This window comes from Pinus tabuliformis, chromosome Q, assembly GCF_031772625.1.
Source record: "Pinus tabuliformis cultivar Carrire ecotype Pingquan chromosome Q, CPIR1, whole genome shotgun sequence".
Lineage (NCBI taxonomy): Eukaryota > Viridiplantae > Streptophyta > Pinopsida > Pinales > Pinaceae > Pinus > Pinus tabuliformis.
This window is the reverse complement of record NC_142296.1, coordinates 790,980,394-791,124,572: the sequence shown is the minus strand read 5'-3', so window position 1 is coordinate 791,124,572 and position 144,179 is coordinate 790,980,394. Positions and strand designations below refer to the sequence as shown.

Here is a 144,179-nt window from a genome sequence, read left to right as displayed (position 1 = left end):
GCTTCCCACCTATTCATGATCATGATCATGCTATTCATTTGATTCCAAGAAATGTTCTTCCAAACATCAGGGCTAACAAATATCTGTATGCCCAAAAGAGTGAAATTGAACATATGGCAGAAATGCTAGAGGGTGGTATAATTAAACCTAGTCAAAGTTCTTGCTCTGCTCCAATAGTATTGGTGCACAAAAAGGATTGATCATGGTGCATATGTCTGGATTATAGGGAGTTCAGCAAGCTCACTATTAAAGATAAATTTCCCATTCCTGTCATTAATGAATTATTGGATGAATTGCATGGAGAAATTTACTTCACCATGTTGGACCTTCGTTCAGGATATCACCAAATCAGAATGAAGACTGAAGTGTAGGTTTTAACCTCGTACAGAAATTACCTGCATACCAATTCTAAAACACAGAAAATAAACAATGCGAGAGCATAACACATAAAACACATATACACAGAGATTTTCCCTTAGATCCCAAAATTGGGATGACCAGCTTGATTTTTCATTATGTTCCTTTTAATGTTATAATACATATTTATACATGCCAAAGCATCCAATACCATGGACCGAAAAACCATCACGTCCAAAATCATGTGCGAAAAACATGCACAAAACCATAGGTTGGTCCGCCCAACCTAATATAGGGTCCAAAACCAAAATTTTCCAGGGCGCTGCCTTGGACCCCATAGAGTGGGGTTACCTGCACCCCTCAAACCCCCTGTGACTCCCCCCGCTACGCAATCGGTGCAACGAAGGGGGGGCTCCACCCCCCTTCTAACCCCCCGGTTAACTACGTGGGCTAGTTGTGGAAAGAATATAACACAACCCAACATTCTCCCACTTGTTGTTTTCTTTCCATAGGGGGCCATAAGAGAGCTTAGTCATTTATCCAACCCTACAATGCCCATTGTTTCTCTACACCAAGAAAACTTCTCAGAGGTCACAAATTTTGTCAATGCATCTGTAGTATTCTTCAAAGTGTCCACCTTTACCAGCAACACCTTTTTCTCTTCTATCATATCCCTCACAAAGTTATACTGAACATCAATGTGATTTGTATTTGAATGATATGCAGGGTTCTTTGCCAAGAATATTGCACTTTGGTTGTAATATTCTATCCTTATAGGTCCTTGTACTAACCCCATACTTGAACAAAATCTATGCAACCAAACTGCTTCCTTGCTTACATGAGTGGCTGCCATGTATTCTTCCTCTATAGTTGATAGTGCCACTACAGATTGTTTCTTACTCATCCAACTGACTGCACCTCCAAATAGGTTAAACACATACCCACTTGTAGATCTTCTCTGATCCAGATCTCCAGCTCAGTCTGCATCAACAAAGCCACGAATATCCAACACTTTGTCCAATCTTGGTCTTCCTTGGTAGCACAAACCATAATCATTAGTGCCACGTAAATACCTGAAAACCCGCTTCAATGCTGTCCAATGCTCCTTCCTTGGTTTTGACAAACCTGCTCAATACTCCCACTGCATGTGCAATGTCTGGTCTAGTATATACCATCACATACATCAGGCTACCAATTGCACTTTCATAAGGAACACAAGACATGTCCTCTTCCTCTTCTTGTGTCTTGGGACACTGTTCAACAGATAACTTTACACCTACAGGAATAGGAACCTTCACTGGTTTACTGTCCTGCATATTAAACCTCTGCAATATTGTCTCAATATACTTCCTTTGGATTAACCAGAGCTTCCTTTTTTCCCGATCTCTTTTAATTTCCATGCCCAAAATATAGGTTGTAGCACCAAGATCTTTAATGTCAATTTGGAGGACAATTGGGTCTTCAAATCTTGGATAATTTCTTTGTCATTTCCAACCAACAACATATCATCGACATACAAGACCAGATAAATAACATGGTCACCAATTAATTTAAAATACACACAGTGATCTGCTTTGCTTCTGGTGAAGCCAAGTCCTTGTATAAATGTATCAAATTTCTGATATCACATTCTTGGTGACTGTTTTAACCCATACAGAGACTTCTTTAACCTGCATAACAGTTCTTTCTTACCCTTCACCGAAAAGCCTTCAAGTTTCTTCATGTAGATTTTCTCTTCCAAATCCCTGTGAATAAATGTTGTCTTCACATCCATCTGTTCTACCTCAAAATCAAAAGCAAAAAAAATAGATAAAAGTAATCTAATATAAGCTACCTTGGAAACAGGAGAAAAAATATCACCAAAATCAATTCCCGACACCTCGGAATAACCTTTTGCTACCAACCGAGCTTTGTATTTCTCTACCTTTCATTCTGCATTTGTCTTCTTCTTGAACACCCATTTGCCGCCAATGGGTTTCCTTCTAGCGGGCAACTCCACCAGATCCCAAGCCTCATTTTTGTGCAAAGATGCCATTTCATCAACCATGGCCTCTTTCTAGAGTTTTCCATCCTTTGAATCTACTGCTTCCTTCACAGTTTTGGGATCATCATCAATAATAGATAAAGAAAAATTTGAACAGAAAGCAGATGGACTATACCTTTCTGGCTACCTTCTTTCTCGAATTGATCTTCTCACACCCGCAGTTTGTGGCTCTTCATCTTTTGATTCTCCTCTACTGTAGAGTCTGATTCTTCCTCCTTTAGCTCAAACTCTATGTTCTTGGGTTCCTTTGGTTGGACTTCATGTTTAATAACATCTTTCACCTCTCTGAACACCACATCTCGGCTGTATACAACCTTCCTTGTTACTGGGTTCCAAAGCTTATAACCCTTTAAACCATCCTTATACCCAATAATGATGCACTTTCCAGATTTACTATCCAACTTGGTTCGTTTGTCCTTTGTAACATGTACATATGCATCACATCCAAATACCCTCAGATGTGAAAGATAGGGTTTCTTACCAGTCCATACCTCTTGTTTAGTCTTATCCTCCAATGCTGATGAAGGTGATTTATTGACCAAGTAAGATGTTGTCTCCACTGCCTCTGCCCAGAATTCCTGTCCTAACCCGACACCACTGAGCATGCTTCTTGCCCTTTCCATCAACGTCTTGTTCATTCCTTCTGCAACTCCATTTTGCTAAGGTGTATATGGAGTAGTCTTCTTCTGTGCTATACCACACTTCTTACAAAATTCTTCAAATTCCTTACTGCAAAAATCTCCACCATTATCTGTCCTTAACACCTTTATCTTCTCCTCTGTCTGGTTTTCCACTAGAGCCTTAAATTCTTTAAACCTGTCAAATGCTTCAGATTTCTTCTTAAGGGAATATATCCATGTATTCCTTGAGAAGTCATCTATAAATGATACATAGTACATAGACTTACCCAGTGATGGAACCTTCATAGGTCCAAACACATCACTGTGCACAAGCTCTAATATTTGTTTCACCCTCTTACCACTAGAGGGGAAACTCACCTAATTCTGCTTCCCATATACACAATTTTCACAAAAATCAAAATCTAGAGAGCTATTACTCATACCTTCTACCATACCTTTACCATGAAGTATTAGAAGGCCCTTCTCTCCAATATGTCCAAGACATTGATGCCACAGCATGGTCTTCTCTCTAGAGACCACTAGATTTTCTACTCCACTTTCAGGAACCACAAAACTATTGCACCCATCAACAATAGTGCTACCTTGCAGCTTGTACAGAGTTCCAATTTGAACTCCCCGCATCAATACCAGTGCCCCCAAACCATCTTGTAGGTATCCTTCTCGAATATTGTTTTTACACCTGCATCATCCAACATGCTTACAGAAATTAGATTTCTAGCTAATGCAGGAATATGCAGAACACCCGAAAGTGTTCAAACCCTTCCACCTTGAAACTTCAACTTTACTTTTCCGCAACCAACGATTCTAGCCTTCATTTCATCCCCCAAGAAGACATCACCACTATCATATTTCTCATACTTGTAGAACCACTCTCTATGGGGAGTGAAGTGAAAGGATACACATGAGTCAATCAACCATGCCTCATGATCTACATGCGTACTTGAAGGTACACATCCCCACCTTGATTTGACGTGGTTTTCGCCTCTGCAAAAGGAGCATCATCAGATCCATTTCCTTTATAAGGAACATTAGATTTATAGTCCCTTTTGTAGTGCCCTTCCTTTCCGCATTTCTAGCACACCACCTTAACAGGATTTCCTGGAGATTTAGATCTCCCACTCGATGACTTATTTTTGTTTATGTTCTAGGACCATCCTCATACAAACAAGGCATCACCATTCTGGCTCTCCATATTTTTCCATCTCATCTCCTCCATCAGCAAGGATGAGACTATTTCATCAAACTGCAAGGTAGTTGTATTACTACTTATTGCAATAACCAGAATATCCCACGAATCTGGTAGAGAACACAACAAACTGATGCACTTATCTTCATCTGAAATTTTAATATCAATATATAATAACTGACTTACCACAATATTAAATGCGTTCAGATGCTCTGTCACTGAGTCTCCATCTTTCATCCTCAGGTTATACATATTTTTCCACAGGGACAGTTTATTCACCAAAGACTTAGATTGGTACAAAGTCCCTAACTTTTCCCACAAAGCCTTAGTCGTAGCTTCCCCTGATACATTCAACAATACTGAATCTGAGACACACAATCGTATTGTGCTCTTTTCCTTCTGATCTAACTTCTTCCATTCTTCATCGGACACTCCCGTTGGTTTAGTACCTGGATCTACCATGATCCACTGATCTTTATCAACCAACATATCCTCCATCTTAAGTTTCCACAACTCGAAACTCTGACCATTAAATTTATCGATCTCTATCTTTCCACTGCTCGCCATCATCTTTCACCACTAGAATCAATCTCGCAAATCTCCCACTAAAGAGGGTCTACCATAGGCTTGATCGAAAACCCCTTAGTAACGAAGGCATTCCCTTGAATCCAAAAAAAATCTGATACTAAGTGTAGGTTTTAACCTCGTACAAAAATTACATGCATACCAATTCTAAAACACAAAAAATAAACAATGCGAGAGCATAACACATAAAACACATATACACAGAGATTTTCCCCTGGATCCCAAAACTGGGACTACCAGCTTGATTTTTCATTACATTCCTTTCAATGTTACAATAATATTTATACATGCCAAAGAATCCAATACCATGGACCGAAAAACCATCGCGTCCAAAACCATGTGCGAAAAACATGCACAAAACCATAGGTAGGTCCACCCATACCCCAGACCCCATAGAGTGGGGTTACCTGCACCCCTCAAACCCCCTATGACTCCCCCCGCTACGCAATCGGCACAACGAAGGGGGGCGCTCCGCCCCCCTTCTAACCCCCTGGTTAACTACATGGGCTAGTCGTGGAAAGAATATAACACAACCCAACATGAAGACATTCCGAAAACAACCTTTAGAACTTATGAAGGTCATTATGAATTTTCAGTCATGCCTTTTGGCCTTAATAATGCACCTTCTACATAAGGTTTGACGAATTCTAGTTTCAAACCCTTCCTTAGAAAATTTGTGTTAGTATTTTTTGATGATATACTAAGCTTGTGTGGTGTTATCTTTCAGAGTCATCGCATTCATGTTTTTTCGGAATCGACGTTTCAAACCAACCTCTGTGGTTCATCATCAGGATTAGATCCATGAATGAATAAGTCAAAACTCAATAGGGTTAATAAATAAAGGTTAGGTTTGGGAAGGGTAAACAACCGACACGTTTGATGATGATATAATTCATGTTATAATTTATTTATATTTATGTTTTATTATGTTAATGTTTTTAGTTATTTAGTTTTAATTAAATATGCAGTTTCCTTTAAAGATTATTAATTACTTAATTAATTAATTAATTAATTATTATATATATATATATATATATAATTTTGTTTTTTTAATGAATCTTGGTGATTTAAATACAATAAGTTGTATGAAAATTATCTTTATTTAATTATAATGGAATGATTAAAATGTATAATAATTAATATCTAATGTTTAATGATAATTATAAAATAATTTATTATTATGCATTATAAATTACATAGAATTTTTATTTATTTCAAATCGACGATATTTATATTAGGATTGTAATTAACAAATTAACTACAATTATATATATATATATATATATATATATATATATATATATATATATATATATATATATATATATATATATATGGGAATTAAAGATTATTTATTTTTGATATTGGTTTTTATGTTGAAATGTTTGACTGAGTATAGGGAAGGGTTATTAAAAGGAAGGTTATGGAGGCTAAAACAAGCGAAAAGAGGGTAGGGCACATCTAGGAGAAGGTGGAATCAGAGGTTAGAGTGGGAATCCAATTATCACTAATTTTCCAACCATTATCCCAGTTAAGGTTGTTAGGGTTTTTACCTATTTCGATAGCTTCTCTAAATTTCCTATGGTGATAATGATCAATTTTGGCCACAACACTAGAGTTTTCAATACAAATGTGATGATTATTTTTACTAGAGTGCTCAGCCAAAGCTGAGGTTTTAGAGCGGTTATGCTTAATGTTAGCAACATGCTCTTGGATTCTTGTTGAGATTGATCGACCAGTCTCTCCAATGTAGGTTTTCCCACAAGAACAAGGAACCAAATAGACCCCTTTGTGGTATTTAGGATCAATAGGACCTTTTACCAATTTTAGGCTTCTGTTGATGGTTTTCATGGGTTTGAAGGAGGTTTTTATGTTATTTTTCTTTAAAATGTAAGAATTTTATCAGTGGTACCTAATATGTAGGGCAAGTGGACCTTACCAGCACAATCCTCCATAGGTTGTTTGTTTTTAGGATTCTCAGCCTTCTTGAAAGCTTTCATTCCTTGGTGTCTTTTATATCCATTCTTTTTAAAAACATCCATGAGATGTTTCTTTACTTGTTCAAAATGATCATGATCAGAAATGCAAATATCCCTGGTAGAAAGAGTGTTGAGAACCCCCAGTTTCTGGGTAGGATGATGGTGAGATTCGGCATGAAGGTAATGTTCTGTGTGTGTTTTCTTACGATAGACCTTGTGAGATATACAGCCATCTTGGATTCTCTTGATTAGGATGTCAAAAAAGGGAAGGGTGCCATTCTCTTCCACTTCCATTGTAAATTTGATAGAGTTAGATTGACCATTAAGGTGCGTCAAGAAAATGTCTAATTTCTCCTTTCCATGAGGCCAAATGATATAAGTATCATTGAAAAATCTTTTCCAAATTTTAGGTTTTAATGGGGAAGACTCATTGGCTTTGGTTTCAAAATGTTCCATGGACATACAACAAGGCCTCCAGCAAATGCGTTTCCAACTACGTGTCCATGGTAGATAACAAGACATTACCTCAGACCGAGATTACATCCACAAAAATTGGGACAATAAATAATGTTTTTAAGAAGGAACTAAGAACATCAGATGCCGAGAAAATAGGAAAACATATCATTAATCTTTCCAACACCAAGATTGAAAAAGTCACTTTAGGTGTATTAGAAAGAGGCTTGAATTTTTCCATTTCCCCTCGTACCATCCCCAAATAAGGCATTCTATGCAACATTGAATATGGGATTAAGGATTTACCAGACAACATTAAAGAAATTATTAGGCAAGATTGCTCCATTATACTTAGGAAAGCCAAACCACCCAGAAGCAACATTTCCAAACAGGAATATCTTGCTCTAAATACCCTAAACTAGAACCCTAATATTGTGGTCTTGAAAGCTGACAAAGGTGGTGCGACTGTTATAATGAACACAAATGATTACAATGAGAAGATGCTAGACCACCTGACCAACAGTGGATGTTACACTAAAATAAAAAATAATCTCATAAGAAATATCTCCAAGGTTGTCAATAACCTAATAAAAGCAAGCAAAAAACACAACATTAAAAATCTCATTGAGCCCCTAGGATTTATGGAGCCCCTAAAATTCACAAATAAGGGATCCCCATAAGACCCATTTTCAACACCATTGGTGGTCCTACTTACAATCTCGTGAAATATCTTGCTAAAAAACTTAAACCCATGGTGGGGAACACCAGTTCCTTTGTCAAAGATTCTAATCACTTCGTCAATGAGATCAAGCAAATAAAACTAGACCAACAGGACATATTGGTGAGTTTTAATGTGAAATCGCTTTACACTAACATTCCCATAGATGAAGCCATGGAGGTCATCCAAAAAGTCATTGACCTAGAAACCTCTAAATTAGTAGAAGTTTGTCTAAAAACAACCTTTTTAAGTTTTAAAGATGATATATATGAGTAGACTTGTGGTGTAGCCATGGTATCACATCTATCTCCCATAATCGCTAATCTGTTTATGGAACATTTTGAAACCAAAGCCATTAAGTCTTCCCCATTAAAACCTAAACATTGTAAAAGATTTGTCGATGATACTTGTGTCATTTGGCCTCATGGAAAGGAGAAATTAGACATTTTCTTGACGCACCTTAACAGTCAATCTAATTCTATCAAATTTACAATGGAAGTGGAAGAGAATGGCACCCTTCCCTTTCTAGACATCCTAATCAAGAGAAAAAAAGATGGCTCTATATCTCACCAGGTCTATCGTAAGAAGACCCACACAGAACATTACCTTTATGCTGAATCTCACCATCATCCTGCCCAGAAATTTGGGGTTCTCAACACTCTTGCTACCAGGGCTATTCGCATTTTTTATCATGATAATTTTGAACAAGAAAAGAAATATCTCATGGACTTTTTTGAAAAGAATGGATATAAAAGACACCAAGGAATGAAATCTTTCAAGGCTGAGAATCCTAAAAACAAACACCCTATGGAGGATTGTGTTGGTAAGGTCCACCTGTCCTACATATTAGGTACCACTGATAAAATTTCTTACATTTTAAAGAAAAATAACATAAAAACCTCCTTCAAACCCATGAACACCATCAACAAATGCCTAAAATCGGTAAAAGGTCCTATTGATCCTAAATACCACAAAGGGGTCTATTTGGTTCCTTGTTCCTGTGGGAAAACCTACATCGGAGAGACTGGTCGATCAATCTCAACAAGAATTCAAGAGCACGTTGTTGACATTAAGCATAACTACTCGAAAACCTCAGCTTTGGCTGAGCACTCTAGTAAAAACAATCATCACATTTGTATTGAAAACTCTAGTGTTTTGGCCAAAATGGATCATTATCACCATAGGAAATTTAGAGAAGCTATCAAAATAGGTAAAAACCCTAACAACCTTAACCGGGATAATGGTTGCGAAATTAATGATAATCAGATTCCCACTCTAACCTCTGATTCTTCCTTTTCCTAGATGTGCCCTACCCTCTTTTCGCTTGTTTTAGCCCCCATAACCTTCCTTTTAATAACCCTTCCCTCTACTCAATCAAACATTTCAACATAAAAACCATTATCATAAATAAATAATCTTTAATTCTCGTATATATATATATATATATATATATATATATATATATATATATATATATATATAAACTAAAATTATAGTTAATTTGTCAATTACAATCCTAATATAAATATCCTCAATTTGATATAAATAAAAATTCTATGTAATTTAAAATCATTATAATCATTTTGAAATTAATAATAAAAAGTAACTTATGATGCATAATAATAAACTAGTTTATAACTATCATTAAACATTAGATATTAATTATTATACATTTTAATCATTCCATTATAATTAAATAAAGATAATTTTCATACAACTTATTGTATTTAAATCACCAACATTGATTAAAAAATAAATTAAAAAAATAATAATAATAAATTAATTAATTAATTAAGTAATTAATAATATTTAAAGGAAACTGCATATTAAATTAAAACTAAAAAACTAAAAACATTAACATAATAAAACATAAATATAAATAAATTATAACATGAACTATATCATCATCAAACCTGTCCGCTGTTTTCCCTTCCCAATCCTAGCCTTTATTTATTAACCCTATTGGGTTCTGACTTATTCATTCATGGATCTAATCCTGATGATGAACCATAGAGGTTGGTTCGAAATGTCAATTTCGAAAAAACATGAATGCGATGACTCCGGAAGATAGCACCACACAAAATACGGATCACAGAAGCCTCAAGTCAATATACTAATCTACAACAAGTCTTGGAAGGATCATGTTCAACATGTTGATAGAGTGCTCAAACTATTGGAGGAAAAAAAATTATATGCAAAAACCTCCAAAAATTTTTTTGGAGTAGAAGAGGTGGAATATTTGGGTCATATTGTATCTCATGAAGGTGTTGAGTAGAACCTAGAAAAATTAAAGCCATTAAGGAATGGAAAATCCCCACATCCATAAAACATCTGCGAGGATTTCTTAGGTTGATAGGGTATTATCGCAAGTTTGTTAATAATTATGGTAGAATAGCAGCACCTCTAACAACGTTACTGAAGAAAGATGAATTTTCTTGGATCCAGAAGCAACGAAAGCCTTTTAACATATTAAAGAGGCAATGTGCCAAGCACCATTCTTAGCTATGCTAAAGTTCACAAAAACCTTTATTATGGAATGTGATGCCTCGGGAAATGGAATTGGTGTTGTTTTAATGCAAGAAGAAAGACCCATTGCTTTTGAAAGTTATCCAATCAAAGGAAAGTATCTACACAAAGCTATTTATGACAAGGAAATGTTGGCAATACTACATGCACTTAAGAAATGGTGACCTTACCTAATGGGAAGGAACTTCAAGGTAAAAACATATCATGATAGTCTTAAATACTTTTTAGAACAAGGATTATCTTCAGAAGAGTAGCAAAAATGGGTCACAAAGATGTTGGGTTATGACTTTGAAATCATCTAAAAAAAGGGAAGAAAAATGTTGTTGCAGATGCACTCTCAAGAAAGGATGAGGATGTGGAAGCATTGCTTTGTGCCATTTATATTATCCAACCACATTGAATAAATGAAGCAATGGATGAATGGAATAATGATGAAGAAGTGTGGGAACTCATTCAAAATTTGTAGCAAGATCCCAGTACATCTGATACATTTGGCTGGAAAAATGATTCGTTATGGTAAAAATATCATTTATACCTCTGTAATAATTCCCAACTCAAACAAAAGATTCTTCTACAATTTGCACACCTATCCCTTAGGATGGCATCCAGGATATTTAAAAATTTACCATAGGGTTAAGAAGGAATTTTTTCTCGATGGCCTTAATTCTGATATTCAAAAGTTTGTGGTAGAATGTTTGGTTTGCCAACAAAATAAAGTTGAGACAATTAAGACCCTGGGTCTATTACAAACTTTATCCATTCCAATTCAATGTTGGGAGGAGGTTTCAATGGATTGTATCACAGGTTTACCCAAGTTCGAAGGAAAGAGTGTCATCATCGTGGTAGTTGATAGAATTAACAAGTATGCACACTTTTGTGCATTATCTCATCCATTTAAAGCAAGTAAAGTTGCTACTGCATTTATGGAAACAATTCAAAAGCTACATGGAAACCCAAAGATTATTGTAAGTGATAGAGATCCTATTTTCATTGGAAATTTTTTGGACAAAATTATTTTTTTGTCTCGGTACTTAGTTAGCTCATAGTTCATCTTATCATCCTCAATCTGATGGGAAAACTAAGATAGTGAACAAATGTTTGGAAGGATATCTCCATTGCTTTGTATCTGATAAACAGACACAATGGGTCAAATGGTTGCCTCTGGTTGAATGGTGGTATAACGCTTCCTTCAATACTACAGCAAAAATGACCCCATTTATGGCACTTTATGGATATCACCCACCGTCCATCTTATCATATTTAAGAGAAGATTCTATGGTTAAAGCAGTGGAAGATCACATCAAGCATCAATAAAAAGTTCTCGAACTCTTAAAGGATAACCTGACTTTGGGACATAATATAATGAAACAACAGATAGATCAACATCACAGTGAAAGGCGTTTTGATGTATGCTTCCCTCTTTGACTTAATCATTAATACAAAGCATGTTTTACTTCCCATAAGCTTATCTATGATGGTTTTCTTAGTACAATACTCCCTGATCTATTGTATAACTTTTATTGGAATGCATATGCTATGATCTCTCATGTTTTTGTCTTTTGATCTCTATTGTAGGTATTTGGACACAAGAAATAGAGAGGAGCGATCCTGGGAGCTAAGGGATTGGGATCATCATCAAAGGTCATGTGCATAGGAGAGATGTATTCCATCTCCCTTTCTCATTTGTCATTCTGATTTATGTTAGGGAAGTTTTCTTGTTTTTTCATGGTTGTTACTAGACCCACACATTGGGCTAGAGGGATCACTTTTATCTATAGAAGGTATTGCCTGGTTAATAATTTGGAAACTCAACTGGGGAATCCTACACCCTTTTCATCCTCCTTCCATTTCTTTCCTTCTCATTAAGTTTAGCCAACTGTCGAAAGACCCTATATTTGGATTGATTTTCAGTCTATACTCTAAATTGTTGGTGTCTTAGGGTATCAACTCCAGAGTTTCTTCCTGATTATTTCTTTTTTTTCCTAAAATTTCCTCGCTCAGTGCATGTTTTATCAGTGACAATTACACTAACAATGCATTTTTTTCCCTATACATTCACACTGAAAAACCCTGTCTTCCACTGTTTACTCACACTGAAGACCATCACAGGTTTTTCTATGAAACATAGTTCTACCATCATTGGTTTTTCTATGAGAAGTAACATTGATGACCCTATTAGCACAGGTTTTTCTATATCAAATAGCGTTGGTCTTTGAATGTGAAAATTTTTAGGGTCTCTACTGATAAATCTAGTGTGTCCTAGTCTCTGAGGTCTCTTCTCTACGTTATCTGCATTAGTCTATGTCTGTATACTTATGATTTTTTGTGGAATGAAAAGGATTTTCTCTTGCTTGAACTGGTAAAAATGAATTTTGATCGAGTATTTTCAAGTTTTGAGTCAATTGAGATCTTTGTTTATTACTTGGGTGCTTGAAAATTATTGATTCTTCTATTAATTAAATAGTGATTTCTCTTTTGTATGGATTAAAGGAATCAATTTTTCATTGAATTAGTTTTGATTTTGAAAATTTACTTTTCGTTAAAATTGCATTATATCACTTGCATGAAAAGTTATTTTTTTGAATTAATTATTAGAAATATACCACATTTTTCAAAATAGAAAATTAAATGGTGCATTAGTTGCATTAAATTATTTAAAGAAAAAAGAAAAGCATAAATCATATAAGTGCATCTTAGGAAAAGTGAAAATCATTTTTACTTTTTGGCATTGCATTTGGAAAATGAAAGTGAAAGATATAGCTAGGAAAGCTTTCTTTGTTACATTCTTCACTGTTGCATCATTGTTTGAATCTCTTCCCTTACTAGATTATCTTTCCGCGAAATAGAAATAATCCTTTTCTCATGATAGTTGCATCATAGGAGTTCAGGTGACATCGTTGTGAGCCTTAAAACTGAAACTTAATTGAAGATAAACTTAAAATTTACCTCTATTAACCTAAGGAGCATTTGGAATTTAACGCAAACATTTAGAGGTCTAGGCTAGAGACGTGTTATGGTGTCATTAAATATAGTAGATATCATTATTTTCTAGCATTGTATCCTGGGGGTGAAATCTCATTCCATGTACGGAAGTGTATAGGACCGTTCTCCAGTACTTTCGAGTATATCGGAGGTGCTCCATGCATGGTAAGTATATGGGAACACTCTCATCAAACAGTTACGCATTAGACAACACTACCATGGACTGCAATTCCATGTACCATCGTGTATATTTTGGAGACCCCTATAGGTTTCCATCCATCCATTGGTAATTGAGTCTATTGCCTTGTATTCCGTGATAAAATGAACACAACATTTGAGGGCATTGGTTGTCGTATGATAAGTCCTTTCTTTGCCAAGGGGTATATTATAGTTCACAGTTTCTTGGTAAACCTTTATGCCTATTTACCCCTTTTCATTTTTTTTTTAGTTTATAAAATAAATTAATTGATCGCAGAAAAACATCCTTCTTGTTGAAATACTCCTTAGTAGATCTTAGGTTGAGACTAATGGAAACAGTTCCTTAGTTCACCAACCAAGGAAACCCCTTTGATGGGAATCCTAGTCCTTTTCCTTCTTTTGGAAATTTTGGTGCTCCCCATATGGCAACATTGTCCCTTCCTAGTTTTACCATTGGTTTTCCTATTTGGTTATTTTCGACCCCTATGGTTTTGAATGTCCAAAATGCTCCTCAATTGGGCTCTCCTCCACCTTAACCATATCAACATCATGCTGATCTTAAAGTTGACCCTTTGCCTTCTTCACCCATTCGGTCTTCTTACTCTTCTTCTTATTCGTCTGGTGAAAACATGCAAGCTAGTAACCAGGTGGATAAGAAGAAGAAGAAAAGGAAGATTAAGAAGAAGAAAAATAAGAAAGGGGGCAACTGAGCAGTCAATGCTACTGATGTAATTAATGTTGAGAAACCTTCCAATCAACCTTGTAAAGTGAAATTCCCTTGCAATATTTGTAAGGATGACCACCTTCTTCGAGAATGTCCTGGTACTACCAAGATATTATAAGTTTGGTCCACGGGTTCACATCGACCTTTGTCATCAACCTCTAGAGACCATGCTAATGATAAACCTTCAACTAGTGACAGTAAAACCCATGGGAAAAAGGGAAAAGTCAAATTTACCTTTAATTTATGTGAAGGGAATCATCTTATTCACCTTTTTCCTTGTTTGTATGAAGCCTCGAAAGTATTGGATAACATTACAACTTCTCATCATTGTCTTTTGACTAGTTATCAAAAGCTTTCCTCTAACCCTCTACTAGTTGATCAAGATTCATCTTCGGCCAATACTACACTCTCTGAAAGTGAATCCCATGAGTTTGTTCCCGACCAACCATTGGGGTAGAAAATGGTCGACTTGATTCCACATTCAGTTGCTCGTGTCTATCCTACAAAGAGTGAAGTTCATACCGCTTAGGTTCTCCTTGTTTATTTAGATTCCAAATAATTAAGGGGCAATCCTCCTGTTCCCATGGTATAGGGGGTGATCCTCCTATTCCCATGGTATATGGGGGAAATCCTCCCATTCCCATAATGCAAGAGGGAAGTCATCCCATTATGATGCCACCCTCTCCAAGAAGTTTAGTCACTTTCTTTGATTGGAGTTGACTGGCAGGATATCGTGTTCCTTCCTATGTGCCCTTCCAGATCACGGTGCAGGCTTATAATATGGTTGTACCTAGCATATTTATACATGAAGGTGCATATGTTAGTATTATGTCCTCCACTGCTTAGCAAGATTTTGGTTCTCTGTAGCTTGTGCCCATTACCCAAAGTTTGTTAGTTTGAGGAACCAGTCAACCGTTAGGGGTCCTTCCTGAGTTGCCTATTACTTTGGGAGAAAAAATCATCTATCTCGATGTGATGGTTGTCCAAGGCCCTTTAGATTTCAATATAATCCTTAGCCATGATTATTTTTATGTCATGGGAGATCTTGTTTCTTCTTTGTTTCCTGTGTTGTGTTTCTCGCATGAAGGAAGAATTGTGACCATTGATCAGATTTCATTCGTTGGTCCTAATTTGGCTCCCAATCAACCATATTCCCTAAATGGTTGATCCATAGACATGATCCCTTTCACACAGATGGTTGCATCCATACCTTGGATTGATGTATTATATTTTTATGGCTATTCAGATGTATTATTAGGCATATGTATATATCATAGATGTCATATATTTTATCATGTTTGATTTACAACTCTCTTGACAATAGTTTTCCCAGTTCCTTGCCTTAACAGATAAAGCACTTCAAACATCACTTCATGTTCTGCTTTCATGCTTTAGAGGGAATTTTTTACATAGTATTTTGTCACATTCCCAACTCTGTACCTGAAGTGTGGTCCTTTATTCCATTGTCATCACAAATGTCGTAAAATGACAAAAGCTATGTAAACTCATTCACAATGAATTATATGTTCAACAAATACCTGAAGAGATGTAGAACTAATGTCTTGAAGTAATTCTGGAAAAACTTGTGAAAAACCCTAATTTGCAAGACCAATGCCACTTTTAGTAGGAAAATCTATGCTGGTAACCTTTTGTCTAACTAGTGACTAGTGTTGGCAGCACGACTTTTAATAGGAAAATCCACATTGACCCCCTTTAGGCAGATTCTCCAAAAATGGATCATAAGCTTCTCTTACTAGAAGGCTCGAGAACGACAAGCTGGTAGTTGTTGGATGAAAATATGGTCAAATACTCTCATTTATAGCCTTTGATCCTACTTTTAGGGATCTTACCTTTGAGATAAGGACCTTCTTCCCCCTTTAGGGGATCTCTAACCTCCTCTCCATCACTATAAATCAGTTCATCACTTTCATCAATGTGTTGGTCATTGTTGGTTTCCATTCTTCTACTTAATTGTGCTTAGATGTTGCCATTTTAGTGAGAGAGGAAAGGAGAGATTTTTAAGTTTAGCTTGGACTTGGAACCATCCTAAAGGAGGCCTTCAACATTAAGGCACCAGTTGTATGCTTCCCTCTTTTATTTAATCATTAATACAAAGCATTTTTTACTTCCCATAAGCTTGTCTATGATGGTTTTCTTAGTAAAATACTCCTTGATCTGTTGTATAACTTATATTGGAATGCATATGTTATGATCTCTCTTGTTGTTGCCTTTTGATCTCTCTTGCAGGTATTTGGATGAAAGGAACAACGAGGAGCGGGCCTAGGAGCTAAGGGATCAGGATCATCATCAAAGGTAAAGTGCATAGGAGAGAGGTAGGCCATCTCCCTTTCTCATTTTTCATTATGATTTAGGTGAGGGAAGTTTTCTCGTTTTGTCAGAGTTGTTACTAGACCACACATTGGGCTAGAAGGATTGCTTCTATCCATAGAAGGATTGCCTAGTTAAAAAATTGGCGACTCAACTGGGGAAGCCTACACCCTTTTCATCCTCCTTTCATTTTTTTCCTTCTCATTGAGTTTGGTCAACTCTCGAAATACTCTATCTTTGGATTGATTTTTAGTCTATACACTAAATTGCTAGTGTCTTAGGGTATCAGGTCTAGAGTTTCTTCCTGAGCCTTTATTCTTTTTTCCAAAAATTTCCTCGCTCAGCACGTGTTTTATTAGTGACAGTCACATTGATAGTGCTTGCTTTTCCTTGTACATTCACATTGAAAACCTTGTCTTCCATTGATTACTTACGTTGAAGAGAAGAACGGGTTTTGCTATGAAAAGTAGCGTGAATGACCCTGCCAGCATGGGCTTTTCCTTATAAAGTAGCGTTGGTCCTTGAATGTGAGAATTCTTAGGGTCTCTACCTAAAAATATAGTGTGTCCTGGTCTCTGAGGTCTCTTCTTTGCTTTATCTACATTAGCCTTTGTCTGTATGCTTCTAATTTCTTTGTGGAATGCAAAATATTGTCTCTTGCTTGAAGTGGTAAAAAATCAGATTTTGATTGAGTTTTTTCAAGTTTTGAGTTGATTGAGATCTTTGTTTACTACTTGTGTGCTTGAGAATTATTGATTGTTCTATTAATTAAACGGTGATTTCTCTTTTGCATTGATTAATGGAATCTATTTTTCATTGAATTAGTTTTCATTTTGAAATTTACTTTTTGTTAAAATTGCATTAGATCACTTGCATGAAAAGTTTTTTTTTGGAATTAATTATTGGAAATAGATCACATTTTTCAATAATTGAAAACTAAATGGTGCATTAGTTTCATTAAATCATTTAAAGAAAAAAGAAAATCATAATTCATATAAGTGCATCTTAGGAAAAGTGAAAATCATTTCTACCTTTTGACATTGCATTTGGAAAATGAAAGTGAAAGATCTAGTTGGGAAAGCTTTGTTTGTTGCATTCTTAATTGTTTCATCATTGTTTTAATATCTTCCCTTACTAGATTATCTTTCATCGAAATGGAAAGAATCATTTTCTCATGATAGTTCAGGTGACATTTTTTTGAGCCTTGAAACTAAAACTTAATTGAAGATAAACTTAAAATTTACCTCAATTAACCTAAGGATAAATCAGAACTTAAGGCAAACATTTAGACTTCTAGGCTATATACATGTTCTAGTGTCGATAAATGTATGAGCTATCATTATTTTCTACCGTTGTATCCCGAGGGTGAAATCTCATTCCATGTATGGAAGTGTATAGGAATGCTCTCCAGTACTTTCAGGTATATCGGAGGCACTCCATGCATTTTAAGTATATGGGAACACTCTCATCAAGTGGTTACACATTATATAACAATACCACATAATGCACTCCCACATACCATCGTGTATATTTTGGGAATCCCCTATAGGTTGTTATCCATCCATAAGTAATCGAGTTTGTTGCCTTGTATATTGTGATATACCAAACACAACATTCAGGGAGATTGGTTATCATACGTTAAGTCCTTAGTTCACCAAGGTGTATATTGCAGTTCACAGTTGCTTGGTAAAACTTTATGCCTAGTTACCCCTTTTTGATTTATTATTTGTTAGGTTCTAAAATCAATTAATTGATCGTGGAAAAACATCCTTCCTATGGAAATACTCCTTAGTAGATCTTAGGTTGAAACTAATGGCAATAGTTCCTGAGTTCACAAACCAAGGAAACCCCTCTAACAAGAATCCTAGTCGTTTTCCTTCTTTTTGAAATGTTGGTGCTCCCTATATGGCAAGATTGTCCCTTCCTGGTTTTATCAATTGTTTGTTGGTTTTGTTATTTTCGACCCCTATGGTTGTGAATGTCAAAACTTCTCCTTAACCGAGCTCTCCTCCACCTGAACCATATCAAACTCCAGTTGATCTTAAAGTTGACCCTTTTCCTTCTTTTCCTGTTCAGTCTTCTTCCTCTTCTTCTTCTTTGTCTGGTGAAAACATGCAAGTTAGTAACCAGGTGGATAAGAATAAGAAGAAAAGGAAATTTAAGAAGAAGAAAAATAAGCAAGAGGGCAACCAAGCAATCGATGTTACTGATGCAATTAATGTAGATAAACCTTCCAATAAACCTCGTAAAGTGAAATTCTCTTGCAATATTTGTAAGGATTACCACCTTCTTTGAGAATGTCCTGGTATTCCCAAGATATTACAAGTGTGTTCCACAGGTTCACATTGACCATTGTCATCAGCCTCTAGAGACCATTGATGAGCCTTATCATTGGGTAATTATATGTCCCTTAATTCACCCGCTAGCTTAGTAAAACCAACTTTTCTCATAACTTATTACATGTTTTTTATTATATTTTGTTTATGAGGTGAGTTAGAGTTGGATATTATACCTAGGTGACTAATATGCATTGAATGTAGGATTAAAGGAGAAAATCAATGAATTTTGGCAAAGACTAAGGTCAAAACTCGAATGGGACAAGGGAGAGGGATTGTAGGAGGTAAATCCTCCTCATTTAGTACTTCTCCATTCAAATATTCATCCATTCATCACATCAACTCGGAGTGGAAACAACCAAAATCATGAGGATTGGAAGGCAACCGAGCAAGTGAGAGAAAAAGCACCAGTTTATCTCGCATTTGGGAGATGAGCCTCCCTAATCTTAAGGAAGTCATTGGGGAATTCATTTGTATAAGTAGAGAGGCCTAGGACCTCAGTAGGACTCAGATTTTTATTGTAACACTCTAAGCTATTTTCGAGCTGCAATACTTGTGAAAGTTCTATTGATGTATTTTGTTGTTTTGGTAATAAGAATGATTTTTTTTTTAGTGATCATTGGGTTAACTTAGAGGGATAAAACTCTTGGGTTAGGGCCCAACCCTAGTAGCCAAGGCTCCTCTTTCATGTATATGTATGTTTAGTGTAGTTTCATAGCTTCATTGTTAATTTGTGTTTTTTTAGATGCATTTCCATTACAAGTAGTGTAGATTGGATTGGTTGTTTATTAGGTTGCCTCCATTTGTGCTTGACTTGAGTAGTAGGTTAGTAGGGATAAAAGGATCACCATAATGTTTTCAACAGGTGTCTTAGCCGCACTTCCTCCCTCTGGGATCATGACTTGAGGAAGGGACCCTTAAGCAGCCCCAAAAACACATATTTCTAGTTCTTTTATGAGCTTTGGAGTTTGTTGTCTTTAAATTAGTATTTGGTTAGTTTTGCAAGGTATATTTCCATTATCATATTTTTTATCTTCATTTCTGCAGTAAATCTCATCCATTATTCCTTTCAGCAACTTTCCTCATGCATAGTGTAGGCAGTTAATTCATTAATTCTACTTTTCTAGTTTATGAAAATGTTTCTTGTTTGCATACCTTTTTGGAAGATATACATGTTTTATGCAGAGCAGGTGCTTCAGGAGGAGACTAAGACTTCATAGCTAGTAGCCACCTTCCACTCCATCCACTTTAGTCATCCCTTCTTTTCACCATCACCTTCACTAGTTTTTCGTCATTTTTCATAGAAATTCTTCCAAGCATATTGAGCGAATCCAACCATCTATTATCTTTGATGTTGACTCCTGAGTGATCCTAGACCTTATCCCACTCCATTCCACCCATCACACACCTTTCCTAGGCCTTCCATCACCTCCAACCCCTCACATTTTGCCCTCGGCTATATCCTATAGGTTTACAGGGGATCCTGTAGGTTTCTAGTACATCCTGTAGGTTTTCCTGAAATGGCCCGTTTTAAGGCTGAATTGATGGAAAACCTCTAGGAAGTCACCAAAAGCCTCCCAAGGGTCTTCCACACTATCCATCCATCTCATAACCATTCCATCCATCCTCAAACATCCTTAATTCACTTGCCACATCAACAGAAGCAATTAGTTTGCATACTTGACTTTGCATAAAAAGACAAAAAAGAAAAAACAAATTTAGATCAGTCCTTTACTTTCACATTAGTTATGTTTGATGCTTCTTACTTCTACAACTTAGATAGTAGCATTTGGTTCATGTTGATTTATCATTTCTTCCAAGCATAGTTTCTTAGCGGTCAATTAGGAAATGGTGTGATTTAGCATTACATGTTGACCTTCTCCATTATTGCAGTAGAGTAGCTCTTTCTTAGAGTAGATGTACCTTTCTTCCATAAAAGAATCAAGCTTCTTCTGACTCCATGGAAGTTTGGCTTGAAACCCAGTGTTCTCTCACTAGCTGAACGGTGACAACTGGCATAACCATCACTTTTACTTGTGTATACAACACTATCACCTCCAAGTTTGTACGAACCCCGGGTTGATAAAGTAAAGTAGTATCCTAGGAGTTGTAGCATCCTTGCTGCAATATTGGCACTCATCACTTTTTGGTGCCGTTGTCGGGGAGGTATCTCAGTAAAATGTGATTACTGCTTTCTTTTTTTCTATTTCTTGTCTTCAATATTCTACCATTAGTTTATTTCTACAAAATTAATCTAGTTGTTTCCTTTCTTCCATTTTTCATTTTCTTCTTTCCTTTCCATTTTGCAAGAAATATTTCAATTCAGCAAGTAGCTTTTTCATTCCGTTAGTAATTTTCATTCAATCAGCAATTTCAATTATGCAAAGTACTTTCCAAGTTTGAAAAAATACAAAACCAAAGAAAAAACATTTCCTTTCATGCCTCGTAGGAATCGGGACAGCTTAGGGAAAATTTCTCCAAATACCCCCACTACATCAAACAACCAACCTTCCATCTTCTTCAGTGGTTGTGAACTAGAGGAACCCTCAGGTGAGCAACCTGACATATTTGACGAACCTAGACGGGAAGAAGAAGAAGAACCCATTCCTACTTAACCAATGGCTGAAAACAAAAATGACATAGGGAATAGAGAGAGAGTTGGGGGTGCCTTCCCCACTAGGGAAACCAATGGGGACACTAAGATGAAAAATATAAGCTCCTCTGCCCTACCTAATTTCCATGGCATGACCACAGAGGACCCCGACACTTTCCTATTTGAGTTTGTTGTTATATTTCGAACCTATGACTATACAGATGATGAGAAGAAGTTAAAACTATTTCCATCTACCCTCAAGGATGCATCATTGTGCTGGTTCATGGGTTTACCTGAATATAGCATCACAACTTGGGATCAGATGCAGCAAGCCTTTAACAACAAATATTGATACTATTGCCAGTCAAAGGATACTAAAGAGGAAATTTTCAGGATGACCATAGGCAATGATGAATCCCTAGAGGATTACGAAGAAAGATTCAAACTTAGCTACAAAAGGGCCAGGTGAACACTTGACCCCGAGTCACTAAAGCTGGTCCTACTTAGGGGAGTAAGGGAAGATCTTTTGGATACCCTACATTTGTTAGCAGGAGGATATATCTACCAATTACCCTATGAGGATATCAAGACTATCTTTAGAAACTATTCTAGGGTAGCTAGGAAAAAGGGTAGGGGTAGTCAACCTATGGTCAGTACATTTTCTTCCAACTCATCCATCAAGGGTGAAATTGGAAACATGCTGGAAGATTTAAAAAGTGAGATGTTTCAAACCCTTGCCTTGCAAATGGACACCATGCACATTAAGAGGAAGTGGGAAGAAGTAGAGAGAGCCTTGGCCATTTTTTTTCTTAGATGCACCAGGAGGCATCCTAGGAATGAATGTCCATTGAATTCTTTTGAAATTTTCTCAGTCTGTGAAGAAAACCACCCCACAGACAAGTTCCCTTCTTTGCTGGACTCAAGGATGTATATCAAGGAGCTGAAGGGGTCACTGAGCAGCTCTGCTACATAAACCAAAGGAGGCCTCATGGGCCTAGACCATACCTGTAGGGCATGCAAGGGTGATCCCATGAATATTACAACCCCAACCAAACCACAACCATGCCTTCTTGGGGACCCCCTACTCTTCCTTACTGGTCTACACCCCCTCCTTGGTCCTTTGCATCTCAGTGTCACTCCCAGCCGGCCAGCCAGTCATTTCAACCTTATGCTCTACCACAATCTTAGTGGAATGCACCGCCCCAGGGGTGGAGGCTCTGTTATCACTCCAGGAAACTCTCCTATGGTTGCAGCTCGGAGATGCCTGGTAACATATAATCTTCAATATCGTTCTCTAAACTATTTGAATAAATAATGGTTTGGATCAAGCCAGATAACCACTTTGACTCTGTTATTACTCAAGACATGCATGAACATCCTCAGCCTACAAGGCTTTAGACCACTAATGCTCAATAGTTTATAGATTAAGTGAATGAATGGATAATACTAACCATTCCAGCATATACATACATAAACATACGATGGCCAGCTACAGAAAGTAAATGAAACTTGCAAATCTAATACATCAACGCAGAGATAAGATAATAGCTATCTAGCATTAGACACAAAAGAAACCTAAACAACCTGTTCAAGTGCAAGCTTAGAGCAGAAGGAAAATTGGGATATTGAACATATAACAACAAAAGAATCTTGTATTACTGATGAATGAAGATGAGAAGCTTGAGTAGCAGAGTCTTAATAGTCCCCAAAAGTTGAACCCTGATTACATCTTACTCTCAGCTATTTATAGCTCTTTACAATTCTCTCAAATTTTTTAGGTGTTGAGGTGTCTTAATCTATTTCTACTGTCTTTAACTTCCTGATGGCATACAAGGACACAATTCTCCTTCCATCATGAAAGCGATAATTAATTCTGGTACAACGCTTCCCTGTTAGATGGCTGGCTTGATTTTGCCAGTGAGGCCCAGTGACTGTTTAATTCTGTTTGCTTGCATCATGTTGTGTCCTTCTTCTTTCGGCCAGACTTTCGGTTAATTAAGTTCAGCCGCCTGATTGTCACGATACTGACAAAGTCAACCACCTTCCTCCTCATGTAATTGATAGGAAGTAGAGTATGAGGTGCATGGGCAGGTGGACATGCTAATTAGGAAGAATAGGGTAATGGTAGGGTGGTGAAGGACAAGCGGGAGCAGTCATGAATGAGGGCCGCTGGATCGGAAGGAATGGACGTAGGAGATCAATTTCATGAGGCTTTGCAGTCATGGTGGAAGCGGGTTAAGTCCAAGCCATTGGATATTGGTTGGATAGATCGAGCGGCTATCAGGCAGAGGAGGCGCCCGGACGATAGCGCCCCGGGGGGGGTGGTTTGGTTTGGGTGGTTATGGTTTTTATCAGGCGCTCATCGGGTGGTAAGCGGTAAAGGGTGGATTCCATCTAATGCCACTCATTGCATGCCATGTAGCAGAGGAGGAGAGAAGGACACCACCTTTATCGGGTGGGTACTCCTCTCGCTAGGTGCCCGCGCTATCTGAGCGACAACCGTTAGATTTAGCGGGAGTGATCTAACGACGGAGAACGATCGATCATGTTCGTCGATCACGTTAAACACAGGCCATTGGATTGGTGAGGGAAGATTGACAGCGGAGGGAAATGGAGGTACGGGATGTCCTCGAGAAATGTGCAAAGGGCGCGTATGGATGTAAAGGTAAGATTTTCAGGGGTTTTTGGGTTAATTTCTTTAAGGCTAAGGCGGAATAGGGTTTTATTATGAAGTGAGGGTCGGGTTGAGATATGAGCATGATAGAATGTAAGTGGAGGGGTGGAGGGAAGTGGAGTGATGGCCCATGTGGGGCCCTTTCCAGGACAACAAAGCAAACCATCTTCTTCCTTTAGTCTTCAAACTAGCAGTGTTGGATCTTAGAGCTAACACTGGCTCCTTCTGGGGATGAAAGCCTCCCTGTGAGGTTTCAAGAATTGTAGACCACTGCCTTTCCAGTAAAATTAAAATCAAATCTTCCTCCTAGTGTTCCATTGGGCATGGAGTCTATTTTTCATAAAAATAAAAACTAAAACAAAAACATATTTACAATGCTAAGGCCTTTACAACCTTAAACAAAATAAAGCTTGAGAAATTGCCCATTGACTGGGCCATCAAAAATACTTTTCCCCTCCAGATTATGAAGGGCAAAGGTGTCGTTTATGTGGGCCTGAGTAATGACAAAAGGTCCTATCCACAAGGCGTCGAATTTGCCATGATTATCCTTCTTCTCCTCGAACGCATCCCACTTGAGGACCCAGTCACTAACCTGAAAATTTTCCAACTTTTCCTTTTTATCAAAGACTTCCTTGATCTTCTTTTGATGCATTTCTGACTTCTCAATCAGTTGTTCCCTGATCTGCTGGACTTAAAACAAGTCACTCATCCTCCTTGCCATTTCATCTCCTTCATCCAGCTCCTCTTGCAAGAACTTGGCCACAAGGAGGGTCAATTGGATAGGAAAAATAGCCTCAGTACCATACACCAGCATCAATGGAGAGTACCCTATGGATTTCTTGGTGGTAACTCTGTCAACCCACAATGAAAACTTCAGCTTGGAATCCCAACTCCTTTTGTTGTCTTCCAATAGTTTTTTATTATTCTTACCAGGCTCTTATTGGATGATTCTTCCAAGCCATTGCCTTGAGGATAGTATGAGGTAGAATGCACTAATTGAATGCCCATTGATTCACACATGTCCACCAATTCCTTTGCTCTGAAAGCTGCTGCATTATCAGTGACTAGCTTGGTTGGGCAACCAAACCTAGTGAAAATATTCTCGGTTAGGAACTTCATGACAACCTGGTGATCAGCCTTATTAGTTGGTATAACTTCAATCCATTTGGTAAAATAGTCAGTGGCTACTAAGATCCACCTGTGCTGGCCATTGGAATGTGGATTAATCTCCCCTATGAAATCTAAACCCCACTGCTGGAAGGGACCATTAGTGTGTATTGGCTTCAAGGGCGGCGATTTCAGTTGTTGTCTTCCTGTAAACCTCTAGCATTTTTCACAAGATTTCATAAATGAAAGCACATCAGAGAACAGAGTAGGCCAATAATACCCAGTCCTCAGGATCTTGTGGGCTGTGGTTTTCCAATAATGATGCCCTCCACAGATGCTAGAATGAAACTGGTGCATAACTTCCACAAATTTTTCTTTGTCTAGACATCTCAAGAGGATTCCAAATGGGTCCCTCCAATAGAGCAGGTTCTTATTAATACAAAAATTAGCTGATCTGAGCTTAAGGGTCCTAGCCTGACTTGAGCTAAGCCCTGGAGGGACTTCTAGCTTTAACAAGAAACGAACTATAATGGAATACCACTCACAAGTGGCCAAATTCTCAGCCAAGGTCTGGTTCTATTCGTGCTTTCCCGCTACTTCCTCTGTTTGTTCTCCATCTGAATTTAAGCTCATGCAATTTATGTCCAGCAGATTGTAATTTTACTCGGTTGTAAGCTTAGCTAGGCCTTGCCCTTTGACAAGCTTGGTGGGCTTCACCTCTATATTGAATTCTATGAGTTTTGCAATCCATTTGGCTCTTCTTCCATCGACATCTCGCTGGGTTAGGACATCCTTTATTGAAGCTAAAGGAACATAGGAAACCACCTTGGAGTGAAGAATGTAAATTTAGAATGCCTTTAAGGACTTTATAATAGCATATGCCTATTTTTCAATAAGGTCATACCTTAATTCAGCATCCCTCAATGTTTTGCTAAAGAAGGCCACTAGGTGCTCTACATCTTCATCATTTTTCTGCAATATGACTACTGCAAGTGTGTCATAAGAGGCAAAAGAGAAGTTATAAAACTCCTTGGTGTAGTCTAGGCTGATTAAAGTGGGAGCTTCCATGATAGCTCTTTTGATGGCTTCGAAAGACCTTCTTGCAGCCTCTGTCCATTTTATCGCTGACCCCCTTTTTAGCATGGAAGTGATGTTCTTCACTAGCTCTGCAAAATTTGGAATAAATCTCCTCACAAAGTTAATTCTACCCAAGAAGGATTGAATGTCCCTTTTTGACCTTGGGATGGGCAATGTCTATATTTCTTGGACTCTTTCTGGATCAATTTTGACACCTGCAGCAAAAACAATATGCCCTAAAAGCTTGCCTCCTTACAGAGCAAATTGTGACTTCTTTGGATTTACTGAAATTCCAAACCTTCTACACTTTAGGAACACCTTCCTCAGATGCTGTAAATGATCCTCATGGCTGCTGGAGAAAACTGTTATGTCATCAAGATAAATAAGGACAAACTTGTCCTTCTCTCCCACGAAAACTATGTCCATGGCCCTCTGAAAGGTAGCCCTAGCATTCATTAGTCCAAAGGGCATCTTAAAGTACATGAAAGTGCCCCAGGGAGTAGTGAATGCAGTCTTTCCTTGGTATTCTGGGTGTACAAAAATCTAATTGTAGCCTGAAAATCCATCCAAGAAAGACATAACTCTAGGCCCTAAAACCTTTTGCAGCAAATGTTCCATCTTGGGCAGGGGGTAGTTGTCTTTCTTAGAGCACTTGTTTAGATTCCTGAAATCAACACAAAGCCTGATTTCTCCATTCGTCTTCCTCACTATCACAAGTTTAGCTATCCACTTCGAGTACCTTAGGGGAACAATGATTTTGGCATTTAGTAACTTCTTTATCTCCTTTTCAATCAAAGGTAACAAGAGAGGGTTGATCAGCCTCAGTTTTTGTTTGAAGGGGATGGTGTTCTTCTCCAGTGGAATCTTATGCTGAATAATGCTGGTGTCATAGGTTTTAAGTTCGTTGTATTCCCAAGCAAAGACATCAGCAAATTGCTTCATCAGGGTGCAATACTCAGTGCTTTAGGCAAAGGAAAAGTGAGTGGATAAATTGATATACTTTGGATAGGCTGGACTCCCTATATTATGTTCCTGAACTGCAGACTCACTTTATTTTTTGGCTATTTTATAAGGTACATTTTAATGGTCAAACAACCTCTCTAAGGGCACCAAGCCTTTGGGTATATGATTACTAGGCAGCTGCACAATACTATCCTAGCCAATTTTGTCTCTCAGCTTGGACTAGTTACATTCCTCAATGGCTTCATTCTCTTGGTCAATTTGTGTTTCAGAGAATTCATCAATGACTTGTAGAAACCTATTGACTTCATCATCGTCTTCAAAAACTTTCCAGTACTTGACATTGTCAGGCAAAGATGGTCTATATTTCACTTGGACTTCATAAGTCAACTTAGGAGGCAAAGGAGGGATAAAAGTGCTAGAAGACATAGCAAGGGAATCAGCAAGCTGATTCTTAGCTCTAGGGATATATGAAATACTAAAGCTATTTAAAGAATCCTTGAGCTTCCATACCTCATCTCTGTATGCCTTCAGCCTGGGGTGCTTTGCTTGGAATGTCTTGTTCACCTGTTAAATAATCAGATCTGCATCTCCAAACACTTTCAGATCTTTGATGCCCATCTCTTTAGCAGCGTTTAAGCCTAACATCAAGGCTTCATATTCTGTTATGTTATTGGTGACCTGAAAAGTTAGCTTGAAAGACAAATGTATGTATTCTTGTGTGGGAGATACAAGAACTACACCTGCTCCTGCAGCTTCTTTAGAGCAAGCTCCATCAAAGAACATTTCCCAGATTTGTGGGCCTTCCTCCTCTTTGCTATGGCAAACTGGCTTTCTAAGCTGCATGGAGGCCAACTGTGATTTTTCTACTTGAAGAATACAGGACCCAAAATTAGTATCAATAGCAAGGTGATTAGTAGGATTCCTTTCACCACTGGTGATATAAGTTAACTGAGCCTCTCTGTATAATCTCCTGCTTTCACCTCCAAAGACTGGGATGGTGGCATAGGATAGGTCATTCTACAATGTCCCACCTAATCTTTTAATCCATCCTCTGGAAAGTAACATGCCAAACTTGGGGGGGACATCTACTACCACAATATCCATCATCATGCTCTTCATGGGCAGCTGAGACAAGGTGATGGCTAGGTCTTTGATCAACCCCAAACATTTCACCTTTCTAGAGTCAAAAGAAAACAAGTCATGATATAGCCTAGTGATGTCTAGGCCTAACTCTTCCATGACAGCCTTAGGCATTAGATTGTGGCTGGCACCTGTGTCCAAAAGACAATTGTGGAGGATTTTGTCATGAATAGTCAAGGAGACATAGAATGATGGGGAATTGTCATCAGGATGTTCAATCATTGGGCTGAGAACAATAAATGGCTTGTCATCTTGTAAATTCACATAGTCATGGGATGCCTGTGTGGCTTTAAGCTCAAGGGCATCGAGGATGGGTCTCTTAAAGGATTCATTCCTCACTAGTTCAATCAGGGGTATAGATATTTTTAGCTTCTGGATTTCTGATTCAAAACTGAAAGGAGAAGGGAACTTGTCAGGGCCTCTTACCTCTTGAGTTGGAGCTTTGAGAATGATGGGATCAGTTGCTGGTCATTTTTGCTTGTTAGTTTGTTGCATTGTAGGGACGGTAGCTCTCTGAACAAGGGCTTGCTAGTTAGTATTCACCTTGGACCTCAGATTATATCTATGTTGGTCATCACTTTGCAAAACGGCTCCGCCATCCCACTTTTTGTTGTTTTGGTCCTCGGATAGTGACTCTTCATATGCAGCCATGGTAAAAAAAGAGGCACTACCCTTGTCTTCCAGACAATGGATCTCATCATCTTCCTCACACTGATCTTCATCCATGACTACATTCTGCAAGGGGGTCTTCATCCTTTGGTCTTCACTTTCATCTTTGTTTCTTTGAGGAACCTGCAACTACTCATTAGTTCTTTTGTATGGGTTCAGATTTCTAAAAGCAAAGGTATTGGGAGCTCTTCCTTTCCCAGAGTGCTATTCCATCTTTATCTTAGAGACTTCAGAGGATAATGACTCTATTATCTTGGTCATCTTATCTAACTCGGGATCTGAGGATGATGAAGATTCACCCCTCTGCCTCCTTTGATCAGCATGTCCTTTGAGCTTCTCTAAAACCATTATGTTGGATTCTACCTCCAAGGACGCATCTGCATCTCAGACAAAGTGGCACATCTTCTCTCTCTCAATAGTAGACAGAAGTCAGAATCAAAATAATTGGCATAGGTGAGTTTAGCAGAGGTAGGGGTGGGTTTCATTTCAGTTGGTATCTTGTTGTACATGTGGTTAAACCTTTTATTGAAATCAGGTAGTGACTCACCATTTTCCCTTTTTAGGTTCCCAAACTCAGTATGGTAGTAGAGAAGATATTTCTTATCCCCCCAATGCTTCAAGAATACATCATCTAATGCTTCAATATCTGTTATAGAGCTCGGGGTCAATTCTTTGAACCATTTCCTAGCCTCTCCATCTAGGCTCTGGACAAAAACTCTCATCCATACATCATCTTCACTAATGTCTAGATTATCAGCATAGCTATAGAATGATTCAAGATGTTCTTCAGCTATAATCCCTTCTGTCCCAATAAACTTAGGCATGTATTTTTGATATTCTCCAGCAGGCATAGCATTGATAGGAACAAGCAGTACTAGAGGTCGATACCTAGCAGATATAATTCTCTCCATTTTGGTGGGTTCTTGTGGACCTGCCATAGATATGGTGGCTAGAAGGGTACTGGAAGTCTAAATGACAGAGAGCTGAGGAGTGACTGATAAGATTAAAGGGGGATGATGGATAGGAGGTGAGGTTCCCTTTGGGCTTACAACAAAAGGAGAACCTAAAGAATCAGGAGCTTTATGTATCTCTGAGATTTTTTCTTCACTACTAGTATTAGATAATATACTCTCAAAACGAGTTTGTTCTATTGCAGGATTTTCTTGAATATGTATAGAATATTGTTTAGGTTTACCTGAACCTGATGCTCCCTTGTGGTAAGAATTTCTTTCTTTGATGATATTTTCAGGGTCAGGTACTATGTCAACTTGTGACTTCTAAGGATTTCTCCGAATATGCCTTCCAAACTGAGCTAGAATTTTGGAGTGGAGCCGCTAAGAGGTTCGTCCTCTAGTAGAGTCGCCAGATAGATGATTACAACCAGAATAGTGCCCATAATTTGTCTATCATCAAAGATGGATCTGTGTCATCTCCCAGGGAAGTAGAGGTTTAATCTCCTCTCCCCAAAAATGATGCCAATTATGTTATCACTCCAGGAAACTCTCCTATGGTTGTAGCTCGGAGATGCCTGGTAACATATAATCTTCAATATTGTTCTCTAAACTATTGGAATAAATAATGGTTTGGATCAATCCAGATAACCACTTTGACTCTATTATTACTCAAGACATGCATGAACATCCTCAGCCTACAAGGCTTTAGACCACTAATGCTCAATAGTTTATAGATTAAGTGAATGAATGGAGAATACTAACCATACCAGCAGATGCATACATAAACATATGATGGCCAGCTACAAAAAGTAAATGAAACTTGCAAATCTAATACATCAATGCAGAGATAAGATGACAGTTATCTGGCATTAGACACAAAAGAAACCTGAATATCCTGTTCAAGTGCAAGCTTAGAGCAGAAGGAAAATTGGGATATTGAATGTATAACAATAAAAGAAGCTTGTATTACTGATGAATGAAGATGAGAAGCTTGAGTAGTAGAGTCCTAACAGTCCCCAGAAGTTGAACCCTAATTACTCAGCTATTTATAGCTCTTTACAATGCTCTCAAGCTTTTTAGGTCTTGAGGTGTCTTAATATATTTCTACTGTCTTTAACTACCTGATGGTGTACAAGGACACAATTCTCCTTGCATCATGAAAGTGGTAATTAATTCCGGTACAACGTTGCCCTGTTAGGTGGCTGGCTTGATTTTGCTAGTAAGGCCCCATAACTGTTTAATTCTATTTTCCTACATCATGCTGTGTCCTTATTTTGTCCATACTTTTAGTTAATTCAGTTCAGCTGCCTGACTATCACAATACTAATAGAGTCAACCACCTTCCTCCTCAAGTAACTAACAGCAAGTAGAACATGAGGTACGTGGGCGGTTGGACGTGCTAATTAGGAAGAATAGGGTAATGGCAGGGTGGCAAAGGAAAAGTGGGAGCAGTCATGAATGAGGGCCGCTAGATCAGATGGAATGGACAGAGGAGATCAATTTCATGAGGATTTGCAGTCCTGGCAGGAGCAGGTTAAGTCTGAGCCATTGGATCTTGGTTGGACAGATCGGGTGGCTATCGGGGGGGAGGCGCCCCAGGGGGGAGTGGTTTGGTTTGGGTGGTTATGGTTTTTATCGGGCACTCATTGGGTGGTAAGCGGTAAAGGGTGGAGTCAGCCGGATGCCACCCATTACACGCCACGTAGCAGAGGAGAGAGAGAAACCACCTTTATCAGGGGGGTACTCCTCTTGCTAGTTGCCCATACGATATGAGTGACAACCATCAGATCTAGCGGGAGTGATCTAATGGCGGAGACTGATCAAGCATGTTCATCAATCGGGTGAAACGCAGGCTGTCAGATTGGCGGTGGAAGATTGTCGGTGGAGGGAAATGGAGGTACAGGATGTCCTCAAGAAATGTGCGGAGGGCGCGTATGGACGGAAGGTAAGCTTTTCGGGGGTTTTTGGGTTAATTTATTTAAGGCTAATGCGGAAGAGGGTTTTGTTATAAAGTTAGGGTCGGGTTGAGATATGAGCAGGATATAATGTAGGTGGAGGGGTGGAGGGAAATGGAGTGATGGCTCGTGTGGGGCCTTTTCCAAGAGAGCAAAACAAACCATCTTCTTCCTTTAGTCTTCAAACTAGCAGCGCTGGATCTCAGAGCTAACAGGCCCCAATACAACAATGCTCTAGGTCTATTGCCTCCACCAGCTACCCAACCACAGCTGCTACACTCTACTCCACCCAAGCAACCCCAGATGCCTGCCCAGCCAAATCCGAACTCGAACAATAAGCAAGCTCAGTAAGTATACAGTGGAGAGACATCATGTCCAACTTATGCTGTGGAAATCCAGGAGATTAACCTAAGATCTGGGAGAGTTCTCCTGGATAACCAACCTCCACCTCCACCTAGGGAGGTTGAGGAAGAAAGAGAGGAAAGAAATCTTAAATTGAATCCACCCTTTCCTAAGAGATTAGCCCAACCACTCTAGCCTACCCCATAAGAGACTGAACTTCTGGGAGAATTGAAAAATCTATGTGTAAAGATTCCACTTCTCCAAGTGATAAAAGATGTTCTTATTTACAATAAGTTGATTAAGGAGAAGTGCTTCAAGCATCTAGGGAGGCGAAGAAGGGATTCCCCTACCATTAATGTCATTGGGTAACTGTCTAACTTAATGTTGGGGCACGTAATCTGTCCAAAATATTTGGATCCTGCAAGCCCTATAATAGATGTGCACATCAATGACACCATTGTCCCACACACTCTGATCGATCTTGGGGCTGCCATTAATGTGATGACCAAGGACACCATGCTCAAGCTCAACCTCCAAGGTTCATTGAGGAATACCACAATAGCTCTGCAACTTGGAGACCACTCCACAGTAACCCCTAAGGGGATTGTGGAGGATGTGATGGTATCCATTGACTCTTGAGAGTACCCTGCAGATTTCCTAGTTCTCCAACCTAAGGCTAAGCTTACCGGTTACCCTCTCATCCTCGGGAGACCATGGTTGGCCATTGTCGATGCTTACATTAGCTGCAGAACTGGGAATATGACCATCAAGAATGGGCATATGTCCAAGCAATTAGTCCTATACCCTTTTGCTCAACCTTCTCTAGAGCATGATTTACCTTTATGGTTGGAGGAGGAGGAAGAAGATGAAGTTTATTCCACTCAACTTTATACTTTAGAAACAACCATGGAAGGAGTACAACAGGATGAGGATGACGTGATTGAACACCTACTCCAAAATCCAACTCCCAATTCATTTCCCTTAGAAGAAGAAGTAAAGGAAACCTAGAACAATCATCCAATTGACTTATGCTTGGCTAATTCCAACCCACTCCATGTCAAAACCATAGAATTCGGCCCGGTGAGAACCTTGAAAATCAATCCATCTCTTTCAACTCTCCAAGAAGAGAAGTTATGCAACATGCTAAAGGAAAATCTAGAAGCCTTTGCTTGGAGTTACAAAGAAATGAAGGGAGTACACCCCTCAGTGTGTACTCACCACATATACATCAAAGAAGGTTGCAAGCCAGTCCGAAAACCCCAAAGGAGGATGAATCTATCTCTTAAAGATATAGTCAAATAAGAACTGCAAAAGCTGCTAGATGCAGGATTCATTTACCTTATCTCTGATAGTGAGTGGGTCTCTCCTTTGGTGTTAGTTCCAAAGAAAAATGGTAAGTGGAGAATTTTTGTCGATTACAAGGAGTTGAACAAAGCAAAGAAAGACCATTTCCCTTTACCCTTCATTGATCAAGTGCTAGATGGCTTGGTATGAAAAAGGTTTTTCTTAGATGGATTCAGTGGGTATAACAAATCCAGATCAGCCTGGAAGACCAGGAAAAAACCACCTTCACTTGTCCTTGGGGTACTTTTGCCTATCGGGTCCTTCCTTTTGGCCTATGCAATGCTCCTGCCACTTTCCAAAGAGAAGTCCTGAGTATTTTTGCCGAATTAGTCCATGATGCGGTGGAAATTTATATGGATGAATTTACACCTTATGATTGTGATTTTCAAGAAGCCCTATCTAACCTAGGCAAAGTATTGCATAAATGTATTGAAATGAACCTGTCTCTCAGTCCCGAAAAATGTGAATTCTTGATGACTATAGGGACTCTGCTAGGTCATTCCATATCTCAGCAATGTCTGCAGGTGGACCCAAACAAAATAGTTATCAACCAAAGGGTCCCACCTCCTCAAAAGAAGAGAGATGTTAGAAGTTTCCTAGGGTTAGCTAGATACTACCGAAGGTTCATAAAGGACTTTAGCAAGTTGGCCTCTCATTTGTTTGGTTTGTTGGCCAAGGACTCTGAGTTTGTATCGTCAAAAAGCTGTCAAGAGGCCTTAGACATCCTAAAGGACAAGTTAACCACTGCACTGATTCTCTGAGGCCCAAATTGGGCCCTCCTCTTTCATATTCATGTTGATGCCTCACACAAAGCCATAGGAGCATCCCTAGGTCAGATAGATGAAAAATTTCTTTATGCTATCTATTTTATTCGTAAGAATCTGTCAAAGGCTAAACTAAATTACATAGTGATTGAAAAGGAAATCCTGGCTGTTGTGCATTCATTGAACATATTCAGGCATTATATTAAAGGCTATCAAACATTTGTGTATACTAACCATGTTGTAATCAAATATTTAATGAACAAACCAGATGTGAATGCTCAGATTATAAGATGGTTACTTTTATTACAGCAGTTTGATCTAACTATTGTTGATAAGATTGGTAAGGAAAATGTTGTTGCAGATTTTTTGTCTAGAGTAAATTTGCCTGCAGGTGAAGAAGGGATGGTTGATGATCAGTTACTGGACGAGTACTTATTTTCTATTTCATTTCTCTCTCCATGGTTTGTTGATATAACAAACTATTTGGTGTCAGCACAGTTCCCACCAAACTTGTCCTCCAAAGAAAATATCAATATAGTAAGGAAAAGCACCCCCTTCACTTAGATTGGGGGAAATATCTTCAAACTTGGCCCAGATCAAATCTTGATAAGGTGTGTCAAGGAGGAGGAAGTATTTGACATCCTTCTGACCTGTCATGATGGGCCTTGTGGAGGTCACTTTGCAGCAAAAAAGACAACATTCAAAGTGTTACAAGCAAGCTGTTATTAGCCCACTCTTCATGAGGATGTGAAAATATATACTAGTTAGTGTGGTCAGTACCAAAGGATGGAGAATAAAATATATACTAGTTGACTAGTTCTTATTTTCAATTTCATGTTTATAGAGGTAGAGAATAAAATCTGACCAAACTATATAATCTTGGCAGATAAGTAGATAGGTAGAGTGAATAAAAGGAGCTAAATAGTTTAATTTGAGCCCTTGGATGTAATAAGGATAGACTTAGATAGATATCTATATGTAAAAGAAAAGAAATTTTGATGAGGGTTTGCCAATTTAAGTGCACCCTAATAAAGAAGTAAAAATGCTAGGTTAACTAGGTAGGGTAAGTAGATGATGGTTGCAGAATAAATGTGTGGTGGATGGTTAAGTTTAATACTTAAATCTTTTGCTTTCATCACTTGGACAAAGCATAACTCACATTGGAGATAGCACATCAAAGAAACAAAGTCAAATAATTAACTTCCCTACTCATTTCCCCTTAAATATTCACTAATTTCCCCTAAGTACCAAGGTATTTATCAAGTTAGAGGGGCTTAGAGTATTTCTCTGACTATTGGAGGGACCAGGGCCCAATAATTTATAATGCCTAAGTATTTAATCCCCTTCATCAATATTCACCTCCCCTTCATAATTTATTCATTTCCCTAATGAAGTTTTCTTAAGTAAAATTCTATTTTACTTAGGGAAATTAAGATATTTTCCTCAAAAATCCTCATTTTTCATTTAGCCTAAGTTTTAAATATACACACGAAAATGTTTTATACTTAGCACTTTTTCCATCCAATGTCATATTAACCACTAATTTATGTAATAATATAGCTCCCCTATAGAAATTTACCCATTCCCGTATTATTTTAATTATGTGAAAACCCCAAAATACTTATATATCCCGCCCCTCGGTTAAATATAACCATAATAAAGTCAATAAACAGGATTAATTAACTAATCCATAGTTAATTAAGAACCCGATCCTCGCCATGCTAAAACAAGGATTAATTAATCCCCACAGTTAATTAATAACTTTTTCCACCAAACCCGTCACTCCCAATGCGATTAAAAAACTTTAATCATGTCAGGCCCGCCCTCCATTAAACTCCCATCACATCACCTCCTCGATAGTCATCCAATCAAGCCTCCCAGATCTGATGAGTGTCGTGCATATCGCACAGCCCTTCGCGACTGAACGTTAGCGTACGATGGCGAGTGGTTTTCTGAACAGTGCCATCGCCATGCGTCGCTCATCGTATGGAATCGCTTAGTCTAGTCCAAATACCACCTCCCCTCCATAAGCGGTGCGATGAAACCCACTTACCTCCTCCCCTAAATGAAAAATTTGTCCCATTTGTCAGTTAAAGCCAACTATTGTTTTCGTTTACCCGCCAATATCAACCGTTTACCTGTTTAAACACAAAAACCCCAGTTTTTCTCGTTTTCACATGATTGTGCTGTAAAACCCTATGTAACCCATCTGCACCACCGGAAGCCTGCGTTAACCGATTTGAGCATGGTTTACCTCCCAAAAAGAATTCTGGACTCACTCCACAGACCTTTCAAGCTCAAATGAAACCTTTTCGACCTCCCTTGCAAACCAATGCTTCCTTAACAGTTTGTTTTGTTTTACAGGTGATCAGAAGACCACAGCCTTGGATAAATAGTCTTAATACTAGTCATAAGACCTGTTTACTCCAAGATTGTTATCAAATATATTCAAACAGAGATGGAAAATAAAACATACAGTTAAAAGACAAGCAAAGGAAACATGGAATTAAAAGGATTTACTGTTGAAATAGACAGTGAAAACCTAAACTACACATTAAAGGTAAAAGGACACAATAAAGAAAAATCAAAGTGTATCAGGGTTAAAGAGTATCAAATTGAATACCAATTCAAGTAAAACAGCTAGCATGAAGATAAATAGCAGGAAAGACAGTTACAAAGCATAGGATACAGATTCATGACAAAGGGAAGACAGATGGAAAAACAGAGTGGTAAAAGTAAAAAGTAAACAGTAAAAAGTAAAAGTAAACATGGATGCAGTAAGGGTTAAAAAGAGATGAAAACACTTTCACCATCAACAATGAATTTTATCCAAAGTAAAAGTGAAAAACAATTGGAAAGAAATTCAAGGTTAAAAGATGAAATCAGAGCAGAAATGGTACATTCTTCAGAAATTTCCTGTTTACCTCATAGTTTTGAAGAAACTATTGTGGCCAATCCAAGAAGTATTTCGAGAAACTGGAGGAGGTTTTTGTTCCTAACAGAATGATCTACGAAAACCTCTCTCACCTTTTGCACAGGTATTACCAAAAGGTAGATAAGGGCATGTCTTCAAAGCCTATTTTTCAGTTTGTGCAAAGTCCTGTTTTTGACATCTTTTTGCAGAGAATATTGTGAACAGCGGGAGCTGCATTTTGGGAAACTGACAGAGGTTTAGCTCAAAAAAATTCCTATATACAAAAACCTCTTTCACTTTTTAAATATCTATCATGGATTGAGATATACAAGCATATCATTGGACCCTAAGTTTGCATAATTTCTGGGGCAGAGTGCATAAAGGAAGGATGTAGTTAGTGACTGGGATGCCTCATCATCAACTAAGGGTTGCTATCAAATTAGAATTTCTCTTATTTTTCACCATAAATCCATAAAAATAGTGCCAAATATATTCATTATTTTTTAATGTCCTTTATTTAAGTTCTATTATTGTAAAACAATTTGAGATATTTGTAAACCAAACTTGATATTTTTTCACGATATTTCAGTTTAGAATTAGTATAAATACTTCTTCATTTGAAGTATTTTGGGTGGATTCTTAGACATTTTTGGAGACTTATTATTTTGGAAAAGAAAATTTATCGAAGAACTTTTGTATGGCTGGCTGGATGAAGAAATAAAGCAAAGGACTTTTTACAAGATTCATGTGTCAAACGTTGGACAAATAAGTATTCTATATCTCGTGTTATTGTTTTCTGATTTAATATTTCAATTGTGTTTCATATCTGAATATTAAAACAAAAAAGTATAATTCAAAAAGTGCTTAAGTGTAATCTGTCTTTAAAATCGTTTTTATTCTAAATGTTTTCTTCTAAACTATCATAGGCAAGGAATTCTTAACTGCTCCTACTTTTTAGTTTATCATTTTGGTCATTTAATAAGAATTTATTAATTGTTTTTTTATTAGTGATCTCCAATTTCCCTCTTCTTAAAACATGTTGAAGGATTCTTAAATGCCCTTCTTCCCTTTTAAGTCCATTCCATCCTTTCAAGTTACCATTTGTTCCCTGTTTAGCTATCTTGCCCTATGAAGCCATCCTTTGTTGAAAAGCCAAATCTAGTTAAGCCATCTGTAGTTGACTCCATAGCCCAATGGCCTGATATACTCTATTCTATCCATCTGCTCCAGAATTCCACCAACAAACAAAATCAAAACCCCCCAAGCTTTCATAACTAGCCTAATATCTCACAAAACAAAGCTAAATCATAAAGAGAGAGCCCTCTCTGAGTACAGATTGGCTAGATTCTGTACTTAAAATATTGGTTTGTGGTTACCTCGGAAATTTCTTTCTTTAACCTTGAGAAAATTGTGAGTGATAACATAGTGGCGACCATACTAGGGAGAGCTAACATTTTCTTTAGAATTGTTTTACAGGTTTAGATCTGATCTATGATGCTGGATAGTGATCAGACACACAAAGGTTATAATCATCCACTTGGTGACTCCAAATCAATTTCACAATCAAGACTCCACTGGAGAAATGAACCTGAAATAACTATGTGAAAAGATCAAGCTTTTAACTTGGATTGTCATCCAAGGCATTATGTTCTTTATAATTGATAAATTTTTTCAATGTATATTGTATTTTAGAGAATATTTTAGATTAAATTTTTATTATTTTCCTTTGAAAAATATAGATATAAAATCTCCTTACACATTTGAGCAACATCCTTCTAATTCTTAGGAAGATCATTTTCCAATTGAGGAGAATAAAAAAATTAAGACTAATCATACAATCCCTGTACATATTCCAGTACCTCATAAAGTTCCTGATAGATATAAACCACTCATTTTACCTCCTATAATCCATGCTTTCCCTAATGATTATCCTAAGCACCTCCCTAGGTTTGATGGAGAGAATGGTATCACTGCCCAAAAAAATATTCAAGATTTTGAAGATTATCTTAACTTATTTGAAGTAGATGAAGAGGATGTCAGTATTATGCTTTTTGGTCTTTCTTTGCAAGACAAAGTCAAGAGTTGGTTCGAAATCTAAAATCTTAAGCAGTTTCTCAAACTCTTCCTTGATAGATGGATAATTAAAGTCAATATTTTTGTGATCATAGAGGAATATAATCAGTTAAAAAGACAACCAGATGAAACAATACAACAATTTTCAGACATATTTAATCAAGCCTATTATTCAGTACCATTAAATATAAGACCTCCCCCTGGTTCAACACTTTTGCATTACCCAAGAACATTTGATTCAGAGATAGAATTTCATCTAAGAGAAAGAAACCCCTCAACAATGGAACATATGCAGAACATGGCAGTAGATGTAGAAGATAATCTGCAAATTAGGAGAGAAAAGATGAAAGCGGAGAAAGAGGAAAAACTTGACATTTTGATAAATAAAACAGAGGAAATGATGCAGAATATCACCATGAAAGTTGAATTTTTTGTTCAAAATCACCATGACACATTTGTTTCAGAAAATGAAGAGGTTGAAAACCATGAACAAATTCATGTTAATTCCAACTACCATAAATCTGAAGATAGAGTTATAGAACCATATGTGGAGAGGCAATTTTCTAATCTAATGCGTATGTTTGATTACATTACTTCTTTTGATGATTTGCCCAAATATGATCGGTATGATGATAATTATGTTCTTCAAATCCAAATTAACTTTACAGAGAAATCAGAAGCTAATTTGAGGAATAAGGAAGTTGAGGTTCAGCAGCTTGAAAATAGTGATCAACTTGTTCATTTCAGCTATGAGAATGAGGAGGAAAGTGCAGAAAATTTTGAAATCAGTGAAGGAAATTTACCATTTTGTTTTGCTTCATTTCAGTTTATCAAAGATAACTATCATGCAATTAGAAATAAAATGTCAACAAGTTTTGATATTAACTATCTAGAGGGAAATAAAATCTTTGTTCACGACTTCTCATATCTATATTTGCAGCGCCAAAATGCCATTGAATGTCAGGTTACAGAAGAAAAATTGGAAGCTAGAACATATGATCAAATGACCCAAGATGATTCCCTGCCTCTTTTTTTTGAATCATTTCAATTTTTAAAGGAAATGTGGTATAAAATTTTTAAAGAAAGGAGGAGCAGCTTGTAGAAATCTATGAAGTTCCATTTGATCCTATATGTAATAAGTTGTAGCAATCCTTCCAAGTTATTTATGATCCAATAGCTGATAGGTTGGATGATGAATGCAATCAGAATTTTTCTCCATTAACAGACTATGAGAGTCAAAATCAAGATGATAATGGTTTCACCAGACAGACATTAAAATCAATAGAAATATCATCACAAAGCTCATTTGAAAACATGCAGGGTGATAAAGATAAAAGTGATATTTCAGTTTCATGGCATGCAGGCCATACACAACAGATGTGCAGTTGTTTGAATCAGTTCAAGAAAAGTGTATATATTTTACAAGATCCTTTTGTACAGTTTCTAGATTCAACAAAGGAGATCGGGAATTTCCTTATCTTCTCAAAGGTTAACAAAGCTATATTTGATTGCAAGATCTCAATTTTAACCACCAACAAGCACAAGCAACAAAAGTCACCAATGTATATGATGCTTGAGTGGTTGCATTGGTTGTTTCATTTTACCTAACCAACAGCCAGAAAGTTGATTAGAGTAAGTAGGTAGGATTTCAGTTTGAATAAATTCAGTTTTCAGCAGCAAGTATATGTTAGATTAGATTTCAGTTTGCAGAAAAGGCTACAATTTCAGTTCAATATTTTCAGTCAAAATATTATACAACAGAGCATATACATGTGTGGGATTGGCCCAATGGATCAGGCTACTAGTTGATGGTGTTCTTGACATTTCACAAGGAAATGCCATCCCCAAGTGGAGCCACTATTAGGTTCCTATACCAATAGGTGTCATATATCATGATTGACTGGGTTTAGCTCTGAAATATGTACATACCTTTGCTTGTTGCAAATGTTTTTCATATTTGTAAAAAATAAAAAAAAAAATAAAAAAAATAAAAATGTAAAGAGGGTACACCCTAAAATTCAAAGGGTGAAAAGAATAAAAGATGGTCAAAAAATGAAAGAAAATAAACCCCAAAAAAAGAAAAGACCATGAAAGTGTGCAAGTCTAAGTGCCACTGCTTTTTTACTTTTGTATAATAAAAGATTGTGTATAGATTGTCACCTATGCCACAATTTATGAGTAGTCAAACAGTTTAAGCTTGACTAGTTCATATTTTCAATTTCATGTTTATAGAGATAGAGAATAAAATCTGACCAAACTATATAATCTTGGCAGATAAGTAGATAGGTAGAGTGAATAAAAAGAGCTCAACAATTTAATCTAAGCCCTTGGATGTAATAATGATAGACATAGATAGATATCTGTGTAAAAGAACGTAAAGTTTGAAGAGGGTTTTCCAGTTTAAATGCAACCTAATAAAGAAGTAAAAATGCTAGGTTAAGTAGGTAGGGTAAGTAGATGATGGTTGCAGAATAAATGTGTGGTGGATGGTTAAGTTTAATGCTTAAATTTTTTTCTTTCATCACTTGGACAAAGCATAACTCACATTGGAGACAGCACATCAAAGAAACAAAGTCAAATAATTAACTTGCCTACTCATTTTCCCCTTAAATCTTCACTAATTTCCCCTAAGTACCAAGGTATTTATCAAGTTAGAGGGGCTCAGAGCATTTCTCCGACTAGAGGGACCAGACCCTCAGCCAAATAATTTATAATGCCTAAGTACTTAAGCCCCTTAGTCAATATCCACCCCCTTCATCAGTTATTCATTTCCCTAACGAAGTTTTCCTAAGTAAAATTGTATTTTACTTAGGGAAATTAAGATATTTTCCTCAAAAACCCTCATTTTTCATTTAGCCCAAGTTTTAAATATATGCATGAAAATGTTTTAGACTTAGCGCTTTTTCCATCCAATGTCATATTAACCACTAATTTACGTAATAATATAGCTCCCCTATAGAAATTTACCCATTCCCGTATTATTTTAATTATGTGAAAACCCCAAAATACTTATATATCCTGCCCCTCGGTTAAATATAACCATAATAAAGTCAATAAATGGGATTAATTAACTAATCTATAGTTAATTAAGAACCCGATCCTTGCCATGCTAAAACAAGGATTAATTAATCCCCACGGTTAATTAATAACTTTTTCCACCAATCCCGTCACTCCCAATGCGATTAAAAAACTTTAATCATGTCAGGCCCGCCCTCCGTTAAACTCCTATCACATCACCTCCCCGATAGTTTTCCGATCAAGCCTCCCAGATCCAATGACTGTTGTGCATACCGCACAGCCCTCCGCGACCAAATGTTAGCATGTGATGGCGAGCAGTTTTCTGAACAGTGCCATTGCCACGCGTCACCCATCGTATGGAATCGCTCGGTCTAGTCCAAATACCGCCTCCCTTCCATAAGTGGTGCGATGAAACCCACTTACCGCCTCCCCTAAATGACAAAGCTATCCCATCAGTGAGTTAAAGCCAACTGTCGTTTTCGTTTACTCGTCAATATCAACCATTTACCCGTTTAAACACAAAAACCCCAGTTTTGCTCGTTTTCACCTGATTGTACAGTAAAACCCTATGTAACCCATCTGCACCACCGAAAGCCTCCGTTAATCGATTTGAGCATGGTTTATCTCCCGAAAAGCATTCTGGAATCACTCCACAAACCTTTCAAGCTCAAATGAAACCTTTTTGACCTCCCCTGCAAACCAATGCTTCCTTAATAGTTTTTTTTGTTTTACAGGTGATCAGAAGACCACAGCCATGGATAAACAATATTAATACTAGTCATAAGATCTATTTACTCCAAGATTGTTATCAAATCTATTCAAACAGAGATGGAAAATACAACATATAGTTAAAAGGCAAGCAGAGGAAACATGGAATTAAAAGGATTTACTGTTGAAACAGACAGTAAAAACCTAAACTACACATTAAAGGTAAAAGGACACAGTAAAAAACAGTCAAAGTATATCAGGGTTAAAGAGTATAAGATTGAATACCAAGTCAAGTAAAACAGTTAGCATGAAGATAAATAGCAGGAAAGACAGTTACAAAGCATAGCATACAGATTCATGACAAAGTGAAGACAGATGGAAAAACAGAGTGGTAAAAGTAAAAAGTAAACAGTAAACAGTAAATAGTAAAAGTTAAACAGAGATGAAAATAATTTCACCATCAAAAATGAAGTTTATCCAAAGTAAAAGTGAAAAACAATTGAAAATAAATTCAAGGTTAAAAGATGAAATCATAGCAGAAATAGTACATTCTTTAGAAATTTCCTATTTAAGTCATAGTTTTTCAAAAACTATTGTGACCAATTCAAGACGAATTTCAAGAAACTGGAGGAGGTTTTTGTTCCTAACAGACTAATATAAAAAAACCTATTTGAATTTTTACACAGGTATTACCAAAAGGGAGATAAGTGCATGTCGTCACATCCTATTTTTCAGTTTGTGCAAAGTCCTCTTTTTGACATCGTTTTGCAGAGAATATTGTGAACAACTGGAGCTAAATTTTTGTAAACTAAGAGAGTTTTATTTCAAAAACATTCCTATATACGAAAACCTCTTTCAATTCATGGATTGAGATATAAAAGCATATCATTGGGCCTTAAGTTTGCAGAATTTCTGGGGAAGAATGCACAAAGGAAGGATGCAGTTAGTGACTGGGATGCCTCATCATCAACTAAGGGTTGCTATCAAATTCAAATTTCTCTTCTTTGTCACCATAAATCCATAAAAATAGTGCCAAATAGATTCATTAGTTTTGAATGTCCTTTATTTAAGTTCTATTATTGTAAAACAGTTTGAGATATTTGTAAACCAATCTTGATATTTTTTCAAGATATTTCAGTTTAGAATTAGTATAAATACTTCTTCATTTGAAGTATTTTGGGTGGATTCTTAGAAATTTCTGGAGAATTATTATTTTGGAAAAGAAAAGCTATTGAACAAATTTTGTATGGTTGGCTGGATGAAGAAATAAAACAAAGGAATTTTTACAGGATTCATGTGTCAAACGTTGGACAAACAAGTATTCTAGATCTCATGTGTTATTGTTTTCTGGTTTAATATTTCAATTGGGTTTCATATCTGAATATTAAAACGAAAAAGTATAATTCAGAAAGTGCTTAAGTGCAATCTGTCTTTAAAATCGTTTTTATTCTAAATGTTTTCTTCTAAACTATCATAGGCAAGGAATTCTTAACTGCTCCTGCTTTTTAGTTTATCATTTTGGTCATTTAATAAGAAATTTTTAATTGTTTTTTATTAGTGATCATCCAATTTCCCTCTTTTTAAAACATGTTGAAGAATTCTTAATTGCCCTTCTTCCCTTTTAAGTCCATTCCATCCTTTCAAGTTACCATTTGTTCTCTGTTTAGCTATCTTGCCCTATGAAGCCATCCTTTGTTGAAAATCCAAATCCAATTAAGCCATCTGCAGTTGACTCCATAGCCCAATGGCTTGATATACTCTGTTCTATCCATCTGCTCCTAAATTCCACCAAAAAACAAAATCAAAATCCCCCAAGCTTTTGTAACTAGCCTAATATCTCACAAAACAAAGCTAAATCATAAAGAGAGAGCCCTCTCTGAGTACAGATTGGCTAGATTTTGTACTTACAAGATTGGTTTGTGGTTACCCTGGAAATTTCTTTCTTTAACCTTGAGAAAATTCTGAGTGATAACACACACAACAACACCTCTGGTCTTCAACAACTACAACAAAGACTTGGCACCATAGGTAAGTATCCCGCTCACTCTCTCATATGCATCATGTAGTAAAAAAATGTAGGGGTTTCGAGTAAGTTGGTTTATAAGAAAAAAGGTGGCCAGTTAACTTCGGCACCTTTGTTTAGTCAACACATACACAATAGAGTGTCCTCTCACATGTGGAAATAGTCAACTCAAAGACACAGAGGGAGAAGGAAAAAAGCGGTTAAAACTACGGATGCATAAGGTGGGAGCTGATTACGAGGAGTGGGGAATGATGAGGTGGTAGTGGGGACCAACAGTCCAAAAATGGAAACGTACCTTTGCTGCCAGCACACCACTTCACCCCGAATAACCATTAGAGGAAATAATCATCATCGCCATGCATTCATGCATTCACTTCCTCAAAAATCGCTCTCACAGGTCGCTCTCATACCCAAGAAACCTACTAGAAGAAAAACTCCATTGTTTTATTGCACAGGAATTCCTACAAGATTGCACAAGAATTCCTATAGGATCATGCACATGAATTCCTATAGGATACACAGAAACTGTTTACGGGATTGGCCAAGAGGAGTTTCAGAGGGTAAAACATGGGAGTTGGCTACTGCAAACAATATGAAGAGGCAGGCTTTGTAATTACATCCCTCTTTACAAGTAATTGAACCAAAAATCCTTTAAGTTTGAGTGAATTTAGCAGCTGTGTAAGGGAATTACATATATAGTCATTTCAGTTTTCTTTCTGCATTTGAAAATTGTCTCAACCCTCTCATCTCCTCAAACTTCACCAACCAAGATGACAGGAGGGTTTAATAGGAGGGAGCCCATTAACACTGTGAGAATCCAACAACACCCCCAAGTGCTTGAAATCTTCACAAGACATAATTGGATGGGGTTTTTCAAAAAATTCAGAGGGTATGATGATGAGGTGGCCCGAGATTTTTCTCTCTCCCTCATTCCACTCACCAGAATCCATGCCATTGTTGTGGTAAGAGGCCTCTCCATAGAACTCACCCTTGAGCTCATCAGCAGAGTCACCACACTTCCCCTAGGAATACCATGGAGGAAAGAAGACAAAGGAGATAGCCAGGTTGCCAAAAGGAAATTCTTTTTAGAAGGTGAGGAACCCACTGAGGAAAAAAATGGAGTAAGGAGGGAAAGTCTTCCATATCCCTGGAATGAGGTAAGCTACCAACTAATCAAATACATTTCATGTGAGGGTAGGTATAGTGTGGTCTATGGATATCATTTTAGGCTTCTTGAAGAATTGAGATTTGGAGTAGAAACACCCCCTCACCAAAGGCTCAGCATACCACCAGCTAAATCCTATGCCCTATACCTCAAGGAACAGTGGCTGCAATTCCAGATCAAGACCTTAGCATAGAGAGGCACCATGCCATTTTGGGACTACAAACAGTTCATTGATCATTGTCATCATAACACACTAGAAGATAGGGCCAAGTTATTTGCACAACATCGCCCTAACAAAAATGAATGGATGGGACCCTAATGCCAGGCTAGGAGACTTACAATTGATGGATTTGGCATCATGGATGAACCATGAGGAATCAAGGGTTGCAGAGATGAAGAAGATATTGGCAAGAGAACAAACTAAACCTCTTATGGTCAGAGCTGAACAATCAAATCCGATGGCCCTCATAAGTACCCATAATTTGATATCAAATGATCCTTAGCTCGCACCTAGATATCTTGATGCCAAAGAGCAAGCAATTTCACATTTTGAGGACATGTTCATATTGTTAGGAGATGATAGTATACATGCTTTCCTGAGGAGGTGGAACACACTACCACATAGCTTAAACATAAGAGAGTATCAATCTCCTCAAATGTTGAGAGGGGCACTAAATAGGACACCCATGTATAAGCAATCTATGCAAAGGCTGAAAGTCAATTGGATTGGCCTAAAACTCAGTCCACCACTACTCTTAGGAATAATAGAAGGGAGAAAGGAAGAAGAAGAAAAGAGGCAGTGGGAGGAGGTAGAAAAGAAAGCATGCTTCTATGAACAAGAGGAGGATACCACAACAAAGGCATGGGATGTCAAAGAGGCCACTAGAGCCATGAAGGATATGGATATTGATTAAGTTGCTCAGAGAATGAGCAACACTTTCAGTAGCAGGGTGATGATGAGCCTCATCATTGGGTAATTATATGGGTCTTAATTCACCTCCTAGCTTAGTCAAACCAAATTTTATCATAACTTATTACATGTTTTTGATTATATTTTTTTTATGAGGTGAGTTAGAGTTGGATATTATTCTTAGTGGACTAATATGCATTGAATGCAATACTAAAGGAGAAAATCAAGGAATTTTTGAAAATACTAAGGTCAAAACTTGAATGGGACAAGGGAGAGGGATTTTAGGAGGTAAATCCTCCTCATTTACTACTCCATTCGAATATTCCTCTATTCATCACATCAGCTCGGAGTGCAAACAACAAAAATCATGAGGATTAGAAAGCAGCCAAGCAAGTGAGAGACAAAGCACCAATTTATCTCGAGTTTGGGAGCTTAGCCTCCTTAATCTTAAGTATTTTGTTGGGGATTTCAGTTGTATAAGTAGAGAGGTCTAAGATCTCAGTAGGATTCATATTTTTATTGTAAAACTCTAAGCTATTTTCGAGTTGCAATACTTGTGAAAGTTCTATTGATGTAATTTGTTGTGTTGGTAATAGGAATGAGTTTTGTTTTGAGCTAGAAATGAGTTAACTCAGAGGGCTGGAGCTCTTAGGCTAGGGCCCAACCCTAGCAGCCAAGGCTCCTCTTTCTTGTATATGTATGTTTAGTGTAGTTTCATAGCTTCATTGTTAATTTGTGTTTTTCTTAAATGCATTTCCATTACAAGTATTGTAGATTGGATTGGTTGCTTATTAGTTTGCTTCCATTTGTCCCTGACTTCAGTAGCAAGTTAGTAGGGATAAAAGGATCACCATAAGGTTTTCAGCAAGTGTCTCAGCCTTAGTTCCTCCCTCTAGGATCATGACTTGAGGAAGGGACCCTTAAGCAGCCCCAAAAACACAAATTTCTAGTTCTTTTATGAGCTTTGGAGTTTGTTGTCTTTAAATTCATATTTGGTTATTTTTGCAAGCTAGATTTCCATTTTCATCTTTTTAATCTTTGTTTCTACAGTAGATCTCATCCATGCTTTCATTCCTTTCAGCAACTTTCCTCATGCATAGTGTAGGTAGTTAATTCATTAATTCTACTTTTCTAGTTTATGAAAATGTTTCTTGTTTGCATAGCTTTTTGGAAGATATACATGTTTTATGCAGAGCAGGTGCTTCAGGAGGAGACTAAGACTTCATAGCCAGCAGCCACCTTCCACTCCATCCACCTTAGCCATCCCTTGTTTTCACCATCACCTTCACTAGTTTTTCATAATTTTTCATAGAAATTCTTCCAAGCACATTGAGCGAATCCATCTATATACTATCTTTGATGTTGACTCCAGAGTGATCCTAGACATTCTCCCACTCCATTCAACCCATCAAACACCTTTCCTAGACCTTCCATCACCTCCAACACCTCACATTTTTCTCTTAGCTATATCCTATAGGTTTACATGGGATCCTATAGGTTTCTAGTACATCGTGTAGGTTTTCTTGAAATGGCCTGTTTTAAGGCCAAATTGATGGAAAACCTCTAGGAAGTCACCAAAAACCTCCCAAGACTCTTCCACACCATCCAACCATCTCATAACCCTTCCAACCATCCTCAAACATCCTTAATTCGCTTGCCACATCAACAGAAGCAATTAGTTTGCATACTTGACTTTGCATAAAAAGACAAAAAATCAAAAACAGATTTAGATCAGTCTCTTTACTTGCACATCAGTGGTGTTTGATGCTTCTTACTTCTACAACATAGATAGTAGCATTTGGTTCATGTTGATTTAGAATTTCTTCCAAGCATATTTTCTTAGTGTTTAATTAGGAAATGGTGTGATTTAGCATTACTTGTCGAACTTCTCCATTATTGCAGTAGATTAGCTCTCTCTTAGAGTAGATGTACCTTTCTTCCATCAAAGAATCAATATTCTTCTGACTCCATGGAAGTCTAGCTTGAAACCCCAATGGTCTCTCTCCAGCAGAACAGTGACAATAGGCAGAACCATCACTTTTACTTGTGTATACAACACTATCACCTCCAAGTTTGTACGAAACCCAGGTTGATAAAGTAAAGTCGGTATCCCAGTAGTTGCAACATCCTTGCTGTAATATTGGCACTCATAAACCATGCTAGTAGTAAACCTTCAACCAGTGACAATAAAACCCATGGGAAAAAGGTAAAAGTCAAATTTCCATATAAGTTATGTGAATGGAATCATAATATTCATATTTTTCCTTTTTTGGATGAAGCCTTGAAAGTATCGGGATAACCTTAAAAATTCTTAGCCTCGTCTTCCCACTGGTTATTAGAAGCTTTCCTCTAACCCTCCACTGGTTGATCAAGTGGTTGATCAAGATTCATCTTTGGTCAATCCCACTCTCTTTGAAAGTGAATTCCATGAGTCCATTCTTGACCAATCATTGGTTGAGAAAATGGATGACTCGATTCCACCTTCAATTGATCACGTCTATTCTACAGAGATTGAATTTCATACCGCTCAGTTTCTCTTTGTTTCTTAAAATTCCAAAGAACTAGGGGGAAATCCTCATGTTCCCATGGTATAGGGGTTGATCCTGCTATTCCTACAGTACAAGGGGGCGATCCTCCCATTCCTGTAACGCAAGAGGGAAGTCATCCCATTTCGATGGGACCCTCTCCAAGAAGTTTAGTCACTTTTTTTGATTGCATTCGACTGGAATAATATCGTCTTCCTTCCTATGTTCCTTTCCAGATCACGGTGGACACTTATAATATGTTTGTACCTAGAATAGTTATAGACGAAGGTGTGTATGTTAGTATTTTTTTCTCCACTGTTTGGCAAGCTTTCGGTTCTCTGTAGCTTGTGCTCGTTACCTAGAATCTATTAGCTTTTAACAGAGGAATCGATTAACTGTTAGGGATCCTTCCTAAGTTGCCTATTACTTTGGGAGGAAAAACTGTCTATCTTGATGTGATGGTTTTCCAAGGTCCTTTATATTTTAATCTACTCCTTGTCTATGCCTATGTTTATGTCAAGGCAGCTCTTGTCTCTTCTCTCTTTCGTGTGTTGTGTTTCTTGCATGAAGGAATAATTATGACCATTCAACAGTTGTCATTCATTGGTCCTAATTTAGCTCCCAATCAACTATCTTCCCTAAATGGTCCTTACATGTAAATGGTATCTTCCCCAGCAAAGTTTAATTATGTGGCCACCTATTCCATGCCCGTGTCAACTGATGATCCAATCAACGATATAGTGCATCATGTGCTAGGGAGATTGGAACCCAAACTTTCCATTAGATTCCTTGATAGGTATCCCTTCCAGAGTGTTGTTCTCCCATCTAATGAGAACCACTGGGAAGCCATGGTGTCTTATAGTCCATGATAAAGGTCACGAGGATAGTTATTTCACCATGTATACCTCGTTAAAAAATGAAATACGTTCCCATGATGATAGTTCCTTTACTATGTCAACCTCATTAAACTATGAAATAAATTCCCATGAGGATAGTTATTTTACTATTTCAACCTCATTAGAAAATGAAATAGGTTCCCATGAGGATAGTTATTTTACTATGTAAACCTCATTAAAAAATGAAAAACGTCTCCATGAGCAGAGTTCTTTTACTTGTGTCAAGATCGTTAAAAAATGAAACAAGGTGCCATGAGCATGGTTCTTCTCATATGTCAAGCTCATTAAAAGATGAAACAAATCCCCTTCCAATTCAAGTCTTTTATTAGATCTCATAAATTCCCAGTCAAGTCTTTCACTTGATCTCGTAAATGAACCTTCATTCCATCCACCTGTTAGTAACTAGTAGTCTACTTAGGTGAATGAAATGAAGCTTGTTGGGCATGACATTGAATTGAGTCATTATCTTGGGGGCATGAAAACTCATCTCAACCATAATTTATCTTTGTTTCAAGCTTGTCTAAAAATGAAACCATTCTCAAGCATATTTTGTTTCCGTTTCGAGCTTGTGTAAAAATGAAACCAAATCCAAGCATAGTTTTTTCTCATGTTTCAAGCTTTTGGAAAAATGAAACCATCTTCGAGTATACTCAATCATAGTTTCCCATGTTTCAATCTTGTGTAAAAATGAAACCATTCCTGCGTTACCTCTCATGATTTCCATCCTTATCTGCATGTTTTGCTAGACGAGCCTTGGTTTTTTTATTCCATCGTCACCATCTCTTTTACTTGGTTGTTTTACTCTTACCTGAGGAACATGTGCAATGAGAGGTCTTATTAGTGAGATACTTGACCTTTACATGTTTTGAGGAGTTCCATCATAACCAAAACCAATTGTTATCCTTTTATACCACTCGTTCCTCCAAGAGGAGTCTTATTTCAGCTCTTTTCACACTCCAAAACTATGAAAATATTGTTGAGTACTTTCCATTTCGAACTCGTTAAAGTAAATGAAATGAAATATACACAATATAAGTTTAACCCTTTTCCGGACTAAGATAGACTATTGTACGAAAAAGGAATACCTTGGTCATGTGGCTAAGAGGTTCTCTCAAATATTATTTTCTACCTTTTCGAATTTGAGGGACTATCTATGAAAAGGGACCTTTGGAGTTTTCTTTTTCACCTCTTTTTCAAACTCTTTAAACATGAAAAAGACGTCAAGTTTCACCTCCATTGGACTCATAAAACTTAAATGACATAGGTCTTGTCACCATGATGAGACCAAGTTTCTCCTTCCTAGGACTTGCTAAATTTATGAGGATGGATTCATCCGAAGGATGGAGTTATATGACAAGCATACGGTATCCTCTTCAAGCTTGTGATTAAAAATAAAGAGGTACTCGCTATCGATGGGGGGGGGGGGATGAATGGAAGTAAAGTGGGTTTTTTACTTTGTATAAAAGGCAACATGTCACTCTTGAACATGACACTCATCTGTATCTTATGTCGGATTTGGGATATCCTCTCTTTTCCACTTGCCTTCCTAATTTTGGGAAATTTGTTTTCCTCTGATTCGATCACCCATATTGTCACCATGACCTCTGATCCCATTTTGATTCAAATTCTGCCAAACTCTAGAGTTGTGTCACCAATATGTTCAAGAGAAGTCCTATCTGTAAATTCAAGCTTCCTATACTTATTTGACCCTCATTACAACAATCCTGAATCACTCCTATCATTTTGAGATATCCTATGTTTTGTGTCGATGATGTGGGAAACTTTATAGCCCTCCTTCGACGAATCACTTCGTGTCGACTTCAGCCCATTATCCAGGAATATGATATAGAAATGCCCTTTTAGAACCTTGGAGCTTGCATGCCTGAATGGAAATTTATTCATTATCTATGAAAATCTTACATCATTGGCCTTCAATCGAATGATTTTCCAAGTGTTTGACTCATGCTCACCTATTCACACTTAAAGATTGTACTAGTGCACCTTGATAGCCATCGTCATTATTGGTGGTTTCTCTCATGAATGTTAACGGTTTACATTATTGACCGGTAATCAGGTGGTTTCTACCATGTTTGATGTTAGTACATCTATTCACATGGTTAGATTCATACTTTTGTTGGGATAGAGATGAAGACCCTGGATCTCATTTGTTAAAATCTAGTTTGCAAGGAGTTATTGAGTATTCATGATTGTATACATGATCCTTTTCATCGGATGGTGCATTCATGTCAAGGATCCTTATGTTGAAAATAACAACAAGAAATGCTAAATATAGAAGTGATAAATTTAGTACTGCTATAAATAGCATTTCGGGATACCTTCCTATTTTAGTTAGTCCCTTAACTAAAATAGAGAAGTAAAAATTCGAATTTGATCTTAGTAGCTATTTGAAAAATAATTAATTAATTCATCTTGAGTTAATTAGTTGTAGAAAATCAAACATGAAGTCTATGTGAGGACATGCAACAATTATCCCATTGATTGAGGAATTTATCCATCAGTTAAAGAGATAAGGATGAGTTGTAATTAGTTCGCTCAGTTAACTAAGTCAAGTCCAGTTAAATTAATTCAAATAGTTTGTTGAATAAATTGTGAGTTTAGTTAGCTAATGCTTGCATGCATGTAACTATTGCACTTTAGATAACTGAATATTCTCTCATAAATAACTCATGCATGTCAGTTTAGACAGAGACCCAGTTGAGATCAGATGGAGGGGTAGTGTACTATCAGTTGCTAGAATATTCCATTGTGAATATCTCTTGCATGCAGAAGGAATTCTTTCCTTGAGGATTGTGCAGTTACTTCTTCAGGTTTTGTGAGTGTGATGAAGCCAATTCACACATGTGACATCATTGGACCCCAAGAAAAACTATGCAAGGAAATATAAGGCTTGGAGGGCTTGAGGAGGACATATACATCGTCTATTCAGTCTGTGAGTTGTATTATTTGATTGCAGAGAGAACAGGATAGCTTGAGAGCTGATTCTTTTCATAACTTGAACATATTTCCACTTGTATGATAATACAAAGATTGGGGTTTTAGGTTGAGGCTTTCCCTGGGTTATGTCTTTTGTGTTATTTAGGATTGATTTCTCATTCTCAGTTATATGTGTTCTCATTGATCTTGCTCATATTCGATTAAGCTTCTACAAAGTTTGTTGTAGAAGTAGATCTTGTATTTTTCTTTAGTATATTGCATAATCTGTTGATCTACAGTGGAATTTCTACATGGTATCAGAGAAAAGGTGATCAAAGTGAAGAACAATATACAAGAAGGGAGAAGTTTGAAGTTTGAGGTTCTTGAATATAGAAATTGAGTTCTTATCACATCTCAATTTCACCAATGGAATTCAGTGGTTTAAGACTCGAGTATGCCCTTAATGGCAGCTCGAATTATATAGCCTGGAAGGATCGCATGGAAGTAGTATTAGAGGATAATGGTCTAAAGGACTTCACTGTTCAAGATGTCCCCAAGCTGACTAATGATACTCAATTGGTGGAATGGAAGAAATGTGTGGCTAGAGCAAGGAGAATCCTTCTAGAGGGAGTTTGAGACCACATAGTCTCGAGTCTCCATGGGAAGGAGACACCATTTTCGATGTGGAAAACATTGAAAGATCTATATCAGAATAACAGTGATCAGAGGAAGCTAGCATTGAAAGACAAGCTTCGGAAAATCAAGTGTGAAAATGGCGATACGGTATCTACATATCTAAACACGCTCACCACTTGTAGGAATGAGCTTGGAAGTGTAGGGATCATGACTGTTGATGATGACATGGTGAGTCTTGCACTCCTCGATCTTCCTAAGAGCTGGCATAGCTACCAAGGCTCAGTTAATGGAAGAGAAAAACTGCCAGATTGGGAACGACTTTGGTCAGATTTGATGCATGAGGAACTAAGAAGAAGCACTAGAGATGGATCCTCATTGAAGCAAGATGATGAGAAAAATATAGCCTTAGCGAGTAAGGTGAGGAAAGGGAAAGGGAAGGCATCCCATCCCAAATCCAATTCTTACCGTGGTGGGAAGAAGTTTGACAAATCGAAAGTGTGATGCTTTCATTGTCATGAAGTGGGCCATTATGCTACGAATTATCCACAGAAGAAATCCAAGAAGGGTTCCTCGAAGGGATCTGATGGTGAGGCACTGGCCTCACAGTTTGGGTTGGATTTCTCGCTTATCGCATGCATGGTTTCATCCATGGTGGGATGCGTGTGGTACTTGGACAGTGGAGCTTCATTTCACATGTTAGGTGACAATAATCTTTTCAGTACCTTGGAGGAGAAGGATCTCCAGATGCAAATCGAGATGGGCGATGATGGAAAGTATCATGTTTTAGGTGAAGGTATGGTTATGTTTCAGAGTGATCATGGAGCTCCCCTCACCCTGAATAATGTAAAGTATGTACCAGGTCTGAAGGAGAATATTGTTTCTGTCACTATGCTAGAAGATAAAGGCTATGATGTAGTCTTTAGTAAAGGAAAGTTATTCTTGAGGCATATCGGTACTGGACAAACAAAGTGAATTGGGATTGGAGTAAAGAATCTCTACAAGCTAGAGGTAGACGACTATGCTACATTGAGTTCCAAAGCTGAGATGGTGCAGAGCCAAGATGTTGGTGAGCTATGACATAGAAGACTGAGCCACTTGCACCATGGAGCCTTCAAGATCATGCAACAGATTTCTACCGGGTTACCCAAGGGAAAACTTGAGCAGACGAATACATGCAAACATTGTACCTTGGGTAAGTATGTGAAATCTTCCTTTCTAGATCGAGACAATAGAGCTGGAGCAATCCTGGAGCAATTTCACTCAGATGTTTCTCGACCATTCTTTACAGCCTCCACCACTAAACAAAGGTACTATGTTATTTTTATTGATGATTTTTCTCGTAGATGTTGGATCTACTTTATGAAAAAGAAGGATCAGACCTTCTTGAGGTTTTGTGAGTTTAAAGCCTTAGCGGAGAAAGAATCTGGAAAGCAAATAAAAGCCTTGCATAGTGACAATGGTGGAGAGTATGTCTCCCAACAGTTTAAAGACTTCTGCACTGCAGAAGGAATTAAATGGGAATTGACGGCACCCCATAACCCATAGCAAAATGGGGTGGCTGAAAGGAAGAACAGATCAATTGTGGGAGCAGCTTGAGTGATGTTGCATGACCAAAGCCTACCATTGCATTTGTGGGCTGAGGCATGCAATACAACAGCATACTTGCAGAACATAAGCCCGCACTGTATACTGGGAATGAAGACACCTATGGAGGCTTTTTCCGGGAAGCAACCTGATGTAAGTCACTTCCAAATATTTTTATCATCAGTTTACTGTCATGTGACCAAGGATGCCAGGAAGAAGCTAGACCCAACAACTGAGTTGGGAATACTTGTGGGGTACATGGATACACCCCACAACTATCAGGTGTGCTAACTACCACTCAGAGGACAGTGGTACGTAGGGATCTGAAGTTCAACGAGTAGAAATCCATGCGCTTATCACTTGAGAGGGAGCTCAAGTTGCATGTAGAGAAGGAAATTTCAGTTCCTAAGGAGGAGGAGCCTTGAATTAATCCGGAGCAGCTGCATGCAGAGGATCTAGGAGTGGAGTCATCCACTCATGCTGAGACTTCCAGAGATGGGTGGAAACTCTCAAGAAAAGCTGACAGGTTGATGCTGGATGCGTGGGAGAATGTGGGACAACCATATTCTCAACGCAGACAGAGGAGGTCACCTGAGTGATACACTAGGTACATGGCCCTGGTTAAGGAGTGTGTAGATACTGAACCCTCTTCATTCGAGGAGGTAGTGCAGCAACCAGTCTAGGTTGATGCAATGGTAGAGGAGTACGACTCTATCATTTCTAAATGTGTGTGGGATGTTGTCCCAAAACCTTAGGGCAAGTTAGTGGTGATTTCTAGTAGGCTTTACAAAGTAAAGCAGGCAGCGGATGGTAGTGTTGAGAAACATAAGGCAAGGTTTGTTGCCCAAGGTTTCTCACAAGTCGAGGGGATCGACTACGATGAGATTTTTTCTCCTGTAGCAAGGTATTCATTGATTAGATCGATGTTGGTACTATTAGCTCAGATGGGGTGGAAGATCCACCAGATGGACATGAAGACAAAATTCCTCAACAGGAAGATTGAGGAGGAGGTGTGCATTGAGCAGCTAGAGGGTTTCAAGACCTTCGATCATGAGTCACATGTTTGCCAACTAAAGAGGGCTTTGTATGGGCTAAAGTAAGCACCTTGTGCTTGATACACCAGGATCGACAGCTATTTCACCGAATTAGGCTTCACCTAGAGTGAAGCAGATGCAAACCTTTACCACATCATGGTAGAAGGTAAACCATTGATCATTGTTCTTTATGTCGATGATCTAATTTTGACAGGTGATGATCAGCTGATATAGTCTTGCAAGGAGGACCTCGTAAGAGAGTTTGAAATGAAAGAAATGGGTCTTATGCACTACTTTTTAGGCATGGAGGTGGGGCAGAAAGATGGTGAAGTATTTGTGTCTCAAGGAAAGTACACTAATGAGATACTCAGGCACTTTCACATGGAGAAGTGCAAGCCCATGCAGACTCCTCTAGTTGGGAACTGGAGGAAGGAGGATGCTACTTCAGGTGAGGTAATATCTGCTATTGTTTATCAGCAGTTGGTGGGTTCACTTATGTATCTAGTGAACACACGACCCAAATTATGCTTTGCAGTGAACCAATTGAGTCAAGCTATGGTTCAGCCTACCAAGCTATTTTGGAAGGCAGCGAAGCATGTGTTGAGATACCTCAGAGGCACATATCAGTTTGGATTGTGGTACAGATGGACAGAGGGAGTGAAGCTTTAGGGCTTCACAGATGGATTGAGCAAGGAGTCCATTAGACTGGAAGAGCACTTTTGGAGGAATCTTTAACCTTGGTTCAACTGCAGTTTCCTGGTACAGCAGGAAATAGAGGTCAGTTGCACTTAGCTTAGCAGAGGCTGAATACATAGCTGCTAGTCAGGCTGCATGTGAGGCCAATTGGATGCGAAAGATTCTAGTGGGATTGTTTGGTCAAAGGATGGATCCAACCGTGATCTACTACGATAATCAAAGTTGTATCAAACTCTCTGAGAATCCAGTTTTTCATGACAGGTCCAAGCACATTGATATCTGGTATCACCATCTTCGAGACTGTGTGGACAAGAGGATAATGTTGTTGTTGTATGTTTCGACCGAGGAATAGGATGCAAATATTTTGACTAAGGCATTGTCAAAATGCAAGTTCGAGTTCCGCAAGACATTACTGATAATCCCTTTCTTTTTGAGAGTGAGTGTTGAAAATAGCAACAAGAAATGCTAAATTTAGTACTTCTATAAATAGCATTTCGGGATACCTTCCTATTTTAGTTAGTCCCTGAACTAAAATAGAGAAGTAAAAATTCGAATTTGATCTTAGCAGCTGTTTGAAAAATAATTAATTAATTCATCTTTAGTTACTTAGTTGTAGAAAATCAAACGTGAAGTTTATGTGAGGACATGCAACAGTTATCCCATTGATTGAGGAATTTATCCATCAGTTAAAGAGATAAGGATGAGTTGTAATTAGTTGGCTCAGTTAACTAAGTCAAGTCTAGTTAGATTAATTCAAACAGTTTATTGAATAAATTTTGAGTTCAGTTAGTTAATGCTTGCATGCATGTAACTCTTGCACTTCAGATAACTAAATATTCTCTCATAAATAACTCATGCATGTCAGTTCAGACAGAGACCTAGTTGAGATCAGATGGAGGGGCAGTGTACTATCAGTTGCTATAATATTCCATTGTGAATATCTCTTGCATGTAGAAGGAATTATTTCTGTTATCACTCAAGAAAAATTTCTAAATTGTTCACATCAGTTCGATTGTTTGCCAAAGGGTTGGTGTCAATTTTGGGTCTAGTCTTTTCATCTGGTTTTAGAGTCTAAATAGTTTGAATAGGAGTCTTGTTAAGAGTCTTGTTGGTATGTATAAAGGGGTCAATTCTCTGTTTTAGTCTATCATTGGTCTCACATCTCACATGGATATCATATGTCCAAACTCATTTCAAAGCCGAAATTGTCTAGGTGATTTCGTAACGCCTGTAATCATTTTAAAGTGGTTTTCCAGCACATAAATCCTTTTTAGCAGTTTCGCAGCGCAACATGTTTGAGGTGATTTCGTAGCGCATAATTCATATTTTGCACTCGTTGCGCTACGAAATTGGGGATTTGTTCGAATCCATAGCCATTCTTTCACAGCTATCATATCCATCAAAATCCATCAACAGTTGTTAGCCTATACACTTCGTCTATCATATCCGACTGCTTATCCTCATCATTAGGTCGTTAGGTGTCTTGGTACTGGCACATGTCTGCAGTTTTATTTTACTTAGCGGTTTTGGTCGTTCAATCAGGGTTTTCAAAATACTATCAGAGCAATCGGGGAAATGTTCTTATGGGTTTTGCTTCTATTCTTCGAATTTGGAGCAGTCTGAAATTATTCCTTGTAAACAATCTTGAGCTCAGTTTTCAGGGATATTCTCATTGTACTGGATATTCTGTTTTCTGAGATTTTTCACCCAGCTGAAAGACACACTTGAGATCCGCGATTTTTATAAGAACAGCCTCAAAATTACAGATTGGGAAATGCAAACTATCTCCTGGTCATCTGTGTTGGAAAAGACCGTTCAATTTCAAAGTATTCAACGACTCTATGTTGTCAAAGATATTTCAGCTCATGATGTTATAATGCGTATCATGCGCAAAGACAATTTCTTAATCAGGATGTAGAACAAGGGTGTGTTTGCCATGTCTATTCCTCGGTGGGTTCTTGGTGCAGGTCCTATGGTTCATAAAGCAAATGGCACCGAGAATTGCCTGATGTTGACAAAGACTCTGGAATGGACTAAAGCATACTAGCAGAAAAAGAACAGCCTGAGTTGGTTGTCTTGAACATGAAAATGGATGGGGAGCTAGATTGGAGTGAAATGGAGTTCTTGATTAAGTGGAAAGGACAGTCATATACGCACTGTCAATGGCAATCTCTGTCTGAGCTTCAAAATCTGAATGGTTTCAAAAAGGTGTTAAACTATATAAGGAAGAAGTATCTGACAGCAGAGATGTCAGCGGAAGGAGATTCTCAGAGTGATTTCCAAAAGGAATACCATGAGATTATTTATGATATTTGTCAACAACCACTTCAGTTGCCTCTGCCAAATGTTTCAAGTACAATTCAGGAATTTCAGAAAGTGGAGGACTATTTATCTATGGTGGAACAGTAACCTTCTGAGATAATGCAGGATGCAGTGATTCCATCCATAAGTGCGTTGGTAAAGCCAGAGCTTCTAAGGCACCAAGACAAAGATGTCAGGCTCATTGTTGTTACTTGCATTAGTGAAATCACTAGAATAACGGCACCTGAAGCACCATATAATGATGATTTAATGAGGGAAATATTTCAGTTGATTGTTGGAAGCCTTCAGGGACTAGATCAAATGAATAGTCCCACATTTGGAAGGAGGGTAATAATTTTAGAAACTGTCGCAAAAGTCAGGGCATGCGTTGTCATGCTGAACCTTCAGTGTGATAATCTCATCCTTGACATGTTTCAACATTTCCTTGCCAGTGCTAGTGAGAATCACACTGAAAACGTATCTGCTTCAATGCAAACAATTATGAGTTTGGTTTGAATGAGAGTGAAGACATATCACAACAACTGTTATCTATTTTACTGAATAGCTTGAGAAGAGACAAGCAAAAAGCTTCACCAGCTGCCCTTGCACTAGCTGTAAATGTTGTTAAACGCTGTGCAGAAAAGTTGAGGCTAATAGCTCATTTACAGGTTGTTCCCATAACCTTGTCCAAAGCATCAACTATGCGAAGTGCATTTTTAGAGGCAGGGAAGAAGACTGTGCTTTTGAAATTACACAGCAGTTTCGTAGCGCGCTACGAAACTGCTGTAGCTGCATGTTACAATTCAGTTGATCAATCATGATTGACAAAGCGGCAAATCTTTTTGAAAGGTTTTGTCATCACACAGGTACATGAAAACGGTGGACAGCACATCAAGGACGTGGCAGTCTGCTCTATTTTGGGTAATTAAAGGATAAAGGACATGCTTCTTTGGATTCGAACATTTTGAAGTAAACCAAAGACCAGTAAAACAGGGATAATTTCCTATGTTTCAGGACAATGGAAAATGTGTGACATTGAAGACCAACATGGAGCCTTGAAGATCCATCACAGCCAAACTAAAAGAGACCACTTGTCAGGGAATAACATTTTGGTGCGTCTGCCAGGAGTCTGAAGATTATTCATTCCCGAAATCAAGAGACTGAACTTCTGAAGGTAGCAGGAGCTCAGAAATCTTTTTGAGGCTGCAAATCTACCTTGGCGACTCCATTGTTGAAGAATTCGAAATTCATAGATTCATGGTGATTCCACTGGAGTTATGAAGGACCCAGATGCTACCATTCTTATTTCAAGGTATGCATGCATAAATTTTTCAGGAATTCATGGTTTCCCAAATCATTTTCCCAAGGATGCATATTTTCTAAGGAATGGTCCAAAATTCAATGGAGAAGATTTGAGTTTAACTTTGAAGCATATATCAGATTTTTGTGATTTTACAGAGCTTCTTAGAGTTAAACATGAGGATGTTTGCATTATGTTGTTCTATGATTCATTTCAAGGGAAATGTAAACAATGGATTGAAAGCTTTCCTACCAAATCCATTAAGTCATTTGAAGACTTTTGGCTTATGTTTTTGGAGGAATGGATGGATAGATCAGATGCGGTGGCAAACTCTCCTTCAATTCAAGGTTTCAAACAGTGGAATGATCATCATACTAATGAAGAAATAGTTGAAAATTTTTCTTTGTCCTTGTCTTCTTATCTAAAATCATTTGAGTGCAAGGCAAAGGATAAGATGAAATTTTTGGATGAAGTTGCTAAAGCCATTGAGAAAGACATTGAAGGTTTACAAGGTCAAATTCAGGCATATAGTTTTCATAATCATGATCATTATTTTCAGAAGCTTTCTATGGCAGAACACAAGGAGAGAGTGTTGCTTCCTTTCTCTTTCACGATTGAGGAACTGTACACTGTTGTTGAAGATCAGTTTTCACAACCAGAAAGTTACAAGAATCATCAAGCTGATCATGTATTCTGGGATCCTATAGCCAAATATATGGAAGAGTTTTACTCTCCAGTGTTTCAGTTTTTCTATGAAAATCAGAGGCAATTTCAGTGGCAGTGGTCATCACAATATCATATTGGCTCTGAACTCCGATACAGTCAAGAGCCTCCAATATCAGATAAGACAAATGATTGCCTACATTGGAAATTTCACATTGATTGAGCTGAAAGAAGTTTGAATTGATAGGGTAGGTAGGTAGGAAAATGCAAATAAGCTCAAGGTCAACTGAGCATTTTTTAGTGATGTAGATTTCTTTCTCCTACAGTGATCATCAAGCTTAAGCCCGAGGTGAAGGCCCAAGAAGCTAGAAAGGGATGTTTGTCAAGAAAATTTCCGTTTGTCATAAAAAAATAAAAAAAAATAAAGCACTGGACCTACGAGTTCTTAGTGTACTATAGGAGCACACTATCCCAAGTGGAGCCACTGTTATCACTCAAGAAAAATTTCTAAATTGTTCACATCAGTTCGATTGTTTGCCAAAGGGTTGGTGTCAATTTTGGGTCTAGTCTTTTCATCTGGTTTTAGAGTCTAAATAGTTTGAATAGGAGTCTTGTTAAGAGTATTGTTGGTATGTATAAAGGGGTCAATTCTCTGTTTTAGTCTATCATTGGTCTCACATCTCACATGGATATCATATGTCCAAACTCATTTCAAAGCCGAAATTGTCTAGGTGATTTCGTAACGCCTGTAATCATTTTAAAGTGGTTTTCCAGCACATAAATCCTTTTTAGCAGTTTCGCAGCGCAACATGTTTGAGGTGATTTCGTAGCGCATAATTCATATTTTGCACTGGTTGCGCTACGAAATTGGGGATTTGTTCGAATCCATAGCCATTCTTTCACAGCTGTCATATCCATCAAAACCCATCAACAGTTGTCAGCCTATACACTTCGTCTATCATATCCGACCGCTTATCCTCATCATTAGGTCGTTAGGTGTCTTGGTACTGGCACATGTCTGCAGTTGTATTTTACTTAGCAGTTTTGGTCGTTCAATCAGGGTTTTCAAAATAGTATCAGAGCAATCGGGGAAATGTTCTTATGGGTTTTGCTTCTATTCTTCGAATTTGGAGCAGTCTGAAATTATTCCTTGTAAACAATCTTGAGCTCAGTTTTCAGGGATATTCTCATTGTACTGGATATTCTGTTTTCTGAGATTTTTCACCCAGCTGAAAGACACACTTGAGATCCGCGATTTTTATAAGAACAGCCTCAAAATTACAGATTGGGAAATGCAAACTATCTCCTGGTCATCTGTGTTGGAAAAGACCGTTCAATTTCAAAGTATTCAACGACTCTGTGTTGTCAAAGATCTTTCAGCTCATGATGTTATAATGCGTATCATGCGCAAAGACAATTTCTTAATCAGGATGTAGAACAAGGGTGTGTTTGCCATGTCTATTCCTCAATGGGTTCTTGGTGCAGGTCCTATGGTTCATAAAGCAAATGGCACCGAGAATTGCCTGATGTTGACAAAGACTCTGGAATGGACTAAAGCAGACCAGCAGAAAAAGAACAGCCTGAGCTGGTTGTCTTGAACATGAAAATGTATGGGGAGCTAGATTTGAGTGAAATGGAGTTCTTGATTAAGTGGAAAGGACATTCATATACGCACTGTCAATGGCAATCTCTGTCTGAGCTTCAAAATCTGAATGGTTTCAAAAAGGTGTTAAACTATATAAGGAAGAAGTATCTGACAGCAGAGATGTCAGCGGAAGGAGATTCTCAGAGTGATTTCCAAAAGGAATACCATGAGATTATTTATGATATTTGTCAACAACCACTTCAGTTGCCTCTGCCAAATGTTTCAAGTACAATTCAGGAATTTCAGAAAGTGGAGGACTATTTATCTATGGTGGAACAGTAACCTTCTGAGATAATGCAGGACGCAGTGATTCCATCCATAAGTGCGTTGTTAAAGCCAGAGCTTCTAAGGCACCAAGACAAAGATGTCAGGCTCATTGTTGTTACTTGCATTAGTGAAATCACTAGAATAACGGCACCTGAAGCACCCTATAATGATGATTTAATGAGGGAAATATTTCAGTTGATTGTTGGAAGCCTTCAGGGACTAGATCAAATGAATAGTCCCACATTTGGAAGGAGGGTAACAATTTTAGAAACTGTCACAAAAGTCAGGGCATGCGTTGTCATGCTGAACCTTCAGTGTGATAATCTCATCCTTGACATGTTTCAACATTTCCTTGCCAGTGCTAGTGAGAATCACACTGAAAACGTATCTGCTTCAATGCAAACAATTATGAGTTTGGTTTGAATGAGAGTGAAGACATATCACAACAACTGTTATCTATTTTACTGAATAGCTTGAGAAGAGACAAGCAAAAAGCTTCACCAGCTGCCCTTGCACTAGCCGTAAATGATGTTAAACGCTGTGCAGAAAAGTTGAGGCTAATAACTCATTTACAGGTTGTTCCCATAACCTTGTCCAAAGCATCAACTATGCGAAGTGAATTTTTAGAGGCAGGGAAGAAGACTGTGCTTTTGAAATTACACAGCAGTTTCGTAGCGCGCTACGAAACTGCTGTAGCTGCATGTTACAATTCAGTTGATCAATCATGATTGACAAAGCGGCAAATCTTTTTGAAAGGTTTTGTCATCACACAGGTACATGAAAATGGTGGATAGCACATCAAGGACGTGGAAGTCTGCTATATTTTGGGTAATTAAAGGATAAAGGACATGCTTCTTTGGATTCGAACATTTTGAAGTAAACCAAAGACACGTAAAACAGGGATAATTTCCTATGTTTTAGGAAAATGGAAAACATGTGACATTGAAGACCAACATGGAGCCTTGAAGATCCATCACAGCCAAACTAAAAGAGACCACTTGTCAGGGAATAAATCCTGATTGTAATAAATGCTACATTCAGCATGATGTAGAATTAGAATCCTAATTGTTTTAGGATTTTAGAGCTGTCAATTAGTAGTCAGTTGTATTTATTAGTTAGTTAAAGGGTTAATAGGTGTCATTAGAAGTATTTTTCGAGTTCCCTTAATGTTTAAGGAGGAATCTCGATCAGTTAGAAGGAGAGCTCTATATATAGCTGAAACAGCAATGTAATCAAGGTTGGAAATTTTATGAAAAAAGCTGGTATTTGGCCTATGTAAGACTCATTTTCAGTAATATACATGCTGAACTTTACTTCTCAGGATTCATGAAGGATTTTTTATGTTCAGAATATGTGATGTTGTCTTTTTCTTAATTCTTACAGTGGTATGGATGTATAATCACTCAGAATTCACTAAATGTGCTCTGACTTCCTGTATACATTTATAAACTGTGTGGTCCCATATGAGTTTATGTTCTGAATGTTTAAATGCTGAATGCCCTGACTTCCATGTAAGGTTGAGTTCATTGTTATATTGAGGTGTTGTTGACTCCATAATCCAAATGGATAGTTTTGTTTAATGTGTTTCCACCATTCATATTTTTCACAGTTGTTCTACAAGAGTTAGCCATCTTATCTTTAATCAAAATCATTAACCCATCAAGAGAGAGCCCTCTCAGGTTGAGGAGGCTAAGCCTCAGCCTAAAGTCGGTTTGAAATAGTTACACTGAGATAGTCTGATCAGCAGCCTATCAGGGTCCTATTTTGGTGATAACACTTTCCTTGAGGATTGCGCAGTTACTTCTTCAGGTTTTGTGAGTGTGATGAGGCCAATTCACACATGTGACATCATTGGACCCCAAGAAAAACTACGCAAGGAAATAGGAGGCTTCGAGGGCTTGAGGAGGACATATATAGTGTCTATTTAGTTTGTGATCTGTATTGTTTGATTGCAGAGAGAGTAGGATAGCTTGAGAGATGATTCTTTTTGTAACTTGAACATATTTCCACTTGTATGATAATACAAAGATTGGGGTTTTAGGCTGAGGCTTTCCCTGGGTTATTTCTTCTGTGTTATGTGTGATTGATTTCTTATTCTCAGTTATATGCGTTCTCATTGATCTTTCTCATATTCGATTAAGCTTCCACAAAGTTTGTTGTAGAAGTAGATCTTGTATTTTTCTTTAGTATATTGCATAATCTGTTGATCTACAGTGGGAATTTCTACACCTTAGAAATTATCCTTTTCATATGGATGGTGGCATCCATGTCGTGGACCCATAGACATGATCCTTTTTAGATGGATTGCCACATCTGTATTGTTGATTCATCTATTATATATTGATGCCTATTCAGATATATTATCAGACATATGTATATATTAGAGTTGTCATATGTTGTATCATGTTTGATTTGCATTTCTCTTGATGGTGATCTTCCAAGTTCCTTGCCTTAACTGATAAAGCACTTCAACCATCACTTCCTGTTCTGATTTCATGCTTTAGGGGGAATCTTTTACATAGTATTTTGTCACATTCCCAAATATGTACCTAAAGTGTTTTCCTTTATTCCATTGTCGTCACAAATGTTGTAAAGCGACAAAAGTTATGTAAATGGATTCACCATGAATTATATGCTCAATACATCCTTGAAGAGATGGAGAACTAATGTCTTGAAGTAATTATGGAAAAACTTGTGAAAACCCCTCATTTTCAAGACGAATGCTACTTTTAGTAGGTGAATCTGTGCTGGTAACCTTATGTCTAACTAGTGATTAGTGTTGACAGTGCGACTTTTGATAGGAAAATCTACGTTGATCCTCTTCAGGCATTTTCTCAAAAAATATTGAGAACGGTGAGCTGGCAGTTGTTGGATGAAGATATGGTCAAGTCCTCCCATTTAGAGCCTTTGATCCTACCTTTAGGGATCTTACCTTTGGGATAAGTACCTTATTCCCCCTTTGGGGGATCTTTAACCTCCTCTCCATCACTATAAATCCGTTCTTCACTTTCCTCAATGGGTTGGTCATTGTTGGTTGCCATTCTTCTGCTTAATTGTGCCTAGATGCTACCATTTTGGTGAGAGAGGAAAGGAGATCTTGTTAAGTTTGTCTTGGAATTGGAACCATCTTGAAGGAGGCCTTCAACATCAAGGCACTAGTTGTATGCTTCCCTCTTTGATTCAATCATTAATAGAAAGCATGTTTTACTTCCCATAAGCTTGTCTATGATGGTTTTCTTAGTACAATATCCTTGTTCTATTGTATAACTTATATTCGAATTCATATGCTACGATCTGTCTTGTTGTTGTCTTTTGATATCTCTTGTAGGTATTTGAATGAAAGGAATAGCAAGGAGTGAGCCTGGGAGCTAAGGGATCGAGATCATCATCAAAGGTTGAGCACAAAGGAGATAGGTAGGCCATCTCCCTCTCTCATTTGTCATTTTGATTTAGGTCAGGGAAGTTTTCTTATTTTTTCATGGTTGTTACTAGACCCACACATTGGGCTAGAGCGATCGCTTCTATCTATAGAAGGGATTTCGTGGTTAACCAATTGGCGACTCGACTAGGGAAGCTTACACCCTTTTCATCCTCCTTTCATTGTTTTTCCTTCTCATTAATTTTGTCCAACTATCAAAAGACCTTGTATTTGGATTTATTTTAAGTTTGTCAAGAGTTACCAGGTCTACAACTTCATGTCTAGGCCCTGTAGGTTATCAAGTCTAGATTTTCTTCCTAAGTATTTCTTATTTTTCCTAAAATTACCTCGCTCAACGCATGTTTTATTAGTGACAGCTCCATTGAAAGCACCTGTTTTTCCCTGGACAATCGCGTTGAAAACCTTTTCTTCCATTTTTTATCCATGTTGAAGACCAGCGCGAGTTTTGCTATGAAACGTAGTGCTTCCATTACAGGTTTTTATATGAAAAGTAGCGCTAATGACCCTATTAGCATGGGTTTTTCTATATAAATTAGCATTGGTCCTTGAATGTGAGAAATTTTAGGGTATCTACTAAAAAATCTAGTGTGTCCTGGTCTCTGAGGTCTCTTCTCCACTTTATCTACATCAGTCTTTGTCTGTATACTTTTGATTTCTTTGTGGAATGCAAAAGATTGTCTCTTACTTGAAGTGGTAAAAATCGGATTTTGATTGAGTTTTTCCAAGTTTTGAGTCAATTGATATCTTTGTTTACTACCTGTGTGCTTGAGAATTATTGATTGTTATATTAATTAAACATGGATTTATCTTTTGCATTGATTCAAGGAATCGCTTTTGCATTGAATTAGTTTTCATTTCGAAAAATTGACTTTTCGTTAAAATTGCCTTGGATCACTTACATGAAAAGTTATTTTTTGGAATTAATTATTGGAAATAAATCACATTTTTCAATAATTGAAAACTAAATGATGCATTAGTTGCATTAAATCATTTAAACAAAAAAGAAAAACATAATTCATATAAGTGCATCTTAGGAAAAGTGAAAATATTTTTTAGTTTTTGGCATTGCATTTGGAAAATGAAATGTTTGTTGCATTCTTCATTGTTTTCATCATTGTTTGAATATATTCCCTTAGTATATGTGGTGAAGTAAAATTATGAGTGCTGACACAAACAATTTCTCTAGCCTGATAATGGGTCTAGCCACAACTAATACATTCTATGGAAAATTTCTTTAGGTTAGAACCAATTAAGAGAGCCTACCTCTTAGTATGCTTATCCCGTTTGATGATGTCCTTGCCTGCTCACTCCAGCTATCTCTCGCTTCCTTCTTCAAACACCTGAAACAAGTAAACAATAGCAAAAACAGCCATGATAATAGACAAATTGTAATTCAATCTACTTAACAAGTCAAGAAACATTAAGCCATGAACATGTAAGATTAAAAATCATGTAGGAAATCAAACGATAGTTGCATATATATTGAATTGAGAAGAGATTACAACAATTTTCTTGACGTTGCCGTTCTCCTCTGATAAAACCAAGTTCCCACACACTTCTGCTAGCATTCCATGATGACCTCAACAATAATAGTTTTAAGTCTCTTCCCTTGAGGCTTCACACTAAACCAAATTCACACTTCTCCCTCACACAACTACAGAGCTACAACTATGAATAGCTTGTTGTTTACTCCAAACTTAATTAGCACTAGCACACCAACATTAACACTAGCTTGTCCTTGGTAAAAAGGGAGGTTTATATAGGATGAATGGATGGGAGATGGATCCTCTTCTCATGGGAGAAGGTCTTATCTCTTGAGGTAGTTCCATAATTATAGGGGAAAGGAGCCCAAACTGACATCCTTGACCCCATCCAACCAAACCATTTACCAAACTATCGTTATGAAGCTTCTAGAGCTAGAAGCTTCAGCTCTTTATTTAAAAAACTTTCCATAAGAGGACTGGCACATCTAGAACAGATCTCAGTTGCTCTAGTTGGCACTAGGGACAATGTTAATCCCTTCATATCAGCACGAGGAGGACAAAGGCCATTAGCGTCAGTCTTGTAAAATGGGAAAAATAGAAGTTTTTGGGGAAATGGTGCAAAAGGAATTGTTTTTCTCATGAAGAGGGACACAATGGGAGTTTCTTCATGAAGAGTAAGTATGTAGGGTTCATTGTAGAGGTCTTGCAAGATCAAGGAATGGGGAGTATAGGGACAGTGACAAAATGCTGTGTAACAGATGCCCCCTAAAGCGTGAAGGCCGAACTAGAGTGAGGGATGAAATGCTTTATGAATCAGTGCGAGGAACCATAGTTTTCCATTGGAAAACCTGCAAGCAAGTACATATACATATACATAACTGAAAACTTTGTCAAATGATACATGAATCGTGGCATGGACGTAGCCATATAGAGAATGATCATGTAAACGAATCCAATTATGGGTGCAACCATTCGTCAAAGAGGATCGTAATGAAACCAAGGTATGGTCACAGCCATCCAAAAATAAGAAGGATCATAGATGATAACCCATGGTATGGTTGCAACCATCCATCTGAAATATACATGCATATCAACATAACCATGTCACCTCACTTTGCAACCTAGACTTTTGTGATCTGAGCCCAGGGTCTTGTGCTCCAACACGACCCGATCAAGGTACAAATTCTAACATGTGAATAGATGTGTTGATGTCGAACATGTTAGAAAGTTGCCTGATTACCAGTCAATGATGTAAAATGTTAACAAGCGTGAGAGAAACCACCAATAATGACAATGGTACTCAAGGTACGATCAACACAATCCACATAATTTGAATAGAGGAACTGAAGTCGAACACCCGTGAAATCACTCGATCGACAGCCAATAACGTGAGCTTGTTGTCAAGTGCAAAGAACTTGCCATTAGGGCATGCAAGCCCTAAGGTATTGGAAGGGGGTCTCTCGGTCAACTTCCCAGATAATGAGTTGACGTCGACAGGAAGTGACCCTGTCGAAGGAGGGCCATAATGTATCCCACATCATCGACGCGAGACAAAAGGATGCAAAATGACTTTAGATGATACAGGGTATCAGAGGTAAATGTAACTGTAGAAGGACAACTCTTGGACATATCAGCGACATGACTGGAAGTTTGGCAGCTTTTAGATCCACAGGATCGGTCATCATGATGATGTGGTAGAGATCAAATGGAAGGAAAAAATGAACGGCCCAACCTAAGAAGGTCAAGGATACAAAGGAGGATATCCCAACCCCACGAAGCAAAAAATGTTATGTTCAAGAGTGAGTTGCTGACACAACCAATTAGATTTCCAAATTTCTCCCCACCGTTTTTGGTAGGTACCCCAATTATTTTTTAATCACAAGCTTGAAGGGGATAACATATGATTTCACTGTAAGTTCATCCTTCGGACAAATCCGACCTAGTAAGTTTAACGAGCCCTAGGAAGGAGAAGATCATGTTCATCATGACGATGAATCTGATGTCATTTAATATTTTAACGAGTCTGACAAAGGTGTAACTCGGTATCTTTTTCATGTTTAGAGAGTGTTGGAAGCGGGATCCCCCAAGGATAGTTTTGGGGCTAAAATCCCATGTTTTAGTCAAGTTTTTGTAATATTATTGTAAAGACTCCCCATTTTGTGGTTGCAGAGCGCGAAGGTATTATATGTCACAAAGGGTATTCTACCCTTAGTTTTGTAAATTAAAGTCGGTTGTAAGAGATCTACCCATGGTCTGCGGACCATGGGATTGTATAAAAAGAGCTAAGCTCTAAGTAGTTAATAGCATAACAGGAGGAAGAGAGTCATAGATTTAGAGCAAGAAGTCTAAGTCTTGGGTTGTAGCATAGGTAGAGGCTCTGTAGCTGAGTGCGTAGAGGCCTAGGGTAGAAGTTTGCAGCTGAGTGCATGAATCCCTGCAACTATGTGCACAGGGTGAACAAAGTCTATAATACTTGGAAGATATTAATAAAAAGAGTTATTTTGTAATTTCTGTGTATTTGTTCTGTTGATGGGTTTGGATATTTTGTTTATGAATTTCCTTTATTATGCTTATATGATGAGCGAATTAATGAAATTACATTGAATAATTGAACACAATCATGAATATCTGCTTACGCAGTGATAACTTTAATTATTTGACAAGATAAGCAATTCACTTAGGATAATTGAGGAATCTGCACGACACGCTGCTATAGCAACACGAAAGTACCGGAGCTACAGGTTAGAGATGCATGAAGTTTGATCATGTACTTTCACGAAGGTATTGAAATCCAGAACATAGGGTTTGTCTTACAAGCCCTAGAGCGAGATCACCTTCGTGAAGGCATGGATAGAAGATATCAAACGACATCACAACCATCTCAGGGTGCGAAAACTTTGTTCCAGCATCCCCCCATACTGCTTTGGGTGATACTTCGATCCACACTCCACAAGCTAATGCCGAAAGGGCTAGTAGTGTAGGGATTTGTTTGGCTAAATAATGTTGAACCTGGGTCAGGCCCCCTCAAGCCAACAAATGGTTCTGTTTCCAGGACCAGAATCTACATAAGAGATGTGTGATGTCGTATCACTAGAATCCAACTAAGAAGGAGATTAGAGACTGGTTGGATAGAAAGATCCACTAATTCGCGGAATAGGAGAATAGAAACCTGCGACTAACAAAGGAACAATGGTTGTACTGGTACCTATATACAAAGATCCATGAAATACTTTTCTGCTCTTTCCTTATTGAGTTATACCAGTGGATCACAAAGCTAGCAGATAGCCAAGAAAGGTGGAAAATTGACAGTCCTATTGTGTGGACCCCAGAGCTAGTGCGAAGGTTGGAAGCATCAGAGGATAAGTCACCCGTGCTTTCGATCATTGGATCGATCGCATCATAGGAAGATTTGTGACTGAATTTGCGGTCGACACCTCAGTCAGCTATAGCGAGGCAGAGTGATGGTTTTTCAAAGGACCACGAGGTAAGTATGTAAAATATTTGAATACTTAGATTAAAATTATGTTGTGTGAAAAATGGGTTATGCAGCTACCTTTATGTTCAAGACTACGCTAAGCGGAAAAACTTACAAGAATGAAGGAAAATAGGGCCCGAAGTATAGCCCCTTGATTTCACCTTCACGAAGAGATGAAGAAGGGATAGTGAAGGTCTCTCTGTGAAGTGCTATTCAGTTAATAAGACAAGGATTCCTGCGAATACCACCTCCACGCACACCACCTCTAACTTCACCACCATCGCCTCCAACTTCACCCATACCACTTCCACCTCCACCACGGTTCAGTATGGCAAATACAGTAAATTTGCCTTTGTTCAAAGGCTTGGGAAATGAGGACGTGGACTAATTTTGGTTCATTGTGAGGGCTGTATGGGAAGCTCAAGGTGTTACAGATGATCATACAAAGAAGGTGACACTGGTTAGTTCTCTGCACGGTTGCGTGCTAACCTATTATATTAAGTAATCTAATGATAACCCAAATGTTGGAGTAGCAGATACCCAGGCAACACTAAATAGGGAATTTAGTAGGCCTAAATTTGAGGCGCAGTTGATTGTGGGATTCAAAGAAATCTTGATGCAACCCGGCGAGATGCCTTGGGAACTAGATCAGAAGCTGAAATGTACAATCTGCGAAGCCAACATGAATTTGACAGATGGACAACATTACGAATGGTTTGTGGCTTTGCTACTACCACACTTAAGGAGTGCACTGTCGCAGTAGAAGATAACAACTCAGGCAAAGTCCTTGGAGATTTCCATGAGACTACATGAGGCTTCAATGCAAGATCCTAATCTAGGAGTTTAGCAGATCCATGTGCAGCTGAAGAATCTGTGCCTTGAGATGCAAATTCTGAAGTAGGATAGGACGGTTCGACCAGAGGTATGCGAGGAGGTATGGTGCCTGAAATGCAAAATTCAGGGTCATGACATAAGACCATTTCCTAGTCTTTGCAAATTACATTTCAGGAGGAGAACCGATGCCTTTAAGGCAAAAATCTCAAGTAGGACCTAGCACGGGACCTGCATTATGGTGCACTATCTGTCAGGTAGCCGGAAAAGATGCCATAGATAACTGTCACTTGCTACATAAGTATGTACAAGCACCGGAACAAATGTTTTGCAACTTTTGTAGGTCGGTAGGACATGATGAGCATACTTGCAGGAGCTATGAATTGATGATGAATAGAACTCCCACCTACAGGGTTCAAGCCGAAATGAGGCCCCTTGACTAGAATGCAGGGATGTCGCGAACAAGATTTTAGGGGCACAGATGAGGTCAAGGTAGAGGCGGACCTGGTAGAGGTCGAGGACAATTGATTTTCTACAATTACGGAGGACCAAGACACTATGCCCATGATTTCACTAATCCAATGCATCCGTCATGTAAGTATTGCACGTTGTTTGATCATGAAATGGAAGATTGTCCTATGCTGATAGCTAGGATACATGACAAAGGGGTGCTACCACCTCTGCTGACTCAAAACCTGCAGATGATGAGATCTGAGCCATGTGAGGAAGATCCAAACGTAAATATAGTATTCAGAAGTGGAATCGCACCAAGAGTTGACAAGGGGAAACATCCAGAAGACAGTACATGGGTTTGCAAAGCCCCGATGAAAGAGGTTGAGTTTGATTTGGAGTGCGCTCATGAATCCTTCATGGAATCTAAAAAGAGCTTCACTGAGGCCTCAACCTTAGGAAGCAAGGATGAGGCTAAGCCAGAGATGGTCCCCTCTATGCTTACAACTTTCCTAGAAACCTGTATGAATTTACTGCATGATAGTAAGGTTGTGAAAGGAATACAAGAACTCATCAATAGATGCACTAGAACCACGCCAAGTGAGCCACATGTAGTACAAAAGAGGCAAGCATAAAACAAGGACAAGACGAGAGATGAGACTAACCACACAAATAGGAGAGTATGAAATGGATCAGGTCATTTTGGACCTAGGCTCAGATGCGAATGTCCTACCAAAGCAGACTTGGGAATGAATGGGGAGACCTGCACTGCAATGGTCTATGATTTAGCTAAGGATGGCGAATCAACAAAAAATCATCCCCATGGGGCGACTGTAGGGGGTGACCGTGGATATTGAGGGAGTGAACGCACTGGTGGATTTTGAAGTAATAGAGATAGTGGATGACAACAATCCCTACCTTGCACTCTTGGGAATTTATTGGGCTACTGATATGAACAGGGTAATCAATATGAAGAAGCAAAAGATGATCTTTGAGAATAAATCGCTACGCGTAATAATACCCCTTGATCCTACTGAAGGATCGCACTATACTGAACTTGTCTGTGATTATGAGAGTGATGACAACCTAGATTGTATCTATAAGATAACAGTGTGATACCAAGATTGGATGCATCCCACCATAGATGGAAGGATTATGTGGGATCGCGAAAGTTCCTGCACTTCGAACTCCAAAGAAGAAATAGAACGCTGGCAGAATCGGTTACATGAAACAACTACACTGAATTGCAACATGATGACCCGATCGCTACGTTGTGTGTCGTCAGAGGTAAGAAATTTGCCTATTTATGATGGTCTAAATGAGGTAGATATCTTTTTGGATGCATTTGAAAGGGAGGTACCATAAAAACAACGCTTCCAGGCCTTGGACTAGGCACCGTGCACTACGCTCGCAAGATGGTGGGTTACGCACAAGGGAAGCTTTGATGATTGGTGTGAATGTAGGAGGATGATGAAAACACAATTTGGGAAGCCTAAGATGCGACTGATAGATGAGTACGATGGGCAGAATGATCCGCCTGCACACCTGGCCAAATGGATTCAGGCTTATGGAGAAAATCCTCAACTTGAGTGGGTGCACCTGTTCTGTCATACCCTAGATGTTATCCCAATGAATTGGTATATAGAAATAGAGCTCCACCATGGTACAGATGAATGGGATATCCTGCGTGAAGGATTCATGATGACATTCAGTTTTAAGGATGGGTTTGACAGTATTGATGAAGCGCTCCAAGAGGTGAAAGCAACCATCTTTAGGATACCGCAGGATCCTTTAGAGCTAATTAAGCCTGAATGGGCTACTTAGCTGAGTCACACGCTCGAATGTTATAACATAATTGATGAAGCAGAGGACGAGGATCCATGAAAGATTAAAATTCTAGAAATAGAAGGCCACTGCGAGGTTCAAGGACTGCAAATTGAGAATCCTAATATAACTGCACCGGTGAAAAAAAAACAAGTCAACATCGGTATGGAGGCAGAACCTAAATTTTCGAAGATTGGAGACTACTAGGATGGTGTGACGATGGATACGGCCATGGAATTGCTCCGCGAGTACCAGGTTTTATTCCCTACCAAGTTTACAGATCTGAAAGGAATAATCAAAGACCTAGGAGTGATGAAGATCACATTAAAGCCCAACACGAAGCCAGTTAAGCAGAGGCCTTACCACCTCAATCAGAAATACAAGGAGAAGGTTCGCTTATAGTTAGACAAAATGCTAATGGGAGGCATCAGTAAGCCTATGGAAGAATCTGATTGGGTAAGCCAAATGGTGGTGCAAGAGAAGAAGCAGAAGGATGAGATAAGGATATGCATGGATCTCAGAAAATTAAATGACGCTTTTGTGCATGATCCTTTCCTGACTCCATTCATGCATGAAGTGTTGGACAATGTAGGTGGTGAGGAAGCATATTCCTTCACTGATGGGTTCTTTGGGTACCACCAAATCAAAATCATGCCGAAGGATAGGAGCAAGACAACCTTTCGACTGAGTGGGGTTGTTTTCAATACACTGTGATGCCATTTGGATTGAAGAACGTGCCTGCAATCTTTTCGCGCGTGGTTGTTGCGGCATTCAAGGAATTTATTCATAAGTTCCTGGAGGTATATTTTGATGACTGGACTATAATTGGGCTGGTTAAGCACCATGTAGCAAGCTTGCGCTTAATGTTGGATACCTATCAAAGATACCAGATCATTCTCAATCTCAAGAAATGTTTGTTTTTCGTTCCTTTTGGGAACCTATTGAGGCATGTGGTTTGCATACAAGGACTGATGGTAGACCCCATGAAGATCGCAGTGATACTGAACTTGGAAGCACCGAGGAGTGTGAAATAGCTATGCGCTACTCTAGGACATAGGGGATATTACAAAATTTTTATCAAAAGCCATGCCCAGATCACCACGCTGATGGAAAAATTATTGAAGAAGGATGTCATGTTCTACTAGAATGATGACTGTAAGAAAAGCTTGGGTATATTGAAAGAAAAGATGGTTACCACACCGATTCTAGTCTTCCTGAACTAGAAGAAAGAGTTTCATGTACATGTCAATGTGCATGTATAGCGCTAAGGGCATTACTAACACAGGATGGTGGAGAAGGCTTAGATAATCCTTTCGTGTTCGCAAGCCATAGATTATCCAAAGCAGAGAAGAACTATTCTACCACTAAACACGAGGTGATAGCTATGGTGTATGTGCTCTGGAAGTGTCGGCACTACTTGCCTGAGACCCCGTGAGTACTAATAGAGAGTCTTATGTCATCACCCCCAGAAGTTATCAATACACAACAAGTGGTAGAAGATCCGGCACAAGAGATGGAGAAACTGGTTGAAGAAGCTACCCGAGAAGTAGCTGAAGTACTGGCAAAGGTCCCTAAATCTTCGAGAACAACGAGATCGAAGCCAACCCCAACTAAGGAGACCATGAAAGATAAGAAGGGAAAGCAGCCTACCATCCCGGTGCGCACATTGCCAAGACGAAACCCAACCAAGCTCACTTCCTAGGAGAAAGGCAAGGCTATAAACCTAGAGCCATAAGATGAGGATATTGAAGACATCCCCATGAATGACGAGGATGTGGGAGTGGAAATAGAGGAGGTTGAAGCCTAGGGTGCGGACTCTATTACACGGTTGCTGGAGTATGTCCCTCTGCGCAATCCTAAGTCCAAGGTCCCCAAGGACATTGATGAAAGTAAGACTCCCCTGCAAACACCATTGCTACTAGATGAGATCACTTTTGACGGTCCACATTTGGCACGGGTGCCGATTTTTAAGCTCGAAGACTAGGACTTGGCGGACCATGAGAAGTTCCCACACCTAGCGATTGAACAGTTGATATATCGCATCATAGACACAAAGACGAGGATGACTTCACTAGAGCTGCAGAAGTGGCTCAAAGGAGTAGAGAAGGAAATATTACTCAACTTGCTCTGGGTGCCACACTATAACTGCACCCATGTGACGGTTTTAGTCATTAAGAAGCTGTTGTGCTTGGTGCATGATGGGTGTCTATGGCTGGAGGAGTCGATACCCATCACTGATATGTTGATTCATCGTATCACACTCCTGCCATATACAGGCGAAAATCCAGCTATGATCTTTGGTGGAAAGGGCGGCGAGCTGGCGCTCGCAAAATCGATGAAAGAGAAGTTAAAATTGGTGAAGAAGTTGCGCTGGTACATAATCTCCAGCATCTGTGACCTCACTGTGAAGGTGGAAATGTAGATCCCTGTAGGAAAAGTGATGCAGAAATGCCACGCCGATGAGGTGCCAACACCTGTCTTCATGCTTGCACAACAGTGTGCGAAAGGAGTCCAATTTAACTGGTTGGACTACCTTCACGACGAGTTCCTGGAAAACTTCCACGAAGCACAGGAGCAAAGCAAGACATTTCACTACGTGTGGCTCTTCCTATTAATTGTGCTCGTAGCATGGGACCTATCAGAAGAAAGCCAATTCTCCTCTGTCGTGCCAGACCTTCTTGAAGTAGTGAAGTATGCTTTGCTATAGGTGACCAAGGACATGGAGCACATTCGAGACAACAAAATCTTCTGGATCCTAATGGAAATGAATATCAAGATGGCTATCAATCGCAAGCCGTGATTGTTGCCCAGGGTATATGCTAACCTGCAGATCTATGCCGAATTCAAAGCTGATTTCCATCGGATCTCAATCAAGGCATAAAAGGACCTTGCACAAAAGTGGTACAACTTGATGTACCTAGCCACATATGATGACATTGATTTAGTGTTGGATAAATAGTCAGTGGAGTGGCGTACCTCCATGGACTTGGTGGTCGTTTGAACAATGTCCGCCACACAAAAAGAAGAAGGACAAGGCCAAGTTTAAGATGGCACAGCTAGTTGAGAAGAGGAAGAAGGAGGTCATTGAGAAGGCCAAGGTAGAGTAGATAGGAAAGGAGGTAAGAAGACAAATTGGAGGCATAGAGTGGGGCTCTAACAAAGGCGTGCAGTTTCCTTCACCTGCAACTGGAGAAGAGGACACAGAGCAGCATGGCATGGACCCTCAGGAGATGTCGGTCCGTAATAAGTGCCCGAGAGAGCCAGAAAAGGGAGGTCTGAAAAGAAGTCCAAGGTGATCAAGACCTTGCTGGACCCCATCACACTAATAGAGGGAAATTTATATGACATCGGTGACATAGTCAAAGTTGTCACCGCGGAGACCCTGCAGCAATTCTAAAAGCAGCAGCACATCGTCCTAGGGGCCATCTAGATTGGACTATAGGAGTTGCAAGCTCCCGCATCGCAAGTTGGTACGATGTCTACCAGCTTGGCTATCGGCACATTAGAGGATGCCAATATGTTGTGCAAGAAGGCTTCCAGTGGGCTAGTGCTACCGGATGGAGCACTGGCAACAGAAAATGAGGTTGCCTGGATAGTCCTTGGTGCAACAAAGGTTTCCCTTGTAGTAACAAAGGTTTCCCTTATTATTGTAGAGGTTGTCCTTGTTGTTGCAAGGGTACTTGAAGAGTACCTGAAAATTTCTGAATTGAATCTAGCCATAGCCACCCTGGAAAGTGGACGAGCCAGGCTAAATGTACTACCTAGAATGAAGGGCGTAAGGTTGATTAACTATTCTTTGAGAACCATATGGAATGTAAGGAGTTTGGTATTTGACATGAGCCTCATAGGGCTGCTGATACTAGACATTGCTCGACCTAGACGGACCAATGGGATTTTGAACTTATTGGTACTAGACATTGCCTGATCTAGTAGGATCAGCAGGGCTGTGAATAACACTAGAAGAAGGTTGGTTCATACCAAGCATCTGAGCTTGTGAGCCACTCACATTAGTGGCGCCTGACACCATAGAAACATTCAGGCTTTTCCCCCTAGGTGGTGGCACAACTTGGCCACTAACCAGAGTGATGGAGGAACTGACAGAGACATTCCTCGAGATTGCCAGTTGAACCAGATGGGTGATTAGGACTGATGATACAAGAGGTTTGGAAATGGTGGGCTGCACTGGGACTGAGGTAACAGCGTGTTGGGAGGTTAATTTCACAATGAATGGTCCTAAGGTAGGCATGGCACCTGAAGCCCAAATAGGGTTATGGTAATGTGATGAGGCACTAGGTGTACCTGAAACCAACTGTGCCAAAGACACATAGTTAGGCAACACACTGGTGGGAATGCTCCCTGTATAGGGGAAGCCTTTAGGAGGAAAAGGATGTTCTTCCTCCTCAAGTGTGTGTGGAGTAGAAACTTCTGACTCCTCGGAGAGGTGACTGCCGCATCGCCTTTAGGTTCCATATATGGGAACAAGTGATGATGAATGGCCAAAGAAGTATGAGGGGATAATTCCAAAGGAGCACCCGGTTGATCGTACAAAATGTAAGGATGGTACAGTGATATCACAACAGGGTCAAGTAGAGGATTTGGAGGATAGATAACCATTCCAAGCTGACCGTCAGTGGTCGGTGAACTCTCAAGATTTTGGACAAGATTGTCTAGAGATTCTGGGCCAAGATCAGTAGATGACCCAGTATCTAAAGTAGGTGGAGGACGAGATGACAAAGGTTGAATGCTCAGAACAATTCTGAGTTCAACACCTTGGTCCTCGAGTGACTCTGGTAACTCAGGAAATAGATCCTCAGGCAACCTTTCAGACGATGTAGAGGAAGAGGAACTAGGTGAACCAGATGGTTCAGCCACGATGACCTTGTCTTAGTTAATAGAAAAGAGACAAATAAACTTCAAGGATTTAAAATATTCTTTAAGAGAAACTCATGATTTGGTCTAGAAAATACTAATAGGATGTTATCGGATGGTGGGCAATCAATTATTAATACGCATAAATAGACTGGGGCTCTTTCATTTTTTAAGAGTCAAGAAAGAAACAAAGATGACTCTATCACTTTCAATTGGAAACAAGATCGAAAGGACAAGTGCTCGAATGATATTTTAAGTTTAATGAGTCAAAAAGATCAAATGACTACTCTGGATGATCTAAGTAAACATGATTACTAGGCAACTTTGAACTGCAGGATACCTCTCGACAAACTGAGAAGTATGAGCAGGCAATCTCCCCAAATGTTGTGTTCAGTGTATCACGTTTGCAAGGCGACTGACTGGGCTTCCTATGGATAAAGGATTGCAGCCTACAGGGGTCTCCCGTTATATATTCGACGGTATGAGGATCACAAATCTGTACTAGCATTGTCTAATGCTGAAGCTAATGATAGCTACTAGGTTTAAAGACGCCAGAACACGTCTATAGCCTATACCTTCTAGATATGGCCATTAGGTGTCAAATGTGCCTTAAGTTAATTGAGTTCATTTTAAATTTTATCTTGAGTTATGTCTCAGTTTTCAGACCTTAGCGATGTGACTGGAAAAACCTTAAATGCAACTAAATGAGACAAGACCCTTTTGATTTGATGAAATTCCTACACTAGATAGGGTAGAAAATACACAATCAAAAGCAAACAATCAAGCAACTGAAAGAAAAATGATCTTTCACTACTTCACTTTTCGAAAAAAATAAACTAATGAAAAATGCATTCCAATTCCTAATTTCCTGACAAGCACAATTCTAACATTCCTTTCAAAATAAAAATAAAAAAGAGTTCTTTTCCTTTTCAAATTCCAATGCAATCATAGTCATTAACGATGCTGAATACTGTAGCATAATGATGCAACAAACCAAAATTTCATACTTTTTCATGAAATGAACTTTCACATGCAACACTTCAATGAAAATTTTTCGAGACAATTAGCTCTTCAAGAAAAAGAAAACATGGAAAAAGAGACACATTCATACTAATGAAGCACTGACTTTACCAAAAACAAGACAAGAAATGTAATCCATGCCAGAAAAGAAAAGTTCAGACAAGCAAATGAAAACTTTGCAAGATTGTGTAATGGAGGTCAAAGTCGTAAAAGGACTGCAAACAAAATCCAAGGAGTAAGTACACCAACTCGACTAATTGAGTTCACAATTAGCTGAATGGATGACAATCTAGATGCCCTAGTGTCACAAACCATCCAATGACTCAAGAAATCAAGAAAAAATATGATAAGCCAACAAGCAAACAAAACCAAATGAAAAGCAACTTCCTAGTCAGCGTGAAAATGGTCTAAAAGGATTACGGGGTCAAAATCATGAGAGCAAAACACACTGGCCAAGATTGGGGACAAACCCTAATCTTCACTTATAGGAATCGACATGACTACCTAATTGAAAATAAGCACTAGAGGTAGGTCGGCACAACTATTTCTTAGCATCTTGCACTGATCGGCGCAACTATCAACGGATTAAACGCACTAAGCGAGGGAGCCAAGAAAAAAATAAAATAAAAAATTAAAACAAGGACTAGATCTGCTACTATGAATTTCCAATGTAGACTAGTAAGCAAAAGAAAAGAAATAGAACCAAAGGGAAAAAGTGGAACTAGAAAAGTTCACACGAAATCATGAAATCTCAAACAAGGCAAATAAAAGGATTGGTTCCTGAGTGGAGTCGCCAATTTGTGGTGAAGTGAAATTATGAGTGTGGACACAAACAATTCCTCTAGCCCAATAATGCATCTAGCCACAATTGATACATTATATGGAAGATTTCCTTAGGTTAGAACCAATTAAGAGGGCCTACCTCTTAGTACGCTTATCCCATTTGATGATGTCCTTGCTTGCTTGCTCTAGCTATCTCTCACTTCCTTCTTCAAAAACCTAAAACCAATAAACAACACCAAACAACAACCATGGTAATAGACAAATTGTAATTCAACCTACTTAACAAGTCAAGAAAAATTAAGCCATGAACATGCAAGATGACAAATCATGTAGGAAATCAATCGATAGTTGCGTATATATTTAATCGAAAAGAGATTACCACCAATGTGTTGACGTTGTCGTTCTCCTTCAACAAAACTAGGTTCCCACACACTTCTGCTAGCATTCCATGATGACCTCAACAATAATAGTTTTAAGGATCTTCACTTTAGGCTTCACACTAAACCAAATTCACACTTCTCCCTCACACAACTAGAGAGCTACAACTATGAATAGCTTGTTGTTTACTCCAAACTTAATTAGCACTAGCACACCAACATTAACACTAGCTTGTGCTTGGGAAAAAGGGAGGTTTATATAGGATGAATGGATGGGAGATGGATCCTCTTCTCATGGGAGAAGGTCTTATCTCTTGAGGTAGTTCCATCATTATAGGGGAAAGGAGCCCAAACTGACATCCTCGACCCCATTCGGCCAAACCATTTACCAGACTTCCATTACGAAGCTTCTAGAGCTAGAAGCTTTGGCTCTTTATTTAAAAAAAATTCCATAAGAGGACCGATGTGATTGGAACAAAGCTCAGTCACTCCAGTCGGCACTAGGGACAGTGTTAATCCCTGCATATCAATGCGAGAAGGAAAAAGGCCATGAGCGTCGGTCTTGTAAACTAGGAAAAACAGAAGCTTTTGGGGAAATGGTGAAAAAGGGAATTGTTCTTCTCATGAAGAGGGACACAATGGGAGTTTCTTCATGAAGAGTAAGCATGTAGGGTTCACTGTAGAGGTCCTCCAGGATCAAGGAATGGGGAGTACAGGGATAGTGACAAAATGTTGTGTAACATTATATTATCTTTCATCAAAATAGAAAGAATCCTTTTCTCATGATATTTGAATCATAGGAGTTCAGGTGACATCACTTTGAGCCTTAAAACTAAAACTTAATTGAAGATAAACTTAAAATTTACCTCAATTAACCTAAGGAACATTTGCAACTTAACACAAACATTTAGAGGTCTAGGGTAGAAATGTGTTTTGACATCTTTAAATGTAGGAGATGTGATTATTTTCCAACATTGTATCTCGCAGATGAAATCTCGTTCCATATACAGAAGTGTATAGGACCATTCTCTAGTACTTTCGAGTATATTTAAGGTTCTCCATGCATGGTAAGTATATGGGAATGCTCTCATTGAATGATTACACATTAGGCAACACTCCCACGTACGATCATGTATATTTTGGGAGCCCCCTATAGGTTTCTATCCATCCATAAGTAACCGAGTTTTCTGCCTTGTATACCATGATACATTGAACATAACATTCGGGGAGATTTCCTATCATACATTAAGTCCTTGGTTAGCCAAGGTGTATATTACAGTTCACAGTTGCTTGGTAAAACTTTATGCCTAGTTACCCATTTTTAATTTATTTTTTGTTAAGTTCTAAAATCAATTAATTGACCGTGGAAAAACATCCTTCCTGTGGACATACTCCTTAGTAGATCTTAGGTTGAAACCAATGGAAGCAATTCCCAAGTTCACTAACCATGGAAACCCCTCTAACGGGAATCCTAGTCCTTTTCCTTCCTTTGGAAATGTTGGTGCTCCCTATATGGCAATGTCGTCCTTCCTGGTTTTTCCATTGGTGTTCTGATTTGGTTATTTTTGTCCCCTATGGTTCCGAATGTCCAAATTTCTCCTCAACGAGGCTCTATTCCACCTGAACCATATCAACCTCCTGTGGATCTTAAATTTTACCCTTTTTCTTCTTCACATTTTTAGTATTCCTCCTCTTTTTCTTCTTCGTTTGGTGAAAACATGCACATTAGTAACTAGGTGGATAAGAAGAAGAAGAAAATGAATATTAAGAAGAAGAAAAATAAGAAAGGGGGAAACCAAGCATTCGATGCTACTGATGTAATTAATGTTGAGAAACCTTCCAATAAACCTAATAAACTGAAATTCCCTTGCAATATTTGTAAGGATAACCACCTTCTTCGAGAATGTCTTGGTATTCCCAAAATGTTAAAAGTGTGGTCCACAGGTTCACATCAACCTTTGTCATCAGTCTCTGGAGACCATGCTGGTGATAAACCTTCAACTAGTGATAGTAAAACCCATGGGAAAAAGGGAAAACTCAAATTTCGCTATATGTTATGTGAAGGGAATCATCATATTCACCTTTTTCCTTGTTTGGATAATGCCTTGAAAATATTGGATAACCTTACATCTTCTCAGCCTTGTCTTGTGATTGGTTATCGAAAGCTTTCCTCTGACCCTCCACTACTTGATCAAGTGGTTGATCAAGATTCATATTTGGTCAATCCCACTCTCTCTGAAAGTGAATTCCATGAGTCTGTTCTCGACCAACCATGTTTGATAAAATGGCAAACTCGATTCCACCTTCAATTGATCATGTCTATTCTGCAGAGAGTGAAGTTCATACAGCTCAAGTTCTCCTTGTTTCTTCAAATTTCAAAGAATTATGGGGAAATCCTCCTATTCCCATGGTATAGGGGGGAAATCCCCCTATTCCCATGATACATGGGGAGATCCTCCCATTCCCATAATGCAAGAGGGAAGTCCTCCCATTCTGATGGCACCCTCTCCGAGTAGTTTAGTCACTTTCTTTGATTGGAGTCAACTGGCAGGATATCATCTTCCTTCCTATGTGCCTTTCCAGACCATGGTGCAGGCTTATAATATGGTTGTACCTAGAACAGTTATATATGAAGGCGTGCCTGTAAGTATTATGTCCTCCACTGCTTGGAAAGATTTCGGTTCTCTGCAACTTCTGTCTATTATCTTTTAACAAAGGAACCAATCAACCGTTAGAGATTCTTCCTAAGTTACCTATTACTTTGGGGCGAAAAATAATCTATCTCGATGTGATGATTTTCCAAGGTCCTTTAGATTTTAATATACTCCTTGGTCATGACTATGTTTATGTCATGGGAGCTCTTGTCTCTTCTCTCTTTCATGTGTTGTGTTTCCCACATGAAGGAAGAATTATGACCATTGATCAGCTGGCGTTTGTTGGTCCTATTTTAGCTCCCAGTCAACCATATTCCCTAAATGGTTTGGGATATCCTCTCTTTTCCACCTGCCTTCATGATTTTGAGAAATTCATTTTCCTCTTATTTGATCACCCATGTTGTCACCATGACCTCTGATCCCATTTTGAGTCAGATGCTTCCAATATCCAGAGTCAAGTCGCCGGTATGTTCAAGCGAAGTCCTATCTAGAAAGTCAAACTTCATATACTTATTTGATCCTATATGTAACAATATTGAATCACTTCTATCATTTTGAGATATCCCATGTTTCATTTAGATGGTGTGGGAAACTTTATAGCCCTCCTTCGATGGATCACTTCATTTTGACTTCATCTCATTATCCAGGAAGATGATTTAGAAACACCCTTTCAGTACCTTTGAGCTTGCATGTCTCAATGTAAATTTCTTCATATTTGATGATAGGCTTACATCATTAGCCTTTGATCGAATGATTTTGCAAGTGTTCGACCTCAACTCACCTATTCACACTTGAAGATTGTACTCTTGTACCTTGAGGGCCATCGTAATTATTGGTGGTTTCTCTCATGCATGTTAATGGTTTACATTATTGACCAATAATCAGGTGGTTTCTACCATGTTCAACGTCAACACATCTATTCACATGGTTATATTTGTACTTTAGTCGGGATAGAGATGAAGACCCTGGATCTCATCTATTAAAATCCAAGTTGTGAGGATTTATTGTGTATTCATGATTTTATACATAATCATTTTCATACGGATGGCTGCATCCATGTCGTGGATCCCTAGACATGATCCTTTTCATAAGGATGGTTGTGCCAATGTCGTGGATCCATAGACATGATCATTTTCATAAGAATGGTTGTGTCCATACCATGGATTCATGTATTATATTTTGATGCCTATTTAGATGTATTATCAGGCATATGTATATATTAGAGATGTCATATATTGTATCATGTTTGATTTGCAGGTCTCCTGATAGTGGTCTTCCAAGTTCCTTGCCTTAACTGATAAAACACTTCAACCATCACTTCATGTTATACTTTCATGCTTTAGGGGGCATCTGTTACTCAGTATTTTGTCACATTCCCAACTTTGTACCTGAAGTGTTGTCCTTTGTTCCACAGTTGTCACAAATGCCATAAAGTGAAAGGATATGTAAACTCATTCACCATGAATTATATGCTCAACACATCCCTGAAGAGATGGAGAAATAATGTCTTGAAGTAATTTTGGAAAAACCTTGCGAAAAAGCCTTATTTGCAAGGCCAACGCTACTTTTAGTAGGAAAATCCATGCTGGTAACCTTTCTTCTAACTAGTGACTAGCGTTGGTAGTGTGACTTTTGATAGGAAAATCCACGTTGATTCTCTTCAGGCAGTTTCTCCAAAAAAGGAGCAGAAGCTTCTCTTACTAGAAGCCTCGAGAATGGTGTGCTGGTACTTGTTGGATGAAGATATGGTCGAGTACTCCCATTTAGAGCCTTTGATCCTTCCTTTAGGAATATTACATTTGGGATAAGGACATTCTTCCCCCTTTAGTGCATCTCTAACCTCCTCTCCATCACTATACATCCATTCATCACTTTTCTTAATGGGTTGGTCATTGCTGGTTTCCATTCTTCTACTTAATTATGATTAGATGTTTCCATTTTTGTGAGAGAGGAAAGGAGAGCTTGTTAAGTTTGGCTTGGACTTGGAACCATCCTGAAGGAGGCCTTCAACATCAAGGCACCAGTTGTATGCTTCCCTCTTTGATTTAATCATTAATACAAAGCATGTTTTACTTCCCATAATCTTGTCTATGATGGTTTTCTTAGTACAATACTCCTTGATCTATTGTATAATTTATATTGGAATGCATATGTTATGATGTCTCTTATTGTTGTCTTTTGATCTCTCTTGTAAGTATTTGGATGCAAGGAATAATGAGGAGCGAGCCTGGAAGCTAAGGGACTAGGATCATCATCAAAGGTCAAGTGCATAGGAGAGATGTAGGCCATCTCCCTTTCTCATTTGTTATTCTAATTTAGGTTAGGGAAGTTTTCTTGTTTTGTCACGGTTGTTACTAGACCCAAACATTGGACTAGAGGGATCACTTCTATCCATAGAAGGTATTTCCTAGTTAACAAATTGGTGAATCCACTGGGGAAGCCTACACCCTTTTCATCCTTCTTTCATTCTTTTCCTTCTCATTAAGTTTGTCAAACCGTCGAAAGACCTTGTCTTTGGATTGATTTTTAGTTTGTACTCTCAATTGTTGGTGTCTTATGGTATCAGGTCTAGAGTTTTTTCCTGAGTCTTTCTTATTTTTCCTAACATTTTCTCTCTCAGCGCGTGTTTTATCAGTGGCAATCATGCTGACAGCGCCTAATTTTCCCTATACAATCATGCTGAAAACCCTATCTTCCACTCTTTACCTACGCTAAAAACCAGTACAGGTTTTTCTATGAAAAATAGTGTTGATGACCCTGTCAGCACGAGTTTTTCTATTTAAAGTAGTGGTGGTCCTTGAATGTGAGAATTTTTAGGGTCTCTACTGAAAAATATACTGTGCCTTGGTCTTTGAGGTATCTTCTTTGCTTTATCTACATCATTATTTGTCTGTATGCTTCTAATTTATTTGTAGAATGCAAAAGATTGTCTCTTTCTTGAAGTGGTAAAAAATCAGATTTTGATTGAGTTTTTTCAAGTTTTGAGTCGATTGAGATATGTGTTTACTACTTATGTGCTTGAGAATTATTGATTATTCTGCTAATTAAACAGTGATTTCTCTTTCTCATTGATTAAAGGAATCAATTTTGCATTGAATTAGTTTTCATTTAAAAAAAATTACATTTTGTTAAAATTGCATTAGACCCTCTGCATGAAAATTTATTTTTTGGAATTAATTATTGGAAATAGATCATATTTTTCAATACTTGAAAATTCAGTGGTGCATTAGTTGCATTAAATAATTTAAAGAAAAAAGAAAAGCATAATTCATATAAGTGCATCTTAGGAAAAGTGAAAATCATTTTTACATTTTGGCATTGCATTTGGAAAATGAAAGTGAAAGATCTAGTTAGGAAATATTTGTTTGCTGCATTCTTCGTTGTTGCATCATTGTTTGAATATCTTCCCTTACTATATTATCTTTCATAAAAATGGAAAGAATCCTTTTCTCATGATAGTTGCATCATAGGATTTCAGGTGACATCATTTTGAGCCTTAAAACTAAAACTTAAATGAATATATACTTAAAATTTACCTCAATTAACCTAAGGAGCATTTTGAACTTAACACAAACATTTAGAGGCCTAGGTTAGAGATGTGTTTGGGCGTCATTAAAACTAGGAGCTATTGTTATTTACAACCTATGTATCCCAGGGATGAAATGTCGTTCCACGTATGGAAGTGTACAGGACTGTTCTCTAGTACTTTTGGGTATATCAGAGGCACTTCATGCATGATAAGTATATGGGATCACTCTCATCGAACTTTACGCATTAGAAAGCACTACCATGGATTGCACTCCCACGTACCATCATGTATATTTTGGGAGTCCCATATAGGTTGTTGTCCATCCATAGGTAACCAAGTTTGTCGCCTTGTATACCATGATACACCGAACACAACATTCAAGGAGATTTGTTGCCATATGTTAAGTCCTTGGTTTGCCAACATGTATATTGCAGTTAACAGTTGTTTGGTAAACATTTATGCCTAGTTACCCCTTTTTGATTTATTTTTTGTTAAGTTCTAAAATCGATTAATTGACAACAGAAAAACATCCTTCTTGTGGAAATACTCCTTAGTAGATCTTAGGTTGAGACTAATGGAAATAGTTCTTGAGTTTACCAACCAAGGAAATCCCTCTGACATAAATTCTAGTCCTTTTCCTTCTTTTGGAAATGTTGGTGCTCCCTATATGGCAATGTTGTCCCTTCCTAGTTTTACCATTGGTTTTTTGGTTTGGTTATTTTTGACCCCTATGGTTCTAAATTTATGAACTGCTCCTCAACTAGACTATCCTCCACTTGAACCATATCAACCTCCAGTTGATCTTAAAGATTACCCTTTTCCTTCTTCACCCATTTAGTCTTCTTCCTCTTCTTCTTCTTTTTCTGGTAACACATGCAAGTTAGTAACTAGGTGGATAAGAAGAAGAAGAAAAGGAAGATTAAGAAGAAGAAAAAAAAGCAAGGGGTCAACCAACTAGTCGATGCTACTGATGCAATTAATGTTGAGAAACCTTCCAATCAACCTTGTAAAGTGAAATTCCCTTACAATATTTTTAAGGATGACCACCTCCTTCGAGAATGTCCAGGTATTCCCAAGATATTATAAGTGTGGTCCACATGTTCACATCGACCTTTGTCATCAGCTTCTGGAGACCATGCTTGTGATAAACCTTCAACTAGTGATAGTAAAACCCATGGGAAAAAGGGAAAAGTCAAATTTCCCTATATGTTATGTGAAGGGAATCATCCTATTCACCTTTTTTCTTCTTTGGATGAAGCCTCGAAAGTATTGGATAACCTTACAGCTTCTCATCCACATCTTTCGACTAGTTATCGAAAGCTTTCCTTTAACCCTCCACTAGTTGATCAAGTGGTTGACCAAGATTCATATTCGTTCAATCCCACTCTCTCTAAAAGTGAATCCCATGAGTTCATTTCCGACCAACCATTGGTTGAGAAAATTGTCGACTCGATTCCACCTTCAGTTGATCGTGTCTATATTGCAAAGAGTGAAGTTCATACTGCTCATGTTCTCCATGTTTCTTTAGATTCCAAAGAATTAGGGGGAAATCATCTTGTTCCCATGGTACAGGGGGCAATCCTCTCATTACCATAATGCAATAGGGTAGTCCTCCCATTCCAGTGGCACCCTCTCTAAGTATTTTAGTCACTTTCTCTAATTTGATTCAACTGGAAGGATATTGTACTCCTTCCTCTGTGATTTACCAGATCAAAGTGCAAGCTTATAATATGGTTGTACCTAGCACAGTTATAGATGAAGGCACACCTATTAGTATTATGTCCTCCACTGCTTGGAAATCTTTTCGTTATCTACAGCTTGTGCCCGTTACCCATAATGTTTTAGCTTTTAACAGAGGAACCAATCAACTGTTAGGGATCCTTCCTAAGTTGCCTATTACTTTGGGAGGAAAAATCATCTATCTCGATGTGATGGTTGCACAAGGCCCTTTAGATTTTAATCTACTCCTTGGTCGTGACTATTTTTATGTCATCAGAGCTCTTTTTTGTTCTCCCTTTCATGTGTTGTGTTTGCTACATGAAGGAAAAAATATGACCGTTAAGCAGATGTCATTCGTTGGTCCTAATTTAGCTCCCAATCAACCATCTTCTCTAAATTGTCCTTACATGCAAGTGGTATTTTCCCCGCCACGAATTAATTATGTTGACACATGTTCCATTCCCACGTCAACTGATGATCTAGTCAATGATATAGTGGATCATGTACTAAGTACACTGGAACCCGATCTTTCCATTAGATTCCTTGGCAGGTATCCCTTATAGATTTTTTTCTCCCATTTCATGAGAACCTCTTGGAAGCCATGGTCTCTTATAGTCCATGATCAAGGTCATGAGGATAGTTCTTTTACCATGTCAACCTCGTTAAAAAATGAAATAGGTTCCCATGAGTAAATTCTCTTTTACTATGTCAGTGTCATTAAAAATTTAAATAGGTTCCCATTAGTATAGTTATTTTACTATGTCAACCTCATTAAAAAATTAAATAGGTTCCCATCAGGATAGTTCTTTTACTACATCAACCTCGTTAAAAATTTGAAATAGGTCTCCATGAGTAGAGTTATTTTACTTGTTTAAGGCTGGTTAAAAGATGAAACAAGTTGTCATGAGCATGGTTCTTTTCCTGTGTCAGGATCGTTAAAAAATGAAACAAATCCCCTTCAAATTTGTGTCTTTTATTAGATCTCATAAATTTCTAGTCGAGTCTTTCACTTGATATCGTAAATGAACCTTCATTCCATCCACTTGTTAGTAACCAGTAGTCTACTTAGGTGAATGAAATGAGGCTTGGGGGGCATGTACCTCGAATTGAGTCAATGTGTTGGGGGCATGCAAACCCATATCAAGCATAGTCTATCTTTGTTTCAAGCTTGTGTAAAAATGAAATCATTCTCAAGAATAGTTTGTTTCCGTTTCAAGCTTGTGTAAAAATGAAACTAAATCCAAGCATAGTTTTTTCTCATTTTTGAAGCTTGTGAAAAAATGAAGCCATCTTCGAGTATACTCAAGAATTATTTCTCGTGTTTCAAGCTTGTGTAAAAATGAAACCATTCCCACTTTACCTCTCTTGATTTCCATCTTTATCAGCTTGTTTTGTTGGATGAGCCTTGGTTTTATTAATTCCATCGTCACCATATCTTTGGCCAATCATAAACTTTCACTTAGTTGTTTTACCCTTACCTAAGGAACATGTGTGATGAGTGGTATTATTAGGCAACCTCTTGACCTTTACATGTTTTGATCAGTTCCATCATAACTGAAACTAGTTGTTGTCCTTTTATACCACTTCTTCCTCTAGGACGAGTCCTCTTTTAGCTCCTTTTAGACTCCAAAAATATGAAAATATTATTGAGTACTTATCATTTCAAACTCGTTAAAGTAAATGAAATGGTGTCTACTGAGTATAAGTTTAACCCTTTTCTAGACTGAGATAAACTATTGTACGAAAAAGGAATACCTTAGTCACATGTGGCTAAGAGGTTCTCTTGAATATTGTTTTCTACCTTTTAGGATTCGAGGTACTATCTACAAAAAGGGTCCTTTGTATTTTTATTTTCACCTCTTTTTAATACTCTCTAAACATGAAAAATATGTTGACATTCACCTCCGTCAGACTCATAAAACTTAAACGATGCAGGACTTGTCACCATGACGAGACCAAGTTTCTCCTTCCTAGGACTCATTAAAATAACTAGAATGGATTCATTTAAATGATGTACTTATATGACAATCATATAGTATCTTCTTCAAGCATGTGATTAAAAATAAATAGCTACTCGCTATAAATAGCGGGGCGGGGGGAGGGGGGGATGGAAGTAAAGTGTGTTTTGTACCTTGTATAAAAGGAAACATCTCTGTCTTGAACATGAAATTGTTGGCATTATGACATAGGTTTGGCACTATGACACAGGTGTTGTCCTTGATGGCAACTCACTCAGATGACAGATCACAGTTCAGACTCACAGAATGAAGAAAAGGGAGGTATACGTAGGTTCCCCATTGACCAAGCTGCCTGTACACGTGGGTTAGCAGATCAAAAGAAGCGTATAATGTACACACACACTTTCACAGAAGGAAAGGTGCGTACATGTTGGAAAAATAAGTTTTGGTCTGTGGTATTTGGTCCATGGTATTTTGATCCATGGTATTGGTCCAAGGTATTTGGTCTGAAGTTTTGACCCTAGGCATTTGGTCCAAGGTATTGGTCCTAAGTGGTTTTTGGTCCATGGTATTGAGTAAGGCCTAAGACTATAAAAGGAGGAGAAGATCATTAGGCAAAGGCACTCAAGTATTGAATATCTGATGAAGAGAAAGATCTAATATATAGGTTATTGGGTTATGGTGCCTAGCTGGATCTGAACCAAGGACGAACCTTAGCACTTGATAAAGGATAAGATATAATGATGGGTGAAGATCTTAAGGCTTGAAGTGAAGTATATTTATGTGATTTGACCATTTATCTGAATAACTAGTGCATGTTGTAGTCTGTAAATATGATGATCTAGGTATAACTGAAGTTTGGAATTGTTGTAAAGTTTAAATTATCATTTACAGATCTGTACGCAGGTTCACTTTAGAAAAGGCACATATACACATTGGTTTTGCATATCAAAACATCGTATACATATTAAATTTGATTTGCAGATCCGTACGCAGGTTCGTCTTGAGAAAAGTGTGTATGCACACAAGTTCGACACATTGAAGTAGCGTATACCTCATAAAATATGTTTTAGTTGCTTCTATTTGCTGTTGCAGTGATCTGTGTTCTAGTTACTGTATTCTCGTTACAGCATTCTGAAATATCAGATTGAAGGGTTGTCAAAGTAATTGGTTGATGCAGTTGTGGTTGGTGCAAAGGAGATTGGTTGATTTGATGATTGAATGATGTTATTGATGGATCCAGTCTGAAAATTTATGAAACGTGGTCCCTGGAAGAAAAGAGAAGGTTGTAGCCTTCTGTAGGATGGCACCTACGTACTAGTAAACATATCAGCTAGTACAAGAGCTAGGGTGTTGTACCTCCCTTCCAGAAGAAGCTGGAGAACGAGAGAAGGTTGTAGCCTTCTGTAGGTAGAAGCCTGCATACTGGTATAAGACTGCACCAATACAAAAATTGTAAAAAGAAGTTTCTAATTTAAAAAGAAGATAGAGACGATTGCAGCAGGTGGTTTTCACCCACATTGGGTTTCCACCTTATATCTTATGTTCATGTGTGTGACTATTTGTTCTGTTTTTAATGCACCTGGTTACTATTTATATGGTTCTGATGCATTGATTAAAGATCAACATATGATGAATTAACTGAATCATAAGTTTGCAGGATATATGCTAGTTGCCTTAAACACAGTTGCGTATACACGCGAGTTCCATTAATTGAAGTAGCGTATATGAATCTAATTATGGAAATGAAAAATTATTGACTTGCTAATACTGATTCACCCCCCCTCTCAATATTATTTCCAACAATTGGTGTCAGAGCAGGTCCTTCAGAAGGAGCTTGATCGCTTGAAGGAAGATCCATCATCATGAGTAACCACGAAGAGAGGGATCCATCAGACCACCAATCTTTGATGGGAGCAACTTTATTTATTAGAAGGTAAGAACCACAACCCATCTTCAATCTCTTGGAACAAATGTCTGGAAAATCGTAGAAGGAAGATACACATTTCCATCAACAATTCCTACATATGCGGTAGGCAAAAAGCAATATGAAACCAATGCCAAGGCTGTCAATACTTTGTTAGGGAGTCTGTACAATCATAATTTGTCAAAGTTATGCAACTCAAATCTGCCAAAGAAATATGGGACAAGATCGTTCTAAGCTATGAAGGAGACACTCAAGTAAAACATGCAAAACTGCAAACTCTCAGAATTCAATATGAAAATCTCAAAATGCACAATGATGAAAGTATAACTAGTTACTTCTTACGTATAGATGAGATTTCTAATTGCATGAAGAATTTGGGTGAAGAGATAAAAGAAGTTACTTTAGTTGAAAAGGTTTTAAGATCCTTGTCTACTAAGTTTGAATCAAAAGTATCTGGCATAGAAGAAAAGAAGGATCTTCAGACTATTACTATGACACAGCTGCACAGAATCTTAACTGCTTTCGAATTGAGAAAAGGAGGTCCATCAGATATGAGAGAAGCCACATTTAAAGCTTCGGGAAGAGAAGAACTCAATGAATCAAGACATATTTCAGAAGGAGAGGAAGAAGAAAACTTTGTCAAGAACCTTCAACGAGTTTCCGGAAGATTCAGAGATAAACTACCTTTCAAATGTTTTGCTTGTGGAAGAGTCGTCATTATGCTACCAAATTTCCTCATAAATATAAGCTTGATAAAGGTAAGGAATTAGCTAAATGGAATAGAAAACAAAGTGTAAGTAAGAAGATCTACTATATGCATGAAGATAGCGATGGTTTATCAATTAGTGGTGAAGATGAAAATAGTAATGACTATAGACTTCTGATGGCTTTTGAAGATGATGATTTCTTAGATGCTTTAGATGAAGATGACCTTTATGAAGAAATCTCTAGACTCAAAATCTGTTTAGAAGAAAAGAATATGATTATAGATACTTTGACATTCCAACTTGCTGAAAGAGAAGAACACAATGAAAAACTAGAATGTGAAATTGTGGGTCTAAGAAAGGATATTGAGAAAATGAAAGCTCTCAATTTTAGATTTGCTAAAGGATCAGAAACATTAGATGAAATTATCGAAGTGTAGAGTTCTTCGCTTATAAAGACAGGTCTTTGATCCAGGTGGATATTGGTGGCCACCTGCCAAGTCCACCTAGACCCCCACCATTGTCCCTCTTGACATTTTCAGTTTCCTTAATTATAGCACAATTTACTATTTTTAGCAGTTTTCGGGTCCTGAACTTCCGGAGCCGTTTTGAGGCCCTAAACGATGTTTTTTTGGGAAATCCCGCTCCTGCGATTTTTTAGATAAAAAATCGTTGTTTGCGTTATAGTCCTCAGAAAGATCTTTTCAACGGGCTATCATGCGCGTAAAACGGAGATCATATGCCAAAGTTACGACCCCGGGAAGTTGATGTACCACTTTACCCAAACGGGGCCCATAGTTTGGCGTTTTCATCTTCTAGGGTTAGGTTTTGGAATGTTAAGGGTTTTCCATTGTTTCTCAATAATAAATAGGCCTTCGAGCCTCATTGTAAAGACAGTTCGGAACAGTTCAGAGGCATGTAGCCGACACATCTCTTCTCAGAGATAAGCTACCATCGCCCTAGCTGGGTCATTTCTATTTGTAAGCATATTTCAGTATTCTCCATTAGTGAAATGAAGTATTATTTCCGCTGCATCTCTGTTTTTATGGTTATCGCATCTCTGTATTTATGGTTATCTCTGTAATCTATTGCGTTCCTACTTAAATCCGGATCAGTGGTATCAGAGCGGTCTGCTTTTTCTCTGTTTTTCTTTGCATGTCCCCGACGAGGTCGGGATATAAGGAGTTAGGGCTTGAGCTGGTCGAACCCTTGCAAGACCAGCCTCGCAAATCTCGACGGCCTCCCATGGCGGATAAGAAAGACGAGGGAGCAGGAGATCCCATCAAAATCTTGCTCGAAGAAGCCCTCGAGCAACAACGGAACGCGATGATGGACAACTTTGCCCAAATCCTTCAGCGGCTACCCAAAGGTGACGCATCAGCTTCCAGCAGCTACTCTGGAAACGCCACACCGTTTAAGGTACAAGTTAATTTTGACATCCCCATCTTCGAGGGTCAAATAGACGCAGATGCCGTAGATAAATGGTTAAATCTGCTAGATGGGTATTTTTCTGTTCATGAATTTTCAAGTCGGGAAAAGATTGTTTTCGCTCTTCTCAAAGCAGCCCCCCACGTCAAGGACTGGTGGGAGACCTACTGCGAGCAGAAGGATGAAACTACAGGCTCGCTATTCTCAGCCGCACCCACCTGGAATTCATTCCGAGATGCCATCAAGGAGCAATACTACCCTGTTGGAAGCTATGAGGATGAATACATAAAGTGGACCACGCTGCGGCAGGGAAGGGATCAAGATGTGCCAGAGTTCACCAATCTTTTCCATACCCTTCGCACGAAGTTGGGTATCAAGGATTCGGAGCAGCATTTGATACTCAAATACCGCGGCTGCCTGCACAAGTACATCCAGGAAGAAATGGAATTCCTGAACATCTCATCGCTCGGCATAGCATACCGATATGCCGTCAAGATCGAGCAGAAGTTTAAACAAAAGAAGCGAGACTTTGGATCTACAAATCCAAAGCAAGGGAAAGGTGCCCCTAAACCACAGAACAAGGGACAAAGCCAAGGCGGGGCAGCCCAAGACAACCCGCAAAAGCTACAAGCAAAGAATAGTGCCGCAAAGCCGAAAAAGGACACGGGAAAATGGTGTGAGTTCCATAAGAGCTCCACTCACAACACAAGTGAGTGTCGGGCCAAGCAGTCACTGATGGCTGAACTAAAGGTTTCAGAATCAGATGCATGTTCCGACTCTGAGTCAGAAACCGACAAGGGGAATGACAAAGGGAAGCAGATCATTGATGCGGATCCCAACGCCACTGTTGCTACTGCCAAGATCCAGAAAAATGAACCCGAAGATCCAGAGGAGGAGGAGCGTCTCTTCCACTCCCAGATGTGGGTAAGGGGCTCCCCACTACAGTTCATTGTCGATAGCGGGAGCCAAAAGAACCTCATTTCGGCAGAGGTCGTGAAGCGGTTGGGCTTACCGACCACAGCACATCCACAACCGTACACTATCGGGTGGCTGCACCAAGGACGGGATCTTCGCGTGAGCCACCAGTGTCACCTTCCATACAACATCAAGCCCTTCACATATGAGGTATTGTGTGACATTGCTCCACTTGAAGTTTGTGATGTATTATTAGGACAACCATACTTGTGGAAGCGACATGCTGTGTATGAATCAAGGCCCCGTGCTGTTATTATTACTTTGGGAAATCAGTTGTACAGGATACCAGAGGTAGCACCGCCTACTGCCATCTCTTTGATTACTGCAAAACAATGCAGTAAGCTCATTTCAAAAACTGGAAAATTTGTTTTCCTGATGATACGCCCTCAAGGAAAGAAGAAGACGGTGGCCACAACCTCCAGACAGGGCCCCTCTGCACGACAACTACAGATGGACAAGGTCGTGGAGGAGTACGAGGACATCTTCACCTCCCCCGTAGGGGTTCCTCTGCACTGTCAGGTCAAGCACTCCATCGATCTGACCCCAGGTGCACCGTTACCCAATGGACCAATTTATCGGCGCTCCGTTTTGGAGAACGATGAAATCAAGAGGCAGATTCAGGAGCTTCTGCAAAAAGGCCACATCCGTCTGAGTTCATCGCCTTGCGGGAGCCCAATTGTGTTGGTACAGAAGAAGGATGGGACTTGGAGACTCTGTATTGACTATCGGGCGCTGAACAAGATCACTGTCCGTAATAGGTACCCGATCCCGCGGATTGATGACCTCCTAGACCAACTAAAGGGGGCAAAATATTTCAGCAAGATTGATCTGAAGTCAGGATATCACCAGGTACCAATCGAACCCTCTGATGTGTGGAAGACTGCCTTCAAAGCCAAAGAGGGCCTTTTCGAATGGTTGGTTATGCCTTTCGGGTTGACGAATGCTCCTGCAACCTTCATGAGGCTAATGGATGACATCTTGCGGCCATTCACCAACTCATTTGTAGTGGTATACTTGGATGACATTCTGATCTTCAGCCAGAGTTGGGAAGAGCACCTCCACCACATCCGACAGGTTCTCCAAACACTGCGGCAACACAAGCTATGTGCCAATTTGGAGAAATGCACTTTTGGCATGACCCAGGTTCAGTATCTGGGATACATTATTGATGAACAGGGGGTGCATGTGGATCCAGCCAAGATCAAAGTCATTCGGGATTGGCCACCTCCGACCACTTTGACAGAGCTCCGCAGCTTTCTAGGTCTTGCCAACTTCTACCGCAGGTTCGTGTTGGGTTTTTCTCATATCACTTGGCCTTTGAGTCAAGTCACCAAGGGCGGGGCAAAGGCAAAATTCTTTTGGTCTGAATCTCAACAGAAGGCATTCATAGAGTTGAAAGATCGCCTCTGCACAGCACCAGTGCTCGCTTTACCAGATTTACAACAACCATTTGAGGTCGAGACAGATGCCTCTGACTATGCTATTGGGGCAGTCCTTACTCAACACGGGCATCCTGTGGCATATCACAGTGAAACACTTTCAGACACGGTCCGGAAGTATCCCACTTATGATAAAGAGATGTATTCCATTGTACAGGCTTGTCGGCAATGGAAGCACTACATTTTGGGGAAGGAAACGGTCATCCACACAGACCACCGACCCCTACAGTTCATACAGACCCAAGGGAAATTGTAGAATGATCGCCATCAGAAGTGGTCCACATACCTGCAACAGTTCCATTTGAATATCAAGTATAAGAAGGGCAGCACTAATAATGTTGCAGATTGCCTCAGTCGACCACCAATCATGGCGTTAACCACCGTCCTCAACTCTTGTGGGCACGAGACTTCTGATTGGCCACTGCTCTACAAAAGCGACCCGGAATTTGGCCACACATACCAGAACCTCTTGGAGGGTCAGCATGTTCCAGATTTTCACCTCCAGGACGACCTGTTATGCCACTTGGGTCACCTTTGTGTTCCTTCAAGCGAGCGTGCCAAGATGATTTGGGAAGTACACTATAGTCGAGTTGCTGGTCATTTCGGGGTCGAGAAAACAGTGGCAGTGCTGCAAAAGTATTTCTATTGGCCGAATCTTCGACAGGATGTTGGGAAGTACATCAGATCATGTACTGCCTGTGCCATTGCCAAACCGACCATCAAGAAGCAAGGCCTCTATACCCCACTGCCTACCCCTAGCCAACCTTGGGAATCCATCTCCATGGATTACATGTCTGGCCTTCCTTCCACTAAGCATGGAAATGACTGTGTTTTTGTAGTCGTCGACAGGTTCTCGAAGATGGCCATCATGGCGGCCTGCAAGAAGAACATCACAGCAGAAGCCACTGCTAAACTCTTCTTTGAACGAGTTTGGGTGCACTTTGGGATTCCACAGTCTATCATCTCAGATCGGGACAGTCGGTTCCTCAGTACATTTTGGTCCAGTCTCTGGTCAATGCTGGACACCAAACTCACTAAGTCCACCGCCTTCCATCCTCAAACTGATGGCCAGACAGAGGTTGTCAATAGGATGATTGTACACATTCTGCGCATGTACAACTCAAAGCATCCACGCACATGCGACGAGAGCCTCCCCTATGTTCAACACAGCTACAACCGAGCTCTTCACAGCTCCACTGGCCATAGCCCTTTTCAGGTGGGCTTGGGATTCCAGCCATTATGCCCCATTGATGTGGCCATGCCATTTGCAGCTACTCACGCAGATTCTGCTCATGTCCAGTCTGAAACAAACAAGGCGACCAGCTTCATTGAGCACATCCAACATATTCGCCAGCAGGTCCATGACATTCTGGAGAAATCAAATGCCAAGTTCAAGCAGCGACATGATCAACATCGAGTGCCACACAAGTTCCAGGTGGGTGACAAAGTCTGGTTGCATTTACAAAAGGAACGCCTTACTGGAGCCTATCGGAAACTGGGACCACTCCGATATGGTCCCTACACCATTACTAAGGCTGTGGGAAACAATGCATTTGAACTCAGCATTCCCCCATTCCTTGGCCTGCACCCAGTGTTCAATGTGGACCGCCTTCGGCCATACTTTCCACCATTGCTAGATACATCCGACATTGCAGAACAGCTCACCCCCACAGAATTAAATCCAGATTGCATGGAACAAGCTGCAACTGATCGAATCATGGACACACAGATCAAGAATACTCGCCAACAGAATATTCAACTGTATCGAGTTGTCAAAGCAGGCCAACTCCTTCACAATGGCAAGTGGCTCACCAGGGACCAAGTTCAGCAAAAGTTTCCCCATCTCATGGAGGAACTCAACGCAATGGGGACCATTGCTTCCTAAGGGGGGAGGAATGATCCAGGTGGATATTGGTGGCCACCTGCCAAGTCCACCTAGACCCCCACCATTGTCCCTCTTGACATTTTCAGTTTCCTTAATTATAGCACAATTTACTATTTTTAGCAGTTTTCGGGTCCTGAACTTCCGGAGCCGTTTTGAGGCCCTAAACGATGTTTTTTTGGGAAATCCCGCTCCTGCGATTTTTTAGATAAAAAATCGTTGTTTGCGTTATAGTCCTCAGAAAGATCTTTTCAACGGGCTATCATGCGCGTAAAACGGAGATCATATGCCAAAGTTACGACCCCGGGAAGTTGATGTACCAATTTACCCAAACGGGGCCCATAGTTTGGCGTTTTCATCTTCTAGGGTTAGGTTTTGGAATGTTAAGGGTTTTCCATTGTTTCTCAATAATAAATAGGCCTTCGAGCCTCATTGTAAAGACAGTTCGGAACAGTTCAGAGGCATGTAGCCGACACATCTCTTCTCAGAGATAAGCTACCATCGCCCTAGCTGGGTCATTTCTATTTGTAAGCATATTTCAGTATTCTCCATTAGTGAAATGAAGTATTATTTCCGCTGCATCTCTGTTTTTATGGTTATCGCATCTCTGTATTTATGGTTATCTCTGTAATCTATTGCGTTCCTACTTAAATCCGGATCAGTCTTGGATACATTGAAGAAGCATCTCAAGCACAGAAGTCGTCAACCTCCACTAAAATTTACCTTGATGCAACAAAGAGCAGTGAACATTTTGACAATCGTCAGCAAAGGCATAAAGCAGATCACCAGGTATATCAGGCTCAATTTACTTCAAGGATGAACAGAAGCTACAACCAACCTCAGGTAAATCATACTCAATCTGCTTCAAGAATGAATATCAATAGAAACTACAATCACCAAGTTAGTAGATTCGATAATCGCAAGAACTTATTTAATGGCCAATGTTTTTCATGTCATAAATTTGGACACAAAGCTTCTTAATGTGTTGCTTACAATACCATCATGACTAGAGAAGCATGAAATCAAAGGAATGTGACAGGGATCATGAAATGGACCTACAATAACTTTTATCTTCTTGGAAAAGAAATAGAATCTACAACAAATTCAGTCATGAAGAATCTGAATGCAGGAGTAAATTTCGGCAAACATCTTAGAAGGAGAAAACTTCACTAAGTCCCAAAATATGGAGAAAGAAAGAACCGCAAACAGAAAGATGTGGTATAGTATTGTATGCAGAAGAACAAGTAAAGTAGTGGTACATTGACAGTGGATGCTCAAAACACATGACAGGTGACAAAGAAAAACTTCAGCCATATAATGCCTTAGAAAAGGAAAAGAAGGTATCATCTGGAAATGACACTCCTGCTGTCATAAAAGGTAAAATTTCTATTCTCTTAAAATAAAAAGTTAAAGATGGGAGTAGTTGATGCATCATCCTGTTGTTAAAACTTATCTGTTTTAGAGAAAGGTGGCTATATGCGAGTTTCATGAAGCATAGTTGCATACATACGCTGGTTTCTGTGGATACAGCCGCATATATGTTGGTTTGAGGAAAAGCAGTGGGCCAGACTTAGGATGAAAGAGATTTGATATGGTTAACTAAATTATCTACTCTACTTAATGATGGTTACAGTCTGTGGATGACATGTGGAAATATGTTGGCTCTCATAAGTTGTTGATAACTTGATCTATATCTGATTGATGATAATGCCTTGATAACTCTTCTACTATATGAAATGATTAGATTTGATAGTGATCATATGGAACAAGTTCAGGGGGAGCATATACTTGTAATAATTCATTGTTGGCATTGTCTTAGAAGATCTTGGTACAAATTCACATAGTTGTTTTTTTTGGAACAGTTTCAAGGGGAGATCATGGTTGCTGATCTGGATGCTGATTGATAGATGGTGCTGATGACTATCATGGTCTTGTCTTAGATAATTGGTCTTTGTTATATATGTCATGTATATATTTTAATGTAAAGGTCATGAAACGACCTATTTTGTTACCCCACTATGCATGGGATGAATGATGTAATGCTCTTGTATAAACAATTGGTATGTCCCCACTTGGTTGGGTGGATGAGTCAAACTTGGTATATCCCCACTTGGTTAGGAGATGGATGTATGTATGAGTCATTGGTGATATGAAGGTCATTTATGATGTATGTATAGAGTCATGTTCCTCTTTTAGAACATCCTTTTACAGACCTTGCTTATATTCAGGGGGAGCATGGACTCAATCATGGAGCTCAATTAGCACACTTCAACATATCAGAGAATTCAACATGTACTCAGGGGGAGCATAACCCTTTGCCCTTGATGACAAACGGGGAGAGTGACTTGGGGTTGCCATCAAGTACAAAGGGGAATATTGTATGACACAGATTTGCACTACGACACAAGTGTTGTCCTTGATGGCAACTCACTCAGATGACAGATCACAGTTCAGACTCATAGAATGAACAAAAGAGAGGTATAAGCAGGTTCCCCACTGACCAAGCTATGTGTACACGCGGGTTAGCATACCAAAACAAGCGTATAACATACACATGCACTTTCACAGAAGGAAAGGCGCGTACATGTTGGAAAACTAAGTTTTGGTCCATGGTATTTGGATCATGGTATTTTGATCCATGGTATTGGTCCAAGGTATTGGTCCTAAGTGGTTTTTGGTCCATGGTATTGAGTAAGGCCTAAGACTATAAAAGGAGGAGAAGATCATTAGGCAAAGGCACTCAAGTATTGAATATATGATGAAGAGCAAGATCTAGTATACAGGTTATTGGGTTATGGTGCACAGCTGGATCTGAACCAAGGATGAACCTTAGCACTTGATAAAGGATAATATCTAATGATGGGTCAAGATATTAAGGCTTGAAGTGAAGTATCTTTATGTGATTTGATCATTTATCTGAATAACTAGCGCATGTTGTAGTTTGTAAATATGATGATCCAGGTAGAACTAAAGTCTGGAATTGTTGTAAAGTTTAAATAATCATTTATAGACCTCTACGCAGGTTCACTTTAGAAAAGGCGCGTATACACATTGGTTTTTCATATCAAAACAGTGTATACATCTGAAATTTGATTTGCAGATCTGTACACAATTTCGTCTTGAGAAAAGTGTGTATGCACGCAGGTTCGACACATTGAAGTAGAATATACCTCATAAAATATGTTTTGGCTGCTTCTGTTCGCTGTTGTAGTGATTTGGGTTCTAGTTACAGTATTCTAGTTACAACATTCTGAAAGATCATATTGAAGGGTTGTCAAAATAATTGGTTGATTCAGTTGTGGTTGGTGCAAAGGAGATTAGTTGATTTGATGATTGAATGTTGTTATTGATGGATCCAGTCTGAAAATTTATGAAACGTGGTCCTTGGAAGAAAAGAGAAGGTTGAAGCCTTCTGTAGGATAGAACCTACATACTAGTAAACATATTAGCTAGTACAAGAGCTAGGGTGTTGTATCTCCCTTCCAGAAGAAACTGGAGAATGAGAGAAGGTTGTAGCCTTCTGCAGGTAGAAGCCTGCGTACTAGTATAAGACTGCACCAGTACAAAAATTGTAAAAAGAAGTTTCTAATTTAAAAAGAAGATAGAGACGATTGCAGCAGGTGGTTTTCACCTACATTGGGTTTCCACCTTACATCTTGTGTTCATGTTGTGACTGTCTGTTCTGCTTTTACTGCGCCTAGTTACTCTTATGTTTCTGCGACAGATCACTTCCTCTCAACTTCAACTCATTCTCCATGGAGATTATTTAGAAGCATCATTTGAGTACCTTGGAGCTTGCATGCCTCAATGGCAAGTTCTTCGTGTTCGACAAAAGGCTTGCATCATTGGCCTTCGATCAAATGTTTTGCAAGTGTTCGAATTCAGCTCGCCTATTCACACTTGAAGATTGTACCAGTGTACCTTGAGGGCCATCGTCATTATTGGTGGTTTCTCTCTTTCCTGTTAACAATTTACATTATTGACCAGTAATCAGGTGGTTTCTACCATGTTCACCGTCAACACATCTATTCACATTTCCAGATTCATACTTTGGTCGAGATAGAGATGAACTTGGATCTCATATGTTAAAATCCAAGTTGTAAGGAGTTATTGAATATTCATGATTGTATACATGATCCTTATCATATGGATAGTTGTGTCCATGTCGTGGATCCTTAGACATGATCCTTTTCATACAGATGGTTGCGTCCATGTCGTGGATCCATAGACATGACCCTTTTCAGACAGATAGTTGCGTCCATACCATGGATTCATGTATTATATTTTGACGCCTATTCAGATGTATTATCAAGCATATGTATATATCATAGATGTCATATATTATATCATGTTTTAGTTGCATGTCTTCTGATAGTGGTCTTCCAAGTTCCTTGCCTTAACTGATAAATCACTTCAACCATCACTTCTTGTTCTACTTTCATGCTTTAGGGGGAATTTGTTACACAGTATTTTGTCACATTCCCAACTCCGCACCCGAAGTGTCTTCCTTTATGCCACTGTCATCACAAATGTCGTAAAGTAGAAAAAATTGTGTAAACTCATTCATCATGAAGTATATGCTCAATACATCCCTGAAGAGATGGAGAACTAATGTCTTGAAGTAATTCTAGAAAAACTTGTGAAAAAACCTAATTTTCAAGACCAACACTACTTTTAGTAGGAAAATTTGTGTTGGTAACCTTTTGTCTAACTAGTGACTAGTGCTAGCAGTGCAACTTTTGATAGGAAAGTTCATGCTAATCCTCTTCAGGCAGTTTCTCCAAAATTTGAGTAGAAGCTTCTCTTACTAGAAGCCTTGAGAACAACGAGATGGTAGTTGTTGTATGAAGACCTAGTCGAGTACTCCCATTTAAAGCCTTTGATCCCACCTTTAGGGTTCTTACCTTTGGGATAAGGACCTTCTCCCCCCTTTGGTAGATCTTTAATCTCCTCTCCATCACTATAAATCCATTCTTCACTTTCCTCATTGGGTCGGTCATTGTTGGTTGCCATTTTTCTCCTTAATTGTGCTTAGATGTTGTCATTTTTGTGAGAGAGGAAAGGAGAGCTTGTTAAGTTTCCATGTATTTAGAGTATCCATGTTACTATATTGTAAAGTATGTATATATGTCCAAAGATTATTTAAAAAAAAATTATCTACGTTCATAAAAGTAATGATATTTATTTAATAATTTTCATAATAATTATTTTAAAAATAATGATATTTATTTAATAATTTATATAATAATTATTGTAGAAAAAAAGATAAAAATTGTATTTATTTCTCAAATTTATTTTCATTAAATTTCTCCCTGTCATCGCAAGAAAAATTATTGATGAATTTAATTAAGTATTTTTCTCAAACTTTTACCTACAGGTCACATAGAGTCGAACCCACTTTGATACCATATGTAACAACCCTGATTTAAGATATACAAATAATTGCATCAAATTATATGATTAATTATCAACACACAACTATTCCACTAATTAACATATAATTTTGAGAAACATGAACAAATATGACTTACTTGTGGTGATAATATTCCTTACTTGTGATTTCGGAGTTGAACGCTATTTGAATCTTTCTAACCGCAACAAAGTTTTGGGGACGACTCTCCACCCAACTGTAGGCTCAGCTGCACATAATCGTTCTACAGCTGGCAACGCCCAAGCCCTCAATCAACATACTACTACCATGGAATCCTTTGTCTCACAACACGTTTCTCCCAAGAGAATGGATGAAGGAATGATGAATCTCATCTTCCTTATCGTCTATTAAATAGACCAAACAATGGAAAGGGGTCTACATGCACACATTCCATGTGTCAACATGCAACTTTCATTTTTATTTTATTTTAAGTTTTACTTTACTATTTCTCTCAACTTAATTCTTTCTTATTTTATTCCTTTTTACTTTTTGATAACTGTACTTATTTTTACTATTTTTATAGTTATCTTAGTTTAACTCTTTCTTATTTTATTTTACTTTTTGTTAACTTCACTTATCTTTATTATTTTTATAAATTTAATTATATATATATATATATATATTTATTTAGAACTCCGGTATTGTTATTTAATATTTTATTTATTTCTTATTATTATATTATCTTCATTATTTATTATTTATTTACTATCATTATCTTTTCTTTAATTTTTTTATTTATTTACCATTATTATTTTTTCTTTATTGTTTATCATTTATCTGTTTATATTTTAATATTTTATTATATTATTTATTATTTTTATTATTATTGTTATTAGGGGACATTACGTACTCCCTCCTTTCTAAGGAACTTCATCCAAAAGTTAAGTTGAATCATTTAACATTTTATTTATTTAGTTATTTATTGCTTCACGTTTACCCTACACCCTCTATTGAACTAGTATAACCAATAGGCATCAAAAGCCACAACACCTGGAAAATATCAAGGAATCTGTTTCCTTTTTCCCACTTTCAAAAACCAAGCATAAGTCCCATCGGTTTGTAGCATAGCCCAAGGATCGCGCATGACTCAGATCTCATCTACCCCAAGGCAGGCACCCGTCTTAGTACTCCATGCAGTAGTACTCCAAGCATCTTGAAAGGATGGGCCACTACCTCCACACTCACTAAGGTGCACAGCCCCAGGTATCAAAGTCCTTACACCCCCACCAAACTTCGGCATCCCAATCCAATATCAGACACTTGACCTCCTCAAGATGGTCCCATAGCCCCTCAAGAGATATCCATCAAGAGCTACATAAGACAAAAGAACCACTGACATATGTAGTGTTGATTGAGTTTGTACCTAGCCCATATGGTGTTACATATTTTCCCTCGCAAGTATGGACTCTCAAGATATCATCAAATAATTTAACTAGCCCTCTCAGCCCATTTGTGGTGTTCCTGTCAATCATCACACCTCAACATGCAACCAATGCATTAGTTATAATCATAGTATCAAAGAAAATAATCCATATGCCCACCCTTACATGTCATCTTGATAACATAACATCATTGTTATCACAACATTCTAAATAGTAAAGAATTTCATGCTCTTGCATGTCGTAAAATTGCGTGTGATTACCATGTGCTTCACATCATAAAATACCCTCATAAGTCATAACATCAACATATTTGCATCAAAGATATATCATGACATCACATAATAAATGAACCACATTTCAATATACATCATATCATAACATCATGATCTCTAGGCATATTGTATCCATCATGAGCATTCAACATCCTTATCATAACAAATAAATAAATAAGCACCACATATACATGATTAACCTCTCATAAAAACTTTATCCAATTACCACATAAAATCACATCATGAAACCTCATTAATATGAGAATCATATCAATACTTATCAATATAGAATAAAATACACTTGAAACATTCTTATCATGAATTAATTTCATTTACTTATATAAACAATGAATACTAACTATGTATTAAGATTATTCAACATCCCTCTAGGATCTATGTTATCTCATCAGTACTATTAGTGTTGTGTCATAATAATTTCTTGTTCTTTCTATTAGGAAGTTTACCATTTACATTGTGGGTATACTCATCTAAGTACATCGTTAAATTTCAAATGAGCCTCATCATCTTGAGCCTTAATATCTCATAAGATATTCTTCCTTTTCCAAGGAAATTTTAGTGAAATCCATTTTTAATATATTATCATTTGTACAATCATTTAAATCATTGATATCAAGTTAAAATTCCATGATCACTATACATATTTTGCCTATCCATTCTAGTACCATTCTACTTGATGGCACAAATACACCATGGGGCCCTCACTGACAAACCAATGTTATATCATGTGCATTCACATTGGGGCATTAAAAATGGAAAAATAAAAAAATAATATATTGGCATTAGAATGAGGGCCTAAAGGGTTTTAATATACCATATAATAATATATATAACCTAAGGTATTGTTTATATGATTTTTTGGCCAAGCGGAAGGAAAAATACACCATAGTTTTGGAGAATTTCGAGAACAGCGTAGTTGCACGGGCGTGAAAATTTGGGAAAGGTTGCAGTTTGCAGTTGAGCCTCTCTTCGACCCCAAACCTTTCTTTGTTTCTGAGTTTGAACCCTAATCCTTTCTTCCTTTCTAGCTTGAGAAAGACACAACAAGATCACCTTAACAAACACAGACTGCGAGTGTTTCTCGACGAAGATGAATTGCAAAATGGAGAGTATATAACTCCTCAAATCCAGAGTGCCATTCGAACAACTTCTCTGCATATCCCCGATATGTAGAGTCAAATTGGTGTCTTGATGAGCTCCTGCTCATGTTCGAGTCGAGGGAAACTATTATTCTAGTCTTCTATGGTGGTGTCAAGCCTTCAGATCTTAGATGGGGAATGCAGGGCGAAAAAGGAGTATATGGTTGAGCACTGCAAACGCTAGAGAAGAAGACAATGTTCGATTCTAAACCATGATATGACCCCAACACCATCAAGAAATGGAGGAAGGCTCTCACTGATGTTGCAAAAATAAAATGTTTCGATATGGAGACATATAATGGGTGAGTACTCCAATCTCCCTCTTACTCTAACCTTCTACCTTGCTGGATTGATATATACTTTATGTTGTACACATTTCTGACTCGTAATTTCATTTCAACGATGGGTCAGAGACACTACATCAATGGCGACAATGCAGCTACCAATGTTTGGAAGAGTGAGGCCTCTAAAAAAAGCTCATGTATACTCAGACATGGCAATGTTTGGCTGCATGTTTTTAGGGTGGACAACCCAGTATTCACTAGGGCCAACAAGCTCAAAGGTAAGATTCACGACAAGCTCATCTACTATTAGAGGACCATGTGCCTGGTACTTCAAGCCATTAGGAAAGGGTAATAGATCATACATTACATAAGGTCCATCAATTTTAGCTTTTCCCTTCTCTTGCATGGTTACAATATTCAAAGGAGTCTCAGATAGGTTTGCCACAAAGTGAGTAATAGGGCTGAGCGAGATGAATTAGGAACTGGACCATAAATCCAGGGTGCAGAAGAACTACTAGCTACTCTTGGAAAGAGACCAGATCCAACGTTGTTGATAGAGCACGAATCCTTCTACTCCAACCTAGCAAACGTAGGCTTGAGGGTAACTTGTTGCAACAAGCAATGATACGAGAAAACAAGCAAGGGAAACTTGTTTGTCAGGCAGGAAGGAGTGTTGGAAAAAGTTAAAAGAGCACTACATGTGTCTAGATATCCAACAACATTGGATGAGAAAGTTGAAGTATTTGAAAGGGAAATGTTACTCGAGCAGCAAAGCAAGAAGACTAGAGTTATAGGAATTGTGGGGCTTGGCGGTGCTGGAAAAACCACCGGGATGGAGAGAGCACCTCTCAATGCAATCACTTCATTGCCACATGTGCTTATATTAGTGCAGGTGCCTGGTAGTTCAGGACATCAGAAGACGTTGTGACAGATTGATATTGTGACAAGGTAAGAAAGAACTCAATGTTGAGCTAACTACACTGAATTTCTTTGTAGCAAACGTTTGGCACAATATAATTAAGTGGCTTTTAGAAATTTATTTTTTGGTACCCTAAACACAGTCATGTGGATTAGTACTTTGAGCCTATTTTAGGATAGATGCTAAATCATAATTTTAATCTTCATAGTCTCATAATGATGTATGATATAGCATATATAATATCCCTTGCATTGTCTCTAAGAAACATCTCCTATGGTAATTGATCATTTTTGTTTGTATACTAGAAATGTAGCCTGTTTCTAACAAGGCTTGTAATCAAGCCTCCTTGAACATGGCCATGATTTAATTTGTCTTACTTGATTTGGGAAATTTCTTTAATCTTATTGTGTTTTACCTTTATATGTCATGAACATACCTGGGTAAATTCTATTATTAAATATATTTATTTTATATGTGAGCTTTGTCCTAAGCTCAGCTGGAAATGGAAAATATTCCAAAACTTGTTTTAGGTTTTTGTTATAGTCAACACTTCTTTACTGTACAAATAAATTCCAGAGTAAAACACATACACATGAAATTATGTGGTTTAGTAAACACCACAAAGCTATATAAGGGTATACAGGTAAGGATGTATCTGTCGAAGACAGTTCTTGCATGTTCCAAATATTCCAACTTTGTAGCATGAACCTACAATGCCTTCAGCTATTGCAGAACTTGTGGTGCAAAATTGGCAATCTTCTTACTATAAGGTTGTAAAATTGGGGACATTGAAAACAAAGGTTTGTGGGATGCATTAGCAATGTAACGTTTGAATTATCCCTTCAGTGACAAACTCAAACTTGAGAACTTTATGTTATCTATTGGTCAACCATTTTATAGTGACTTTGTAGACATAGATTGATAATAAGCTATGATTAAATAGGAAACAACTTTCCCATGTTAAGTACTCACAATGCCTTCCATTATCGAACCAATATTTTCATTAGCTTACTTGAGTAAGCTAATACTAGGGAGTGAGACCTGTGTGTATTCCCATGATAAACTAGAATATTTGTTTAAGGGGAATTTAAATATTGAGTTTCACCAACACAAGATTAAAAAAACAATACAGGAGATTCTTTACAAATGAAATGTTAGTTAGTGGATACATAAATTTTTTCATGCTAACATGAATTATTTTTGGGAACATGGAGAAAACCAAACCTCTCAAGCATGTAGTGTAATTTATATGAACTTTTCAATGTTAGAAGTAGTCTTGACCCAACTCAGTCGTACAAAGAAAAATCGAAGACAAATAATTTCCAAAGTATATAGTTGTATATATTTGTGTTATTTACATCATCATACATCTATAGAATGGTTCCTATCCTATTGGTAAGCTATAAAAGGATTTGATCAAGGTTGAAACTTAAGGGGAAAAGAAGATAGCATCTCTCATCTCCCAGCAATGTACAAAGCCATAATGCAATGGCAATTGGCTTTGAATCTCATTCATGAATGCAATTACAATTGGCTCATATGTACCAAATTCTAAGCTATGTTGATATACAATGCTCATCTAATTCAACCAAAACCACTCACATCAAGCCCCCTTTCCATGGGAGATATAATGGTATAACCATTGGAATTAAAGTCCAATTCCGCTACCATTTTGAGAATTTATTTTTCCTGTTTGAGCATTTTTTAACTTGATTCTTATAAAATTTTCATGCAGAGATAGAGCACTAGAAAAGGTTGATTATTTGTATAGAGAGATAGAGCACTAGAGAAGGTTGATTATTTTTACACAGAGATAGAGCACTAGAAAAGATTGATTATTTTCATAGAGAGATAGAGCACTAGAAAATGCTAATGTCATTTCCATGGGTTGAACAAAAAGCATGCCATTCATTCACAAGCTTCCTTTGTCTTTAGATAGAGGATTGCCATTTTCTTCTGCATGTACTATGTCACTAGTAGACTTCTCATGCAAAATAATTGAAGATTCCTTGGTCCCAAAGAAAGAAAAAGAAATATTTTCTTCTCCTGCGAATTCTTGCAACCTCATATCTTTTCTTATTTCTTCCTGCTAAAACTACACGATTGCATCATATTCATACCTTGACTATTTACTACCACCAACCTACAAATGTTTAGTGGGGATCTTCTTTGAATTATGTTACTTGTTGTACACATTTTTCACCCTGATACATTGGTCAATATGGACAAGAATGAATATGTGGCCCCTTTATCTTTTCATGGCCAGTGGTCTTTATTCCTTGACTATGTTATTTGTTCTTTTTTATTTCCACATTCTTTACTGAAGTTGTCATTCTCAAGCCTTCAAGGTAAATGAGAGTTGTGAAATTCCATCTTACCTGCTAGATAGGGAGGTTCCATCTACCAAATCAGCAAGTGGATGTTTTCAGCCATTGCTACAAGTTGAATTTCAGGCAATTGTATCAGTGGGACATGGTAAAAATCTTAACCCTACTGATGGATGATGGGGCCTTTTAGCTCATTATAGATACTCAATTATCTCTAGTAGAGGTTTTTCTATAACTAAATTGGCATATTATGAATGTTTCTATCCCTTTTTCTCCTCATGCATAGATTTTTGGCATAAAGTTGTTTAATTTTTACTACAAGGAAGTCCCTCTTCCTTTCAAAAGTAAAAACCTTACATCAGTAAATAGTTGGGGCCTTTCATCTTTTATTGGACCTTGTTGTGCTTTCTATTACCATTTGCCTATACATAAATAGCTATTACTAAATGGAATATTGTGAATGTTTATGTTTTGCCTTTACCAATACATATATTTTTGGCATATTTTAGTTTCTTCATCACTGCAAGAAAGTACATTTTCCTTTCATCTCCTCAATGGTAGAATTAAAGGTGCAGAGTTCCAGTTAGTCTTCAATTTACAGAATGTAAAACCCCAACATCCTGGACAGTGGTGAAAATTGCATGTAGGATTCTAGTTTCTCACGATTAGTTAATATGGTTTTTGTCAGGCATAAATTTTTGTGATGCTTTCCATTTTGAAGTGGATCTTCATACATAAATACATATACATCTTTTGTTATGGGCTGAAAATGAGAACCTCCCACCCGTGGTGATAAATGAAATTGCAAAGGAGTTGAAGAGTCTTGATGAATCACCTCATGGAGGTATAAAAGTGGTGGTGAATGGTGACAAATTTTTCAATCAAAGTTGTGGACATTGAAGGACCGGGTAAATTCTAAAATAATAATTGAGAACAATGTAACATATTTTGGATGTTCTATGCTTGAGAAAGGGATCATTTTTTCATATTGTGTTTACTGAAGCATCTCAATTCGTTTTTTTTGCATGGTTATTACTAGATTTTTGGAACATGAGCTATATTTACATTTATTGATGTTTTTTCTTGCAGCTGGCATTCCATATGACTTTGGTGTTTTTCGAATGAAACTGGTTCTAACTCCTAATTTTCCAAACTCTCCTCCCAGAGGTAATTTTTTATCCCTATAATGATACTTCATCCAAGTTACATTCTCTTAAATGTATATTATGTTTTCTTTAGATGGTTAGTTTTTTATAGGACATTATTTTTGTTTTCCTACTCATTGCTTATCTAAATCATCAAGTATATAAGGGGTATTCATGACTTGTAAAAACTAAGAAATAAAATTTGGCATCTTTCAATAGTAATGATTGGCTTGGACTACAGGGTATTTTTTCACAAAAATCTTCCACCCTAATATTGCAAGCAATGGAGAGATATGTGTCAATACTCTGAAGAAGGATTGGAATCCAACCCTTAGACTGTGACACATTCTTCTTGTATGTGTTCATCCACTTATCAATTTAGCTTATTTATCATAATTTTTATTAAGCATTGTAGTGTGTTACATTTGGTTGGACACAATTGTGCTTGTTGCGTATTTTTTGCTTAAAAGATATTTGGAAACTAAAGATGGACATAAGCTATTTGAATGGCATTGTAGTGTGTTAATTGTTTTGATACAACATGAGCTACAGGATTTTCACTTGTTTCATACTGCTTAAGTGATATTTGAAAACTGATGTTGCACATGAGCACATAACTCAATGAATTTTTCTCAACTTGTGGATCTTTTTTTCGTGGCCACTTTTAACATTCTATAATTAATTGACCAAGAAACTTAGGGATGAACTATTTGTGGTTCTAGGATTTAGAAGTGAATTTTAAAAATGTATTCAAAATGTTACATTTGACACGATTTGTGTGCACTGCACAATGAGAACTGACTAGAATTCATGTGAAGAAGAAAAAAAATTGTTGGAAGATTTTTTATTATTATTTGTTGCATAGTTAACACACCTTGTATTAATGTTTGAACTCTGCTTTTTATCAACTTTTCAATAGTAAACTGGCATTGACATTCATATAGTTTGTATGCATTCTTGGATCTTAGTTATTGGGACCAGAGTACATGATTTCTTCCATAAACAATAGTAATTTATTTCCCTTTCTAAACTTTGGATTATTGTTGTAGGTCATAAGATGCCTACTTGTAGCACCATTCCTGGAGTCTTCTTTCAATGAAAAAGCTGAGAAGATGGTCATGGAACACTATGAAGCATATGCAAAGCATGCCAGGTATGTTATATTTTTTCATCTATATCTGGAAATTATTTACATGATTACACTTTATTCATATAATATTGGGATATATATGGTTAACCCTAATATTTATCTCTATCCTTTGAGAATAGTTTGAGGATATTAAATTCAATATTAACAAAGTGATTGGGGTACTGGTAAATAACTGAAACATTGAACATACCCATGTCAGAGGAAATGAGTATTGATCTTCAAATATCAATTTTGTAGTTATTTACATAATTCTAGACATTTTCCCATGTAAAGCTGACCATGCTTTAAGTATAATTTCTACTTACACTTCCCCTAGTGAGTATGGTCCAAAACTTCTTCACATTTTCCTTTAATTTCATTCTTTTACGTTTTGTCTACACATTAGATTTATCTGATTCTTCATTGGTTGTATTATCTCTACATCTCTGTCTACAGATGCTTGCACTATCTAATGTTGAGTAGCACATCTCCCTTTTCTAGGGTTAACACTCGTGGGTCACCCTTTCTTAGGGACTTCTTTCTTATTTTCACTTGTATCTCATAGCTTGTAGCTTAGTCTTGTTAACTGGATTTTCTAGCCCCTAGCCTCATTCACCCATTTTCCTTGTGAATTTTTTTTTTTTATCAATAACAGAAATAATAGTGTGAGAGGTTCTTAATGGGTCTAGATCCACACACCTGCACCTGTCTTTACACATATGCCTTTGGTAGTTGTCTACCTAGATGTTCTTATTCGAGTCTACCTTTGGTAATGGTCTACATGGGTCTTCTTATGCGAGTGTGTTAATTTTAAGTTAACATGTTCTTTGCTTAGGTTAGTTGCTTCATACATCCATTTCCCAATTAATCCATCAATAATAATACAGTAACTAATGAAAAAACATAAGAGATAAATGCTGAAAACAATTCAAGGCATAAGAACGCAAGAATATGGTTCAAGCCAGGGAAAATCCCCAAGATGGGGAAAACCATTGATCGAATCTTCCTATTATTAATAATCAATTGTTCAACAAAGAGAGTTATAGAGAAAAATGATTTAAAGTCAATACTAACTTTCCAAATGGAAGATCTGACATCAAAGCACTTAAACATGAAGATGACTTAATGAAGTTGCAATTTTGGCACCAAGGGCTGGAGATTTCTATACTGCAATTTTGAATTCTGGTTAGGGCACAAACATAGTTAGCCTCAAGTGTTGATGGAAATCTTGGTCATTGGTTAGGGCTGTAAGCTTCATTCATCATTCTCCTCTCCCTCAATTACTATGATTAGTCATAGGAGACACCCAATCACTGATTTAGAGCTTGGTAGCTCCTCAACAAATCTTGAAACAATCCCAAACTACATGGAAGAATTTTGACCCATCTACACTCAAGCCTGGGCATATGTAGCCTAGAGAGGACTTATGCATGCCTACATACCCACTGAATATTTTTAGCAACAAGCTACTGCAACATCTCTGTTCCTACTACCTATAACAAAGATAAACCTCACCAAATAGTACAGAAAAACATCCAACAGGTATTCCTTTGAAAGCAGCTATATTCAATAGGAAAGTTGTACCCAAAATCAAGTGATATGCTACCTAGATATACCTCCTATCCTCCACGCATGGAGCCACATACCTGCAGCTCTTTCTCCCAAGAAAACTATAGCCTAAACAAAGATATTCCTCCTCATAATCTTGACCCCTGCCACCTGTGTCCTACCTTAGATGCCATCCTATTTCAGAGGAGAGGATGAGCACTTGGATGATCTAAATGAGGATGGAGGATGCCTATATATATGACAATTTTTCCTTATGGAGGTGAAGCTGACCTTGACACTTGGAGGAAAATTTGAATTTCAAATTTTCAATGTTCTCGCCTTAATAAGATTATGACTTGTAGAATTTCTTTTTAAATAAATAAAAATTTTCCTTATCTAAATTCGGTGATCTTTAGGTTGATTTTGGTCCTATCTAAAAGAGGGTTTCAATGCAATAATCATCTATGATAGATGATTTGTCCAATGGTGGAATTTGGTCATATTTTCCAAAGTTAACACTCCCTCTCAACTAGGGAGAATTCCACCTATCAAACCAACAACTATGTCTCTGATCATCATGGACCATCTTTGAATCTCAATTTTGCTCTGCTTTATTAAACGCTGAAGTAAGAATGAAGAAGAATTGACTAAGAGTGAGTCACAATACCTTACCACTCTCCATTGACAAAATTCAATCTAGAGGTAAAGCCCCAATCAGGCTTGATCCCAGATCAAGTTGAAGAACACCAAGCATCCTAGTCATAGGGAGTACGAAAATACCCAATGCATCCATCGGTATTGCTATGGTCCTTAACCACTTTTCCCAACTCATTGGCTAGATGAGAGGTACTTCCCATGTGTCCCAGACTACATGGGTAGGATGATATTGAATCAATAGCAGGGAAAGAATGTATCACATCCTGCTCACAACCACAATTAGGGAAAGGATGAACCACATCCTACAATCACACATCACAATCACACATAGGGAAAGGACAAATCACATCCTACAAACACACATCACAATCACATGTATGGAAAGGACAAACCAAATCCTACAATCACAGATCACAATCACATGTAGGGAAAGGATGAACCACATCCTACAAACACAAGTCACAACAATCAATCATAGGAAGGATCCTACACGTGGGGAAAGGATGAACGATGTCCCACCAACATGTCAACCAACAATCGTAGGGAATGAGCATCCTACATGTGGGGAAAGGATGAACCACATCCCACTGACATGTCAACAAATGCCTATATGCATCTCTCACTGGGGTATCCACAGGAGAAGGTGAACCACCTATCCTGCTCATATGCCATTAGGAGAAGGTGAACCACTCGTCCTATGCATATGTCATCACCAGTAGGGGAAGGTGAACCACTCACCCTACATACATATCAACCATCATGGGGTATCACAAGGGAAGGTGAACCACTCACCTTGTACACAACACACCAATAGGGGAAGGTGAACCATTCACCTTATGTTCACTCATAGCTCAATAAGTATCTGAAGCCCCTAGGAGCTCCCAGATCTCAATCTTCAATCTTTAATCAAGGATCCCTTCATATAGGGAATAGTGCCAAGCTTCTTTCTGAAAGTCAAGACTAGATCAATAGGATCCTCATAACATATAGATGTATGTATAGCAAACACATTGATTTATAGCAGAGATCTTGGTCACACAGTCCTATGCTTCTTGCATTATTTGATTGATCTTACTCCCTCTTTGTCTTTTCAGGGTGCATTGTGTTCATCTAACAACCTGCTCATCATAAGATCTATCCACCCAAACATGTCGTAGAAATTTGTCCTTTGTTGTACCATATATGGTGATATGAGAAATATTGGATTCTCGAAATCTTCTTCTACAATATACAATGAAGGAGTGCATAAATGGCTCACTGAAGCCATACTTGTTGATTTCAACCTTCATAATGATCTAGATTTTAGCGTTCATAATGTTTCAGATTTTGATTTATTCATAAAGTAATGTGAATTTTAGATGTGCACTTTTCATTTACCATATTGTCTAACCAACAAAAATTTCAGCAAGTATTTCAAACAATAAAGTTATCTGAGTAAGCAATAATTCATATCCATGGATCCACTCAAAAGTCTTCATATAGAGACCTCATAAGATTACTATTTCCAAATTAACAACATCTCCATCTTATCAAACCTTTTAATCTTAGAGCCCTTTATCTTGACCCCTCAAGAAAAATCTCCCTCTTACTTTGATAAATGAGAGGGTTATCATCTGTAGGACAAATTTCATCAATAGCTAAATCATAGCTCCCTCATACTCAAATTGTATTCATAGGTCTGTCTTCAACCTGTTATTAATCCAAAGATCTTATATTAGAGCCTTGCTATGTTTAATTTCCTGAGCTTCTTGTATGGGATTCAAGGAAGCTACAAACCAAAGAGGAACTTTCTAAAGAATCGACAAGGTTCTTCTTTAATTATGAGAAGACATATTTATTGAGATGATTTCAACAAAGGCCATTATTTTTCGAGCCGATCTTCAAGAATAAAGATTCAAAAGATGAATTTGACTGGTTTACAGCTTGGTTGTGAACAATCTTGTAACACATGCATCAACATATAGGGCCTACAACATATCACCACCGCTACTAAACTTGTAGCAATATCATACAAAATGGTGGGATGACAATAGAGCATAAATGATGTTGTGTTGCATGTACAGGGATGTCATTCATAGACAGTGCCACTAATATTGTATGTTTACTACACAGGATACTATTCTTGATAGCTACAGATCTTCATACTTCTATTACGACCCCATCATTACTTAATATACCAATATGGTCCATACAAGCATTGTTTTGTTAACAAGGATTCTTAGTTTTATTCCAGAGATAATAGTGATAATACATGTCCAACAGTAACTAATCTCAACATTTCCTTATACATATTCATCAGTGAAAACAAGTTGTGTCCTTGATATGAATGTTTCAGCATTTAACAAGTTCACCACAACATTCAACTGATGATGTGTATTAGTGATACAACTTAACAACAAGAGTGGAACCCTTTTCTACTTATTAATGATTCCATGACAAATTCTACACGCAGTCAAGTTTCAACCTGAATCTTAGACATATCTTCATAAAATTGTCCTAATTCAGTTGTCACTTATATAATTTCAAAATGACTTTCCATCAAGCTGATACCTTTTCTCTTGGAGATGTTCCATTCTTAGCTTTGAATGATTTCAATAATTCAAGAGAGAGAAGGTCAAGTAGATTTGACAACCAAGAGCCACATTTCAAAATATGATAAGGCATTTGAATTTGAAGAAAATGATACTATAATTTGATATCAAGGTCAGAGATAGGATAAGGTTGTCAAGGCATCGAATATGAGATGTAATAGAATTCCTTATATTTCTATGTGCTTCTAATTCAGTCTTCAAATCTGAACCTCTTAGCACAAAATATGGTTGCCTTACTTACCAACAAGAAAAATTAATAGGTCAGGCTTTTAAGCATAGCCTAGAATTCTTGTGGGGAAGTTAATTGTTGATTTCAATGAGTCGAGATACCTTCAAGAAGAGCATCAATCAAACGTTGCTAGGAATACATCATCATTAGAGATCAAGATTCTTAAATCAAGTTCAAAGCAAGCTCACTCAGAACCTTAGAGTTGGTATTAGAAAGAAAGGACGTATTGCCTTGAGATATCAAGTGATCAATACATCTCCCATAATGCCTTCATAGACCTGACGTATTATGTCAATAACATATATATACATATATCCCCCAAAAAAATTGCTACAAAAGTTAGAGCAATACAATCATTGATTATCTAATATTGCTCCTTGATCTGAAAATTTTCCCAAAAAGTATGTTGCATAGGATAATCAAGGTTGATCCTTATATTCATAATTGTCAAAAAACTCTTAGCAAAGATCTAGTACTCATGCTCAAACTGGTTGTCTTCAATATACCCTTTAACAACTCGGCTTTAAATGCTCAGTTATATGGAATGAACCAAAAAGGGATGAGATGGATGTGAAACCATAGCTGTTATCTGAAACATTCTAGGGATCTAAGAATCTCAAAGAGAAATTATTCTTTTAAGAATGATGTAGTCCTCTAAAATGAGGGTTGTAATACTTCAATCAAGCATCTACAGAGGTTCAACCCTATCTCCAAGGATCATAGAATATTTCAATCTTTAAGTATATCCTCTTATATGTTTATACAGTCTCAAGCTAGGACTGTTAAATAATCCTCTAAAAATATCTTGACATTACTCAAAACATACCTTATGAATACAAGAACATACCTTGATGACTTCCAACCTCTCCCTGTGATTTTTGAGTAGCTCTTGGATTGGTATCCATGATCCTTAAGAGAATGTAACATATTTTTTATTCTTGAACTTAGAGTTATCTCAGAGGGATAAAGATTTAATCAATGAAATTTCTCAAAAGCTTCTTGGTGATTGCAATATCTTATACTTAGGCTTGTCCTCACCTGAGCTCTGATACCATGTTAATTTTAAGTTAACATGTTCTTTTCTTAGGTTAGTTACTTCATGCATCCATTTTCCCATTAATCCATCAACAATCATATAGTAACTAATGAAAAAACATAAGCGATAAATGTTGAAGACAAGCCAAGACATAAGAACACAAGAATATGGTTCAATCTAGGGAAAATCCCCAATATGGGGAAAACCCTTGATCGAATCTTCCTATTATTAATCATCAACTATTCAACAAAGAGAGATATAGAGAAGAATGATTTAAATTCAATACTGACTTTACAAATGGAAGATCTAACATCAAAGCAATTAAACACGAATATGACTTAATGAAGCCGAAATTCTGGCACCAAGGGTTGGAGATTTCTACACTACAATTCTGAATACTGGTTATGGCACAAACATAGTTATCTTCAAGTGTTGATGGTAATCATGGTCACTGGTTAGGGCTGTCAGCTTCATTCCTCATTCTCTTCTCCCTCAATTACTACGATTATCCATAGAAGACACACAATCGCTAATTTAGAGCTCGGTAGCTCCTCCTCAACGAATCTTGAAATAGTCCCAAACTACATGGAAAAATTTTGACCTATCTGCACTCAAGCCTAGACATATGCATCCTAGAGAGGACTTATACATGCCTTCATACCCATCGAATAATCTTAGCAACAAGCTATTGTAGCAACTTTATTCTTCCAACCTATAACAAAGATAAACCTCACCAAATAGCACAGAAAAACATCCAAAATGTATTCCTCTGACATCGGCTATATTCAATAGGAAATCTATACCCAAAATTAAGTGATACATTTCCTAGATAGACCTCCTATCCTCCATGCATGGAGCCACATACCTGCGACTCTTTCTCCCAAGAAAACTATAGAATGAAATTGTTAATAGTTTATTCTGCCATATAAACTGATATTTTTCTTAATGGCATATATTATTCTACCTATCTCCTTTCCTTACGTGTCAGTTATATCCATCCATGATGAGTATTCCTACTAACCATGCACATTTCTCTTGTAAAATGGTTGGTGACATTTTCAAGAGTGTTCACGTAAATGACATAAGTTGGAAATGCAAGTGCAAACATAGAGGAGAATGTGGGTGCCTAATAAATAGGGACTACGTGCTTAATAAGCATGAAGTGAGGTTTTGAGCCCCATGTTTCACCAAATGATCAATTTCAGACTTTAGGAGTGCTAGATAAAACAATGAATAGATAAGGTGTTAGTGTGGGCCTCTCAAGTTACAATGAGGACACAGAGTGCTTGAACATGGTGTTAAGCTTTCATCCCTAAGCTTTTCCAACTCAAATACTTAAATTTTCTTTTGTTTCATTCTCAAAGGAAGCTATTGCCTTCCTATCACAGCGCAGATCAAAATTTTTAGTGGAAAATTTAAAATATTAAGCCCTAACTAACTGTCAAATAAATCCATGTCCTAAAGATTATTTATTGCTCAGTTGTTTAAGAATTTTTATAATGTAGATGCAGTGTGCACAGTACAAGTTTTGGATTCATATATGAGCTGCTCTTCTGAATTTCTAAATTGATTATAGAGATTCAATGGTATATCTTGTACTGTGTTGAAATTCTAGAAATTATTTTTCTAGGTTATTCCAAAGAAGGGTGGGACACCCAAAAAATATGAAGTTATTTTTATCACCCCAACAGGTGAAGAACTCAATACAAAAAGGGCAATAGAGTGGTACTTGAAGGCAAATCTAGGAGGGCCTTATATCTCTGAATTTGATTGGAGCACAGGTAAAGTTTGTTATTTTATTGGTTTTTCCTGATCTGAACTATGTTCGGAGCATAGGTAAAGTTTGTTATTTTATTGGTTTTTCCTTATCTAAAATTATGTTCTTACATGTCTTTGTTTTCCTTGTCATTTGAAATCCATACCCTTTTTGTGAGGATATTGGCATGTATCTTTTAGAAAATATAATTTGACATTTTATTTGTACCATAGGTGAGGTAGCACCAACAAGAAGATCTTCAAGGATAAGTGAAAAGGTAAAGGAATCACCATTTAAAACACCAGAAAGTGAATCAAAGAAAAAACCAAAGAGATCTAGAAAATCAAAAGGAGATTTAGAAGATGTAGAGAAACAATGGAAGATGCCAATCACAAAAAGGAAGAAGAAGGGAAGGGAAAATATGATCTTGATAAGAAGAAGGAAGTAGAAGAAGAGATTGATGACAAAAGGGAAATAGAAAACAAAGAAAAAATGCATGGGTCCAAAACTGAAGAAATAAATAAAATGAATGAGAAGGTAGAAGAGATGGCACCATAAGGGGCAGAATGTGCCATAAAGAAAGATCCAGTGCTGGAGAATGAAGAAAAGTACAAGGATTTGGAGAGTAAGGGAGAGCCTCAAGAACCCAAGCAAGATTCAATTGATGTAACAAAGGAGAACGGTTTTGATGGTACAGGTACACTAGAGAACTGTGCCCAGGTCAAACATGTAGAGCCAATGAAGGAAGTGCATGACCCAAGGGAAAAAATAATTGAAGGTCAAGCAGGACAAATGATAGATAAGATTGGTTCACTTTCCAACCACACTGTAGTAAAACAGACCCTTGAGCCCCCACTTAACGCATCCAACTAAATTTCTATGGTTTAAATTTGTGCATTGTTGGAGGTTAGCTTCTTAATTTACACATTATTCATTAGGAGTTCTACCCCAGGTTTAGAGTTTGAAGAGAGGAGGAAAATTCAAGGAGTGTTTCTTTAATATTGCAATGATAGATTACTATTATCCTACATATCATAGTGAAAATGGAACCTGGCTTTTACAGTGAATCTTGCTACAGTTGCATAGTCACCGATTAGTTGCCATGGTTTTGGTTCTTTGACTTGCATTTCTTATCAATTTACTTTTTTGTAGATTTAACTTATCTAGTTCCTTTTATAAATGTTCACTACAGTTTTTAGCTTCTTGCATATGATTTTATTAGTCTTTTCTTTATGATGTAACAAATTATCCATGAATTGTTATGTAGTTATATTTAGTTTTCAATATATTCAATTTATCAGTAGTATGGAAAATGGTTAGGTTTAGATTCTTTCTAGTTCTTATTGCCAATTATACATTCTCTGAAGCAAGGAGATGAAAAATCTCATTTCTCAGAGTCCATTATATCTGTAGCTTTGAAAGCCTAGAGGTGTTTGGGTGTACCCCCAATATTCTAATTTTCTTGTTCAATATTTTGCTAATTTTAGCTTTTTAACCTAGAAGAGGTCTCTATCTTGTTGCATCTCATGAAACTTGGGACCTAAACAGAGTAGGATTCAGGAGCAAATCTCAAATGTAACACCGATGCAAAATCTGTTTGGGGTGAGTCTTTCTAGGAATTATGTGTTTCTAATACCTTCTTGATTATGGTTCATTTGTCTTTCTTATTCTACAAAGATAGGCTTCATTATATTTGTTTTAGTATCATCTTTAAGTTGTTGGATCATATTCTTTGTTTTAATGAGATAGCTGATTTATAAGCATTTTATTGGGAACCCTTAAAGCATCTTAAAAAATTTAAATAAACAATTCTCGCATTTTTTATATTTGTTTTACTATTGGAGTGGGTCCTAAAGCTATTTTTTTTGTGTTTAACCTTGAATGCTTTTGATTTAGTGGTGCATGATTTGTTGATTTGAAGTGTCAAATTTATCTTCCACAAGCCTTTCTTTGTGTTCTTCATGTATTATAACAGATGTACCTTATGTAGACCATGGAACATTTTTTGTGGAGTAAGGATAACATTCTATTGAAGTGAATGTGATAACCTTTAGGAATTGAGGTGGGAAAGGAAGGGACTGATACAACTTTAGTTGGTGGTATTATTTTTGTATATAATTCTGTTAATAACTTTTATGGGCTATTGTAGTTTTTATAGCTACTTATCAATGTTTTGGTACTTATGTGAATTGTATCGCCTCTCTTTATAAACTCTGGTCATGGAAAATAGAAAGGGCTCCATTGTATTAGTGGCAAGAACCAGCGTCCTTGTAGAGTTTAGGGGAAGTGTGGATTTACTTTTTGCTTGGCGGCACAATACTGTATTCCTTCTGTTTCGTTGAAATTTTAGGCCTTAAATTTGATGTTTCATAGGTTGCTTTTTTATAGGGCGATAAGGCTCTCGGTTCTTGGGGTTCAAGACATTACTTTAATATTGTTTAGCTTAAATTCTCAAGAGATTCTCTTATTATAGAAATGTTAGGGTCATTCCTATTTCCAAGAACTGATATTAGTTCTTAATATTGTTTCCAGGGTCATTTATATTTCCTATATGATGTTAGTTCTAATGTGGTTCCAATGTAATCAATCATTATGTAAAAGAGACCTTAAAGAGAAATCCACTATATCTAGATTGAGTGGGCCTAATGGTTAAGAGCATGTGTTTCCTCCTAAGAGGTCACAGGTTCAAAACCAGAGGGGGTAGTGTATGTATGCCTTCATTGACCTAGCGGTCAAATCATTGTGCGGAGGTGGGTCCCTTCTCCAACAAGTAAGGGGGTCTCATACACCAATGTGGGGTCTGGCTTGGTTGTGACCTTTAGGATTGTATTTCAAAGGTATGAGAGTGCAAGGAAGCCTTGTCTTTAGTGAGGTGCATGATAAGGTAATGCTTGCCTTCAACATGTAGAAAATATTGTAAACGTTTGGAGGTTTATTTTGGAATACACCATTGTTTTGAGCTAGCCAAATGGAGCAGATCACCTCTACAACCAAAATTTTGTCTTATGTTCTAGTTGTAGTCCATTCATTTAATGTCTCTATGTTATCTCCAATCCATTGTTATATTTTACATAGTCTATGAGTGATAGTCCATGTCTCATTCGTGAGATGATAGTGAATCAAAAGGTGATTTCATGATTTCGTGGTATTCCCTTAAGAGCGCATGTGTTGGTACTTTTCCATCCTCTTCTTCTAAGCATGTCTAGGTTGGATTGCACCCTTGATTTGAGATTTGGGGCCCCAACCTTGGTTGTAGATAGTTTTCTAGCATCTAGAGGGTCTAGACTTGTGCTTGAACACCTTATTTGGTGCAAACCTATTCATAAAGATTCATCAATTGATTTTTCATCATCGTATAGATCAATTTATATGTTATTTTATATACATGCACATAATCAATCTTCATAAACCATGGTTGATATTTGTGTACCTTAGCCAACAATGTTTCTTTAGGTGGGAAGGAAAACAATGCTTCTATATTTGGAATCAAAGAAAGTCCCTCCAATCGGAATCATAGAAAGTTCATCCTATCATGTTGGCTAGCCTTCCCTCCCCAACTGCCATTGAATAATACCCTTCCTTTATAAATATTGCAATTATTTATTCGCTTCGATTTTGTGGTCATTCTTTATGTTATCTCTCAGAGATTATCCACCTCAATGATACCATCCAATTATGAAACAACCAATGGAAAACAAAAAAAATGGAGTTCTTTTCAAACAAAAAAACAACAATGAAGATCAACGAAGAATGGAAGGGGAACAAAAAAGACCCGCAGAGAGCATTACAACAAGAACAACAAGCCCAACACTAATCAATAGGACAGAGCAAGCACCTTGTAGGATCAACGATGGTGAGATGGCTATAGCGGTGGCTAGATTGCTTGGATGGGTCATTCAGTAGAATCAGTATATCTTTTTCACCACCCCTTGAAACCTAATCTCCCTTAAGGGCTAACTACCTTATGTTACCTCTCTGTCCCTAAAAGAAGGGCTTGACCTTGACCTGGAGCTTGACTTTGAGCTTGAGGTTACACTTTCCCTCAAATTGAAAGAAGAGCTTAACCTTAAGGCAAGGCCTTTCATTACCACTTCCTGTTCCTCAAAGAAAGAATAATAACCTTACTTTCATTCTAAGCCCGAACTTCCCTTCGGCAAGCAACAAGTATTATCAATGAGCAGGAAGTGTGCCTAACCCTCACAATGTGTATCATTCAGTGCCATATCATGTCATAGTACCATATCATGCATGTTGGGTGGATGTGTAAAGTTATGATGGTTCCTTCTCTCATGGTCTGGAGGTGCAGACTTCCCTCTGTTCTGGCGGTGTAGACTTCTCTTCTTTCTCTTAGGTATGTTGGAAACCAGGGGGGCTTCTACTCTCTTAGGTATGGTGGCTCAATATGGTACATATCCTCTTAGCCATTAAATGCCACAAATCATAGCGAGATGTGCTTGAGTGTGGGTTAAGTAATTTCATTGTGGGAGAACTAATATGCATTTGCAATGTCTATCAAAAGAAGAAAGGTGCAACTAATATGCATTTACAATGTATATCAAAAGACGAAAGGTGCATTGTAGAATGCATGTGAGGTCATAAGAGAGGCATCATGTCACTATACCAGGGATATAAAAATAAAAGGGTATAAAAAATCTGAATAAAAAAATGGATACATACAATATTTAGTGAAAATAGGGGTTTTATAAATTGGGAAGGTGTATTGGATTTATATTGGTAGGGGGCTAAATAATGTGGTTTTTAGAGGTATTTTCCAATATGTAGTCAAATTAAGTGTATTAATTAGTATGCCACAAACACGCGTGCTATGTCAGAGGTTCAGTGAGTGAATCCCCCGTGACATACACTAGGTCATCTTTGTTTAAGTTTGGTATCTTTCTTAATCAACTTGCATGAAGGTTTGTTAATCCCTAGTAATTTATCCATCATTGTGTAATTATCATTATACATCCTCAAAAGACCTGCTTATCTCATCAATTTCTCATCTCAATACCACTTGATCTCACCTCTTTTGTCAATTTGTGCATATTCTTCTTGAAGTATCATTATAGAATTTCCAACAACATATGTTCTTATGCTTCATGCTCAATGTTTTCTCATTAATCCACCTAGTTTATCATTTATCATTTCTCACCAATTACAAGTATTCACAAATTCCAATCTTGACACTTTTAAATTTTGTAAGTCATCACTATGACCCTTACCAATCATGTTGTTCAATCCACTCATCAATATCCTTGAAACAAAGTCATAACATCTTGAATTCTATTCTATAGGTACTTTAAATACATTCCACATCCACTTTAAATACTTTCCACATGAAACTCCCAATTATTTATGGATTGTATATCATACTAATATTTTCCCTTTGATAAGAAAACATGATAATTGATAAACATTACCTCCTTTAATTTATATAACTAAATTATCACTTCCAAATTACAGCATTCCTAACCCCATATTTTTATCATAAATAAGTTTGAAAAGCTTGTTGTGGATTGGTCCTCATCTCATTGGGATATAAAAAAACTTAAAACACTTCAACCTTCCAATACTTCGTTAAGTTTCCACAGTGCATCACTCTAAAATGTGAGCCTCTTAAGAAGTGAAAATATAAAGATCCTAGTGACAGTGCAATTCCTATAGTTATTTTTTAATACAGCCTCTTTAAGATACACATGACTTACATTAATTTCAAAACAACCAATTTGTACATAATCCACCTTAATTCACTCAAATATGATTTTCCACACCTAGTTTGCACATGTAACTTGGAAAATTTAGCCTATTATTAGTCTCGAATGTTATTTCATATTGTATGACCTCTTCCTAATGTTCATAGTTAGGATTTCATTACCATTATTTCCTTCTTCAAGAGGCTACCTCCTTAGAGAAAAGTCAACCAACAAACTATTGATATTTACCATGAATCCAAAATGTCAACCACTCCATCTTACTTAACCAACTAATCCACATCATTATTACTAGTTTTTTGTTTATTCACTTCTCCTCCAATGTAAGTAATCAAATATGATCTCAATGTAAGTAATCAAATATGATCTCAATTCTTGCATCTTTTCTTCTTTTATTTCACCTTCTCTTATTTTTTATTTATTTAATATTCAAATAAATTCTTTATCAATTATTAATTTACACTCAAATTTCTTATTAAATCAAATACCACACTCATAAATATTATAAATAATAATTTTATAAACCTTCATACAATGAAATATTACAACGTACTTCTAGTAAATATTTTTACTTTTTTCAAATCACAAATACAATATTTTTTTAATCATCTCCCTATTAAGTTTACCAAAACCATCTATTTCCACCTTTTTTTAATATATATATAAACATTTTTTAGAATGTTATTATATCACCATTATTATATTTTTACAAATACGTAACTTTTAAATTATTAATAGTTATGTATGTCATAACAAATTAACTAAAACTTCTCTCTAAGTTTTGGTTTTGGTTTCTAGATTTAGATAAAGCTTTAGTTATCTATAATTAATTTACAATTTAGAGTATAAATTTTTATTATTTTTAATTAACTTTTATTTTAGCTATTTTCAAAATGATTTTTAATTTAAAAATAAATCATAAATCAAATAACTTTTAATTATTTACGACCAATTAGATATAACTAACTTAAGATAAATTTTAATTTAAATAAATAATAATAATAATAATAATAATAAAACTTAAAATATTTTTAGTTAATAAATAGTTTTCAATTTGAAATATAACTTTTAATTATCACTAACTAGTTTTCAATTTGAAATATAATTGTTTTTAGGTTTTTTTTTTTAAATAATTTTTTACTTCATAAGTAAATCACAAAGTTTATAATAATAATTATATGACCAATTAATTTAAAATAATTTTTAATTTAAATAACTAAAAAATTAAAATAAAATTTGAGTTCAAAAGAAAAGTAGTTCACTTTTATATTTAATATGCAACAATTATAATTGGAGATTAATAACATATGCATACGTATTATTAATTGCACTTCTTTATTTTTTTTAAATAAAAAAATTATAATAATGTATTTAGAGTATCCATGTTACTATATTGTAGAGTATGTATATAGGTCCAAAGATTATTTAAAAAAAAATTATCTACTTTCATAAAAGCAATGATATTTATTTAATAATTTATACAATAATTATTGTAGAAAAAAGATGAAAATTGTATCTATTTCTCAAATTTATTTTCATTAAATTTATCCCCGTCATCGCAAGAAAAATTATTGATGAATTTAATTAGGTATTTTTCTTAGACTTTTGCCTAGAGGTCACATAGAATCGAACCCGCTCTGATACCATATGTAACAACCCCGATTTAAGATATACAAATAATTACTTCAAATATGATTAATAATCAACACAAAACTATTCCACTAACTAACATAGAATTTTGAGAAACATGAGCAAATATGACTTACCTGTGGCGATAATATTCCTTACTTGTAATTTCAGAGTTGAACTCTATTTGAATCCCGCCAACCATAAAAACATTTTGTGGACGACTCTCCACCCAACCGTAGGCTCAGTTGCACATAATCTTTCTACAGCTAGCCACCCCCAAGTCCTCAATCTACGTACTACTGTTAGGGAGTCGTTTGTCTCACAACATTTTTCTCCCAAGAAAATGGATGAAGGAATGATAAATACCATCTTCCTCGTTGCCTATTAAATAGACCAAAAATGGAAAGGGGCCTACATGAACACATCCCATGTGTCAATATGCAAATTTTATTTTTTTATTTTAAGGTTTACTTAACTTAATAATTATCTTAATTTAATTCTTTCCTATTTTATTCATTTTTAATTTTTGATAACTTTACTTATTTTTACTATTTTTATAGTTTACTTTTATATATATTTATTTAGATTTATGGTATTGTTATTTACTATTTTATTTATTTATTATTATTATATAATCTTCATTATTTATTATTTATTCACACTTCTTTTTAGGCACACTCCTTTACATCAAACTTTTGTAATACTTGTTGATTCTCTCTATTTTCATTTATAAGTCTTTTAATTTCTTATTCTAGGGCCATTAGTTTTTAATCTGATTTTTATGTAGAATGGTTATCTTCACTTTTACCCAAGAGGGAAATATTAGTTGATTCACTATTATCTTCACTCTCATCATAGTTACATAAAAAGGGAAATTTACCATAATTAGAAAAAAATCAGTACCTGGTAATTATTTAATGCTATCTTCTTCATTCTTGATCAACAGAAAGTGGGGTGTTCCTGTAGTTGAATATTTGTTGGCATCTACAACTGTCAATGTATCTAATATGTCACTTTCACTTCCACTATTCTCTTGGAATGACTTCTTTCTTTGAGTTGCCTTCTTATTTTGCTTGTTTCCGATTGTCCCTAATCCACTCTCAAGTTGTTAAGCTTCTGCTACGGCGGCCTGCTCTGATACCAATTGCTAGGAAAAATACTTAGGAGGGGTGAATAAGTATTTTTAACTCACTTTAAATTTTCATTTCATATTATAATTTTTGTATGCTATTGTCATTCATGAAAAATGTGTATGTATGCGATAGTGGTAAATGAAAACTTCTTGTATCCATATAACTAATTGTTTATATGTTTCATCAGATGGTCATCTTTAACCAATACTTAACTATTTCATTATCCATTAATTAACAATAACCATGATAAATGAGAGAAAAATAAACCATCACACATAGCCAACACAAAAACACATGAAAACACCAATATTTTTAGGTGGAAACTCAATGTGGGAGAAAACCACCATTTTCGTCGTCTTTGTCTTCTTCTCTTATTATTAAGAAAACTTCATTACATATTGTACTGGCACAGACTCTTACCAGCATGCAAGGACCCACCTGCAAGAGGCTACAACCTCCACTCATTCTCTAGCACTCACTTGAAGGGAGATACAACCTCCACTCATTCTCTAGCACCCAATGGAAGGGAGCTACAACCCACTGATCTCATTTACACTCTCATACCAGATGGGAGCACCTACCCCCTGATCAAATTTACCAGCTACCACTAGAAAGAAGCTCTGAATCCCTCATTGAAGGCTCCAACCCTCAACACTCCTTTGTGGACCATGTTTCATAATATTTCATATTGGATCCACCTAACTCAAAACATCAAAACTTGTAGGCCACTTTTCATCGTATTTTCATATTGGACCCACTTCCAAAATTAATCCCAAACCAAGTAACAACTTTGAAATCAAATACTAAATCAAATCATCCAATCAATAAACCAATTGAATCACTATAACATCAACAAACCAATCATTGAATATCAATCAAATATTGCAACCAAATAAAACAAATCCATAACAGATATAAACCATCAAGATCAATCCTCATACATATAACCTATCAATTGTCATTAACTAGCAACATTGAAAACATTGACCATATTAATCTTCAGATTGCATACGATAATGTTCTAAATAAACCCCGCGTATATACGCACTTCCTCTATAGAAGGCCCGCATACAGATCTCAAATCACTAACTATTGAAATCTCTGTCAAACTGAATCACTAAGTCAGTTATTGAATATTGAATCACAATAGATACATCAATATTGACTTACTGAAAACCCAAACATAATGTAGCATCATCACTAATCAATATACCAAGCCTCATTCAACCTAATCAACATTGTGAGGCATAAATCATTAATATAGCGACATCATTGATAGATAGCAACAAACAGAGCATAACTTATCAAATGCCATCACCAAGCCATATTGAAAAACCCTAGAACATATACGCAACATCCATGAAACATATTAGTGTATGTACATAAATACCATGTGTAACACCCATGTATAGATCTCAACATACTAAAGACCATATCTCAGAATATATACACGACCCTACATAGATAGATTTGTGTATGTATGCGACCATCCAAAGACAATCCTATGTACATATCTGAAAAATTTCACTGCAAACATAACTTCACTCTCTGCAACCTTTACTATCAAAATTACAAACGTCTGAATAATTCATTCAAATCACAACCTCATTATAACCACAAACAAGTCATTATTAGTTACTTAGACATTTGCAATAAGTAAAAAAAATCAAGCATATATGTCAACATACTTCATATCTTTCATATCTGAGTCTTCTCCTTGCTCCCTAGTGCACACATGTTTCAAATTAGATTACACATGAATAACTCATTACTTGCACACCTAACACCTTGATCTCCATCTCGTTATATGGTTTTAGCCTCAGTCATTGCCTTAGGTAAATCCCTTGGTAATTTTGCTAGTATTATTTGATGGGATCAAATAATCATTGTTGCTCCAATTAATATGGGCCAATACCATGGTAATGACCACTGGTATGTAGATTTCCATACTTCAGATTTTGTACGTGACTTTTATTCATAGGACTCGTGTATGTACGTGACCCTTCTTCATAGGAACCATGTATACTTTCTTGAACATTTACATTTTTCATCCAACTACCATTGAACTACCATTCCTTTGTTCATGTCCTTTGTAGTATCTATACCAAACTACATGAGATCATATTATCAAAATGTTGACATCAAGTACATATTTATTAATCAGGTTTCCATCAAGGACAACACATTAGCCATAATGCCAACATCGGCATACTCCTTGAATTTTGTTACTGTGAACTTCTCCTAGGAACCCTATGTGTCAACCTTTTGCAGGGAAGAGGATGTCATTGTTTCAATTGAGGCCATCATTATTTGTGTTTAAGGCACGCTAGTTGAATTCACATTGAGTGTAAGAATGCATACTACATAGACCATGATGAATTCACGTTGAGTGAAATAATGCATGCTACATAGATTTTGGGGAATGCATGATGAATAAACTGTGATGAATGCGCGTTGAATGCAAAAATGCACATTGAATAAACTATGACGAATGCACATGAAAATGATTTTTTTAACTTATTGTTTTATTTTTCTATAAATCTATATATATATATATATATATATATATATATATATATATATATATATATATATATATATATATATATAGAGAGAGAGAGAGAGAGAGATTATTATGTGAATAAAATTGTTTATAAGGTGATTTACATTTGCTCCTTTACTCCTATTTTTTATCGAACATAGAATTAAAAATTCAAATTCTATATTTAGATATAAGTTACAGTTTATTAAAAATAATACTTTTAAAAATAGGGTTGCAATATTGTGATGGCATGTAAGATGGCCATCACTTCTTTCTCATGGGTAGAATTGGCCAAATTTCCATCATGCAACTGGTTATTCATAAATGATTGTAAATGTCCTTTCTGCATTAAAATGGCACCTAAGCCTTTTTATAGTAAATGTCCTAACTAGGTTCCTTGACCTAATCTTAAACTTAAAACTCTAAAAAATATGTACAATATAGAAAAACCCTAAAACATACTATGTAAACCCTAGGTGCTATCTCTTTATCTATCCCTTGGAAACATTTAAACCTAATTACTACTAATTTAAGGTCATCCAGCCTTACTTATAGCATTACAAGAAACTACAAGTTTAAACTATTAAAATTCAAGTTTGATTTTTTTTAGTCCATTACCTTGTTCCCAAAAATTCTTGTTGTGCATTTATTTGAGGCACAAAAACCCTTCCTGTTACCCTTAAACATCCATGCAATTTAGTATATTTTTGAAAAGCACAAGCATATATGTGAAAAATTAAAAATATTTAATTGTATTAATGTTACCTATGAGTAAAAAAGTACTCTCGAAGTTGAGTCATTCAATTTGGCCTTGAAATGAAGGTTGGGCATGCATTTTTGTGAAGCAAGCCAAAATTGTCTTGCTTCACTAAAATGCACACCCATGATTCATTTATTGGCCAATCTGATTGATTCAAATTTTAGATTGTTTATTTAATGATTTACACACATTTTCATTATTATATATTTACTTAGACTTCATTTTCAAACAAGAAATAATAACTAGTCCTATTTGTCACCATTCTTGTTACCTATTTATCTTCAAACCCTAACTAGGCCCCTTGACCTAATCTTAAACTTCAAACCCTAAAAAATATGTACAATAAAGAAAAACCCTAAAACAGACTATGTAAACCCTAGGTGCTATCTCTTTATCTATCCCTTAGAAACATTTAAACCTAATTACTACTAAAATAAGGTCATCCAGCCTTAGTTATAGCATTTTAACCAAGAAACTACAAGTTTCAACTATTAAAATTCAAGTTTGATTTTTTTTAGTCCATCACCTTGTTCCCAAACATTCTTGTTGTGCATTTATTTGAGGCACAAAAACCCTTCCTGTTACCCTTAGAAATCCATGCAATTTGGTATATTTTTTAAAAGCACAAGCATATATGTGAAAAAATAAAAATATTTAATTGTATTAATGTTACCTATGAGTAAAATAGTGCTCTCCAAGTTGAGTCATTCAATTTGGCCTTGAAATGAAGGTTGGGCATGCATTTTTGTGAAGCAAGCCAAAATTGTCTTACTTCACTAAAATGCACACCCATGATTCATTTATTGGCCAATCTGATTTATTCAAATTTTAGATTGTTTATTTAATGATTTACACACATTTCATTATTATATATTTACTTAGAATTCATTTTCAAACAAGAAATAATAACTAGTCCTATTTGTCACCATTCTCGTTACCTATTTATCTTCAAACCCTAACCAGACCCCTTGACCTAATCTTAAACTTAAAACCCTAAAAATATGTAAAATATAGAAAAACCCTAAAATGAACCCTGCAAACCCTACGTGTTATCTCTTTATCAATCCCTTGGCAACATTTAAACCTAATTACTCCTAAAATAAGGTCATTCAACCTTTACTTATAATGTTTCAACCAAGAAACTACAAGCTTCAACTAGTAAAATTCAAGTTTAATTTTTCATAGTCCATCAACTTATTCCCAAACATTCGTGGTGTGCATTTATTTGAGGCACAAAAGCCCTGCCTTTTACCCTTTTAAATCCATGCAATTTGGAGTGTTTTTAAAAACATAAATATATATGGGAAAAAAAGAAAAATATTTAATTCTATTAATGTTACCTATGAGTTAAAAAATACTCTCCAAGTTGAATCATTCAATTCAAGGATGATTTTTAGGATGTGATTTTATATTAAAGTTTAGAAACCTTGGCACATATTCCCAATCCATAATATGCAAATTATAAAATGTTTAGTAATATTTTTGTAAAAATATTTAGATCTCTAATGATTTTATATTAGAAATCAAATTTTCACGATTTGAGGGGATAAAATAATTTTGTACTATAAAATTTGGGCGAATCTTCTTTTTGGAAAAAGAATGCAAAATTAGCCCACTTATGAATATTAGCCCCTAAAATATTCCTTGGTTCAATTTTTCCTTGAAATGTGAGTTGTGCGTGCATTTTTGTGAAGTAGGCCAAAATTGCCTAGCTTCACTAAAATGCATACCCAAGATTCTTTATTGGATAATCTGATTGATTCAAATTGAAGATTGTTTATTTAATGATTTTAAACACTTCTGCATTGTTACAACATTCTAAGTTTTATTTCAATTTTCCTTATGTGAAAGTTGTGTATATGTGGGAAACATAGGTATCTAGAATATTTGTCAGACATGATGCGAGGTTATATCCTAAGGTTAGGAATTGTATACTCATGTCCCATTTCAAATTTCATTATCAAGTGTGTAATTGGTATGGCCTAGGAGTGCATATTTGTTCTGACTATGATCATTGGTAGATATGATCAATTTCTATTCTGACATACTTGGATTTCAATGTATAATATTTCCTTTATGACAATGACTATGCTATGTTGCATAAAATGGTTTTATATTTAGGTTGGAATGATCATTATCACAAAGTAAATTAAGTACAAGTCTTGGTGTTCATTTATTTGAGGCACACAAACCTTGAATTTAACCCTATGAAATCGATCCAATTTGGCATATTCTTGCACAACATAAATTTCTATGTGAACAAGTAAGGTTGATTATGAGTAAAAAAATAATCTCAAAGTTTAATCAAACAATTTGGAATTGAAATGAAGGTTGGGCATGAATTTTTGTGAAATGGGCCAAAATTGCCTTGCTTCACTAAAATGCACACCTAGACTTCATTTATTCACCAATCTGATTGTGTAGAGTGCTTATTTAATTATTTTACACATTTTTGAATTATTACATGTTTACCTTCACCCTCAAATAATTTTGCTTCAAATTTTATACAACATTCCAAGTTTTTCTTCAACTTGGAATATGTGAAAGTTGTGTATAAGGTTTTCTTCAACTTCCTTTTGGGAAGAACAATTATCTTTTTAATTCAGAGCAATAGTTACAACTCTTCACATTAATTGTCAATCCGAGTGGGTTTTGTTATTGCAAGGCTATTAGGAAAAATATATGCAAGGGAAAATGATGACTAGTGGTAATGAATCTAAAACTCAATTGTTGTAATCACACTCTTAGCAAATTAACACTCTAGTTGTTACACTCTCAAACCTTGTTCACACTCTCAAGAAAGAAACACACAATGCAAAATAAAACCACTTTGTCACATTGTCACTCTTATTCAGAAAAGAAAAGCACTCATGGAAATCATTTTCTCAACAAATGTTGAAACACACATTCAAATGAAATGAACACACCATCAAACTGTAACAAGAATTAAATAACTTTCACACTAACAAAGGGATCAGTCCAGGACCTATGTTGTTACACAATACAGTGGTTAGAATTATGTAATCATTAAAGCATGAACAAGACTAATAATAACAGTAACACAACACAACACACGAGAGACCAGATAAAGGTATGGTGCCACCAATGATTGAGATTGAATTAATGAAACATACGTGATTACAATGATGGTGCTCTCCCCCTCTATCATTGTTTATTTGTTTCTATATATCTATCTCACATGGGAAGAGAGTACACCTCTTTATAGTTTTAGATTACAATGATAAGGTAATAATGAGAATATATTGATTCTAATGTGATCTAATCTGAGAATACACATTAACAATTTGATAAAAATTTCCATGGTTAGGAAAAAGTTGTAATTTTTTTTCCAAATTACAATAATTATCAATAGAAAATCCTAACTATTTCAGTTGTGATGTCCATAAACTTCTCATTTGACAGTCGAACTATGTTTTGACTATATGCTATCCAAATTGATCTTCATAACTAATTTAAGGAGGTTAGTGCGTCCAAAATAGATCTTCATGTGTAACAACAATGCTCAATGAGTCCTTGTCATGTCCTTGGCAAGGCAAAACTAGAAAGTGTAATCATGCAAGAGCATATCAATAGACCAAAAACCTTGTAACAACATATTTGTCATTTTTACGAGAAAAATAACCTAAAAAATAGTTATCATGCCAAATTACAAGTAGAATTGGATCATAGGGATGACATATAAAAAGAGACATACCTAAGTTGATAATGGTTGTTACAGTGGAAGAGTATGGTCTAGCGAATCAAAAAGGTAAATAATAGGTAGGAAAATGAGTGCAAAAATATGCCAATTTCACATCCCAACATCTCCCCCCAACATAAGTATCTACATGTCCATGTATGCATGATTTCATGTCCCAACATCTCCATATTTCTCCACTTCAACTATTGTTTCTTGTGTAATAGAAACATCTTCAGTAGGTTCTTATGGAACAACAGTTTGGAATTCTTCATCTTGCTCTCCAACTTGAATTCCAATTGAAATATTGGTTGGTCTTTCATAACTTGCTTCCTCTAGCACTTCCTTACATTCATCACATAATCTAACTAACATTACTTCTGCCACTTCTGTCAAAGTTTCTAATCCATTTTATTTTATAAACTGAAGCTACCCTTCAACCATGGTAAGGTGTTTCCTTAAATTCTCATTTTCCTCCTTCAATTTATCAATTTGTTGAATAAGGAGGTCAATTTCAAACTTACCTAGTAAAGAGACAACTTCTTGTTCCCTTTTGAGCTCCTCCTCTTATAAATATACTTTTTTAGGGCTACCTGGCATTAGACCCATCGCGGGTAATAAAAAGTTCTTTTTCCTTAGGTTCCTTTGATTCAGGTGGAACAACATGAACTTCAGGTGTCAAGGTATGTTCTTTTACAAATTCTTCTTCTTTCTCTTCATTTTGTTGTCCCTCAAAATCCTTTGTTTCTATTGTATTAGTACATTCCTCATATATTGGGGTAGCTTATGGTGTAACAATTACCCACACTCTCTTCTTGGGTTTCTTTCCACCCAATGGCTTCTTCAATTTCCTCTTTTTCACTATAGTTTGTACAAGAGTATATTTTCATATGCTTTCTTAGATTCCCTTAACATTTTTGTTTCAGGATTGACATTGTTCCAAGTGACCCTATTCTAGATGTCGCCACCTCAGGCCTTTCTTCTTTAATAGGGAATCCATGATAACTATCCTCAGATTGTCCACTGGATATCTCTATAGGTTCTTTAGTGCATGTTCTTTTTCCTTCAGTGGATGTACCGGAAAATGTTCTTATGGAATGCCATCTCTTAGGGTTTCTATGATGGGGTCTAGGAGGTGTAACTACTCTTATTTGTCTAGCAAGTATAGTTGCTCTACTTTGTCTGGGAGGTGTAACTGATCTATCTTCTAGTGTTGTTTCAAAACTTACCTCCTATTACTCACTTCCTGGCTTCCTCAATTTCCTATTTTACACCAAAATTTGTACAAGAGTATATTTTTTAGATACTTCCTTAGATTCCCCAAGCATTTCTATTTCAAGAACCCCTGCTTCAGTTGACATTGTTTCAAGTGCCCTGTTTCAGTGGTCTCTACCTCATGCCCTTTTTCCTCAATAGGGCATCAATGATAACTATCCTCAGATTGTCCAATAGATATATCCATGGATTCTTTGGTGCATGATCCTTTTCCTTAAACGGATGTATCCGCAGAAGTTCTTATTGAAATCCATCTATTATTATTTCTATGATGGGTTTTAGGAGGTGTAATGGCTCTTCTTTGTCTAGGAATTGTAGCTTCTCTACTTTGTTTGGGAGTTGTAATTTCTTTGTCTTCTGGTGTTGTTTTAGCACTTACCTCCTATTCTTCACTTTCACTTTCCTCTATTTTAGTGGCTAGTGCATGCCAGGCTTTTCCAATAAACTAGTCCATGTGCTTCCCTGTTATTGCACTGAATGAATTATGATTAACTTGATGAGTGCATGGCTATTTAAGCATATATTTGGATGTTTTTCCATTTATTCTACCATATGTTGTAAATATTTTAGCAAAAAATAGGAAAATTTATCAGTTGGCCATTATGAATATGTGGTAATAACTGAAAATGATAATTGAGTGCTATCCCAAAATGTCCATCACAACTAATGAAATTTTGAATAAAGAAATCCACATCATCCCAAGGGTGAGGAATAGATGTTCTATCAATACCTTTCCCATTTCTCCTTACATCCTCTCTTCGCTATAAAAAGGTTACCCTAGAGGTTGGAAATGTTATGTTCCCAAAAACCCATTGAGCACATGTCTAAGGTAAACCTATCACCCTGGTAATTATGTCTTCTGTAACAACAATCCTCTAACCTATGAATGTTTTTCCTACAGATCCTGTGTGAATTCAATAGTAATTTGTTTGTGGAAACCCTACAGCTTCTCAAAGTAGACTAACCTGCATTCCTAAATATTTCTAGGGCTTTTGGTTGGTGTAGTAATGCATCAATGAAGTCTAGTTCATGACAGACTGTCACACCTCCCATGGTTGTTTTAGAGACTTTTACTGCTCAGAATTGCTTAGAGACTATTATAGGGTGGCACTTGGTCAATAAAAATACTTGGGTAGAAAATATCAGTAGAATGAAATTTGGAAATGGGTAGGAATATTTGAGGTTACCCTTTCAATTAATTCAGGCTTTAAATCATAAATGACAACTACTAGGAATGATTTCCAAGTAGTCACTTTGATTTTCAGAAATGATAATAGAATTAATGACGAAAATGGGTAATTACTGATTTAGGATAAGTGTATTGTGCATCTTCTAGATGGTAATTACCGAATTTGGCTATAATCATAATGCATAGTACAATACATACCGTACACTCATCCCCCCAACTTAATTACAAAAACCATCCTCGACATGTGTAATAAAAAAAATTCATATCCAATTCCATAACGAAGATAAAAATATGATATTATAGAGGAAGCTAAAATGAAAACTACAAAGGAAGCTAAAAAGGAAGCTAAAATGGACATTAAAAACAATGCCATAACCAGGAGAAAAATAGGACATTACACAAGAAGTTATACATGAAGCTACATCAGGAGCTAAAGAAGAGGCTAAAATGGATGCTAAATTCGACATTATTTATCACTAACTTTAGTGCCAATTGTCTGTGATCAGCGTAAAAAAGCCAAATTTAGTGCCATCCCGATAAATAGGATCATTTTTTTCAAAAAGGTGGTGAAAAATAGACTAAAAAGGTCGGTAGAAGCAAAAAGGGTGCTAAAGAGGAAGCTAATCATAGGGACTTGTTGCAATGACTTGACTTAGTACTTGGTTCTTGGGGTTTTTATTATATGTTATTCAACCTCATTTTATGAGATCCACTTCACTTATCTTGATTTATGGAGGGAGTTACATCTTGGAACCACAAGCACCATTTGAGGATCTATTGCACATGTTTTTAGGGTGGTTACAGTGTGGAGTATGAGTTAGAATATTTTTGGAACACTTCTTTTGAGTGCTCCATTTATTGATGCTTTTATACACTATTGTTCATGATGAGGAAGAGGATGTCCATCAGAGTAGTTTTTGTATGCATTTTCATGCTATCTTTCTGAGGATGCCCCGCTATCTTGAGACTTGGATCATACACAAGATCTTTCTCTTGAAGGGTACACTTACGGAAAGGGTCATTTACTATTTTTGAGGTGGTTATATGGTCAAACCCTCATCTAAAGGAGGTTCCCTACTCTCTAGCTCTATTCTCGAAGATGGTTATTAACTAAATCCATTAATGCATTGGTGTTTGACTAGTCAACTATGAGCTTCATTCTATTATTTTCCTTGGATAAAATTGTAACCTTTTGGAGAAAACTGTGGATATCAACAAGTTATTACTACTTTAAGTAAGGAATTTGTTGAGTGTTATTTTATTTTTATTTCTTAGAGGAGTAATGGATCTAGGAAATAAAATACTTATTTATTTTAAAAGGGTATAGAGTTGAAGCCTATATAAAGTTTTCTCTCTCCATTTGTAAGGTGTGAATTGAAATTTCTCCCAAGCTTTCGAATAAAATTACTTTTATATTTTATTAAGATTTTTTGGGACGGATGTACAACTTTATTGATGTGTGGTAAATGTTCTTGGTGTGTATTGGTAAGATTCTAATATTGTATATTTGGATGATCAAAGTAGATTTCAGAGCCATAGAGAAGCACCATTACTAAATTGGAAGATGTATTCATAAAACCTCTAAGGAAAGCATATTTTGATTTCTTTAGAAAGGGACGCTCTTAAATCATTTTTAAAGTAGTGTGATTCTTGACTACCCTTTTCTTCCTGTATCCATGATATTCAGTTTAACAAATCTAGATATTTTGGTTTTTTTTATTATAACCCAATAAATTTCTAGATATTTCATAAGGATTTCCCAGTAAAGTTGCACACATGGCCCTATAACCTAAATAAAATAATACGTGGTATTCCCTTTCATCGATCACCAAATATACAAAATACATTTCCACATCTAGTCTTTTTTTAAGCTCTCCTTCTCAACCGTGTACTACAACATCTTGAGCTTAGTTACCCATAAGGATCCCCCCTAGGCCAGAGTTCATCTAGTCTAAATAGAAAGGAAAAACTATTGTAGTGACAGTGGACAGCTTGTCTAAGTTGGACTTGGGTCTCACAACTTATGCTCATGAAATTTTACACCAAGTGAGAACTTGGGAGGTAACACTACCCAAGACTACACTTGACATCTCAAATAATATTCCATAATTAAGTTTTCAAATTAAACTAGAAATGAATAATGAAACCTACAGGAGAAAAATAAAATAAAATTAATACAATTCCTACAACTATATAATCTAAGGTTTTAGAGTTTTATCCCATCATTTTATCTCTAATGTTTCCCCTCAATATGTACAAAAGCCTACGGGGTATAACATAATAGGTCAATGGATAGTGATGAGCCCCATAAATGGGTAATTATATGGGCTCATGTTGCCTCCTAACTTAGCTTAATCCACCATTATCATTAGTTTATTGCATGTTTTTCGATTATATTTATGCTAATAGAGTGAGTTGGGTTGGTCATCATGCCATGGAGTCTAATGTGTGTTTAATGTAGATTTTTGGTCAATTTTGGAGATAAAGTCAAAGATTTAATGGACAATTGGCAATAATAATTCAAAGTAGACAAGGGAGAGGATTTATAGGAGGGCATCCCCCTCATTTATGACTCCCCACTTCGAATTCTCCATCATGCAGCTCGGAGCACAAGCAGCCACATCAATGCACCAAAGAGGCAGCCAAGCAAGTGGAGGATAACTTCTATTTATCTCAAGTTTTGGGAGCCAAGCCTCCCTGATTTTAAGGAAGCTGTTGGGAGCTTCAGTTGTATAAGTAGAGAGGCCTAGGGCCTCATTAGGTTGTTGGAAGTTAGTCAAATTTTTGAATTTTTGTTGCAACTTTGCTCTACTCAACTTCGAGCTTACTTTTGTTGACAGTTTCATGTAATCCTATTATTATTTTGATAATGAAGATGAGATCTTGTTCGAGCTAGCATTGAGTTACCTCAGAGGGCTGAAGCTCTTGGGTTAGGTCCCAATCCAAGCAGCCAAGCTCCTCTTGTTTTGTATTTATATGCTTTGTTTCAGTTTATGAATTAGTTGCAGTTAGATAGATTTCTTTCTTGGTTAAGAATAAGTTGCTTTTGGTGATTTAGAAGGATGTTTCCATTTCAGTTTGTTGTAGCAGGTTAAAGAGTGATAGGAAAAAGATACAAAAAGGCCATAAACAGAGCCTTGGCTTCCTTTCCTCCCTCTGGGACCATGAACTGAGGCCAAGACCCTCTTGATGCCACAAAAACATAGATTTTCCTTTTCCATAGGATTTCTGGTGTTGTAGTTTGCTAGAAGGTTAATTCTTTGCTATAGATCTATTTCACCATGCTCATTTCTGTCTTCGCAATAAATTTCCTTCCATGCTTTCTTTCCATATAGCATTTTTCAGCATTTACTTTCCTAGATCAGAATTTAGACTAACTTGTGCAAAGTTCTGTTTTTTTTATGTAGCTAGTTTCCTTGCTTGCTTAACCTCATGATGTGAGTTTCAGTTCTCTTGCAGTAATCCTCTTCTCACAATAAGTCATCCAACCAACCATCATCATTTATCTTTGATCTATGTTACACAGGTCACCCAAAGTCCCTCACAAATCTGCCTTAGCTTTCAATACTTTTCTCATAAACTTTCCGCTCTTTCCTTGAACAAGTTCAACCACCTTTCTCTTTCCTGATCCTTCTTGATGAACCATAGACACTTTAAAACATCACCCTAGCCTTAAGATACCC

The 144,179-nt window shown here is 37.3% G+C and overlaps 2 pseudogenes; both read left to right on the top strand.

The window, feature by feature from the left end:
* The first annotated feature begins 60,175 nt into the window (after positions 1 to 60,175).
* On the top strand, positions 60,176 to 60,571 carry LOC149221861 (sister chromatid cohesion protein PDS5 homolog C pseudogene; annotated as a pseudogene).
* Positions 60,572 to 63,957: 3,386 nt separating this feature from the next.
* Positions 63,958 to 114,979, top strand: LOC149221860 (ubiquitin-conjugating enzyme E2 22-like; annotated as a pseudogene).
* Positions 114,980 to 144,179: the final 29,200 nt, after the last annotated feature.